The sequence below is a fragment of the Oncorhynchus gorbuscha genome, linkage group LG24, assembly GCF_021184085.1.
Source record: "Oncorhynchus gorbuscha isolate QuinsamMale2020 ecotype Even-year linkage group LG24, OgorEven_v1.0, whole genome shotgun sequence".
In the NCBI taxonomy this organism is placed as follows: domain Eukaryota; kingdom Metazoa; phylum Chordata; class Actinopteri; order Salmoniformes; family Salmonidae; genus Oncorhynchus; species Oncorhynchus gorbuscha.
Genome location: NC_060196.1, coordinates 29,117,559 through 29,234,459, shown reverse-complemented (window position 1 = coordinate 29,234,459; position 116,901 = coordinate 29,117,559). Strand labels below are relative to the sequence as shown.

Genomic DNA, 116,901 nt, shown 5'->3' with positions numbered 1-116,901 from the left:
CATACCTTATTTACATAAGTATCCAGACATTTTGCTATGAGACTCGAAATTGAGCTCAGGTGCATCCTCTTTCCATTGATCATCCTTGAGATGTTTCTACAACGTAATTGGAGTCCACCTGTAGTAAATTCAATTGATTGGACATGATTTGGAAAGGCACACACCTGTCTATATAAGGCCCCACAGTTGACAGTGCATGTCAGACCAAAAACCGAGCCATGATGTCAAAGGAATTTTCTGTAGAGCTCCGAGACATATTGTATCAAGGCACAGATCTGGGGAAGGGTACCAAAACACTTCTGTATCATTGAAGGTCCCCAAGAACACAGTGGCCTCAATCATTCTTCAATGAAAGAAGTTTGGAACCACCAAAACTCTTCCTAGAGCTGGTCGCACGGCCAAACTGAGCAATCGAGGGAGAAGGCCTTGGTCAGGGAGGTGACGAAGAAACCGATAGTCACTCTGACAGAGCTCCAGAGTTCCTTTGTTGATATTGTAGAACCTTCCAGAAGAGTCATAACCATCTCTGCAGCTCTCCACCAATCAAGACTTTATGGTGGAGTGGCCAGACGGAAGCCATTCCTCAGTAAAAGGCACATGACAGCCCGCTTGGAGTTTGCCAAAGGGCACCTAAAGGACTGGGGCGAAGATTCACCTTCCAACAGGACAACGACCCTAAGCACACAGCCAAGACAATGCAGGAGTGGCTTAGGTATGAGTCTCTGAATGTCCTTGAGTTGCCCAGCCTGAGCCCGGACTGGAACCTGATCGAACATCTCGGGACAAACCTGAAAATAGTTGTGCAGCGACGTTCCCCATCCAACCAGACAGAGCATGAGAGGATCTGCAGAGAAGAAAGGCAGAAACTCCCCAAATACAGGTGTGCCAAGCTTGTAGCGTCATACCCAAGAAGACTCAAAGCTGTAATCACTGCCAAAGGTGCTTCAACAAAGTACTGAGTAAAGGGTCTGAATTCTTATGTAAATGTAATATTTCAGTTGTTGTTTTCAAAAATAAAATTTTAAAAAGTTCCTGCTTTGTCATTATGGGGTATTGTGTGTAGATTGACGAGGAAAAAATGTTGAATCCATTTTAGAATAAGGCTGTAATGTAAAAAAATGTGGAAAAAGTCAAGGGGGCTGAATACTTTCCGAATGCACTGTAAATGTCACCTTGATACATAGCTTACATAAAATCTACTACTCTATAGGGGGAGCATGAATGGCAACACCGAGACAAAGTGCCCTTCGCTCCGGCTTGACAAGCACTATGGTCCGGCAACTGCGTGGGAAGTAGCTACCTAGTAGCCAATATCAGGGTGACAGTACACCCATCATAAATACTGTTAATATAAAATAAACAATCGTCAGTATTATATGTACAATTATTTGTGTAAAACTAAGAGACTCATCTTTTGGCTTAAAAACGGAAGTCCAAACTCTGGCGGTACATTAGCTTGTGTGGTAAGAAACGGACGAAGAAAAGCACTCCTCAATCAAAACAGAGCGTTTTTGACACACCACCTCCTCTCTATACGCCCACTCCTTTCCACATGCAAACCACTTTCCTTTTGATACACCCGCCACCCCCTTCTCATCCAAAGTGAAAACACCACACAAAAAGTGGGACAGCATAAGGTCGCCACGACCTGCGGATTTGAATCAATGTTGAAAAAACATTCATGATTTATCAATTTAGTTTTTGTATTCAATGTGTATGTAAGCCTATACAACTCCCTTTCCACATTTGTCGGTCAACTAATAGTCGATTAATTGTACACACCTTTAATAAATAGACAGTAGTTCACCTACAGGAAAAAATTTGACCTCAGACTCAGTCATGAAAATAAAACTGTTTACAGGTACAATGTTGCACTCTAGTGGTTGATCACAGGAAAATGACTGCAGAAAAAAAATGCACCCTTTTATTTATTTTTTACAATAGCCAACATGGAACCATTTTAAATCATTTTCAAGAAGAGTGGTGCACTCTGCTAATCATAATATGTAGTATATTGCTTGCACTGTATATATACTGAACAAAAATATAAATGCAACATGCAAAATTTTCACTGAGTTACAGTTCATATAAGGAAATCAGTAAATTGAAATAAATTCATTCGGCCCTAATCTATGAATTTCACATGACTGGGAATACAGATATGCATCTGTTGGTTACAGATACCTTTAAAAAAAATGAGCCTCACAATGGGTATCAGGATCTCGTCACAGTATTTCTGTGAATTCAAATTGCCATCGATAAAATGCAATTGTGTTCATTGTCTGTAGCTTATGCCTGCCCATACCATACTGCCACCATGGGGCACTCTGTTCACAACGTTGACATCAGAAAACCGCTCACCCACATGATGCCATACACGTGGTGTGCGGTTGTGAGGCCGGTTTGACGTACTGCCAAATTATCTAAAATGATATCGGAGGCGGCTTATGGTAGAGAAATTAGCATTCAATTCTCTGGCAACAGCTCTGGTGGATATTCCTGCAGTCAGCATGTTAATTGCACGCTCCCTCAAAACTTGAGACATCTGTGGCATGTATGTTGTGTGACAAAACTGCACATTTAAGAGTGGCCTTTTATTGACCCCCAGCACAAGGTCCACCTTTGTAATGTTCTTTAAACAGTTTCTTGATATGCCACACCTATCAGGTGGATGGATTATCTAGGCAAATGAGATATGCTCATTAACAGGGATGTAAACCAATTTGTGCACAACATTTTAGAGAAATACAAGTTCTGCGACCAACATTTTTACATGTTGCATTTATATTTTTGTTCAGTGTAAATTAGTCCTATTAAATGTCCCACAATACAGACATAAAAAAAACACAAAACGATACATAGGCTACTAATCGTATATTCTACTTCAATAGTTAATTAATGGTGTATTAATTAGTACAGTTATTATTTCTTTTTTTTTTGCACATTTGTCAAAAAAAAGATATTCAGAATTGTCATAAAAAAATGCATATGTATGGCAATGCACTTATGCCTTTATTATTTAATAATATCACTGATCAACAAATTGCTCTAGGCACATGAAACTGCGCAATGTTGAACGATCAGAAACGTCATTCTTCTTGTTGTCCAATGTCCATGCTATATTCCAAAATATGCTCCCCACCTCTGGCTAAATTCTCTGTTTATTTTCACCTCGCATTCACATAATTTGTGACGGGGTGGTATCACAATAGTCTAGTTCTAGCTGCTGAATCAGTTTCTTATTGACGAGGATCACCGTGCGAGAGGCGAGATGGTTGATATGGGATCAACAGCATGCGAAGGGATGTATTCTAAACTTATCGACAAAGATAGTCAATATTTGGACGATTCAGAGCTGCGCGGTCCTGAAGTGCACACGGGTAAGAACATCAAAAAGTGTTTCCTGTACAAAGGAATTGATTTAGGGAAATTATACAAATTTTCTAAAATGTTACAGTAACGAAAGCAGCAGGTATTGGAAATATCCTTCATGGTTTTGAAATGTATGGCTTGTGGGACAAGAACACAATTAAAATGACTACAATATGACAAAAACAATATGCATCATTTCCAGCAAAGAGAGCCTGATATGAAGGATTTACATTGTAAAGTTTCGGGAGTTACTTTGGTTATGCAGTGTTCACTCAGGCATGATGTGTATTGCATTCAAAATAAAGTTATCTCAGGGTTGCCATGTCGTGTCTTTCATCATTACCTTCTTGTCCAATCAACTCAATAGAATAGCCACCGCTTCTAATTTATATTCAATATGCTTCCTTCCACGTATCTGACACCATAGCTAAAAGTAAAATAATTATGTAATCGTATATTATAGAACTATCAGAAGTTCTGAAAATCAATAGTTCTTTATCAAGAGATGTTAGTTCAATTAAATCTAGCATCTAATGTGAAAAAATATATTTGCGTGCTGTGTCCTTAATATTGCGAAGTAAAAATCATTTCAATTTCCAAATGTGTCAATCTGATCATCTGGCACCCCCCAGCAGTTGCCTTCCAGCACTAGCATACCTGATTCAACTAGTCAATTTATCTCCAAGCCATTGCTGCAATATGACAAAATGTGCGACAGCTGGGTTCTCCGAGAAAAAGATGTGAAAACACTGAGTGCATACAGTGCACCACAGGAAATATTATTTACAGGAATCCCATATAAAATGGGGAATTTTCTCCAAACGGTTAACAAGCTACACCCTCTTCCCATTCAGCCCACGTAGTGTTCCCGGAATCCTCCTCCCTGGTAGTGCGGTAGCAACGACTCGTCCAAACAAGCTCGTGACATTTAACAGCAAGATACATGTTCTTCGTGTACTGATTGCACATTTGCGTGGACATGTGTAATTTCACAACCTGAAATATCAACAACCATAATCCTGCATTACAAATATGATGGGAGATGTGATTCAACAACAGGCATTGTGTGAATCATCGGGGAGCAAGAGGTAGCCAACTAGCAACACAGAAGAGCAGAATAGTCAGGAGTTTTCTTCTTTGCATAACTTCTGTTCCTCTTTTAACAGTTGGCTCAAACAAACATCAAATCAACATTTCTTCAACAATTCTACAAGTACGGAATTAAATTGATAGGGTATATACAGTACCTAATGATTAGTAGCCAGTAGCCTGTTTCCTTCTCAAGCACCCACAATAACTATTGTGTATTCCAATCATTAGGGCTATATTTCAAGGATTACAAAATTCTCGTTTTATTTTAACCCTTTTTCTTTTTGTGTAAACCACATAAAAAATGCAGTCGCCCCCACAATACTCTATGCATTGGTTTGCAGTTCAATGTTACATGAAAATCGCTCCAGCATCATATGTCATGTTGGCTTAGATCAATGTCGATTAAAATGTGCAAATCAACTTCATTGGAGGTACACAAGACATTCCCCGCCTTTCGTCCCAGCCGTCCGGCCGTTACCGAGAACAACATAGCGGATTTTCGTGTTAGAAGAAAATATAATTATTGCCCTGACCTAGCTCAACATAGACGTTGGATAAGAACAAGACGAGTGTCCATAAAGTGACAATTAGACTTACCACCTTTCGGACTGAATACGTTTGTAGGGGCAACAGTTATGATAACATGTATAATGTATCCTCTCACGTGAAAATCCCTGTCCATTAAGAACCAACGATGTGCTGCTTCATTTTTGTAACATTTCTGACTATGCTAACATCTTTTCAGCTGAATCTCAGTTCTAAAACCAGACCAAAGCACTTGGGTTGCACAGCAACAGCACTAGTAGCTAGCTAACACCAGTCGGATGAGAGGCAAGTACAAGAAAAGGAAGGTATCTATATTTTGCTAAGGAAGGTTTTTCACATGGCTGAAGTCGATCTGTTTAAACTGTTGGCCTTAACAATTGCATGTAAACAGAGTTTTAAAAAATAAGCACAAATAATGCCTTGATCACACCGACAGTGTCATTGCATTTTGGTACACCAGAAGTACATTCATTTCCCAATGGAACGCTGCGTTTGCCTCGCAGCATTGCGTTGCAGAGGCAGTTGCGGTGTGTTCTGTGTGGTGCATGTGTTGAATTGGTTGCAGAAGGTGAATGTTGAACTGTTGTTGCACACATATCCAGATGATGCGGTGTCCCATTTTGCACAATTGCTACAGTGACGCTCATAGTGGGGTGTTGCAGTCAAGTGCTAACCGTCAGTATCTAAATAATATGTTCGAACAGTCAGTATCTAAATAATATCTGTGAAATGTTTGATAGTGTATGTGTTGTAAACAGAGAGGTCTACTTTCTCGGGAACTTGAATATTGACTGGTTTTCATCAAGCTGTCCTCTCAAGAGGAAGCTTCTTACCGTAACCAGGTCCTGTAATCTGGTTCAGGTTATTAATCAACCTACCAGGGTGTTTACAAACACTACAGGAACAAGATCATCCACGTGTATTGATCACATTTTCACTAATACTGTAGAACTCTGTTCTAAAGATGTATCTGTACCCATTTGATGCAGTGATCACAATATAGTAGCTATATCCAGGAAAGCCAAAGTTCCAATAGCTGGGACTAAAATAATGCATAAGAGATCATATAAAAAACAATTGCTGTGACTCTTATGTGGGTGAGGTTAAAAATATTTGTTGGTCTGATGTGATTAATGAGGAGCATCCAGACGTTGCACTTGATCAATTTATGAAATGGTTTCTTCTAATTATTGATAAACATGCACCTGTTGAGAAACTGACTGTTAGAATTGTTACGGCTCCATGGATTGATGAGGAATTGACAAACTGTATGGTTGAAAGAGATGGGGGGAAAGGAGTGGCTAATAAGTCTGGCTGTACATCTGACTGGTTTACAAATTGAGAAATGTGACTAAACTCAACAAAAAGAAGAAACGTTATTATGAAGCCAAGCTCAATGATATAAAGAATGATGGAGGAAAACGTGATTACTTCAAGTTAAACGTATGGGCAGAAAGACAAATTCAACTCCATCTTTCATCGAATCATATGGCTTATTCATCACAAAACCATTTGATGTTGCCAATTATTTTAATGAGTATTTCATTGGCAAAGTGTGCAAACTTATGCAGGAGATGCCCACGACAAACAGTGAGCAATTATATTCATGCATAAAAAAAACAAATAATGAAATAAAAGCAGTGCAAGTTTGAGTTTTGTAAAGTTAGTGTGGGAGAGGTGGAAAAATTATTGTTAATGATCAACTTAGATGGAAAGCTACTGAGGATGGTAGCTGACTCTATAGCCACTCCTATCTGTCATATTTTTAATCTGAGCCTAGAGGAAAGTCATTGTCCTCAGGCCTGGAGGGAAGCCAAAGTCATTCCGCTACCCAAGAGTGGTAAAGCGGCCTTTACTCGTTCTAACAGCAGACCTATCAGCTTGCTGCCAGCTCTTAGCAAACTGTTGGAAAAAAATATGTTTAACCAAATACAATGCTATTTCTCTGTAAACAAATTAACAACAGATGATTTTCAGCATGCTTATAGAGGGGCACTCAACTATCATGCCACAAGGTGAGACCCAGATGCAGACACAGGAGACAGATGGTTGGAGTCTTACAATGTTTATTAATCCAAAGGGGTAGGCAAGAGAATGGTCGTGGACAGGCAAAAGGTCAAAACCAGATCAGAGTCCAGGAGGTACAGATTGGCAGACAGGCTTGTTGTCAAGGCAGGCAGAATGGTCAGGCAGGTGGGTACAAGGTCCAGAAACAGGCAAGGGTCAAAACTGGGAGGACTAGAAAAAGGAGAATGTAAAAAGCAGGAGAATGGGAAAACCGCTGGTTGACTTGGAAACATACAAGACGAACTGGCACAGAGAGACAGGAAACACTGGGACAAATACACTGGGAAAACAAGCGACACCAGGAGGGGGGTGGAGACAATAACGAGGACAGGTGAAACTGATCAGGGTGTGACATCAACATGTACTGCACTGACACAAATGACTGATGATTGGTTGAAAGAAATTGGTAATAAGAAGATTGTGGGAGCTGTACTGTTAGATTTCAGAGCAGCCTTTGATATTATTGACCATAACCTGTTGTCGAAAGCACCTAAGTTTTATGGCTTTTCAACCTCTGCCAGATCGTGGATTCTGAGGTATCTATCCAATAGAACTCAAAGGGTTTTCTTTAATGGAAGCGTCTCTAATGTAAAAAATGTAACGTGTGGTGTACCGTAGGGCAGCTTTCTAGGCCCTCTACTCTTTTCTATTTTTACCAATGACCTGCCACTGGCTTTAAACAAAGCATGTGTGTCCATGTATGCTGATGATTCAACCATATACGCATCAGCAACCACAGCTAATGAAGTCACTGAAACCCTTAACAAAGAGTTGCAGTCTGTTTTGGAATAGGTGGCCAGTAATTAGCTGGTCCTGAACATCTCTAAAACTAAGAGCATTGTATTTGGTACAAGTCATTCCTTAAGTGCTAGACCTCAGTTGAATCCAGTAATGAATGGTGTGGCTGTTGAACAAGTTGAGGAGACTAAATTACTTGGCGTTACCTTAGATTGTAAATTGTCATTGTCAAAACATCTAGATTCAATGGTTGCAAAGATAGGGAGAAGTCTAGCCGTAATAAAGAAATGCTCAGCTTTTTTGACACCACACTCCAAAAAGCAAGTTCTGCAGGCTCTAGTTTTGTCTAATCTTGATTATTGTCCAGTCGTGTGGTCCAGTGCTGCAAGGAAAGACCTAGTTAAGCTGCAGCTGGCCCAGAACAGAGCGGCACGTTTTGCTTTTAATTGTAGTCAGAGGGCTGATATAAATACTATGCAGCCAGTCTCTCTTGGCTAAGAGATGAGGAGAAACTGACTGCATCACTTCTTCTTTTTATAAGAAACATTCATGTGTTGAAAATAGAGGTCGACCGATTATGATTTTTCCACGCCGATACCGATTATTCGAGGACCAAAAAAGCCGAAACCGATTAATCGGCCGATGAAAAAAAATATATATATATATAAATTAATAATATATATATATATATTTTTGAATGTGATTTATTTGTAATAATGACAATTACAACAATACTGAATGCACACTTATTTTAACTTAATATTATACATCAATAAAAATATATTTAGCCTCAAATAAATAATGAAACATGTTCAATTTGGTTTCAAATAATGCCAGAACAAAGTGTTGGAGAAGTAAAAGTGCAATATGTGCCATGTAAAAAAGCTTGAGTTTGAGTTCCTTGCCCAGAACATGAGAACATATGAAAGTTGGTGGTTCCTTTTAACATGAGACTTCAATATTCCAAGGTAAGAGGTTTTAGGTTGTAGTTAATATAGTATTTATAGGACTATTTCTCTCTATACCATTTGTATTTCATATTCCTTTGACTATTGGATGTTCTTATAGGCACTATAGTATTGCCAGTGTAACAGTATAGCTTCCGTCCCTCTCCTCGCCCCTACCTGGTCTTGAACCAGGAACACATCGACAACAGCCACACTCGAAGCAGCGTTACCCATCACTCCACAAAAGCCGCAGCCTTTGCAGAGCAAGGGGAATAACTACTCCAAGTCTCAGAGCGAGTGACGTTTGAAACGCTATTAGCGCGCACCCCGCTAACTAGCTAGCTGTTTCACATCGTTACACCAGCCATTATGCTGATAGGCTTGAAGTCATAAACAGAGCTGTGCTTGCGACGAGCTGCTGGCAAAATCGCACTAAATTGCTGTTTGAATGAATGCTTACGAGCCTGCTGCTGCCTACCATCGCTCAGTCAGACTGCTCTATCAAATCCTAGACTTAATTCTAACATAATACCACACAGAAATACGAGCCTTTGGTCATTAATATAGTCGAATTCGGAAACTATCATTTTGAAAACAAAACGTTTATTATTTCAGTGAAATATGGAACCGTTCTGTATTTTATATAACGGGTGGCATCCCTAAGTCTAAATATTCTTGTTACATTGCACAGCCTTCAATGTTATGTCATAATTACGTACCATTCTGGCAAATTAGTTTGCAATTGGCCAGGCTGCCCAAGCTGTTGCATATACCCTGACTCTGCGTGCAATGAACGCAAGAGAAATGACACAATTTCACCAGGTTAATATCGCCTGCTAGCCTGGATTTCTTTTAGCTAAATATGTAGGTTTAAAAATATACACTTCTGTGTATTGATTTTAAGAAAGGCATTGGTGTTTATGGTTAGGTACAGTCGTCCAACGATTGTGCTTTTTTCACAAATGCGCTTTTGTTAAATCAGCCCCCAGCGTCGCATTGATTCTATGCATCGCAGGACACACTAGATAAACAAGTAATAACATCAACCTTGTGTAGTTATAACTAGTGATTATGATTGATTGATTGTTTTTTATAAGATAAGTTTAATGCTATATAGCAACTTACCTTGGCTTCTACTGCATTCGCGTAACAGGCAGGCTCCTCGTGGAGTGCAATGAGAGGCAGGTGGTTAGAGCGTTGGACTAGTTAACTGTAAGGTTGCAAGATTGGATCCCCCGAGCTGACATCGGCAAAATCAGCCATGCCACCAGGGGTCTTTTCATAGTCCCCAAATCAAGACAAATTTCAAGAAAACGTACAGTATTATATAGAGCCCTTATTGCATGGAACTTCCATCTCATATTGCTCAAATAAACAGCAAACCTGGTTTCAAAAAACAGAAAGCAACACCTAGCGGCACAACGCCTCTCCCCTATTTGACCTAGATAGTTTGTGTATATGCATTGATATGCAGGCTACATGTGCCTTTATAAAAATGTACGTAGTTCTGTTCTTGTCTAATGTTGTTCTGTATTATGCCATTATGTTTCATATTTTGTGTGGACCCCAGGAAGAGTAGCTGCTGCTTTTGCAACAGCTAATGGGGATCCTAATAAAATACCAAATCAAATTTTATTGGTCACATATTTAGCAGATATTATTGCAGGTGTAGTGAAATGCTTGTGTTCCTAACTCCAACAGTGCAGTAGTATCTAACAATTCACAACAATACAAACAAATCTAAAAGTAAAAGTATGGAAACAAGAAATATATAAATATTAGATTGAGCAATGTCAGAGTGGCATTGACTAAAATACAGTAGAATAGAATATATAGAGCATATATACATTTGAGATAAGTAAAGCAGCATGTAAATATTATTTAAACATTATTAAAATGACTCGTGTTCCATTATTAAAGTGGCCAATGATTCCAAGTCTAGGGCATCAGCCTCTACACAGGTGCACCTTGTGCTGGTGACAATAAAAGGCCACTTTAAAATGTTTTTTTTCACACAACACAAGGCCACAAGTGTCTCAAGTGTGCAATTGGCACGCTGACTGCAGGAATGTCCACCAGAGTTGTTGCCAGATAATTTTCTTATTTCTCTACCATAAGCTGCTTCCAACGTCATTTTAGTGCACCTGGCACCTACTACCATACCCCATTCAAAGGCACTTAAATATTTTGTCTTGCCCATTCACCCTGTCAATGGCACACATACACAATCCATGTATCAATTGTCTCAAGGCTTTAAAAAATCCTTCTTTAACTTGTCTCCTCCATTTCAATCTACACTGATTGAAGTGGATTTAACAGGTGACATCAGTAAGGAATCATAGCTTTCACCTGGATTCACCTGGTCAGTTTTGTATACTCTGTGTATTTAGGCTTGCTAATGACATGTCATAGCACTTCTCTTTCAATTATACTTAATAGTTTTTGATTTCATACTTATTTTCCATAATTTGTACAATGATTCATGAAGTCTATAAAAAAACACAAATGTTTCTTTGTCTGTAGGATTAGTTGAAATTCTGAGAAGATTTCAGTGTCAGCATGTTGTCCATCCCCAACCTGCAGACAGTAGGCTGTAGTATAGTATCTGACTGTGCCATCAAGTGTTTCCGGTGCACAAAAGCCCCCCAAAACTGCATACAGGGCAATTAGCACCAACATTTTCAACTGAAACAGAGCTCAATACACTGGTGTCATGTACTTCTCTGTCTCCATAACAGTATCTGTTCCCTCACTGAGAGCAGGCTCCAGACAGAGTGGCCAAGGGCCCTACAGGTTAGCCACAGGTCTCCTAGCCACACTCTGTGCTGTCCTACTGCTGTCCGTCATCGCTGTGAGCACCCACTGTGAGTAATCAAACCACACAACGTTGCTTCAATGGTGCCTCCGTAAACCACTTCCTGATGTACCATTGTGGCCCAATGAGGGGAGGGGAGGGGAGGGTGGATTCATGGAATCTGAATGCAGTGTATTGGGCTGCCAGGGAATTACATTGTGAAACGTGTCTTCCCCAGCCAACAAAGTTTAAGTGCTACCAGTAACTTATTTGTGTTGTATCATTTATTTCCCACATCTCAACGGTCCCAAGGGTTAGTCATACGGTTAGCAGTGTGGTTAAGGATTGGTTTAAAATCAGATTATTTTGTCTCCAGTACATGTGTCATCCCAGGAAATGCAACCTGCATAAAACAACTGATATGAAACTCTACGTGCACACTGACAAACACAAGGTGTTGAGTCAGTGATTGCTGCTCCTGAACAAATCTTACCCTGAACAAATCTTACCCTGAACAAATCTTACCCTGAACCGATCTTAGGGCCGCAGTTGACGATTTCATCCTCAGCTCGTTAATGAATAGACATTTGCTTGTTTTGTTCCATGGGGATACCTTCCCATGACTTATGGCTGCCAAGTCCAACTAGCCTTATCAAAGGAGCCTCGCCACATCTGCCCTACACTCATCTTATACTTTGTCTTTGCCTTCCATTCTTTAAAGACTTGTTGTTTTTCCTGGATGCTTTGGACTGAAGTCCCCTGCTTTTTTGTCTTCCTCTCAGATAAGAACCTTTATCAGAGCTTGCGCAATGAGCATCAGGCTCCTCTGCCTCAGAATGACTCTGGTGGTCAAATCCAGATGCAGAGGCAGACCACCAATGTGACCACCCTGACTGAAGCCCTGAGAAAATTGCAGATGGAGAAAGAAGACCTTGTGAAGGAGAGAGATGAACTTCTGGCTAGGTTGGCCAAATCAGGTCAGCTGTGTGTGTGTGTGTGTGTGTGTGTGTGTGTGTGTGTGTGTGTGTGTGTGTGTGTGTGTGTGTGTGTGTGTGTGTGTGTGTGTGTGTGTGTGTGTGTGTGTGTGTGCGTGCGTGCGTGTGTGCGTGCGTGCGTGCGTGCGTGCGTGCGTGCGTGCGTGCGTTTGTGCGTGTGTGTGTGTCATGTCTTCAGGGGTGCAACTTTCATTGGGGGCATTCTGAAATTGCATTTTTGTCCCCCCCAGTTTTATCATTGGAATGTGATTCAAAACGAGGCAAAGGTGTGCTTTAGGACCATGTGGACGCCTCCGAGCAGTTGGGTAGGCTGTTCGGAGTGTTTATCCGACTGGATAAAAAAATAAAAAAAGTTATGTCTATGGGATCAATATCATGCCAAATGTATTCGCAAATGTAAATCACCAATCCACAAATATAAATCACTTTCCAAAAATGTAAATCACCAATCAACAAATGTAAATTACTATCCACAAATTTCCAACATTTCCAAAAATTACTATCCACACTTTCCAAAAATGTAAATACACCACAATAGTGTTGCAAATATAAAGTAATCTAGGGCAAGGGTTTAGATTATTTACGTTGGACATACTATGTTTACACATATGGTTAACATATTATGGTTACCATACTATACATTTCTGCAGCCCTGAAAGGCAGGCATTAACATGGCTGAACGAACGGCTGCCAGCAATTTATAGAAATCGCATTCTATGAGTACAAACCTTTTTTCTACGCCTACAAATCACTTTCTACCGCGATAACTTTTTTCTATGTGTAAGAACTTCTTGTCTACGCATGAGAACTTCTTGTCTACGCATGAGAACTTCTTGTCTACGCATGAGAACTTCTTGTCTACGCATGAGAACTTCTTGTCTTTTTCTTGTCGTCAAATCCCTGCCAAAAGTCAGGTGACCTAAGCGCTGGAGTTGCAGGTTTGCCAGATCTGTCATGTTTGCGCATATCTCTCTGATGTGAAAATCTTTATGGCAGTGATTTTACTTAAGGCCCTCGTTTTACAAATACAATTCAAAAGGTGTTTGTTTGTGGATCGTGAATTGCATTAGTGGAAAGTGATGTACATTTGTGGATTGGTGATTTACATTTGTGAATACATTTGGTATGATATTGATCCCACATATGTCCCCTCCACTTCTAAAACCAAAGTTGCACCCCTGCGTGACATGATGCTGAAGTAAATCAAATATTTGCTGTCGATCTAAATCCTACCTTCTGCTGTGTATGACAGAACCAGAGCAAACATCACCCACATTACTCCCATCTCCACTGTCACCTCCGTCAATCCCATTGCCCCCTTCAACCCCACTAACCTGTCCTCCGGACTGGCTGGTGTTCAACAGAAGCTGCTACTACATCTCCACCAGGAGTTTGACCTGGCCGGACAGCCAGACCTGGTGCAACGAGAAAATAGGACACCTGGCCATCATACACACTGCTGAGGAACAGGTGCGAGAGAGGGGAGAGCGAGGCAGGGATGGGGGAAGAGAGAGAAGGGGGTGGAGTTAAAGATGGAAAGAGAGGTAGGAAAAAGGAGAAAGGAGGGTGGGAAAGAGAGTAGAGGAGGAGGGATGTGGTGGATTAGACACTGTTGATTTTCTCTTTTCTCAAATATCTGGCAAGGCTGGAAATAACCAATCAATAGAGAAAGTCCAACGTCAACAAGAGAGTGTTGGGGTTCATGATAATAGTCTCAACCAATTTCTCCTGCTAGAATGGAGTAATTGAGGGAATGTTCTTTAATCATGTCTCCTGTTGTAGACGTCGCCATTCACATCCCAATGTAATCGTGTCTCCTGTTGTAGACGTCGCCATTCACATCCCAATGTAATCGTGTCTCCTGTTGTAGACGTCATCATTCACATCCCAATGTAATCGTGTCTCCTGTTGTAGACGTCGCCATTCACATCCCAATGTAATCGTGTCTCCTGTTGTAGACGTCGCCATTCACATCCCAATGTAATCTTGTCTCCTGTTGTAGACGTCGCCATTCACATCCCAATTTAATCGTGTCTCCTGTTGCAGACGTCGTCATTCACATCCCAATGTAATCGTGTCTCCTTTTGTAGACGCCATCATTCACATCCCAATGTAATCGTGTCTCCTGTTGCAGACGTCATAATTCACATCCCAATGTAATCGTGTCTCCTGTTGTAGACGTCATCATTCACATCCCAATGTAATCGTGTCTCCTGTTGCAGACGTCATAATTCACATCCCAATTTAATCGTGTCTCCTTTTGTAGACGCCATCATTCACATCCCAATGTAATCGTGTCTCCTGTTGCAGACGTCATAATTCACATCCCAATGTAATCGTGTCTCCTGTTGTAGACGCCATCATTCACATCCCAATGTAATCGTGTCTCCTGTTGTAGACGTCATCATTCACATCCCAATGTAATCGTGTCTCCTGTTGCAGACGTCATAATTCACATCCCAATGTAATCGTGTCTCCTGTTGCAGACGTCATAATTCACATCCCAATGTAATCGTGTCTCCTGTTGTAGACGCCATCATTCACATCCCAATGTAATCGTGTCTCCTGTTGTAGACATCATAATTCACAATCCCAATGTAATAATTTCTCCTGCTGTAGACATTGTCACATTCCAATGTAATCATGTCTGCTGCTAAAGACATTGTCACATCCCAATGTAATTATGTCTCCTGCTATAGACGTTTCTGTGGAACCAGTTACCTCGGGGCCACTGGAATGCCTACTGGTTTGGAATCAGTGACGAGACGGCTGAGGCAGACTGGCTTTGGGTCGATGGAACCAAATTGGTCGGGGGGTAAGTTTTTGGCTTTGCTGGCTACAACAAAAATGTGGGCGGGTTTCGTGGATGCCTAGATTCAATCAGATCAGGCGTTAACTGGCGATAGCAGACACCCGCACAAGGGGGATGTTTTGGCGGAGTGTCAGAGGTAGAACTGCGTTGGAGCCGTCATATCGCTGCTCTTGCTATCATTGTCACAAGTCACCCTCACCCTACTCAGATTAGAAGTTCAGAGCGAGAAAGTGCAGGCTGTATAGAAATAATGACGCTCCAATTGAAAAATCCTGAAATAAAATAATAAGGGTTTCTGTCATCGTAATGGAGGTGTAGATTACATCTCACATTCTAGTGTTCCAACTTGTAAACGGGGCTGCATGGGATTTATGTTCATGTGACTCCCTGCAGCCAATAGCAATGCCCGCTTCAGGTATAATGCCAGGACAGCTAAAGCAGTTCCACCTCCGACACCGCCAAAACAACCACTGTGCCGATGTCTGCTAAAGCGGATCTGGTTGAATAGAGCCCTAAATCTACCCCAGGATTATATTGGATACAATCAACACTAAATTATTGGCTTCATACACATGGCCTATATTATCTCTGGACTGTGGTGGTTCATTAAAAACATATTGAATCACAGACCGTAGGTCTAACTAACCATGTAAACCACGATTGGGGGATGTTCATTAATCAATCAATCAATCAAATGTATTTAAAAAGCCCTTCTTACATCAGCAGATGTCGCAAAGTGCTGGACAGAAACCCAGTCTAAAACCCCAAACAGCAAGCAATGCAGATGTAGAATCACGATGGCTAGGGAAAAACTCCCTAGAAAGGCCGGAACCTAGAAAGAAACCTAGAGCGGAACCAGGCTCTGAGGGGTGGCCAGTCCTCTTCTGGCTATGCCGGGTGGAGATTATAAGAGTACATGGCCATTAAGACCAGATTGTTCTTTAAGATGTTCAAACATTCATAGATGACCAGCAGTGATTGTAGAGGGTGCTACAGGTCAGAACCTCAGGAGTAAATGTCAGTTGGCTTTTTATAGCCGAGCATTCAGAGATCGAAACAGCAGGTGCGGGACAAGGTAGCACGTCCAGTGAACAGGATCAGGGTTCCATAGCTGCAGGCAGAACAGTCGAAACTGGAGCAGCAGCACGGCCAGGTGAACTGGGGACAGCCAGGAGTCATCAGGCCAGGTAGTCCTGAGGCATGATCCTAGGGCTCAGGTCCTCCGGGTGTGGAGGGAGAGAGGGAGAGAGAATAAAAGGGAGCATGCTCAAATTCACACAGGACACAGAATAAGACAGGAAAATTACACCAGATACAACAAACTGACCCTAGCCCCCCAGCACATAGACGATTGCAGCATAGATACTGGAGGCTGAGACAGGGGTGGGTTGGGGGACACTGTGGCCCCATCCGAGGATACCCACGGACAGGACCAACCAGGCAGGATATATATCCACCTTCGCACCCCTACGTCAGACTACACTCAATCATAGGACCTACTGACAAGATGAGTCTACAGTAAAGACTTAAAGGTCGAGACCGAGTCTGTGTCTCTCACATGGATAGGCAGACCATTCCATAAATATTGAGCACTATAAGAGAAAGCCCTGCCTCCAGCTGTTTGCTTAGAAATTCTAGGGACAATATGGAGGCCTGCATCTTGTGACCATATCTGTACCTGTAGGTATGTACGGCAGGACCAAATCGGAGAGATAGGTAGCCCATGTAATGCTTTGTAGGTTAGCAGTGGAGTAATATGATCATTTTTGGGGGTTCTATTCAAGATTCTAGCAACTGAAGTTTATTTAGTGCTTTATCCGGCTAGACGGAGAGTAGAGCATTGCAGTTGTCTAATCTAGAAGTGACAATAGCTGCATGGATTAAAAGTAAAATATTGCCACCTTCCACTTCCAGGGTAGGCAATTTTGGAGCTTCACCCTGTTTCATCGAAATGTAAAGCTGTGTGTCATGAAAGTTGGCATTCTGTTTCCAAATGACATCACCAAGAAGTAGAATATATAGTGAAAACAATAGTGGTCCTAAAACGGAACCTTGAGGAATGCCGAAACTTACAATGGATTTGTCAGAGGACAAAACATCCACAGAGACCAACTGATATCTTTCCGAGAGATAAGATCTAAACCAGGCAAGAACTTGTCCGTGTAGACCAATTCCGGTTTCTAATATCTCCAAAATAATATGGTGATTGATGGTGTCAAAAGCAGGTCTAGGAGCACGAGGTCAGATGCAGAGCCGTGGTCTGACACCATTAAAAGCTAATTTACCAAATTCTTATTTTCGATGACGGCTTAGGAACAGTGGGTTAACTGCCTGTTCAGGGGTAGTCTCAGTGCTATGATGGGGTCTAAAACCAGACTGAAGCATTTTGTATACATTATTTATCTTCAGGAAGGCAGTGAGTTGCTGCGCAACAGCTTTTTGTAAATTGTTTGAGAGGAATGGGAGATTCGATATAGGCTGATAGTTTTTACATTTCCGGGTCAAGCTTTGGCTTTTTCAAGAGAGGTTTTATTACTGCCACTTTTAGTGTGTTTGTTACACATCTGGTGGATAGGGAGCCATTTAAGCTGCTCTTTCAGTAGTTTAGTTGGAATAGGATCCAGTGTCAAGAGATACAGGATTAAACAACTTAAGTGTCTCCATTGATCTTAGGTCCTGGATGTTCTGTGCAGACTCAGGACAACTGAGCTTTGGAGAAATACGCAGATTCAAAGAAGAGTCCATCATTTGCTTTCTAATGATCATGATCTTTTCATCGAAGAAGTTCATGAATTCCTCACAGCTGAAGTGAAAGCCATCCTCTCATGTTGAACAGGTTGAACGTTTCTGTCTGCTAGATGAGCGACAACGGTTGGGGCATAGTGTTCATGTTAATGTTACTACTTAGCTTTTTCGGCTGGTGGAGGTCCTGTAGAACCATGTCCAGATAAAGCATCCGGGGTAAAAGTTGAATGAAAAAGTTGAGCAAAGAAAAAAACAAAGAAATTGGTAAATGTATTAAAAGTTCAAAATGAAAAGTTTGGCCGGTAGCCAAGTCGCAACAAACAGCCCAACAGCACGGAGATAAGTCTGTAAACCAGGATTCAGCCACACCTGTTTAATTTGAGTCTGTGGCACTAATGTAAATGAAAACCTGCTTTATCTTGTACAAATTAGCATATTAATGTAGTTTTCCACATTTTTTGTTGTTTACTCAGTCCTATGTTTTCGCAGTTGGTACCTGTGATGCAAACAGCTTATGGTTCATTTGACTGTGTTTTTCATACCCAGGCGTGTGCTATTCTGTAGGCCCCTAACCCATTTGGTTGTCCATCATTACACGTCTGCAGTTGAGCACCTGCCCATTTGCGTTGATGGACAGGATCGCAATGGATGACTCTGCCTTTTTATATGCTGTAAATGTGACCTTTTTGGGTGTTGTAGCTGTCTGATAAATTCATGTTTTGCCTTCTGCACACTCTGAGCCATCCAAAAGATTACCAGAGAGTCTGTATACTGTTATGAGACTATCAACATGCTGCCTAAGGAACTTCTGGGCCAAGAATAGCCCCCCCCTGCCCCACCCCACCCCAGCACAACTTTCATTCAAGATGAAATGTTCAATTTCAGTGGGTTTGTCAAATACTTGCAGCCCAACCCCTCCTCACCAATGTTGTCAATGTTCTATATTTGCATTCTCATTTTGGGCTAATGTAACTTGCAGCTTATTAGGCCCAGTTCCCACATGTTCAATGCAAATGCGGCATTTGAGCTTCTAGAGGTCGGAAAGACAAGATGTCACTGCAAGCATAAACCTTGTCTTGTCAGAACTGCAGGAGCAGCACATCGGGATGGACAACCTGGCGTTTGTCAGCGTCAATGTGACTTTCATTGCAATCAGCGTATTTGCCAATGTATTTTTTGCCTTCTGCCTGCTCTGTCCTCAGTGCGGCAGAGAGGGACTCAAACAGCCTATGAAGACACTACTGGAATCTTTAGTTTGCTGCACCATTGCTTTCTTGGTTTCTGTTATTGCAATGAAATATTTCCTCTTCACGGAACATCTGAAGCTCAGGCTCGCTGCTAGTATGCTAGTGGAGTACACTTTCCCCACGAGTATGACAATGTTATGCAGGTTAATGAGGACCCAAAAGCGACTTGGCGAAAACAGAGTCTTTAATCCAGAAAAGGAAATATGCAATACTCCTAGACAAATCGGAGCGGTAAATAAAGCATAACAAACAATTCCACTCGTAATGACGAGAACAGACTGGAGACTCGATCATAAACTGTAGGTTGCCTCGGGAAGGCACTTGACCATAGCAGACTCAGACACCTGCTCACCACGCAGCATCTGAGGGAAACACGACACGACAGGGCGATACAAAGACACAGCACGATGAACAATATACAAGGATCCGACAGGACAGAAACGGAAAACAAGGGGAGAAATAGGGACTCTAATCAGGGGAAAAGATAGGGAACAGGTGTGGGAAGACTAAATGATTGATTAGGGGAATAGGAACAGCTGGGAGCAGGAACGGAACGATAGAGAGAAGAGAGAGAGGGAGGGAGAGAGAAAAAAGGGAACAAACCTAAAAAGACCAGCAGGGGGAAAACGAACAGAAGGAAAAGCAAAATGACAAGACAATATAAGACAAAACATGACAGTACCCCCACTCACCGAGCGCCTCCTGGCGCACTCGAGGAGGAATCCTGGCGGCAACGGAGGAAATCATCAATCAGTGAACGGTCCAGCACGTCCCGAGACGGAACCCAACTCCTCTCCTCAGGACCGTAACCCTCCCAATCCACTAAGTATTGGTGACCCCGTCCCCGAGAACGCATGTCCATGATCCTACGTACCTTGTAAATAGGTGCGCTCTCGACAAGGACGGGAGGGGGGAGGGAAGACGAACGGGGGTGCGAAGAAAGGGCTTGACACAGGAGACATGGAAGACAGGATGGACGCGACGAAGATGTCGCGGAAGAAGCAGTCGCACAGCGACAGGATTGACGACCTGGGAGACACGGAACGGACCAATGAACCGCGGAGTCAACTTACGAGAAGCTGTCGTAAGAGGAAGGTTGCGAGTGGAAAGCCACACTCTCTGGCCGCAACAATACCTTGGACTCTTAATCCTACGTTTATTGGCGGCTCTCACAGTCTGTGCCCTGTAACGGCAAAGTGCAGACCTCACCCTCCTCCAGGTGCGCTCACAACGTTGGACAAACGCTGAGCGGAGGGAACGCTGGACTCTGCAAGCTGGGATGAGAACAGAGGAGGCTGGTAACCCAGACTACTCTGAAACGGAGATAACCCGGTAGCAGACGAAGGAAGCGAGTTGTGAGCGTATTCTGCCCAGGGGAGCTGTTCTGCCCAAGACGCAGGGTTTCTGAAAGAAAGGCTGCGTAGTATGCGACCAATCGTCTGATTGGCCCTCTCTGCTTGACCGTTAGACTGGGGATGAAACCCGGAAGAGAGACTGACGGACGCACCAATCAAACGACAGAACTCCCTCCAAAACTGTGACGTGAATTGCGGGCCTCTGTCTGAAACGGCGTCTAACGGGAGGCCATGAATTCTGAACACATTCTCGATGATGATTTGTGCCGTCTCCTTAGCGGAAGGAAGTTTAGCGAGGGAATGAAATGTGCCGCCTTAGAGAACCTATCGACAACCGTAAGAATCACAGTCTTCCCCGCAGACAAAGGCAGACCGGTAATGAAGTCTAGGGCGATGTGAGACCATGGTCGAGAAGGAATGGGAAGCGGTCTGAGACGACCGGCAGGAGGAGAGTTACCTGACTTAGTCTGCGCGCAGTCCGAACAAGCAGCCACGAAACGGCGCGTGTCACGCTCCTGAGTCGGCCACCAAAAGCGCTGGCGAATAGAAGCAAGAGTGCCTCGAACGCCGGGATGACCAGCTAACTTGGCAGAGTGAGCCCACTGAAGAACAGCCAGACGAGTAGAAACAGGAACGAAAAAGAAGGTTACTAGTACAAGCGCGCGGCGACGCAGTGTGCGTGAGTGCTTGCTTAACCTGTCTTTCAATTCCCCAGACTGTCAACCCGACAACACGCCCATAAGGAAGAATCCCTCGGGATCAGTAGAAGCCACAGAAGAACTAAAAAGACGGGATAAGGCATCAGGCTTGGTGTTCTTGCTACCCGGACGGTAAGAAATCACAAACTCGAAACGAGCGAAAAACAACGCCCAACGAGCTTGACGAGCATTAAGTCGTTTGGCAGAACGGATGTACTCAAGGTTCTTATGGTCTGTCCAAACGACAAAAGGAACGGTCGCCCCCTCCAACCACTGTCGCCATTCGCCTAGGGCTAAGCGGATGGCGAGCAGTTCGCGGTTACCCACATCATAGTTGCGTTCAGATGGCGACAGGCGATGAGAAAAATAAGCGCAAGGATGAACCTTATCGTCAGACTGGAAGCGCTGGGATAGAATGGCTCCCACGCCTACCTCTGAAGCGTCAACCTCGACAATGAATTGTCTAGTGACGTCAGGAGTAACGAGGATAGGAGCGGACGTAAAACGTTCTTTTAGGAGATCAAAAGCTCCCTGGGCGGAACCGGACCACTTAAAATACGTCTTGACAGAAGTAAGAGCTGTGAGAGGGCAGCAACTTGACCGAAATTACGAATGAAACGCCGATAGAAATTAGCGAAACCTAGAAAGCGCTGCAACTCGACACGTGACCTTGGAACGGGCCAATCACTGACAGCTTGGACCTTAGCGGAATCCATCTGAATGCCTTCAGCGGAAATAACGGAACCGAGAAAAGTAACGGAGGAGACATGAAAAGAGCACTTCTCAGCCTTCACGTAGAGACAATTCTCTAAAAGGCGCTGGAGAACACGTCGAACGTGCTGAACATGAATCTCGAGTGACGGTGAAAAAATCAGGATATCGTCAAGGTAGACAAAAACAAAGATGTTCAGCATGTCTCTCAGAACATCATTAACTAATGCCTGAAAAACAGCTGGCGCATTGGCGAGACCAAACGGCAGAACCCGGTACTCAAAATGCCCTAACGGAGTGTTAAACGCCGTTTTCCACTCGTCCCCCTCTCTGATGCGCACGAGATGGTAAGCGTTACGAAGGTCCAACTTAGTAAAGCACCTGGCTCCCTGCAGAATCTCGAAGGCTGATGACATAAGGGGAAGCGGATAACGATTCTTAACCGTTATGTCATTCAGCCTCGATAATCCACGCAGGGGCGCAGAGTACCGTCCTTTTTCTTAACAAAAAAAAACCCCGCCCCGGCCGGAGAGGAAGAAGGCACTATGGTACCGGCGTCAAGAGACACAGACAGATAATCCTCGAGAGCCTTACGTTCGGGAGCCGACAGAGAGTATAGTCTACCCCGAGGAGGAGTGGTCCCCGGAAGGAGATCAATACTACAATCATACGACCGGTGAGGAGGAAGGGAGTTGGCTCGGGACCGACTGAAGACCGTGCGCAGATCATGATATTCCTCCGGCACTCCTGTCAAATCGCCAGGTTCCTCCTGAGAAGTGGGGACAGAAGAAACGGGAGGGATGGCAGACATTAAACACTTCACATGACAAGAAACGTTCCAGGATAGGATAGAATTACTAGACCAATTAATAGAAGGATTATGACATACTAGCCAGGGATGACCCAAAACAACAGGTGTAAAAGGTGAACGAAAAATCAAAAAGAAATAGTCTCACTGTGGTTACCAGATACTGTGAGGGTTAAAGGTAGTGTCTCAAATCTGATACTGGGAAGATGACTACCATCTAAGGCGAACATGGGCGTAGGCTTGTCTAACTGTCTGAAAGGAATGTCATGTTTCCGAGCCCATGCTTCGTCCATGAAACAACCCTCAGCCCCAGAGTCTATCAAGGCACTGCATGTAGCACCCGAACCGGTCCAGCGTAGATGGACCGACATAGTAGTACAGGATCTAGATGGAGAGACCTGAGTAGTAGCGCTCACCAGTAGCCCTCCGCTTACTGATGAGCTCTGGCCTTTACTGGACATGAATTGACAAAATGTCCAGCAAGTCCGCAATAGAGGCACAGGCGGTTGGTGATCCTCCGTTCCCTCTCCTTAGTCGAGATGCGAATACCTCCCAGCTGCATGGGCTCAGTCTCTGAGCCAGAGGAGGGAGATGGTTGCGATGCGGAGCAGGGAAACACCGTTGACGCGAGCTCTCTTCCACGAGCTTGGTGACGAAGATCTACCCGTCGTTCTATGCGGATGGCGAGAGCAATCAAAGAGTCCACACTGGAAGGAACCTCCCGGGAGAGAATCTCATCTTTAACCACTGCATGGAGTCCCTCCAGAAAACGAGCGAGCAGCGCCGGCTCGTTCCAGTCACTAGAGGCAGCAAGAGTGCGAAACTCTATAGAGTAATCCGTTATGGATCGATCACCTTGGCATAGGGAAGCCAGGGCCCTAGAAGCCTCCCTACCAAAAACTGAACGGTCAAAAACCCGAATCATCTCCTCTTTAAAGTTCTGGTAATTGTTAGAACAATCAGCCCTTGCCTCCCAGATAGCTGTGCCCCACTCTCGAGCCCGGCCAGTAAGGAGTGATATGACGTAAGCAACCCGAGCTCTCTCTCTAGAGTATGTGTTGGGTTGGAGAGAGAACACAATATCACACTGGGTGAGAAAGGAGCGGCACTCCGTGGGCTGCCCGGAGTAACAAGGTGGGTTATTAACCCTAGGTTCCGGAGGCTCGGCAGACCAGGAAGTAACAGGTGGCACGAGACGAAGACTCTGGAACTGTCCAGAGGTCGGAAACCTGAGCGGCCAGGTTCTCCACGGCATGACGAGCAGCAGACAATTCCTGCTCGTGTCTGCCGAGCATGGCTCCTTGGATCTCGACGGCAGTGTTATGAGCGTCTGTAGTCGCTGGGTCCATTCTTTGGTCGGATCCTTCTGTTATGCAGGTGAATGAGGACCCAAAAGCGACTTGGCGAAAACAGAGTCTTTAATCCAGAAAAGGAAATATGCAATACTCCTAGACAAATCGAAGCGGTAAATAAAGCATAACAAACAATTCCACTCGTAATGACGAGAACAGACTGGAGACTCGATCATAAACTGTAGGTTGCCTCGGGAAGGCACTTGACCGTAGCAGACTCAGACACCTGCTCAGCACGCAGCATCTGAGGGAAACACGACACGACAGGGCGATACAAAGACACAGCACGGTGAACAATATACAAGGATCCGACAGGACAGAAACGGAAAACAAGGGGAGAAATAGGGACTCTAATCAGGGGAAAAGATAGGGAACAGGTGTGGGAAGACTAAATGATTGATTAGGGGAATAGGAACAGCTGGGAGCAGGAACAGAACGATAGAGAGAAGAGAGAGAGGGAGGGAGAGAGAAAAAAGGGAACAAACCTAAAAAGACCAGCAGGGGGAAAACGAACAGAAGGAAAAGCAAAATGACAAGACAATATAAGACAAAACATGACAGACAACCTCCGTGTGGCTGAATTTCTTTTACTACACCCAGATCGTCCCTGCTCGGCGAGCTCTCTTCACCCGGGTGAAGAGGAACATCAAAATCATCATTTACTGGGTCCTGTTTATCAACAGGTTCTTGTTTTAGTTTGACATTTCCCTTCATATTCCAGCGATAGTTTATCTACTCAACAGTGCCTCTGGAAATGCAAACGGCACTTACACATCAATGAACAGCACTGTGTCTGCCTCGCCAAGTGCCCTGTTTTACACTGAGATGACACGTCTTGTTTTGAAAATTCTATACATCTTTTTTGGACTCTGTGTGGTAGTCGGGTCGAGCTGTGCCACTGTGCGCTACCTGCAGACACATGAAGAGCATGAAGGAGAGCGGCAGCCCCTTCTCCGCGCCCCGCCTGCGCAGTCAGATGAGGGCCACCATTACTGGGATCCTGCAGGGAATTCTCTACGTCATTTGCTTTCTGTGGCTCATCTTTTATGTCTTCAAGGACTTTTTCTTTATAACTTTTGACAATAATAGAAATATCTTCTACACAGTCCTCTCTCTGTACACGTTTGGCACCACTGTAAACCTGGGTATTGGTCAGTCGGTTTTCAGACAGAGGGCTGCTGATATTTGGCTCAAGGCTCAACAGGCTGTAAGGTTGTCAAAGTTGCGTGGATGAAACAATCAGTCAGGTGTGTTACACAGAGACTTACGCATTGGTATATTTAAACGCGTAATGCTGCGCTGAGTTAAATAGTCTGCCCCAGGATTATATTGATATATAGATATAATCAATGCTAATAATAATCATTTGGATTCATAGACATGGCTTAAATGATTTAAGATTCAATAGTTTACCAACAAAATTCTTGTTTTTTTTAACCAGAATTACACCTTCAACTGTAAACCTTCACTTGGATTTATTAATGTAGTTGGCTATAATCTTTTACAAATGAGTCATTATACTGTATTTATTGACTTTTTTATTTGTACTTTTTTTCAGTTTTTCGTTCATTCTGTGGTCCTCTGTAACTCATCTGGTAGAGAATGGCACTTGCAACGCTAGTCGGTTTGAATTCCGGGACCACCGTAACATGTATGCACACATGACTGTTAGTCGCTTTGGATAAGGGCATCTGCTAAACGGTATATGTTGTTATTAGATTTATGTTTCTACATTATGTTTCCCATCTGTATCTGAGATACAAATATGTTATGGTACATTTGACTGTGTTTTCCATCAGGCGTGTGATATTCCTATTTGTTCTTCCATCCACTTAAGTGGACTATGATAATGGATTTTAAATAGTAATAGATGATATATAATCTGTTTAGTACATAATACAATACGAAGATTACCAAGATGGATAACTAATTGACCTCTATATTCTCTACTGCATGACTGTACTTAAACGAAACTTGTGAAATGTATGACTGTGCTTTGTGTGCCCCATAAAGAAATACGATAAAACAGAAAAATAACAAACATGTGTAACCCAATGGATCTACATGCAGGAGAAATGGGCTATTACAAACTACTGTTCGGACCCCAGAAATAAAATGACTTCCTGCTTTACTCCTATGGGTACACTCAAAATGGCCACCGGTCCACCCATCACAGAGCATTGACTTGAATGGTATTGACCATTCTAGTCGTTCTATTTCTATGGGTCCAAATAACTCCCTATATCTCAGGTAGAGGGAAAAAGAGAAGGCTGCGGCTCCGGAAACATATAACCGCCACGTTCCTCCCCCGCCCCCGCCCCGACCCCCCCGACCCCGCCCCCGACCCCGCCCCCCTGAATCCCCTTGAAAAATCTGCATCAGTTTCGCGCATGTCTTTCTCTACTTCTACTTTACACATACATTTTTTTTGTGGTCACCCTCCCTTCACATTTCTCACTGTCAATCGTGTATGATAATGTTTTAAACTTTACCAGTGAAACGTCCATGCAGCATCTGCACGCAAAACCATTTGATCTCAAATTATACTCTTCTTAGTTATGTACAGTGTTGTTTCGGAAATCTTGTACAGTGAGCAAATCTTTTAGCAGGTAGTGTTAAACAAACTATAGCATACCTGTGTTTTGTTTTCGATCAAAGCAGATATTTTGCCTAGTGGTGCATGCTGTTGAGTTGTGGCCGCATGAGAGAAAAATGGTTGATATGCTTCAGTTTGCTGCCATATGACTGGTTTCACATTTGTCTCCAGCGATCATACAGTTAAATAGATCGAAAACAATTATAATGTATATTTACAATCACCTTATCCTAGCGACTTACTCATTTACTCAGCTCTTATCAATAGCTCAGCCTCTTATCAATTTGTAAATTACAGTACTTGGAGAATTTTGTTATTTCTATCATAAAAAAGAAAGTCGCTCCACTTGGAAACCAACAGGTTGCTTAACGTTATTCATTGTTTAATTTGATTGTGAAGGCGGCGGAATTACGAGGGAATTAAGTAGACACACCTCCGCTACATCTTCATTTCTTTGATCTCCACCCCCAAGCGAATAGCGAGTGAATAGTTTCACGTCGTGTTAGTCATATGTAATGGGATACTCATGGTGTACATCCTCCTAGGAAATGTTTAACTAGCAGGTTCTTTCGCGACAAATGCAGCAATAACAAATAATAAAAGATAAGAATATAATCATAAAGTAAATGGCTGTAGAATAGAATACACATTTGAGCAAGAGTATAATTTATAGTCCAATATTTACACGTGTATTGGGGGATGGGGGGGGCAAGTGTTATTCTCATGCTTCAATTCAAGGTCAGAATAGACAAGAAAAAATTGCATCAAAGGGGAGTCACGGTCCATTTACGCTCGCAAGTAGAGAATCCTGCACATGCGCAGAGGTTTTTTGCACCTTTAGTCCCCGGAAAGAAAGTTCCAGAGAATATGGAAAACAGAAACAGCTACTAACTTAGCTTGTTGTCACCCGAGCTCTGGTTCCTATGGACACTGACCTCTGGGACTGTGTGCTCAGGCAGCAACAGTATTGATCTACAGTAAAATAGGACAGGACCGTCTGTGTATACACACATTTACTGGCATGTTTTGGTATGCATACTTTGAAAGAGAACCTTTCCCCTTTGGCCCAGTTTCCCTTCCTCATGGGCCCAGAACCTCACTTGTTTTCTCCATGTTCTTCTTCCCTCCTTTGAATTTGTGTCAGCCTGGTCGCCATCATATGATCTCTCTTCCTCATTCTTAATGTGTTTTCAAAGCATATTAGTGTTGCTTCAGATTCCCTTCTCCTTCCTCTTTTTCTGCTTGTCTTACCCTCCTTCCCATTCTTCAACATTTCTTCTTTATTTCTTCCTCTTTTCTTTCTTATATATATATATATATATATATTTGACATATTCCACTGCTTCGTCTTTCCTTACTACTGCTGCAATTAAGATGGCAGTGACAGAGTGAAGAATATGGTACATTATTTTACATTATCTCACCTTTATAACGGTTTGTCTCAATGAGACAAAGAGAGACCTGTAGAGGCACTGCAGATAACCTAGTTCAGTAGCGCACACCAATGGCCAACAGCTATTCTAGTGAAACATATATTATACGCACACACACATATACATATATATATACATATACACACACACATACAATTGAAGTCGGAAGTTTACATACACCTTACAAATGCTGATGCTCTAGATACTCAACTAGTCTAAAGAAGGCCAGTTTTATTGCTTCTTTTAATCAGTACAACAGTTTTCAGCTGTGCTAACATAATTGCAAAAGGGTTTTCTAATGATCAATTAGCCTTTTAAAATTATAAACTTGGATTAGATAACACAACGTGCCATTGGAACACAGGAGTGATGGCTGCTGATGGTTGCTGATAATGGGCCTCTGTATACCTATGTAGATATTCCATAAGAAAATCTGCCGTTTCCAGCTACAATAGTGATTTACAACATTAGCAATGTCTACACTGTATGTCTGATCAAATTGATGTTATTTTAATGGACAAAAAATGTGCTTTTCTTTCAAAAGCAAGGACATTTCTAAATGACCCCAAACTTTTGAACGGGAGGGTATATATGTTGTTTGTATATGATGTACGTTATACCAAGAGATGTTTTGATTGAATATGTGTTGTTTTTAAAAATAATGAAACCATTTTTCTCCCTTTATAGCTTTTGGGAGGAGGGCGAGCCCAACAACCACATTGACGAAGACTGTGGCTACATCGTGAAGACGCGCAAGCTGGAGCGCAAGGCGGTGAGCAGCTGGTATGACGCCCCGTGCACCATGCACTGGCCCTTCATCTGTGAGATCGAGATGTAGGCCTATGCACCTGCTACTTAGAGATAAGCACTTACCAGACTCGTGTTGGACCCAGAGTACCTCCCTGTCAACGTCCATAGTGATAGACCAGTGATGATCAACCCTTCACCTGCAGAGCTACTGGGTATTCCGTTTTTTGCTCCAGCCCTGCTCTAACACATCTGTTTCAGCAAACCAAGGTTCGGATGAGCAGCTGATTAGTAGAATCAGGTGTGTATTAGAGCAGGGAAAGAGCAAGACCTGTAGGTCTTCAGGAAGATGGTTGGCCACCCCTGTCGTAGACTTTTACAGCATTATCAGGTCTGAAGAACAATGCTTTACTTTAATAGTATCTACTTTCATTTGCTTTTTCAATTAAAATTTTACTCCAGGAGGATCTTATATAGTTACTGTGGTGTCATTGAAGTGGTCACCAAAGTTCAAAATCCTTCTAAAGCAATGTCTGTCAATCAACGGTCATGTTATTTCGATTCATAGAAGAAGAAAAAAAATATATAAAAAAAAAACAAATGATTTATGTACATTTTTGTCATAAAACAGATGATCAAATGATCTATTCATAACAATGCAAATGCATTTGATTTGGTTTTGTCAATAAAAATGTTGAAAATGGAAAATAGTTCAGCCTATTTACTATGACATATTATGTTGGACCACACATTTTTACTTCTAGTGGTTCCGGTTAGTTTTGGGACTGGATCATCCAGTCGAAGGTCAAAGGTAATCTGTCTAGACCAACGCGGTTATAGAGTATGTCCTTTTTCAGTGTTGTTCTCTAGGTGATGAGTGTTTGGGGCTGTCAATCGCCAAAGGAAATAACAGAATAGGTGTTATATAGGTGTACAGTTAGCGTATAAGTTACTTGTTTGCTAAATGATTGCTTTGCCTCGCCTGTTTACATGTGGGGTGTTGAGCTATTTGAATACTGTGGAGTGAAATCATTCTAGAAAAATGGTACAAGATTTAGGACAATCTAACAAGATTTTGAAGCTTATTGGGCTTTCAGAATTATTACAGGTACTTCAAAAACTGAATTACTTTGCTGTTACGATGAAAAGCATACACTACCGGTCTACATTGTAGAATATTAGTGAAGACATCACAACTATGAAATAATGCGTATGGAATCAAGTAGTAACCAAAAAAGTATTAAACAAATCGAAATATATTTTATATTTGAGATTCTTCAAATAGCCACGTTTTGCCTTGATGACAGATTTGCTTACTAGTGGCATTCTCTCAACCAGCTTCACCTGTAATGCTTTTCCAACAGTCTTGAAGGAGTTCCCACATATGCTGAGCACTTGTTGGCTGCTTTTCCTTCACTCTGCGATCCGACTCAAGCCAAACCATCTCAATTTGCTTGAGGTCGGGGGATTGTTGAGGCCAGGTCATCTGATGCAGTGCTCCATCACTCTCCTTGGTAAAATAGCCCTTACACAGCCTGAAGGTGGGTCATTGTCCTGTTGTCCTGTTGAAAAACAAATGATAGTCCCACTAAGCCAAAACCAGATGGGATGGCATTTCGCTGCAGATTGCTGTGGTAGCCATGCTGGTTAAAAGTGTGCCTTGAATTCTAAATAAATCACACACAGTGTCACCAGCAAAGCACCCCCACACCATAACACCTCTTCCTCCATGCTTTATAGTGGGAAATACACATGCAGAGATCATCCGTTCACCCACACCAGGTCTCACAAAGACATGGCGGTTGGAACCAAAAATCTCCAATTTGGACTCCACACCAAATGACAAATTTCCATTTGTCACATGCGCCGAACCCAGCAGGTGTATACCTTACAGTGAAATGCTTACTTAATGCTTAATTATATCCCTCAAATATCCAATTTATGGTGGCCAATATTGAGAGCTATTGTGAGGCCACCCTCATGTCTCTGAAATTATCTTTCCTGGTCGTGAAAAGCATGCAAATACTGTCTGTATAACTCTGATGACGTCACTGGAAATGTGTAGTTCTGACTATGTTAACGTTGGTTTTACAGTCCCTTGCAAGCGGCACGCAGTTGTCAAGGGTTTTAAAGGAGCTGGTGGGTCTCCTTGCCCCCAAGCAGGCAAATTGAACGCCTTGCAACTTTATTGTGACGTTTTATTGATAACAACCTGTAGTCAGATCAGATTGTGATGTCATGATCTGTGCCAAAAACTCCATCTCACCCCAACAGGCTGATATTCCATATATATCTTTTTTTCATTTTTTTTCTCACAAAAAGGGCATTAATCATCATTTTCAAAATGTCAGTGTTATTTCAACCACATAGTATAGAAATGTCTTCTTCTTTTTTTTTTTACTGGAATTTTTTTTTTTCTACTTGAGGTATTATTCTATTCCTTATACATTATTCATGTTAATATGACACCACATGGCGGATATTTGGATTGTTATTCAGAATGTCTTGAAGTAATGACAAGTCACAGGTGTGAAATGACCTATTATAAAGACCTAAAGGTGGGACACAGAACTGCTCCAGTCCCTGTAATACACATTTCCAAAAGTCCTCACAAAACAGATATGGTTAGTATAGCACTTTAACACACAGTATACTGAACACTATCATACCAACATAATAGCTAAGCTAATATTTTACAACAATATATTTAATACTAGTAAATGTTTGTTCCCGAAGACTCACTTTTGGACTGTTCTGCATAAAGTGCTGCCCTGAAAACATGGACCTTGACGCTATTAGACCGACCTACATGAGCCCGGTTGTGTACTTTGTCAGCTTCTGCCCAGATAAATGTGAAATCGCCTTGGTAACAGTAGGTGAAATGGCAGTATTGGCATGGGGAGAGATACTGGGATAGATTCAATCTGCAAACTAACACTTTACCTCGACCTTCCGTCCCGAGACCTACTTAACACTGTGGCTGGCATCATACTAGTAATGTAACATGGCATAAGCTCTCAATAGACATGATAGCTTCGGACAGACAGCTTCAATGGCAAGTGTTACCACACACTATATCTGAACATGCACCACAGGGGAGAGAAACGCAAAACTGAGGAATAGACACACAGACATATACATACCCCTGTCATACACAGACCACAATCCCACATATTTACCATGTGTGCATTTCTATACCAGAATAACATGGGAAAAATAAAAGCCACCTAAAGATTCCTGCATTTTCACAGACCCCGTAACCAAAATGCAGGTATGGTGTCTGTGTGAATGGTTCTCTGCTTCATTAAAGGTAAATCCATGAACACTTCCATTGTTTATCACCTCCCTAATTTGAACTGCAAACAGACCCCATGTATAAAAGGGGTGTCAATGCAATGCCATTTGAATGAGAGAGAGAGAGAGACAGAGACAGAGAGAGAGACAGAGAGAGAGACAGAGAGACAGAGAGAGACAGAGAGAGAGAGACAGAGAGAGAGAGAGACAGAGAGAGAGAGAGACAGAGAGAGAGAGAGAAAGAGAGAGAGAGACAGAGAGAGAGAGACACAGAGAGAGAGAGAGAGAGACAGAGAGAGAGAGAAAGAGAGAGAGAGAGACAGAGAGAAAGAGAGAGAGAGGGAGGGAGACAGAGAGAAAGAGAGAGAGAGAGAGGGAGGGAGCGAGGGAGGGTAATACTAGGTGTCCTACTGGGGCCTGATAAATGCACAGTCTTGCACAAACACTGAGGGAAAAGGGATGAGACGATGGCCAGGTTTAACATAGTAACTAACAACATCACAGGAAAGCATCTGAGGCTTCACCCCCTTGCACTGCTTTGAAGGGGCTTTGCAGACCTTTTCAGTGCCAACTGCAGAATAAAATCGACACAGGACAGCTTCTAAAATGGATTCTAAAAACTTGGATCGAATGCCAAATACTTCACTTTTCAAATACTTGACCTGCGTTTGATTGATTTTGAGTGGTACAACGGAACCGATAGAATAGCTGAATAAAGCACTGATACACATTTGTGTAACAGTATAATTTTGAACCGTCCCCTCGCCCATACCCGGGCGCGAACCAGGGACCTTCTGCACACATCAACAACAGTCACCCACGAAGCATCGCTCCACAAAAGCCAATAAAGATAAAGAAATGATTGTGCATTTTATGCAGAGGATATTCAAAGATATCAAATTTGGCCATCAGTGCCACTTCCCTCCCTCGCGAAAATAGTTGCAGCTCTACGTATTTATTGGGAACTCTTGGTCCACAGCCCCCTGGTGGTAGCCAGGTAGCAGTGCATCATCTGTCAAATCAATGGATTACAGATCAGGGTCTTTTGACTGGTGAAGGTGTGAATCCAATCCGAGTGTCCAACAGTCACCTCAGCCTTTAACTATTTCTGGCCCATTGGTTTATCGCACCGATTTGAAACCAGTGGAAAAAATAGGCCAGATAAGTGGTAGTGTTGTTTCTACGGTGCAACCGAATGCATGACCTCCTGACTGCATATCTAAGTCTTTTTTTGTTGTTGCATGCTTTCCATTGAAGAGGATTCAGCAAATTGTCACTATTTCTGCACATTGTGACTAGGATCTTAATTCCTGTTCATTTAGGTTTTCACTTGTACTGTTTTGCTAGGGGTTCAAGGTGCATTGTCTCGTTAATACCAGAGGGTTGCATAGCATAGAATAGATGTGTTTTCACAAGATTTCTCCTCACATGGGGTCTAATACGACCTATTAAGTAATCATTGCATGGGCGCCGTTTAGAATATCAGCATTGTGCCATATTGTGTGCATCTAGGTACAAGGTTTGTTTGTTGGCATTCCTTGCAGCGAATAATGGCATTTCAAGCAACAAATCTTGTGTTATTTCATCGAACGGTAATTGCGGGAACTTATCAAGGCACCAATGACCTCTTGAACTCTTGAGGGTGAATCTGTACATCTGAATCTATATATCTGAATCTATATACTGCAGTAATATTACACGTATTACTGCAGCAGCAACCTCCCCCCCCCCCCAAAGTTCTCGTTCCCATCCATCCCGATCTTTAACCCCGCCCCGATCTTGTGGGATCTGTGAAATCTCTCCCTCGGAGTCACAAGTCAGTTTACGTCCCATGGCCGAGAAAGGACGATCAACTCTCACTGTAACGTTCTCCCTTTATCAACCAGAATTGCAAAGGCTTGTCATTTATTCCCAAATTCATTCTGTAACTGCACTGGCATCTTCACACCCAAATCTCTATTTTAACCCTCTGGTTGGACTGCTCCAATTCCTTAACGAGATTTCAGATTCCCCCGGATTTCCAATTGGATCCTGATTAACTGGGCTCAGCTCATTAGCTCTGACAAATGAATTCAACCCCCTTCATCCTCAACCCCTGCCAATCTCTCAGAGACCAGACAAAATTCAACTGCCCCATCAATACAGTCAGACAATAATACGATGATGTCTGATCATTTCTGACTTGCTGCATCAGATGACTAGAAATGAAGGCTGCCATCGATAGACTGGATAAGAACCCAAACACCACTCGTTAGTGATGTGCACAGTAGAGCTTCCATGCAATTGGCTCAAAGTTGGTGATATAAATGGTGATATAAATCATGAGCCAGTCCAGGTCAGCAAAATCAAATACGCTCTCTTTGCAGACCTTAATATTATACTGTTGAATGATGTGAGTGATTGAATGCGGAAGACATCAAATGTGTTCCTCTACCAGCTTTATGTAGTAGCCATTGACGTGGATGTTCTGACTATCGGTGTCTCTCTACTTTCTAATATTCTCACATTTAAACCTCCGCCTGTTCCCTCTCTTCCTTCGTTCCTCCTCTCTTTACCTGCTCTTGACTTTTGACCTCATAACCTGATTTCCTCCTCCGATCGGTTTACCTGCCTCCTCTTGTCATGCTCCCTGCTCTCTCTGCTCTCTCTCTTTCCCTCTCTCTATTTCTATCTCCGGGCTTATCCCTTCATCCCTGATCTCCTTCATCCCTCCAATCCTCATCTGTTCCTCACAGGAGGAAGGGAGAGAGAGTTTTCACAGGATTTCCTGCAACTAGTCTGTGGGTGAAAGCGTGAGAGGAACGAGAGCGAGATAAGGATAGCAGGGCTGACTTGAGTATTGTGGGACATAAAAAGCTGCTCCAAAGGGCTACTGAGGCGGAAAAGCCCCAAAATAAGAAGGATCACATTTTGTGTGGAAAAGGTGAGTGATTTTTGTCCACTTTGGTTGCACATTTTTCTGGGCATTTACATGGAACTATGTGGAACTACATTGACTCCTCTGATGATTACCACCATGGATCCACATAATCCTGGAAAGTATCCCATTACCAATCTCAGTGTTCTCATCCGTGATAAGATTTCCCAGCTAAAAGAATGGAACTTCATCTGATTTGCAGTACGGGCCAATGGATTGAATATGAGCCGAAAGAAACCGCTCAAGGGTCGGCCAATGACAGCCCAAGTAATTGGAGTTCTCAGTGGTGCTCATTTCCATCGCAAAATGAACTCCAATGGCATGTCTGCAACAAGTGTGCTGTAGTCCGTGGAAAAGATACGGACTGATGTCTGTGCAAGTGGGAGAAAGAGAGAGGCGGAGAGAAGTAGGTAGTTACAGTGACATCGAGGGCTTTTCTTCTCAGAATCAGTCTCCTTTATTAGGTAACAGCAGGATGCACAAGCATTAGCACAATTACCATGAAGGTGGCAAATCCTCCCACATTGATTCCAGTATAAAAAAAAATCAGGCCTGAAAGCAGCAAACTGCAGAACTTTCTTTCTCAGTTGTTTCTCGCTTGACAAAATGATTTTTTTTTGCAGGTGGCAATGTCTTACAGATAATAGTAATAATAATTATATTGCTAATAGAATTGTGCACTTCTAGAGTTCTTTTAGAATAGAGGAATAGAGGCCTGTCTGTGCACTTCTAGAGTACTTTTAGAGTAGAGGAATAGAGGCCTGTCTGTGCACTTCTAGAGTACTTTTAGAATAGAGGAATAGAGGCCTGTCTGTGCACTTCTAGAGTACTTTTAGAATAGAGGAATAGAGGCCTGTCTGTGCACTTCTAGAGTACTTTTAGAATAGAGGAATAGAGGCCTGTCTGTGCACTTCTAGAGTACTTTTAGAATAGAGGAATGGAGGCCTGCCTGTGCACTTCTAGAGTACTTTTAGAATAGAGGAATAGAGGCCTGTCTGTGCACTTCTAGAGTACTTTTAGAATAGAGGAATAGAGGCCTGTCTGTGCATTTGTGCAGATATATATTCAAAGGAAATGACCAAACAGGAAACTGACGAAAACTCAAATGTAAACCTGATAGGCCCCTCTATCTTTGCCTATTCTTGCCCCCTCTATCCTCTCTGCCCCCCCCCCCTCACTCCCCCTTTCTGATCCAGAGGTGAGGAGCGGTCTGTAATCGGATGACAGGAGATTTGACTGGAAAAGCCTCCCTTAAGTTCTGGGGCTTTAAAGCTCTTTTCCCACTGGACACAGACATCTTTTCAACATCTAGTTTTGATTTATATTTGATTGAGTTGTGAACTAATGTGAATTCAACAAGAAATCCAAATCATTTTTACCTTATCATTGGATTTAGGTTGTAAGTTGGGTGAAAGAAAAGACACAAATTCCAGAAATTCCTTTACGTTGATGACTTTTTGCAAGTTTGCAATTTGCAGTTTGCAGTTTTGCACATTGATTCAACTTTTTTTTTTGATGACGTGGAAACAACGTTGATTTAACCAGTTTGAGCCCAGTGGGTTCTGCCCACCCCTCCTCGCACACTGTCTCCCTGGCTCTCGTCCTAGGTCGAACTACTATGCTTTGTCAACACGTGAGCAATTGTTTCTGTGAAAGTAATACGTTTTTTTGAACACCATGTTTGCAGGGATGTGTGCTGTAGTTAGTTGGACACATTTTTAAAAAAAAACATTTAGGAAGTGGTGTGCGTTGGTAATCGGCCTCCAAATACGAAAACTTCAGCATCCAATTAAGAGTATTAGGGCCATAGACAGCTAAGCACTAATTACTTCTCGATCATTAAATATTCTCTCTTAAAAGGCATTGAAAGTCAGAGGGAGAGCTGACAGAAGAAGGTTCATGGCAAATTGTCTCTTAAACTTGTTTTAATTGTAACAAAACATTTACATAATTGAAGTCATGAATAGGAAAATGAAAGTAATAAAGTAAAGGTGCCACTTTGTAAAGTTGTGGTAAAACAGTCATTCTAAAAAAATAAAATAAAAAAGACAAGTACTCTCGAAACACAGGCAACACTTCCGTAATGACCTATGAAAACCAAAATGGCTGTATGTGTCACAGAAAAGATGGTCAGTAATTTAGCCCTAATCTTCAGACAGGTGAAGGTAGAGATTGGATATATCACTATTAGACAGCGGATGTGGGATTATACCTCGTACCGTACTCAAGAAGGCCAAACTAGGCTCTGGCACCAGACTAGATGATGAAAGCACCTGAGCGATTTAGTTTAGGGGGGTCAGAGGCCATGGGGGGGGGGGGGGGTCAAACAGTTACGTTCTCCTCAACAGGTACCACTGTACCACTATGTTACATATTTGTGAACGTTAATTCTTAGTTCTATTTAAGGTCTTCCTTATATGATTGAGTTCTACATTGTATGAATTGTACAAAATAACGACAGCATTTTTGCCAAGCCCTGATTTGCATAAATATGTTTGTAATCATATAATCCTTTTCTCTTTCTCCTAGTCTGCTAGTTTCTTTCTCCAGCGGTAACAGCCCCTATCAGCCGTTGCCATGGGTGAAATGGACACGTTGAAAAAGGAGGCCGATGGCCTGAAGAGCCAGATTGAAGTGAGTCTTCCTGTCACAGCATGCATTGATGTTGGGGTCACCATGACAATAGACATACTCATCAAGCACATTTCTGTGACGATATTCAATATCACCTCCAGTCTAAAAAAGAGCTCATCATCAGATAAATAACTTGGAAGCACAGTACCAATAATGCACAATAATTGATGTACGTACAGCCTACATAGAGTTTCCTCCACATACCAAAACTGGTACTGAGCTAAAGTTAAGACATTTTGAAGCTGTGTCTGGTTCCTGAAAAATTGAAAAACACCAGAAGTATGGAGAACATTCCATGTATATATGCTTATTTTTCGACAACTATTTAACTCTTCACTAATCTTATTCCTCTCCTATGTGTATCTCCCCCTCACACCACTAGGCTGCCCGCAAGGCGGTCAATGACACCACCATGGCTGCCGTAGCATCTGGTGTGGCGGCTGCACCCCGTATCCAGCTGAAGAACAGAAAGACATTGAAGGGCCACTTGGCCAAAATCTACGGCTTGCACTGGTCTGCTGATAACAGGCGAGAAGGACTTCTTCTCCAGATAGCTGGGAATCAGGATAGCGTCAGGGACAGTCTAGCTCACCACAGGCACCCCACCACTACCACGAGCCAGTGTGATATAGGGGCTTATGAACAACATAGAGAAGGTCTACTTTGCGCAGGGTAGAGAAGGTCCATAAGAGGGGTCGTCTGATGCACCGCTGAAACCTAAGTGGACTCGGATATTGAAAAGTCCCATTGTTTAATGTGTCCACTCTAACATGCAAGTGTTATGGTCCTTCTGTAGCTCATTTGGTAGAGCATGGCGCTTGTAACGCCAGGGTAGTGGGTTCGATTCCCGGGACCACCCATATGTAGAATGTATGCACACATGACTGTAAGTTGCTTTGGATAAAAGCGTCTGCTAAATGGCATATATTATTATTATTATTATATTATTATGGGGCTCGGTGAAAAGGCTTTTCAAAGGCCTTCATTGTTTCAAATGTTGCATTAAACCAGATTCATACTGGATCTCGTGCCTGAACCCGGTTCAAACAGAATTTGATAGACTGACCGACCACTTGTTTAACTCTCTTTCTCTCTCCAACAGGCACATGGTCAGTGCCTCACAAGATGGCAAGCTTCTGATTTGGGACACCTACACCGGCAACAAGGTAAGGGCTGATCACTGACCAGTCACCATTTTCACAGTTCTAACTGTTTTCATAATAATGCATAGGACTTACATCGAGAGCTTTCCACTTGGTCTACAGTGTATGGAGTAGATCCCTCCTTCAACCACCGATGTGTAGAAGGAGTATCGACTTCTGTTTCAGATTGTCTTGACTTTGACTACACACTCTACGAATGTATTTATATGGTAAAAGTCAGCTGGCTTGGTATATTATGTATTCTAACCTTTAGACAAAGCGAACTAGAAAGTGAGTGGTTAAGTGTTCTTCTCCCTGCCCTCCAGGTATATGCCGTCCCCCTCAAGTCTTCCTGGGTGATGAGTTGCTCCATGGCCCCTTCTGGCAATCTGGTGGCCAGTGGAGGTCTGGATAACATGTGCACCATCGTCAACATCAAGGGTGCCAGCCCAAAGACCCTAAGGGAGCTGGATGCACATGAAGGTAGCTACTCTGCTTCACCCGTGTTATGGTTTACTCCGTGACCAACTGGGTTACGGTCAACTCTGTGACCAACTGGGTTACAGTCAACTTGTGACCAACTGGGTTTACGGCCAACTCTGTGACCAACTGGGTTACGGTCAACTGGTGACCAACTGGGTTACGGTCAACTGGTGACCAACTGGGTTATGGTCAACTCGTGACCAACTGGGTTATGGTCAACTCGTGACCAACTGGGTTATGGTCAACTCTGTGACCAACTGGGTTACGGTCAACTCTGTGACCAACTGGGTTACGGTCAACTCTGTGACCAACTGGGTTACGGTCAACTCTGTGACCAACTGGGTTATGGTCAACTCTGTGACCAACAGGGTTATGGTCAACTCGTGACCAACTGGGTTATGGTCACCTCGTGACCAACTGGGTTATGGTCAACTCATGACCAACTGGGTTATGGTCAACTCGTGACCAACTGGGTTATGGTCAACTGGTGACCAACTGGGTTACGGTCAACTCTGTGACCAACTGGGTTACGGTCAACTCTGTGACCAACTGGGTTATGGTCAACTCGTGACCAACTGGGTTATGGTCAACTCTTGACCAACTGGGTTATGGTCAACGCGTGACCAACTGGGTTATGGTCAACTCTGTGACCAACTGGGTTACGGTCAACTGGTGACCAACTGGGTTACGGTCAACTGGTGACCAACTGGGTTATGGTCAACTCGTGACCAACTGGGTTATGGTCAACTCTGTGACCAACTGGGTTACGGTCAACTCTGTGACCAACTGGGTTACGGTCAACTCTGTGACCAACTGGGTTACGGTCAACTCTGTGACCAACTGGGTTATGGTCAACTCGTGACCAACTGGGTTACGGTTAACTCTGTGACCAACTGGGTTATGGTCAACTCGTGACCAACTGGGTTACGGTCACCTCGTGACCAACTGGGTTATGGTCAACTCGTGACCAACTGGGTTATGGTCAACTCGTGACCAACTGGGTTATGGTCAACTGGTGACCAACTGGGTTACGGTCAACTCTGTGACCAACTGGGTTATGGTCAACTCTGTGACCAACTGGGTTATGGTCAACTCGTGACCAACTGGGTTATGGTCACCTCGTGACCAACTGGGTTATGGTCAGCTCGTGACCAACTGGGTTATGGTCAACTTGTGACCAACTGGGTTATGGTCAACTGGTGACCAACTGGGTTACGGTCAACTCTGTGACCAACCGGGTTACGGTCAACTCTGTGACCAACTGGGTTATGGTCAACTCGTGACCAACTGGGTTATGGTCAACTCTGTGACCAACTGGGTCATGGTCAACTCGTGACCAACTGGGTTATGGTCAACTCGTGACCAACTGGGTTATGGTCAACTCTGTGACCAACTGGGTTATGGTCAACTCTGTGACCAACTGGGTTATGGTCAACTCGTGACCAACTGGGTTATGGTCAACTCGTGACCAACTGGGTTATGGTCAACTCTGTGACCAACTGGGTTATGGTCAACTCTGTGACCAACTGGGTTATGGTCAACTCGTGACCAACTGGGTTATGGTCAACTCGTGACCAACTGGGTTATGGTCAACTCTGTGACCAACTACAATTCAGAGAATTCATTAAAACGGTGTTCATAAATTGGATGTCCTCAAAATATGTAGGAAATAAGTAGAACAAACAATAATATCTCTGTCCGTCTCCTTCCATCTCAGGCTACCTTTCCCATAGCCGCTTCCTGAACGACAGCGAGATCCTCACTGCATCCGGTGACACCACTTGTTGCCTGTGGGATCTGGAGACTGGCAAGCAGAAGGTGATCTACAAGAGCCACGTGGGTGACTGTATGTGCCTGGCCTTGTCACCAGACCAAAACACTTTCATCTCAGGGGCCTGTGACTCCAGCGCCAAGCTGTGGGACATAAGAGATGGTGGCTGCAAGCAGACCTTCATTGGCCACACGAGTGACATTAATGCCATTGCGGTGAGCAGATAAATCCTGGTCAGAATGACTCTTCTTTTTCAAAACATTTTAGTGACCTTAACCCAACAACTAGCGACCTCATCAAGGTGTTGGGTTGCAGTTACAAAATCCTGGGTTCAAGCTCCGGTTGAGACTACCCCCCCGACTACAATATAAGCAAGACATGAGCAGTGCGATCCAAAATCAAAACATAGTTTAGCATCACAACACCAGCTCTTTCTATGGAGTCTGTACTCTGCAAACTCAGTCAACTCAGCAGGCAACTTACCTTCAAGCTCAGTAAATGTCAAAACAAAAAACAAAACATGCTGAAATAGCCCTCTCCTCTTCTTTTTTCCCCCTACCCCAGTACTACCCTAGTGGCACTGCAGTTATCACGGGATCCGATGACTGCACCCTCAAAATGTATGACCTCCGTGCCGACCAGGAGGTCAATGGCTACCAGGACGCTGCGTTGAACGCAGGCGTCACGTCAGTCTCCCTCTCCAGCTCTGGACGCCTCATCTTCGCCGGCTACGACAACTTCAACTGCAACATCTGGGATTCCCTGAAGGCTGAGAAAGTCGGTGAGTAAAAGTGGGAGAGAAAAGAGCGGGAGAGAGGGGAGGGGACTGAGGGGATATGTGGGGGGGAAAAGAGAGTAGTTGCAGAGAGAACCGAAGGGAGAACAGTCAATGTAAACAGAGGGAGGCAGACCAAGAGATAGATGGCATAAGTGGGTGGTTGAGAGATGGATGGCATAAGTGGGTGGTTGAGAGATGGATGGCATAAGTGGGTGGTTGAGAGATGGATGGCATAAGTGGGTGGTTGAAACAGATGCAATGAAAGGGAGAAAGTGGATTGTTAAAAAAAAAGTCTGGATGAGATGTTTGTGGAGGCAGTCAATTAATGAAATCATTTGCATCAGTGTATATGACTTCTTCTCTCATCTCTCTCTCTCTCTCTCTCTCTCTCTCTCTCTCTCTCTCTCTCTCTCTCTCTCTCTCTCTCTCTCTCTCTCTCTCTCTCTCTCTCTCTCTCTCTCTCTCTCAGGTGTTCTATCTGGCCATGACAACAGAGTGAGCTGCACTGGGGTGCCAGATGATGGCTTGGGTATCTGCACAGGATCCTGGGATAGCTTCCTGAAGATCTGGAACTGAGCTGATGCTCCAGAGGCGACATTAGGAGAGGGAGAGGGGGGATGGATGGAACTTGAGGAGGAGAGGAGAAGGGGGGATGGTTGGAACTAGAGGAGGAGAGGAGAAGGGGGGAATCACAAGCCTGAGAAATAAGGATGCTCATTTTGGGATTGGGGAGATACCAGGAGGAGGATGTTTGCCGTACCATTTCACGTCATTTGTAACCGCTAGATCTTCCCTTCTCTTTCTCCCTCTTTCTCAGCTATGTGTGCAAATGTGGGAGGTGGTGAATGGGACTTCATAGGACATGCTGCATAAATGGCATCGACAACAGCACAAGATGCAGTCCCGCTACATGTACACGAGAGTTTTGAAGTTATGGTTGACACTATCAATATCTAGACAATGACAAACACCAAAAAAATAGGATATTTGAAGTCATTACTTGAAATAACAAATTAATAAAATAAAATAAATGCTCTACTTGTGTCTAAGGTGAGAAATATAATGCACATCAGTAACGATTTAGTATTACGGAGATCTTTGATTAATAAAGCCCGCAGATAGTAGCTGAAAGTTGATATGTACATTTATTTACATGTAGGTATTTAATTAGAGTGCATAGTTGATGTACAGTGTGATTTCTGTTTGGTCATACATATCCGATGTATGTGTCCCACAGGAATATGACTATCGCCATTTTGGACCTATGATGACACATGCTAACCAGCAGCACCCTCTGACTTTGCCCCAAAATGGCTGCAATCACCAGGCAAATCCATGATGTAAAAACAAAATGCAACGCCTGTATTATACTTCAGGGAAAAGCGTTGTTGAGGTGTTACATATCAGATACCAATACATTCCCTCCCAACTGCATTTTGTAGCACATTTACACATCTGCAGTATCTCTGTAAAAAAAATGGATTGCTTGTTGAAAAACCTTTCTAATAAACGTTGACTTCTGCATTAACACCATGTCTGTGTATTTGTGCTTTGACGGTCAACCATTTAGAAAGAAGTTTGTCTCAAAGTTTGTCATCTGCAAACCTCTTTCTGGAGGACTTATTGTTAAAAAAAACATGCCCGGGGCATTAATCGAGTCCCATCGTTGTCCTCCAAGAGTTGCTGAATTGTCTCTTCACTAAAGTCTGGTTTATTGCAAGGTATATATAGAGCAGGGTTTCCGTTATGTAAATGTGGCATGGGACATTTGACCGGCAGCATTTCAATTTACCGGACCCATGTGCATTTGGTGAGTAACATGATTAGTGTGTCCACCCACGGTGCTCAGAATGACAGAAATCACATTTAGATTATGATAATCACTCTTAACAGAACAGCCAAGTCGAGGATGCAACGACGAGTGTCCTTACCGTGAACTTTGAAGATATTAGAATCAGTGGAGGTGCCTCAGAGGAGGAAGGGGAGGACCATCCTAATCATTAAATTTAATTAAAATGTTAAAACATTTCAAAAGTTATTATTTTTTTAGATAAAACTATTCTATATGATGCGTTGTGTTTTGAAGTCCACAAGTGAAGGGAAAAGGTGAGAGGAGGAGAGTGCAGAGATGCGAGAAGGAATACAATGTGGCTGCTATGAAAGTGAACTGTGTTTATGCGTGATCAGGGGTGTATTCGTTCTGCCGATTCTGTTGAAAAACGTTTCTAAAATGGAAGCAAATGGAATGAAACGGGGATAAACATACCTGCATTTGTCCAATAGAAACTCTCATTTGCTACTGTTGGACTAATGATTACGCCCTAGATCAGCTAGATGCAGGCAAGAGTGTGCAAGGAGGTACTGAATGTGTCACTGTCTGTCCATGTGTCACTGTCACCTCCAATTTTTCTCTCGACCTGTGTGCACCTACGTTGTAAACTTTCATTCATTGGCTAGGTTGTAGCGACCTCATGATGGGTATAAGGAAAATTAGAGTATCATGTAGTAGCCTAAACCTATCCATGTTACATTGAACTGGGTGAATGGAATATGAATGACAGCCATCCAATATACTGTAATAGAAATAAGGCCATGCTCATGAAAAAAAGTGTCCTCCCTCATCTTAAACAGCACTGACCGCCACTGGTTAGAGTAACTTTCTACATTTAGGCCACTGTTCCTCAGCCAACAAGAGTATTAAAGAAAAAGTATTGTGTGAGTTTGAAGTTTGGGGAAGCACATTTTCACCTTAAAAATGCACCTTTATAATAGAGCATTCCATGCATTATCGCATTTGCAAACGTGTGTAAAATAGCCTAGCATTCGTAATGTAATGAGTAGATTGGATAATCAGAATTGAACAATGGTGGGTGCATGTTCATGGTGGGTGCATGGTGCAGAAGCAGATAGTGTAAAAGTAATGGAATGGGGGTGGTGGGTTTTAGTGTAGGTGGTAGCTGCAGTGACATAGGCTACCTGTTTACATGTAAGTATTTTATTGCAGAAGAGGCGATTTGTATTTTTATGAAATAGTGTTATTTAGGTGTAGGGTTAGTTGTTGGTGCAAGTTTTTCAATAGACAAGTCAAGGCAGGCAGGGGTCAGTAAACCAGAGATTTTTAGGAACAGGAATAATTCAATTATTTGACTGGCCTCACACTTTGGTACAGTAGGTGGCGGTGTATGCAGAAGAGGCGATTTGTATTTTTATGAAATAGTGTTATTTAGGTGTAGGGTTAGTTGTTGGTGCAAGTTTTTCTTTTTAGGAACAGGAATAATTCAATTATTTGACTGGCCTCACACTTTGGTACAGTAGGTGGCGGTGTATGCACCTTTAAATTGGATGCGATCCGCAAACCAATCCCAAAGAAGAAGAAAAAGACAGCTTCTGTTTGCCCGCTGTTTGTATCAAAAGTATCACCTCATAGGCCCGTGTCGTCGTTTTCGAGTATCATCTACCGCCCAGCCATCATGTCGTCCAGAACATTCTTCGTAGGAGGAAACTGGAAGATGAACGGTGACAAGAAGAGCCTGGGCGACCTCATAACGACCCTGAACACCGCAAGCCTCCACGATGAAACCGGTATACAATGTTTTTTTTGTCTCAAAGTATCTTGTCTAGAATTAACCCTAATACGTTGTTTACAGTTCATTCTGACTGATACCAATATCCAATACTTGCATGTAAAGAGTAAATGTGAAATATTTTTTTTAACACTATGCGTCAAACGACACCATAACATTGTAGTTTCGTGACATGTATCTTTTGACCGCTCCATCCATGCAGGGTTGTTGGCCTAGCGCAAGCTGTGCTCATTGGCCTGAGCATAGTTTATCATATCTGAGTGCATCGATGACACCTGGGCCTTGAATTCCCAATAAGCCTGCTTGTCTGCAATGCCTTTTGACTTGAGAGTGAATGGCTGAACATGGTCCTGAGTCAATTTTACCACAGTCCTAATCATCTGTCACTTGCAAAGAAACCTTATGCTTGGCCAGTGTTTATGGGATAGGCCAGGGTTCCCCAACTGGTGGGCCGAATTTGGCCCGCAGGTGGTTTTTCATGGGTCCCCATGTTATCAGATGTAATTTATTTTTTAAATGTCATTGTTGGACATGAAGACTAAAATCTAGAGGTTGACCGATTATGATTTTAATGCTGATACCGGTTTATTGAGGACCAAGAAAAGCCGGTACCGATTTAATCTGACTTTTTATATATATATATTTGTAATAATGACAATTACAATGATACTGAATGAACAAGGAACACTTTTAAAAAAAAACATAATATAATACATAAATCAAATCTATTTAAGTCTCAAATAAATAAGGAAACATGTTCAATTTGGTTTAAATAATGCAGAAACAGTGTTGAAGAAGAAAGTAAAAGTGCAATATGTGCCATGTAAAAAAGCTGTTGGTTAAGTTCCTTGCTCAGAATGTGAGAGCATATGAAAGCTGGTGGTTCAATATTCCCAGTTAAGAAGTTTTAGGTTGTAGTTATTATATGAATTATGACGCGTTGACTATTTCTGTCTATACCATTTGTATTTCATATACCTTGACTATTGTATGTTCTTATAGGCACTTTAGTATAGCCAGTTTAATCTCTGGAGTTAATAGGCTTGAAGTCATAAACAGAGCTGTGCTTCAAGCATTGCTAAACGCTGCTGGCAAACGCAGTAAAGTGCTGTTTGAATGAATGCTTACGAGCCTGCTGCTGCTGCCTATCACTACTCAGACTGCTATCACATATCAAATCATATACTTAATTATAATATAATAAACACAGAAATACAAGCCTTAGGTCATTAATATGGTAAAATCTGGAAAATATAATTTCGAAAACGAAACATTTATTCTTTCAGTGAAATATGGAACCGTTGCATATTTTATTTAACTGGTGGCAACCCTAAGTCTAAATATTGCTGTTACATTTCACAACTTTCAATGTAATGTCATAATTATGTACAAATCTGGCAAATTAATTACGGTCTTTGTTAGGAAGAAATGGTCGCTTATACCCTGACTCTGCTTGCACTGAATGCAAGAGAAGAGACACTATTTCCCTAGTTAATATTGCCTGCTAACATGAATTTCTTAACTAAATATCCAGGTTTTTAAAAAAAACATACTTCTGTGTATTGATTTTTAAGAAAGGCATTGATGTTTATGGTTAGGTACATTTGTGCAATGATTGTGCTTTTTTTGCAAATGCACTTTTTGTTAAATCATCACCCGTACAGAAGTGTCCGTACAGAATATACAGCCTCTGCAGAAGTCAGGGCTTTCATACTTCTTCAAAATAATAATTATAATAACTTAACTCGGCAGGTCAGTTAAGAACAAATTCTTATTTACAATGGCGGCCTACCAAAAGGCCTCTTTTTGTCCTATATTTTTGATTTAAAACGCATCATGACAAGAGATGATGCAACACTACATAAAGAGAGACATTAGACCGCAACACAGCATGGCAGAAACGCATGACAACACAGCATGGTAGCAGCACAACATGACAACATGGTAGCAGCACAAAACAGACATTGTTGGGCACAGACAAAGGGCAAGAGGTTGGAGACAACAGTACATCATGCAAAGCAGCCACAACTGTCAGTAAGGGTGTCCATGATTGGGTCTTTGAATGAAGAGATTGAGATAAAACTGTCCCGTTTGAGTGTTTGTTGCAGCTTGTTCCGGCCACGAGCTGCAGCCAACTGAATAGACAAGCAACCCCGGGATGTGGGTGCTTTGGGGACCTTTTAACAGAATGTGACTGGCAGAACAGAAGCACCCACATCCCAGGGTTGCTTGTCGATGTGGAGGATGAGGGCTACGGTAGACACGAAAAAAGCTTTGCAGAGCTGTTGTGAAAAAGTTGTCTAGGTGAGTTTGTGTTTATACAGGACCTCCCGCCCCCACCTACCGTCAACCAGTCATGTCAATGCGAAGCTATAAGGTGCCCTCCGCATAGTCAAAACATTTGGGAGGCGTACAACGATGCGGTACGAAGCTCCGTTTGGCCTCCGGAGGCTCTGCGATTGCATCACACCCTCTGTACGCAGCCTACAGATTGCATTTCTGGGGCAAGGATGAATTGGCTTTTACAGTGCCTCTCAACTGATGACTATGTGGGCGATGAAACTATGGAAAGCCCTTCATTTCCAAGCGAAGTGGGCGGAGGACTGTTTGGGCGACGCGAGCATGGGCAAGGGACGTGAACTGGGTTGGACCAAAGTTGGGGAAAGTTGAACTTTATGCAAATACTTTGTGACTTCACTAGGGTTGCACATTTGTGGAATATTCAGAGGTGGAAACTTTCTATGGGAATAAATGCAAATTAGTAACATTTTAAATGTAGATTTATTTTGCATTGGATATATTTACCATATCATAAAGAGACAAACATAAACCTTTTACCTTAAGTAGACATAATTGTAAATGTTTAAGTCCTTCCAATATAAATAACAATTTAGTTACGAATTGAACTTTAATTAAATGAGTTGACTCTTCACATGGGATGATTTCACTGAACAACAAAAGAAAGGGAATATTGAATGATCCCCAATGATCCAACGCATCTCCCAGAAACGTTTTCAACATGCATCTGTTAAATGATAGTCTAGAAACTAAAGCTTTGGTTATCTTCCTCTCAGGCTTCCATGTCTTCTCCCTGGACCTCCTCAATGTCTACCTCTTGAACATCAGACTCTAAGGCCTCATCTTCACTGTCACTTTCTTTTTCATCAATTTTTCAACCCTTGTATTGGTCAGCCTGTTGCATGCTTTGGTGTGTGTGTGTTCCCAAACAAGGACCAGTTGCACTCTTGAGGTGGCTGATATTGGTGGGATTTGGAGGATGATGGAGGCAACAGGAGAAAGAGCCTAAGATTCACAAAGTCCCTTCCACCAGGTGGCTGATGAGATATGTTGGCACGACTGCAATATTGCATCTCCATCCCAAAGACCTTGGTTGGAAGTGTACTTCACCAGACTGCCAAGAAACTAGCCCTCTTCCAGGCCAAGGTAGCGAGACATGGTAGTGATGACACCATAGGTCTTGTTTATCCATGCACCAGACAGGATGCTCTTGCCAGCATTCTTGGGGTCCAACATGTACACTGCGGCGTGTATGGACTTCAGGCAGAAGTCTTCACGCTTTTTGATGCATTTCAGAACTGCAGTTTTTGCAATAGTCTGCTTTCTCAATGATTTGCCTGATCTTCACTTGAACTCTGCATCCAGCAAATTAGTATATAAAGCATGTCTGATTGGAGGGGTGTATGCTGGGCGAAGAACATTAAGAAATCTCTTCCAATACACATTGCCTGTAAGCATCAGAGGTCAACCAGTTGAATACACAGCTTGAGAAAGATATTCATTAGTATTTATCTGACTACATTCCTCCATTGAGTCAAAAGAAACTTATGATTTCAGGAGGACCATGAGCTGTTGCTATCGATATAGGTGTCTGATTAATAATTTTCACTTCGAATAGAAGTAGAGGGACTTTTGTCAGAGGTTACTTGTTGTGAGCGCTGAAGGAACTTTATGCACTTGGCCAGATGATTCTGCATCTTTGTTGCATTCTTCACATATCATTTGGCACAGTATTTGCAAATGTACACAACTTGTTATTCTACATTGGCTGCAGTGAAATGTCTCGACACATCAGATGGTGCCCGTGGAATTTTCCTGTAAACATTAGAAAAAGAAGTTTAAACATTTACACAATTCTGTGTACAGATAAATAGTTAAGCAGTTAGATTAAACAACTCCTTTGTAAGATAAATGTTTTAAAATTAAAGGGAACACTAAAATAACACATCCTAGATCTGAATGAATGATTTTTTTTTTTATTAAATACTTTTTTCTTTACATAGTTGAATGTACTGACAACAGAATCACACAAAAATGATCAATGGGAATCAAATTTATCAACCCATGGAGGTCTGAATTTGGAGTCACACTCAAAATTAAAGTGGAAAACCACACTACAGACTGATCCAACTTTGATGTAATGTCCTTAAAACAAGTCAAAATGAGGCTCAGTAGTGTGTGTGGCCTCCACGTGCCTGTATGACCTCCCTACAACGCCTGGGCATGCTCCTGATGAGGTGGCGGATGGTCTCCTGAGGGATCTCCTCCCAGACCTGGACTAAAGCATCCTACAACTCCTGGACAGTCTGTGGTGCAACGTGGCGTTGGTGGATGGAGCGAGACATGATGTGCTCAATTGGATTCAGGTCTGGGGAATGGGCGGGCCAGTCCATATCATCAATGCCTTCCTCTTGCAGGAACTGCTGACACACTCCAGCCATATGAGGTCTAGCATTGTCTTGCATTAGGAGGAACCCAGGGCCAACCGCACCAGCACATGGTCTCACAAGGGGTCTGAGGATCTCATCTCGGTACGTAATGGCAGTCAGGCTACCTCTGGCGAGCACATGGAGGGCTGTGCGGCCCCCCAAAGAAATGCCACCCCACACTATGACTGACCCACCGCCAAACCGGTCATACTGGAGGATGTTGCAGGCAGCCGAACGTTCTCCACAGCGTCTCCAGACTGTCACGTCTGTCACATGTACTCAGTGTGAACCTGCTTTCATCTGTGAAGAGCACAGGGAGCCAGTGACGAATCTGCGAATCTTGGTGTTCTCTGGCAAATGCCAAACGTCCTGCACGGTGTTGGGCTGTAAGCACAACCCCCACCTGTGGACGTCGGGCCCTCATACCACCCTTATGTAGTCTGTTTCTGACCGTTTGAGCACATTTGACACATGCACATTTGTGGCCTGCTGGAGGGCATTTTGCAGGGCTCTGGCAGTGCTCCTCCTGCTCTTCCTTGCACAAAGGCGGAGGTAGCGGTCCTGCTGCTGGGTTGTTGCCCTCCTACGGCCTCCTCCACGTCTCCTGATGTACTGGCCTGTCTCCTGGTAGCGCCTCCATGCTCTGGACACTACGCTGACAGACACAGCAAACCTTCTTGCCACAGCTCGCATTGATGTGCCGTCCTGGATGAGTTACACTACCTGAGCCGCTTATGTGGGTTGTAGACTCAGTCTCATGCTACCACTAGAGTGAAAGCACCGCCAGCATTCAAAAGTGACCAAAACATCAGCCAGGAAGCATAGGAACTGAGAAGTGGTCTGTGGTTATCACCTGCAGAACCACTCCTTTATTGGGGGTGTCTTGCTAATTGCCTATAATTTCCACCTGTTGTCTATTCCATTTGCACAACAGCATGTGAAATTTATTGTCAATCAGTGTTGCTTCCTAAGTGGACAGTTTGACTTCACAGAAGTGTGATTGACGTGGAGTTACATTGTGTTGTTTAAGTGTTCCCTTTATTTTTTTGAGCAGTGTATATTCACCCCACCCAGTATTACATTTGTAATCAAAACTTACCAGAAAGCATGTGGTCCTTGGCTCAGACAGTGTAGTAGTGTGGGCTCAATAGCATCTCATTAGTGTGCAAGATTTTGAGAATCAGCTGTACATGTGATGGAAGAATGCACTGTGCATGCAGAGGGTTGCAATTCCATTTAATTGGGGATAGTTTAACCAAAATATACCGCAAGACCTAGAATTCCCTTAAGTGTATCCCATAAAAAAGGTTTACTTATAAGCTAACTTCTTTTATGAATTTAAGCAAAATACCCGGGCTTAACTTCCCATGGAAAAATTCCAGAAGTATACTGGAGAGTTTCCAACCCTTTGCAACCCTAGATGTGACAAATGCAATTTGATTTGATTTCTTCTGATGTTCTCATAACTCCTCCTACGGTCTCCCTCTCTTGTCTCCTCACCCCCACCGTTGTCTCCCTCTTATACACTCACACAGAGGTGGTGTGTGGCGCTCCCACCGTCTACCTCGACTTTGCCCGCTCGAACCTGGATGCCAGGATCGGTGTGGCTGCACAGAACTGCTACAAAGTTGCCAAGGGGGCTTTCACTGGCGAGATCAGGTAAGGCTCCACACTTGCGTGTGTCTTCCACTTTGAGACAAAATCTGTGACAGAACTTGTTAAAGATGGCCTCCTTATTGGGCGATTTTTATTTATTTTTCGGTTCTCAGATTGTTCCTGGGTGTTCCTGTAAAAGGAACTTCATTGGGGGAAAAAAAGTATCATAATGAAATTGGCCTATTTAGACCTAACCATGCGTCCTGTAAGATCCTATGTTCTGTGGACCGTACATGATACAGACAACATCTTGGCGTTATTATACTCCTTATAGTTTTAGACATATGGAGTATGTCTAGATTAAAAAATACATATTTTCACATTAATATTACTCATTTTCACCCAGCTACTTTTTCCACCAGAGATGTGTTTCCATCAAACAGACTTGTTGCGGATAAAAGGCTGTGTGTGAACACGTAGTGCACATAAACATTTTGCCCGTTAAATTCCCATGTACCGAATGAGAAAAATACCAGTTAAATGGGTTTCCGTGGCGTTTTCAACTCTACCGATGGTAGAAAAAGTAAAGTATGAGCACATGTGCGACTTATGCTTTCATAACAAAGTATTTCTGCCGTTTGTTTCATAAGTGGTAGCTAATCACACAAAGAACCATAGAAATAAGATTGGTTTCTTATTTCTATGCCAGGAACTACGTAGCGTCCCATATATCCCACCTGGCGTGCAGCAACAGTGCCTGGACCGCAGAAACAGTGCCTGGGGTGCTGTGCACACTGAGTGAAGTTGGTTGAATTTACCCAAAAGTCTACTAAAGTGACTGTCCTTGTTGCTTGGCTATTTACATTATTTTGTTCATACACTAGGTTGTTATTCATAATTTGAAGAGCAGACATTGTGGCTATTCATATTTTGCAGTAAAACTGTAAATAAGACAATCTCAAGAGTAGACAGGTTAAAGGTGCAATATGTAGAAATCGATCTGGCATTTCCTGGCTTCTATAATCCTAATAGTTTGCCTAATTTCAGTTTGTGACAAAAACATTCTCTCATTATGCAGAGAATCATTGTACCATCTAAACTGCTGTGAAATATATTTTCCATAACCCAATTTATTGTATTTTCAGTTTGAAGCTGATGTACAAAACCGCAAGTTAAAGACGCAAAAACTTACGAACGGGAAGCATGGAAATGGTGCACTTAGAACACATCTACCGCTTCTTAGACTTGCTTTCAATGCAAATGACAGATTTATAACTCACATTTCTATGTGAATTTGGTCTGGTTGCCAAAAAAAGTGACTTAACTGCAGCTTTAAATGTTTAATATGCTTTTACTTTGAAAATAGTCCTGATCATATAGGCCTAGACAATATCCAAAATAACTACAAATACACTGAATTCATACATTTCCTGTCATTTAAATGGTAAAGTCATGTCCTTCTACACACAATGCCACAACTGTTTCCAATCTGGATAGTAGATTTGATAATGTATTCAATTTTGCGGTGTTTCCCAGATGGAATCGAGGCATTAGAATGTACCAGAGGCCACCAAAATATAGGTAATTTGGCCCGGCAAGGCCTGGCTCACTACTTTTTATTTTGGGCTGGCTACACCTGGTGCTAGTGAAACTCGTTTCACAGTCCTCCTTTAGAATTGCACATTCAGCAAGTCACCAGCAGAGGGAGTTACCTCTTTGAATCCATTTTCCCATTCACTGTGTTGATGGTGCACATAACATTGATCATACCTTCAGACTTAGCAGAAAGCCCGCACTGGAAATGGGATGTACCTGTAGTGTATTGTTCCAAACAATACCTTTTAAAATGAACACAATCAAAACGGGTAGTTGACAATTCTCACATTGAATAAATGAATGTGAACATTTAATTTCAGAATCAAAAATGGACACTTTCATCATGATAAAAAATGCAAATGGTTTGATACAAATGTAAAAAAGCATTTCAAACATCTTTCCTCCCAATGACGTTTGAGAATTGCCAGAACAATATGAGATACCAAAAATGTATTTTGCGCTATTTTCAATGAAATCTACTATTAGTGGGTGTATTGAGTCTCCCTCTCTCGCTTCCTCAGCCCTGCGATGATAAAGGACTGTGGCGTGGAGTGGGTGATTCTGGGCCACTCGGAGAGGCGTCATGTGTTCGGGGAGAGCGACGAGCTGATTGGTCAGAAGGTGGCACACGCCCTGGAGAGTGACCTAGGGGTGATCGCCTGCATCGGAGAAAAGCTAGAGGAGAGGGAGGCTGGAACCACAGAGGAGGTGGTGTACGCCCAGACCCAGGCCATCGCAGGTAACAGCTGGGATCGAACTCTGGGTCTGATGTGCGTCACAGGACTGTGTTAGTCATGTGACTAACACCGTAATCGTTCTTGTGATACACCACACAAGATGTACAAGTACATACCCATTGTTTTCTCCACTGAATCATTCTGTGGGATTTTTTTTATTTTTAATGTCCATGGAAGCTCAATTGTATCTCTTCTACCCACTCTAGATTCAGTTATCCAGCTCCGCATAGCACTGTTGCACACCTTCCAATTTTTTTCCAAAACCTTCCAATTTCGGTTTAAGTGGAAAATGTTAGTCTCAAAGGGGAAATTTGGGGGAATTTTGTGCCTGTTATTCAGGAGGTAGTCAAAGGGGTTGGCAGTAGTTCACTAAACGGTGGTGTTGCATGAATGGAACACTTGCCTGAGACCTAAAAATTGGTATACCTACCTTGCCTTATTATCTTACCTTACCATTATCTACATACAGTGCCGTCCATTATCTTGATAATAAGCTGTTGTGTTGTAGACAACGTGAAGGACTGGAGCAAAGTGGTGCTGGCTTACGAGCCTGTGTGGGCCATCGGTACCGGCAAGACGGCCTCACCCGAGCAGGTACGACTCATCACCGTTTCTTAACAATATTGACTTATTTGCATACATTGTGCATATTTTACTATGTTATTTAATAGTTACAAGCCGCTCTGTGGGGGGATGCATATTGGTTTTGCCCTCCCCACTCAGACCACTACCAGACAGTCCTAGAAAAATTATTGCTTGAGGAATTGCTCTTTGCTATGAAGACGTTTTTATTATTTTTTAAAATTGAAAACAATCACAGTAAAGTACTTAATTGTTAACCAGGAATGATTTGATATTGAGATGGCTGCATTGGACCTTTTCAATCTTTATTTATCCAGGCTAGTCTCAGAGAATCTATTTCTCAAGAGACCTGGTCCAAGAGAGATCTGGTTCAAGTGTGCATGTACCTATTTACTATACAGTGCATTCAGACTTAATCTAAAATTGATTGAAATATTTTTCCCTCAATCTACACATAATACCCCATAATGACGAAGTGAAAACAGGTTTTTAGAAATGTTTGCACATTTATAAAAATTAAAAAAATGTACACAACTCATTACATAAGTATTCACACACTTCACTCAGTACTTTGTTGAAGGACCTTTGGCAGCGTTTACAGCCTCGAGTCTTATTGGGTATGACACTACAAGCTTGGCACACCTGTATTTGGGGAGGTTCTCTTATCTGCAGATCCTCTCAAGCTCTGTCAGGTTGGATGGGGAGTGTTGCTGCACAGCTATTTTCAGGTCTCTCCAGAGATGATCGATTGGGTTCAAGTCCGGGCTATGGCTGGGCCACTCAAGGACATTGAGACTCGTCCCAAAGCCACTCATGCGTTGCCTTGGCTGCGTGCTTAGGGTCGTTGTTCTGTTGAAGGTGAACCTTAACCGCAATCTGAGTTCCTGAGTGCTCTGGAGCAAGTTCTCTCTGTACGTTGCTCCGTTCATCTTTCCCTCGATCCTGACTAGTCTCCCAGTCCCTGCCGCTGAAAAATATCCCCACCACATGATGCTGCCACCACCATGCTTCACCGTAGGGAAGGAGGTTTGGAGGTTTCCTCCAAATGTGATGCTTGGCATTCAGGACAGTTGACTCGGTATTTCATCAAACGAGAGAATCTTGTTTCTCATTGTCTGAGAGTCCTTTAGGTGCCTTTTTGCAAACTAAGTGGGCTGTTATGTGTCCTTTACCGAGGAGTGGCTTCTGTCTGGCCACTCTACCATTAAGGCATGATTGGTGGTGTGCTGCCGAGATGGTTGTCCTTCTGGAAGGTTCTCATGTCCACAGAGGACCTCTGGAGCTCTGTCAGTGACAAAGGTCGTGACCAAGGCTCTTCTCCCCCGATTGCTCAGTTTGGCCGAGCGGCCAGCTCTAGGAAGAGTCTTGGTGGTTCCAAACTTCTTCCATTTAAGAATGTTGACGGCCACTGTGTTCTTGGTGACCTTCAATGCTACAGAAATGTTTTGGTATCCTTCCCCAGATCGGTGCCTCGACACAATCCTGTCTCGGAGCTTGACAGACAATTCCTTCGACCTCATGGCTTGGTTTTTGCTCTGACATGGACTGTCAACTGTAGGACCTTTATATAGACAGGTGTGTGTCTTTCCAAATCATGTCCAATCAATTGAATTTACCCCAGGTTTCTACAACTTGATTGGAGTCCACATCTCAAGGATGATCAATAGAAACAGGACGCACCTGAGCTTAATTTCAAGTCTCATAGCAAAGGGTCTGAATACTTATGTAAACAGGTTATTTGTTTTTTATGTTTAATACATGTGCAAACATTTCTAAACCATTTTTTTTGCTTTTGCTTTGTCATTGAGGTATTGTGTGTAGATTGATGAGGAAAAACATTTCATACATTTTAGAATAAGAATGTAATGTAACAAAATGAGGAAAAAGGGGTCTGAATACTTTCCAAAAACACTAAATTTGTGTGTGTGTGCTTCTCGTCTCGCCCCAGGCCCAGGAGGTGCATGAGAAACTGAGGGAGTGGGTCAGGGCCAACGTCTCTGAGGCCGTGGCCGACTCTGTCCGCATCATCTACGGAGGTCAGTAGGGGACACCCTGAACCCAGCGCTGGGAACCTTATCTTATCAGAGGTTCTTTTCCATTCTCTACAAGGCTGCTGATAGCTAAGAGATAATCCCCAGAGACACTGTTCCTAATGGAAATGTAAAGTATGTATTAGGCTGAGTAGAGTTGGGGCCAATTAACACTGACAATCAAATGGAGTTTAGAGCATGTATAACGTATAACATTACTTTGGTAGATATGTACATTGGTATCTTGAGAATGATATTAATTAGTGTTCCTAAACCTTTGATATGCAAGAATTCCATCAAAGTTTTTACAATATATGTACAGACACATGCTTGTGAAGTTACTTTGTTTAACCAAAGTCCCTCCCTTCTCCTCCAGGCTCAGTTACAGGGGCCAACTGCAAAGAGCTGGGCTCCCAAAACGACGTGGACGGCTTCCTGGTTGGCGGAGCCTCCCTCAAGCCAGAGTTTGTTGACATCATCAACGCGCGTGCCTAGAGCGCACAAGAGCAACCTAAACTGCTGCTCGTAGTGTCCTGTGACTGTCCCTCTTCCCAGAGTCTCTGTGTGACAATGTCTTACCTGTGTTTTTGTCTGTCAACAAGGGACTATTTGACTCCCTTTGTACTACACTGTAGTTTAGGCCCGCCACAGTAAAAGTCTCCATTGGTTGATGCAGATGGTATTCTATGTGTTGAGGATGGGACTTTTTACTTTGGAACGGCCTTTTGGATGCAAGTTCCTAACAACTGCTATATCAGTATACATTCTAAAATATATTTTCCTGATATATTAATAAGCACTGCACTTGATGTTCCACACTGGATATGTGTTCACTCACAACTGTAGAGGGACCAGTACTTAGTGTATTGCTAGTGACTGTACAAGTTGCATTAGTCACTAGAAGCACAGTCATGCACACGCTTGGTTTAGTCCTGCCCTTTCTCTCCTATTGGTTGAAGCACATGTCAATAACTTTCCCCAGCAAAAGACTGCCAAGACAAACCCATAAGGCTGAAGACTACTTGAATAAATGGTTTAGTCTGTGCTGTGAACTTGCCTGTGTTCTCCCTCCTTTGAGTCTGTCCTGTGGCTTTTTATTGTCATGTTGTCGACCTTGAGGCATTGCATCATTTATTAGAGCCAACTGAAGTCTCTCCAGTTACTGCATGACTCTAGAAATGACTCCTTCCATCCACCAAAAGCACACTGGATAATACTTTCTTATAAACAAAACGATTGAAAAGGAAAAGGTGGAACAATCACTCACTATTAAGATGTATTTCTGTTGTTTAAACAATTTAAAAACTTGATGTTTCAGCCATCAATGGCCTCCATCAGAACCTTTACAATGATTGTGTTTTGTCTGCACCTCTACTCACCTGGTTGAGCACCCTCCACTTCTTTCCATTCTAAACCATCAGGATTTTAGTGTTTCCCCTATATTCATTTAGCAGCAGTGTGCTGCTTTTAAGATCAGAGTAACAAGTTAAATATCTTCCTCAGAGAAACCTCCCAAGGTAACTAGCAAGCTGTCTTGTAAATCCTGAAAGTGTATTCAACCCCATTTTTAAAGGGATACTTTGAGAATTTGTCTACTTCCCCAGAGAGGTGAACTCGTGGATACCATTTATGTCTCTGCGTTCAGATTGAAGGAAGCTGCTTACTAGGGTTAGCGCAACGACTGGAAGTCTTTGGGGAACCACTAGCTGTTCCTGTAGACTTCGTCATTGCGCTAACGCTAGTTAGCATTGGCTCATGAAACTACCTCCAATGGCTGCATTTACACAGGCAGCCCAAACTCCCTTCAAAGGGCTTCATTGCTAACATCCTGAAATATCCCTTGATATTTTAGAATTGTTAGCTAAGATACAGTAACTTTACACTAGCTAAATAGTTTACAAAATGGTATAATCAATTCACTTGCCAAACATGAAATAGTGTTACAGGAAGTGTTTGTCATCTGTTCTGTATTTACATGGGAATGTTGTGTGATAGTGGGAGCATACTGTGGCATCCAGCGCCGTAAATTGGGAACTACACGTAGAGCACACAGATGTGCATTGGTTGTAGAACCAGAAAAGGTTTTAACATCAGTCATTTACATTTGTGTGTAGGTAATGATGCAGGAAGAGATCAGCATTTGGGGGCAGTCATTTTTGTATAACAAAAGCGGGGGCGGTTGTAAGCCGATCCTAGATTTGTTAAACACTTTGATATTAATACAAAACAAAGTGGTTGAAACTGTAAATTACCATTTTATTTCACATGTCCTTTCACGACAGCAATTCTGTTGCCAGAGTAACCAAAGGATAGTAGGCAAAGAGGAAACGGGGACAAGCATGGAGGAACAGGCCAATTCCTGCAATCATAGCAACACCAGGAGAGCCTTTTGAAGTAACCAAGAAACAACAACAAAAATGAGGGATGACTGCAGAGCCAGGAAAGGAAAGTGGAGAAGAGGACGAAGGAGGGAGAGCGCAGTTGTGTCGTCATGGGTGAATGAGCGCAAACAACTGCAAAATACAACGTGTGTTTTTATTCTCAGTCAGCCTGTAGTTAGTGTGTCCTTGTCAGCCATCAGTCGGAGTGTTGCTTTTTTTTGTATACAGCGCTGTGTGTTTCAATTTCTCTTTGATGCTCATACCTGTCTTTCTTAGGTGCCCTGCAGGCTTCATATCTACACTTGTGTGTCTCTATGTGCACGTTTGTGTGTGTCGGTCGGTCTCTTTATATCTTGATCTGTCCATCTGTCTTTGTGTCTCAAAGTAACTGTGCATCTGGTTGGCGGCGATGTGTCTGTCTGTCTGGTCTCACAGGGCAGTGGGGTTTCTGAAGTTATAGCCTGCAAAGCGAGCTTGATCCCCCAACTCCTCCTCGATCCTAAAGAGACCAACAGAACGGACAAGGAGGGAAAAGAAAAAAAACAGGTAAATGCATGTGAACAGAATTTGAATCTGACATCCATTTGCTCAAGGTAAAAGCCTGGGCGATCTGATCCTAGATCTGTGGTTAGGTTAGGGGGTGAATTCTACCTGCAGCTATAAACCCAGTGATCAGGGAGTTATAGTAGCTGTTAATGCTGCTATGGGTGGGCAATCAGATCCTAGATCTGTGGTTACATACACCTCCACCTGCAACTGTTAACCCAGTGATCATCATGGGTTATGGGAGCTGTTATTAGGGGGTCATGCAATCTGATTCTAGATCTGTAACTCCTAACTGGAACCATTAACCCAGTGGTCAGGGTGTTATATAATGGCTGCTAATGGTGCTGTGATTGGGTAAGAGGCCCTCCCTCCCCTGTCCTGCTAAGAGCCCAATGGGATTACACTGAGCGGATCCCAGGTGCTCTCCGTGTTCTGACTGGCTCTCACACATGGGGTGACACCGGCGTGTCGTTAGCATGCGCGTCACAGCAATTAGCTTGGCGACGCTTGTTTAGAATGGGATATGTGGGAATATGCTCTTGGCTACGGTCTTATACACTGCTCAAAAAAAATAAAGGGAACACTTAAACAACACAATGTAACTCCAAGTCAATCACACTTATGTGAAATCAAACTGTCCACTTAGGAAGCAACACTGATTGACAATACATTTCACATGCTGTTGTGCAAATGGAATAGACAACAGGTGGAAATTATAGGCATTTAGCAAGACACCCCCAATAAAGGAGTGGTTCTGCAGGTGGGGACCACAGACCACTTCTCAGTTCCTATGCTTCCTGGCTGATGTTTTGGTCACTTTTGAAGCTGGCGGTGCTTTCACTCTAGTGGTAGCATGAGACGGAGTCTACAACCCACACAAGTGGCTCAGGTAGTGCAGCTCATCTAGGATGGCACATCAATGCGAGATGTGGCAAGAAGGTTTGCTGTGTCTGTCAGCATCGTGTCCAGAGCATGGAGGCGCTACCAGGAGACAGGCTAGTACATCAGGAGACGTGGAGGAGGCCGTAGGAGGGCAAAAACCCAGCAGCAGGACCGCTACCTCCGTCTTTGTGCAAGGAGGAGCAGGAGGAGCACTGCCAGAACCCTGCAAAATGACCTCCAGCAGGCCACAAATGTGCATGTGTCTGCTCAAACGGTCAGAAACAGACTCCATGAAGGTGGTATGAGGGCCCGACGTCCACAGGTGGTGGTTGTGCTTACAGCCCAACACCGTGCAGGACGTTTGGCATTTGCCAGAGAACACCAAGATTGGCAAATTCGCCACTGGCGCCCTTGTGCTCTTCACAGATGAAACGTTCGGCTGCCTGAAACATCCTCCAGCATGACTGGTTTGGCGGTGGGTCAGTCATGGTGTGGGGTGGCATTTCTTTGGGGGCCCTCTATGTGCTCGCCAGAGGTAGCCTGACTGCCATTAGGTACTGAGATGAGATCCTCAGACCCCTTGTGAGACCATATGCTAGTGTGGTTGGCCCTGGGTTCCTCCTAATGCAAGACAATGCTAGACCTCATGTGGCTGGAGTGTGTCAGCAGTTCCTGCAAGAGGAAGGCATTGATGCTATGGACTGGCCCGCCCGTTCCCCAGACCTGAATCCAATTGAGCACATCATGTCTCGCTCCATCCACCAACGTCACGTTGCACTACAGACTGTCCAGGAGTTGGCGGATGCTTTAGTCCAGGTCTGGGAGGAGATCCCTCAGGAGACCATCCGCCACCTCATTAGAGGAATGCCCAGGCGTTGTAGGGAGGTTATAAAGGCACGTGGAGGCCACACACACTACTGAGCCTCATTTTGACTTGTTTTAAGGACATTACATCAAAGTTGGATAAGCCTGTAGTGTGGTTCACCACTTTAATTTTGAGTGTGACTCCAAATCCAGACCTCCATGGATTGATAAATTTGATTTCCATTGATCATTTTTGTGTGATTTTGTTGTCAGCACATTCAACTATGTAAAGAAAAAAGTATTTAACAAGAATATTTCATTCATTCAGATCTAGGATGTGTTATTTTAGTGTTCCCTTTATTTTTTTGAGCAGTGTATGTAGATACAGGACTAGATTCAGTTTACTGTAACTGAGTACTAACCTTGAACCATTGAGTGTGGAAGGTGAAACTGACCTCAGATCAGTGTCTAGTGGCAACGTTGTCCTACTCCTATTCTTCCTTTTAGGGATTGTTGACCAGGAGCTTGTTGGTCTCTACATAGTACAGCTATAGTACATGTTCATGCATGCTTGTGTAGCACGTGGGGATGTGTGAAACCTACTCCTCAGTCTGAACTGTCCTGCTTGCGCCGCCTCATTTGAGGTGGAGCGATCCGCTAGGACGCTGGAGGGAGGACGGTCACGTGTGTTTGTGAGGCAGAGGTCCTGAGTTCGTGCCAGGTATGGGCCGAATCGGGAGGAAGTGGTACTCGCGAAGCAAGCAGCGTGACGTCCTTTACACTTACAGTTGAAGTCGGATGTTTACATACACTTAGGTCGAAGTCCTTAAAACTTGTTTCTCAACAACTCCACAAATTTCTTGTTAACAAACTATAGTTTTGGCAAGTCGGTTAGGACATCTACTTTGTGCATGACAAGTAATTTTTCCAACAATTGTTTACAGACAGATTATTTCACTTCACTGTATCACACTCACAATTCATGTGTGTCAGAAGTTTACATACACTAAGTTGACTGTACCTTTAAACAGCTTGGAAAATTCCAGAAAATTATGTCATGGCTTTAGAAGCTTCTGAAAGGCTAATTGACATCATTTGAGTCAATTGGAGGTGTACCTATGGATGTATTTCAAGGTCTACCTTCAAACTCAGTGCCTCTTTGCTTGACATCATAGGAAAATCAAAAGAAATCAGCCAAGATCTCAAAAAAATTGTAGACCTCCACACATCTGGTTCATCCTTGGGAGCAATTTCCAAACGCCTGGAGGAACCACATTCATCTGTACAAACAATGGTATGCAAGTATAAACACCATGGGACCAAGCAGGCCATCATACCGCTCAGGAAGGAGACGCGTTCGGTCTCCTAGAGATGAACGTACTTTGGTGCAGAAAATGAAAATCAATCCCAGAACAGCAGCAAAGGATCTTGTGAAGATGCTGGAGGAAACAGGTACAAAAGTATCTATATCCACAGTAAAACGAGTCCTATATCGAAATAACCTGAAAGTCCGCTCAGTAAGGAAGAAGCCACTGCAACAAAACCGCCATAAAAAAGACAGACTATGGTTTGCAACTGCACATGGGGACAAAGATCGAACTTTTTGGAGAAATGTCCTCTGGTCTGATGAAACAAAAATAGAATGGTTTGCCCATAATGACCATCGTTATATTTGGAGGAAAAAGGGGAGGCTTGCAAGGCGAAGAACATCATCCCAACCGTGAAGCACAGGGGTGACAGCATCATGTTGTGGGGTGCTTTGCTGCAGGAGGGACTGGGGCACTTCACAAAATAGATGGCATCATGAGACAGGAAAACTATGTGGATATATTGAAGTAACATCTCAAGATCCCATTCTATGGTTTTTACTAGTTTTTCATGTTGTTTGTCTGTCATTTTTGTAATGACTTGGTGCTACCTATCTTGGCCAGGACGCTCTTGAAAAAGAGATTAAATCTCAATTAGCCCTTCCTGGTTTAATAAAGGTTAAATAAAAATAAATAAATGTCATCAGTCAGGAAGTTAAAGCTTGGTCGCAAATAGGTCTTCCAAATGGACAATGACCCCAAGCATACTTCCAAAGTTGTGGCAAAATGGCTTAAGGACAACAAAGTCAAGGTATTGGAGTGGCCATCACAAAGTCCTGACCTCAATCCCATAGACAATTTATGGGCAGAACTTAAAAAGAATGTGCAAGCAAGGAGGCCTACAAACCTGACTCAGTTACACCAGCTCTGTCATGAGGAATGGGCCAAAATTCACCCAACTTGTGAGAAGCTTGTGGAAAGCTACCCGAAACGTTTGACCCAAGTTAAAAAATGTAAAAGCAATGCTACTAAATACTAATTGTATATGTAAATTTCTTACCCACTGGGAATGTGATGAAAGAAATAAAAGATTAATTAAATCATTCTCTCTACTGTTATTCTGACATTTCACATTCTTAAATTAAAGTGGTGGTCATAACTGCCCTAAGACAGGGAACTTTTACTAGGATTAAATGTCAGGAATTGTGAAAAAACCGAGTTCAAATGTATTTGGCTAAGGTGTATGTAAACTTCCGACTTCAACTGTACATGCAATAATACACATACAAGTATATTATCATTCCTTTCCGATGCAGTATTTATTATGGAAAGATGATGATTTATGGTTTTGAGGTGCAGTGTGCTTTCACAAGAAGCAATAGAAGCCACTGAGTACAATTTGTAGGGATAGCTAAAGAGGATCATGTTTGACCACTGACCTCATGAGCTGGTTGTACTTGGCCAGCCTTTCAGATCTACATGGGGCTCCTGTCTTAATCTGAGAGAGATACATAATTAGAACAGATTTAGTGAAAGCAATACAATGTTGTGGTCAGATTTGTATAATGGTTGGGGTCTTCTGTATGGGATGCTCCACATGTCTTTTTGAGTGAGTGAGTGTGTACCTGTCCAGTGCAGAGCCCCACCACCAGGTCAGCGATGAAAGTGTCCTCTGTCTCTCCTGAACGGTGACTGACCATCACCCCCCAGCCATTGGCCTGGGCTAGCTTACACCTGAGACAGAGACAGAGACAGAGACAGAGACAGAGACAGAGACAGAGACAGAGACAGAGACAGAGAGAGAGAGAGAGAGAGAGAGAGAGAGAGAGAGAGAGAGAGAGAGAGAGAGAGAGAGAGAGACAAAGGTGGGGGTTCGGAGACAAAAGAGAGGGAGAGTGTAAGAGTAGAATAAGCATGAAAGTACTAAAAGGAGATTAAAGTAAATGTATGAATGATGGCTATATTAATAAATTTTAATTGAACGACTTTGAATGACTGTTGGCTGTACTTGCGGCCAAGATTGATGACAACAGTTATAGATGATGGATAGCTGTAAAATGTCAATGATTGATGGCTATGAGTGTTGTAACATTTGACAAGTATATACAGTGGGGCAAAAAAGTATTTAGTCAGCCACCAATTGTGCAAGTTCTCCCACTTAAAAAGATGAGAGGCCTGTAATTTTAATCATAGGTACACTAACTATGACAGACAAAATGAGAATAAAAATCCAGAAAATCACATTGTAGGATTTTTTATTAATTTATTTGCAAATTATGGTGGAAAATAAGTATTTTGTCAATAACAAAAGTTTAACTCAATACTTTGTTATATACCCTTTGTTGGCAATGACAGAGGTCAAACATTTTCTGTAAGTCTTCACAAGGTTTTCACACACTGTTGCTTGTATTTTGGCCCATTCCTCCATGCAGATCTCCTCTAGAGCAGTGATGTTTTGGGGCTGTTGCTGGGCAACACGGACTTTCAACTCCCTCCAAAGATTTTCTATGGGGTTGAGATCTGGAGACTGGCTAGGCCACTCCAGGACCTTGAAATGCTTCTTATGAAGCCACTCCTTCGTTGCCCGGGCGGTGTGTTTGGGATCATTGTCATGCTGAAAGATCCAGCCACGTTTCATCTTCAATGCCCTTGCTGATGGTAGGCTTTGTTACTTTGGTCCCAGCACTCTGCAGGTCATTCACTAGGTCCTCCCGTGTGGTTCTGGGATTTTTGCTCACAGTTCTTGTGATCATTTTGACCCCACGGGGTGAGATCTTGCGTGGAGCCCCAGATCGAGGGAGATTATCAGTGGTCTTGTATGTCTTCCATTTCCTAATAATTGCTCCCACAGTTTATTTCTTCAAACCAAGCTGCTTACCTATTGCAGATTCAGTCTTCCCAGCCTGGTGCAGGTCTACAATTTTGTTTCTGGTGTCCTTTGACAGCTCTTTGGTCTTGGCCATAGTGGAGTTTGGAGTGTGACTGTTTGAGGTTGTGGACAGGTGTCTTTTATACTGATAACAAGTTCAAACAGGTGCCAGTAATACAGGTAACGAGTGGAAGTTACAGGTCTGTGAGAACCAGAAATCTTTCTTGTTTGTAGGTGACCAAATACTTATTTTCCACCATAATTTGCAAATAAATTCATAAAAAATCCTACAATGTGATTTTCTGGATTTTGTTTCTCATTTTGTCTGTCATAGTTGAAGTGTACCTATGATGAAAATTACAGGCCTCTCTCATCTTTTTAAGTGGGAGAACTTGCACAATTGGTGGCTGACTAAATACTTTTTTGCCCCACTGTAGATGGAAGTAAAGTGTTGGCTATATTAAATATGGCTGATTGATGATCATACGAATGTAAAAAATAAAGCTCAATATTTTCTTAATTAAATGATCTTTTACTTAAGTAGGTAACTGCCATTGAGATTGGCATCTCTTTTTCAAGGACTCCCAACCTGGCCAAGAGACAGACTTGATGACTGACGGCTACATAAATGTGCATGACTGACGTCACACTTTACTTGAACCCTACCTACGTCATAAGGGCTACATAACCTTGTTATAGATCATCGTAGTGTTTCTCCTATATAATACCAGGTAATCTCTTTTTCAAGGACAACTTAGCCTGGCCTAGTGACTGAGATTGACAGATTGACTTGATGATTGACATCTATATATCAAAGGGATTTATTGACCGGTCATGTGATGTGGGGTCATGTGATGTGGGTCACTTACGCCTGGATGGCTTCAGTGACAGAGCCGATCTGGTTGACTTTGAGCAGTAGGCAGTTGCAGGCCCGCTTCTCGGCAGCCTTCTCTATCCTCTTGGGATTGGTCACCGTCAGGTCGTCCCCGACAACCTGGATGCCCACGGAAGCCGTGAGGCGGGACCAGGCGGCCCAGTCATCCTGATCAAACGGGTCCTCGATGGACACCACTACAAAGAGGACAAGGGGAGAAGGGTTTAGTGGAGTGCACACTCAGTTAGGACATGTACTCAGTCATGGTTTGGAACGGAGGTTTTTCTATAGGGAGCAAAGTCGTAGACAGCCATAGTGTTGTAAGAGGAAATGTGTCGTGGGATCTTTCAACGTGAAGGTAGATATGACCTTGAACTTCTCTTTTGAATGTAAATGTAGGATCAGCCTGTTGCCTCTATACTTTCTATTTACATTTTTTCCCCATAAATAGTGGGTATATTGTCCATACCTGCGCACAGCCCACACTGGTAAGTGTAGGCTATACACAGGTATAAACCATACACCCACCCCCTTTTTCTCCCCAATTTCGTAATATCCAATTATTAGTAGTTACTATCTTGTCTCATCGCTACAACTCCCGTACGGGCTCGGGAGAGACAAAGGTCGAAAGTCATGCGTCCTCCGAAACACAACCCAACCAAGCCGCACTGCTTCTTAACACAGCGCGCATCCAACCTGGAAGCCGGCCGCACCAATGTGTCAGAGGAAACACTGTGCACCTGGCGACCTTGGTTAGCGTGCACTGCGCCCGGTCCGCCACAGGAGTCGCTGGTGCGCGATGAGACAAGGATATCCCTACCGGCCAAACCCTCCCTAACCCGGACGACGCTAGGCCAATTGTGCGTCGCCCCACGGACCTCCCAGTCGCGGCCGGCTGCGACAGAATTGCCTCTATAATTGAATTGAATTGAAACAAATGAATTGAATCAGTCGAGGGACCCCATTTACTTTTTTTTGTGTTATCCCGGTCTAGTTTTTAGAAAATTATGCACTGTGTGTATTTTTTAGTATCTCAAATAAAATGAATCAATAAATCAAATTCATGTCAGATTGAATTAGGAATCCAATAGGTGTCAAGTCACAGTTTGCCTACCTGGGTAGTCGTTAACGAAGCCTTGGTAGATGTCTGACAGTTCCTCTCCGCTGATGTGCCTGTCAGCGTCCGGAGGAGACTTGAAGTCCAGGTCGTACTTCCCCTCGCGGTAGAACTCGGACGCCGCCACATCCATCCCGATCACCACCTTATCCGTGAAGCCCGCTTTCTCGATGGCTGTCTTTATCAGCTCCAACGCTGAGGGGAGAGACGGAAAGAGGGAGGGGAGAGATGGGAGGAAAGAAAGATAAGTTTTGGGCGGAGGTAGAAAACGAGAGAGGAAGGCTGTAAGGGTAGACTCTACCTAGCCTGTGAACCACTGTTTCTGCTCTGGCCTACTTGTCTTGTTGCTTGTTTGGTGACATGATACTGCTATGTTGCTGAATGCAGAAATAGTCAAGTATCCAGGCTAGAGTGATGGTCGAGGGTGAGTCAGAAAGGTTGCAAGACTACACACACCATTCTGTTCTCGATGCTTGAGAGATACTACAGAGCAAAATCTATTCTAAGAGCCTACAGCTGACAGTCCTTTAGGCTTTTCACACTTCTTTTTGATCTTGCCAGGGTTTCGACTTCCTGTCACACCTAGCTACTTCTTCAATAGTGGGATTGCGGCATCACTTTTTCCCCAAGGCCCAGAGTTATCTCACTCACTCGCGCGCTCACACGCTCGCTCACTCACACGCTCGCTCACTCACACGCTCGCTCACTCACACGCTCACTCGCTCACTCACTCGCTCGCTCACTCACTCACTCGCTCACACACACACACACACACACACACACACACACACACACACACACACACACACACACACACACACACACACACACACACACACACACACACACACACACACACACTTAGTTCAAAGACCAGCGGATACACATTGCCTTGGCTGTTGGGAAATGTGAGAGAAGAAAGCCTTGAGGAGGACACGTTGTGACAAACATACAGATGGGCAGACACTGTACCAGAGGCAGGTTGGAAACTCATTAAAGCATACCACCTTGGATTTATGATTTTATCTCGAACACTATTTTAGATGTATTGCTGCTGTTGTCCCATAGACATCGCAGCAAAGACTAGATTGTGGGTGAAACGATTTGTCTATTGGTGTAAATGCCCATACAAGAATGTGGGCAACCAAAATATTAATATTGGTACAGTCCACTATTTTCAGTGCCCCCAACGGAATTTCGTCAGCCGGTGATTGACAAGGAAATAACTGTCGGTCTCGCAGTAATTGACCGTTAATTAACATAAACACATTTAGCATCTCCTGGCTTCCACAAGCCACTGATGCAGACGTTTGGAACATCTACATTTTAAAAAGTCTAATAAATCCATGTAATATAGCCTACACCTTCACAATAAATCCTTTACTCACTTTAGACAGGTCTAAAGAAACATAATATGAAGACAATTTCATCCATTTCAGAGGAACAGAATAGCATAGCAGTTGTCCTTATGTTAGGTCCTCATCTGGCTATGCCAAATGGCTGTGGGCTACATTAGTTACTTTAGCAGACAAGATTTCCATGGCATTATGTTATGCAGCGCACAATTGGCCCAGCGTAGGCCGTCATTGTCAATAAGAATTTGTTCTTATCCGAGTTGCCTAGTTAAATAAAAGGTTAAATCAAATAAAAACATTTGGCTATTTCTTCACATTATAAGCGCAGCAATGTGTACACGACAGTAGGCTATAAGCCTTAGCGGGAAAACAGCATTATCAAAATGGGATTGTGCATGTAACGCTTCTATTATAAATTGGTGCATTTTTATGGTGAAAATTATCTTCCCCAAACTTGAAGCTCACGTGCTGCATATGTGTGTGCCAGCTAGGCTTCTACACCCCTTATAAAGCAGATCAATGTGCCTCATTTTAAGAAGTTCTTTGGTCACTTTAGTTGTGATACAAACCTTGTCAAAACATATAGGCTAGGTTACAAGAGGCGTGCAACTATGATAATACGAAGATGCACAAAAAAGGGCATTGTCTCTTGCCTTACGCTGGGCATCATTCACAAGTGATAATATATCGTTATCACAGTAATTCGCAAGTCTAATATCACCCATCAGACTATTATTGATATAATCTTGTCTTTACATATACTAAATAATATATATGTAAATTTAGTTAAATAGCAAATGGAGGACTGCTTTTGCCTTGATTCATTTTCATGTCAGCCAGGTAGGCTATACTCCTGTTGTAAATATAAGCAATGGTGCTTAGTATTAGGAAAGTTGAGAAATAAACATAGTAGGCCTGGCTGATTGGATTCTCCTCTTTTTAATAGAGGCCATTACTAACGCAATTGCATCATCTATAGAAATGTTGAGCAACATGAGCTCTCATTAAGTGTTTGATTAGATAGTCGATGGCATTTGCATTGATGTCAGAGGGATTAGAGGGACAGTAGAGTGCTGAGTACCAGGCAGTTAGCAAGTTTGGTGGGCTACTAATGACCATCAACAGCATTAGAGCTTGGAGAAGCCTAATTACTGTGACTAAACGGTGCAACAGTCCTACCCCCAAGAGCATGTATCGTTTAAACCCTGGTTAAAGTGTTACCAGAGTCGTGTTCAATTGGGTACACAGCAAAATGTTTTGAAACAGAAAACAAAAACGGAGTAGTCCATACTGCTTTCTTGTGTTTGGTATGTAATGAACATGACCCAAGATAGAGGTAAAGTGCCATGGATATCCTATGGTTGGATTTGTACCGGAGATGTCTTGCTCGGGTAATCCAACGTTTTAACCATTAAATCAACTATAAAATCCCTGTAGACCGAGGGTGACAACTGCTCTTACAGGTCACAAGACTGTGTTTCTAAATGAACTCTGCTGCACTTACCCTCACTGTTCTCCAGGATATTGGGGGCGAACCCCCCCTCGTCGCCCACGTTGGTAGCGTCCTGGCCGTACTTCTCCTGGATCACCCCCCTGAGCGTGTGGTACAGCTCGGAGCCCACCCGAAGCGCGTCCCTGAAAGACTCCGCCCCGACAGGAAGTACCATGAACTCCTGCATGGCTAGCTTGTTGCCCGCGTGGGAGCCTCCGTTGATCACGTTGAACGCCTGGGAAGGAGATAAGGGGAATTAGCAGTTAGGCCAATACCCATGTTCAGCAGATACTGGTACAGTTTCTCATTTCCTATATACTTTTTATATACAGCATCTGTTCTTTTTATCATACATACCATTATGGTAAAACCATTCACACAATGACTGTTTCAGTGTTAAATCAGTGTTATTATGCTTCTGCTACACCTTCTCTGGTATAACCGTTATATAAGTAGTATCTTACTGGAACTGGCAGCACCAGCTCTGTGTTTCCTGCCAGGTCAGCGATGTGACGGTACAGGGGGACCTCTTTTTCTGCTGCACCAGCCTTGCAAATGGCCAGGGAGACTCCCAGGATAGCATTAGCACCAAACTGAGCTGTCGACGAGGAAGGAAATGTGACAAATTTCAAAAAGGTCTACCAAAATCCGGGTTCAGACAAAAGCCCATTCTCTCAGTTGATGGTGGACCTGAATTGATTGGGGGATACATCTGATCTGTTTGTTTGGTAGGAACCGGGAGACTCACACTTGTTCTCTGTGCCGTCCATTTCAATCATCGTGTTGTCCAGTTGCTCCTGCTCCACAACACTGATACCCTATGGGACACGTCATTTTTACACAACTCATTTATAAGCATATTAAAACGTTCATTAAATTGGTTAAGTCAATCGGGGACCAATTCTCTAATTCAACAAATGGATGGATGACCCGCGACATATCTGCACACAAGAAATATCTCATATTTGCAGCCACCTATGAGCCAAACCCTCAAAAGTACATATCATAGATATAACCGATTGGATTGTATAGAGTCAGAGGTACAACATCATTGAGTTGCAAGATGTTCAGCTTATTTCTATATCTACGTTCTACAGCCGCAGCCCAATGTCTCTCTCATCTGCAAATCAATATGCACTCACACGAAAACATGATGACTGTCACCCTAGCTGACAAAACACATCCAAATCACAGTCCCCAACTCACCGATGCTATGAGAGCAGGAGCCAGAGTGTCGTTGATGTGGCCCACTGCCTTGAGCACACCTAGAGCAGAGAAACAAGGCAGATGGGAGAGAAGACTGTGAAGGAGGGACAAACATCATTCTGTTTACTCCAGCATTAGATGCACGTGTGCACACACACACAAACAAACCTTTGCCCCTGTAGCGGCTCTTGTCTCCATCCCTCAGCTCTAGAGCCTCATAGATGCCTGTAGACGCTCCACTGGGCACTGCAGCCCTGAAAAGACCTGAGACAGAGAGAGAGGGAGGGAGGTGTAAGAGATGGCAACAGAGAGAGTGACGTTAGAGGGGAATGATCCGGGAAATCGTACGAGGCCTTGGACGGCGACGCTCTTAAGAATTTTATTGTAGCTTTTGGCTAATCTTAAGGCTCTTTGTACAGTGCGATACTACGCTTTGTAGACAGGCTTGAGAGGAGTCACCTTTCTCTGTGCACAGGTCCACCTCCACAGTGGGGTTTCCCCGGGAGTCTAGGATCTCCCTCGCAACGATGCTGACAATCGACATCCTGTGAAAGAGAGAGAAAGAAGGGGGGAGAAAGAGAAGGGGGAGAGAAAGAGAAGGGGGAGAGAGAGAGAAGGGGGGAAAAGGGGGGAGAGAAAGCGAGAGAGATCAAGTGCCTCTTTTTACCATTGCATTTGCACATACAGTAAGGAAGTGCATAATGGCCGTGCAAACGAAGTGTGCAGAGTGACATTACGGTTGCTATAAACCATCATGATATATGAAAGCGTTTCCCCATGTGCAGTTGGAATTGAATAGATCTTACCAGGAGGTCAGATGGAGCTATTACCACGATAAAAGGACCAGACTAAAATCTATTCTAAGTCCCACGATGCTAAAACATGGCTCACTCAGACACTATGTCGCTATCAGGTGTGGAATCTGTGGACGGTCGGTGACTCGAGCGAAACGACGACATGGTTCCTAGTCACTTGGCCCACGACTCCACGAGACACAGGGAATCCGCCACCGCCATTGGTCAAGATTGGACTGTCTGCGCCCACCATGTCAAGCATTACCCAGAAATCCACAGGCTAAAAGGCTAGGATTTATGTGTTGGTATGGATGTGGGTACGCAGACCCGCGACTCCTCATGACCAGTGCCCATCCCTGCCCTATGCTGTACCATATGATGTCATTATAATGTCCCTTATTAATAGTACTTGGTCTCTGACAGTCCTAGTTGCTAATTGCTCACTTATTGGACTTAACAAAATAACATGGATCCCTACAGAACTGCACAGCTATATAATCTCCGGTCTTAACTGAAATATTGTGCACTGAATAATAAGCCCTTGTACACTTACAGCTCCATGACAACCCCCCTCATTCTGTCAGCCATTACCGTGTAAAAATGTATCAACGTCGCTGTATGTTTTGCACTGAAATGTTTGTGGTGTTTGTGGCATTACCTACCTTTCAGCGACTATGAATGTATTTAACCTTATGTTCTTCATTTAAATGCTTGTGATCCTCGCTCATCAACTTATCCCTGACCGCTGGCTACGTCCCTTCCGTCTTCAAGAGAGCGAGAGTTGCACCCCTTCTGAAAAAACCTACACTCGATCCCTCCGATGTCAACAACTACAGACCAGTATCCCTTCTTTCTTTTCTCTCCAAAACTCTTGAACGTGCCGTCCTTGGTCAGCTCTCCCGCTATCTCTCTCAGAATGACCTTCTTGATCCAAATCAGTCAGGTTTCAAGACTAGTCATTCAACTGAGACTGCTCTTCTCTGTATCACGGAGGCGCTCCGCACCGCTAAAGCTAACTCTCTCTCCTCTGCTCTCATCCTTCTAGACCTATCGGCTGCCTTCGATACTGTGAACCATCAGATCCTCCTCTCCACCCTCTCCGAGTTGGGCATCTCCGGCGCGGCCCACGCTTGGATTGCGTCCTACCTGACAGGTCGCTCCTACCAGGTGGCGTGGCGAGAATCTGTCTCCTCACCACGCGCTCTCACCACTGGTGTCCCCCAGGGCTCTGTTCTAGGCCCTCTCCTATTCTCGCTATACACCAAGTCACTTGGCTCTGTCATAACCCCACATGGTCTCTCCTATCATTGCTATGCAGACGACACACAATTAATCTTCTCCTTTCCCCCTTCTGATGACCAGGTGGCGAATCGCATCTCTGCATGTCTGGCAGACATATCAGTGTGGATGACGGATCACCACCTCAAGCTGAACTTCGGCAAGACGGAGCTGCTCTTCCTCCCGGGGAAGGACTGCCCGTTCCATGATCTCGCCATCACGGTTGACAACTCCATTGTGTCCTCCTCCCAGAGCGCTAAGAACCTTGGCGTGATCCTGGACAACAAACTGTCGTTCTCAACTAACATCAAGGCGGTGGCCCGTTCCTGTAGGTTCATGCTCTACAACATCCGCAGAGTACGACCCTGCCTCACACAGGAAGCGGCGCAGGTCCTAATCCAGGCACTTGTCATCTCCCGTCTGGATTACTGCAACTCGCTGTTGGCTGGGCTCCCTGCCTGTGCCATTAAACCCCTACAACTCATCCAGAACGCCGCAGCCCGTCTAGTGTTCAACCTTCCCAAGTTCTCTCACGTCACCCCGCTCCTCCGCTCTCTCCACTGGCTTCCAGTTGAAGCTCGCATCCGCTACAAGACCATGGTGCTTGCCTACGGAGCTGTGAGGGGAACGGCACCTCAGTACCTCCAGGCTCTGATCAGGCCCTACACCCAAATAAGGGCACTGCGTTCATCCACCTCTGGCCTGCTCGCCTCCCTACCACTGAGGAAGTACAGTTCCCGCTCAGCTCAGTCAAAACTGTTCGCTGCTCTGGCTCCCCAATGGTGGAACAAACTCCCTCATGACGCCAGGACAGCGGAGTCAATCACCACCTTCCGGAGACACCTGAAACCCCACCTCTTTAAGGAATACCTAGGATAGGATAAAGTAATCCTTCTCACCCCCCCTTAAAATATTTAGATGCACTATTGTAAAGTGGTTGTTCCACTGGATGTCATAAGGTGAATGCACCAATTTGTAAGTCGCTCTGGATAAGAGCGTCTGCTAAATGACTTAAATGTAAATGTAAATGTAATGGTGCCACAATATGCATAAATCCCTATCCACTTTCAGCCAATCAGCCCCATCCATTATCGTGGCTCATATATATGAATGCAGCTGTAAGTTATATAACCCCTCCCTCCCAGCAGTGTGCAGCATGAGGACACCCATGTCCACACCGCACCTCCTGAAGATTGCAGCGCTCAGCACAAATACCCAGGGACAGCGTGATAAGAGGGAGGGGTGAGGCGATGGGGAGAAAAAGAGAGAAATCATTAAATCCCTCCTTTTGGCTGAAGAAGAGAGGAGATTCAGAGATGGAAGGATGGAGGAGGAGAGAGGGACGGTTGGGTAAAAAGGAGAGCAGGAAGGGAGAGAGAGAGAGGGACGGTTGGGTAAAAAGGAGAGCAGGAAGGGAGAGAGAGAGAGGGACGCAGTAGGATCATTTTCGCAGGAGTGGCACAGATTGCACACATGCCAACACAGACGCATGGAGAGCAGTTTAACGCATGGCACATACACACACACACACTTTTGCAGACGTTGACACTATCCCTCTTCCTCTCTCTCACATTCACTGTACATATATACACACACACACACATTTGTACACATACTGATACAGACATTCAAGGTTCTCTCCCTCCCCTTCACCGTCTCTCGGGCACACATACAGACGTGTAGAGATTCTCCTTTCCTCTCCCTGCCTCTCACACTCACACACACACATACTAGCTCAAACACAATCACATTTTCTCCATACACACACACAGATCATGCACTGAGGCAACTTAATAGAACCCAGACACAAATGCTCTAATACATTACATTTACATTTACAAAACTGACACACACACACACACAATCACAGTGAATCAATATAACACCTTGAACCCAGAGCCAGGCAGGGCTGGCACATTAGTTAGCATACACAACCGTAATGCCTCACATACAGAACTAAGCAAGCAGCATCATCACCCTCATCATCACCGCCACCTACTCCAACCCAGCACATCTCTGGTACTGGGAGGCAATCAATACAAGATGCAGGAATAATAAAACAGGGGATGACAGCCTGGAGAATGAAGAAAAGAGAGTGGAAGAGGGAGAGAAGAGAATGAGGATGTTCCATCGTTTACCTGCCGTTTGTGTGTTTCCGCCTAATAGGGAAAGCCAGAAAATACTGGAGAGAAGGATGAGAGAGGGAGAGAAACAGAGAGAGGGAGGGGGAGAAAGAGAGAGGGGGAGAGCAGAGGAGGAAAACAGAGGGTGGGGGTCAAATGTGTGACAGAAGAGGGAAGGGGGGGATGACGGGATGACTCACAAAAAGACGCTGAGAAAAGAGGAGCGAAAGAGGGAAGAGAGTGGGGAGGGTTGATTCATGAGACAGAAAGAGGGAAGAGAGTGGGGAGGGTTGATTCATTAGACAGAAAGAGGGAAGAGAGTGGGAGGGTTGATTCATGAGACAGAAAGAGGGAAGAGAGTGGGGAGGGTTGATTCATGAGACAGAAAGAGGGAAGAGAGTGGGGAGGGTTGATTCATTAGACAGAAAGAGGGAAGAGAGTGGGGAGGGTTGATTCATGAGACAGAAAGAGGGAAGAGAGTGGGGAGGGTTGATTCATGAGACAGAAAGAGGGGGAAGAGAGTGGGGAGGGTTGATTCATTAGACAGAAAGAGGGAAGAGAGTGGGGAGGGTTGATTCATTAGACAGAAAGAGGGAAGAGAGTGGGGAGGGTTGATTCATTAGACAGAAAGAGGGAAGAGAGTGGGGAGGGTTGATTCATGAGACAGAAAGAGGGAAGAGAGTGGGGAGGGTTGATTCATTAGACAGAAAGAGGGAAGAGAGTGGGGAGGGTTGATTCATTAGACAGAAAGAGGGAAGAGAGTGGGGAGGTTTGATTCATTAGACAGAAAGAGGGAAGAGAGTGGGGAGGTTTGATTCATTAGACAGAAAGAGGGAAGAGAGTGGGGAGGGTTGATTCATTAGACAGAAAGAGGAAAGAGAGTGGGGAGGTTTGATTCATTAGACAGAAAGAGGGAAGAGAGTGGGGAGGGTTGATTCATTAGACAGAAAGAAAGAGGGAAGAGTGGGGAGGGTTGATTCATTAGACAGAAAGAGGAAAGAGAGTGGGGAGGTTTGATTCATTAGACAGAAAGAGGGAAGAGAGTGGGGAGGGTTGATTCATTAGACAGAAAGAGGGAAGAGAGTGGGGAGGGTTGATTCATTAGACAGAAAGAGGAAAGAGAGTGGGGAGGTTTGATTCATTAGACAGAAAGAGGGAAGAGAGTGGGGAGGGTTGATTCATTAGACCGAAAGAAGGAAGAGTGGGGAGGGTTGATTCATTAGACAGAAAGAGGAAAGAGAGTGGGGAGGTTTGATTCATTAGACAGAAAGAGGGAAGAGAGTGGGGAGGGTTGATTCATTAGACAGAAAGAGGGAAGAGAGTGGGGAGGTTTGATTCATTAGACAGAAAGAGGGAAGAGATTGGGGAGAGTGGGGGGTTGATTCATTAGACAGAAAGAGGAAAGAGAGTGGGAGGGTTGATTCATTAGACAGAAAGAGGGAAGAGAGTGGGGAGGGTTGATTCATTAGACAGAAAGAGGAAAGAGAGAAAGAGAGGGGAGGTTTGATTCATTAGACAAGAAAGAGGAAAGAGAGTGGGGAGGGTTGATTCATTAGACAGAAAGAGGGAAGAGATTAGGAGGTTTGATTCATTAGACAAGAAAGGGGAAAGAGAGTGGGGAGGTTTGATTCATTAGACAGAAAGAGGGAAGAGAGTGGGGAGGGTTGATTCATTAGACAGAAAGAGGGAAGAGAGTGGGGAGGGTTGATTCATTAGACAGAAAGAGGGAAGAGAGTGGGGAGGTTTGATTCATGAGACAGAAAGAGGAAAGAGAGTGGGGAGGTTTGATTCATTAGACAGAAAGAGGGAAGAGAGTGGGGAGGGTTGATTCATTAGACAGAAAGAGGGAAGAGAGTGGGGAGGTTTGATTCATTAGACAGAAAGAGGGAAGAGTGGAGAGGGTTGATTCATTAGACAGAAAGAGGGAAGAGAGTGGGGAGGGTTGATTCATTAGACAGAAAGAGGGAAGAGAGTGGGGAGGGTTGATTCATTAGACAGAAAGAGGGAAGGAGTGGGGAGGGTTGATTCATTAGACAGAAAGAGGGAAGAAAGAGTGGGGAGGGTTGATTCATTAGACAGAAAGAGGGAAGAGAGTGGGGAGGGTTGATTCATTAGACAGAAAGAGGGAAGAGAGTGGGGAGGGTTGATTCATTAGACAGAAAGAGGGAAGAGAGTGGGGAGGGTTGATTCATTAGACAGAAAGAGGGAAGAGAGTGGGGAGATTTGATTCATTAGACAGAAAGAGGGAAGAGAGTGGGGAGGGTTGATTCATTAGACAGAAAGAGGGAAGAGAGTGGGGAGGTTTGATTCATTAGACAGAAAGAGGGAAGAGAGTGGGGAGATTTGATTCATTAGACAGAAAGAGGGAAGAGAGTGGGGAGGTTTGATTCATTAGACAGAAAGAGGGACCGAGGAGAGGTGGATTGGAGAGATAAATATGGGGTGCCGCCTTTTGAACTGCAAATCAGCTGTAAAATATAGAGGGGAAGGAAGAAGTGGTCTGTCTACCCCCTTCTCGCTCATCTCTTGTTACCTTTGTCCCTCTCACCTCTCTCATCTCTCGTTACCTCTCATCTGTCTCTTTCTTTCATGATGCTGTAAAGGCTGTGTAGTCGGTATACAAGGCACCGTTCATATACTGTACACCATTGCGTCATCTATACTAAACACTGGCTCAGCAATGATGCACCTACAGCGTATACCACTTCTTATATATGACTAACTGTATCGGCACTAAACAGTGAACGGTAATGTTGCACTGTTACAGCATCAAAGTGGATTTGGAAACATTGAATGTATTCCCCATTCTATAGTATATATCGAAATGACGACTATTATCTTGTTGTTTGTAAACTGTAAGAGAACAATTACACGTTAAGAAATATCAACGCATTTCAAATGTATTTTGCTTTAAGATGTGCCTATACTCAAAACCATCCATGAAAAGTAATGCCCTTCAAAATGGCAATTTGCTGAGTACTGGAAGAGTTGAATGTTTTAGGACTGCATGATGGTTATACAGACAGACGGGCGGTGTGGCTGAAACAGCGTGTGTGTGTTTGGGTGCACATTTATTTACTTATTTTTCCTCTTAAAAAACAAAAAATCAAACCTTTACTTAACAAGCCGAGTCAGTTATTAAGAACAAAGTCTTATTTACAATGGCAGCCTACCCTGGCCAGACTTGGCCAATTGTCCGTCGCACTATGGGACTCCGAATCGCGGCCGGATGTGATACAGCCTGGAATCGAACCAGGGACTGTAGTGATGCCTATTGCACTGAGATGCAGTGCCTTAGACCGCTGCGCCACTAGGGAGCACGTGTGTGTGTGTGTGTGCATTCCTGTGCATGCATGTACGTGGTGTGGTGTGGGTGTGTATGTGTATGCCTAGACAGAGGAGAGTGAGAGATATATAATTCTATAATTAAATGGCCAAGTAAAAATGGGATTATCTTTGCAATACAACAACAACAATGTCCTTGACACCCATCTCACTCAGAAAGAGAGAGAACTGTACAGGGAAAGTGCCTCGATCCAACTGCTATTTTAATCATGGTTGATTGACAACATTTCCTCCGCCCTCTGGTCACACCTCTGTTTCTCCAACCTCTGTTTCAGTCCACACAGCTGCTCCTGTCCCATCCTCCTTCCTCTCATTTCCTATTGCAATGCTCCTATTGCAATGCTTGTGTGGGGAGTGTGAATGTGAGGTTGTTCTGTATGTGTGTGTGTCTGTCATTTGTGAGGAGAGAGGGAGCCAGAGTAGGTGCAGATGTCAGGGGAGGCACAGGGATGTATGGGAGGCCAGTGGACAGAGAGCCAGTGTGTCAGTGAGGGGAGTCTGCATGGACTCCTCTCCTAGGACAGTGTGTGTGTGTGTGTGTGTGTGTGTGTGTGTGTGTGTGTGTGTGTGTGTGTGTGTGTGTGTGTGTGTGTGTGTGTGTGTGTGTGTGTGTGTGTGTGTGTGTGTGTGTGTGTGTGTGAATGCATTGGCGTTAACGCTCTAGCTTCTAACCATCCTCTATCGTTTCCAGATTCATGTCGAGATTCACGGACACATTACATTCTATAGGTGGATTCTGGATGACGAGAGGGGTGTGCCAACAGCTGTTCAGTGTGTAGGCCTATGCATGGGTAGATTTGTTTGCAGGTGTATCGAAAAATGTGTGGACTGCAGGATTCCTATACTACCTCATTTATCAGATACACTACACTAGCTCCACATTGTCCAGATGTCTTATGTCCTTCTCGTTTGTTTTCTGCCTTGAACTGTGCCTTCATATCAGGGGTCTAAAGCGGCTTCCTGCTCCTCCTGTCTCTGTATCCTTCGTTGTGATCTGGAAATTGGATTGATAAAAGCAATATGGTGGATGTGGTCTATGAGCCAATGGCTGTCGCTTGTCTAGTTCTTTTAAATCAGTTCAGATATACAGTGCCTTCGGGAAAGTATTCAGACCCCTTGACTTTTTCCACATTTTGTTACGTTACAGCCTTATTCTATAATTGATTGAATAGTCCCCCCCCCCACATCAATCTAAATCAAATCAAAGTTGATCTGTCACACGCGCCGAATACAACAGGTGTAAACCTTACAGTGAAATGCTTACTTACGAGAGCCTTAACCAACAGTGCAGTTAAGAAAAATATGTGTTCAGTAAAAAAATAGGTAAGTAAAAGTAACAAATAATTAAAGAGCAGCAGTAAAATAACAGTAGCGAGGCTATAAACAGGGGAGTAGCAGCAGTGTAAAAGGGGGGGGGGTTTGAATAGCTGTTCAGCAGTCTAATGGCTTGGGGGTAGAAGCTGTTAAGAAGCCTTTTGGACCTAGACTTGGCACTCTGGTACCGCTTGCTGTGCGGTTGCAGAGAGAACAGTCTATGACTAGGGTGGATGGAGTCTTTGACCATTTTTAGGGCCTACCTCTGACACCGCCTGGTATAGAGGTCCTGGATGGCAGGAAGCAAGGCCCCAGTGAAGAACTGGGACGTACGCACTACCCTCTGTAGTGCCTTGCGGTCGGAGGCCGAGCAGTTGCCATAACAGGCAGGTGGTGCAGCTGTACAACTTTTCGAGGATAGGCTTTGTTGAAATCTTCACGACTGTATTGTTGTGTTTGTCTACACACAATACCCCATAATGACAAAGCAAGCACTACAGGTTTAGAAATTTTAGCTAATTTATTAAAAATTAAAAACTGATATCAAATTTACATAAGTATTCAGACCCTTTACTCAGTACTTTGTTGAAGCACCTTTTGGCAACAATTACAGCTTTACAAGCTTAGCACACCTGTATTTGGAGAGTTTCTCCCATTCCTCTCTGCAGATCCTCTCAAGCTCTGTCAAGTTGGATGGGGTGCGTTGCTGCACAGCTACTTTCAGGTCTCTCCAGTGATGTTCGATCAGGCTCAAGTCCGGGCTCTGGCTGGGCCACTCAAAGACATTCAGAGACTTGTCCCGAAGCCACTCCTGCATTGTCTTGGCTGCGTACTTAGGGTCGTTGTCCTGTTGGAAGGTGAATCTTCGGCACAGTCTGAGGTTCTGAGCGCTCTGGTTTTCATCAAGGATCTCTCTGTACTTTGCTCCGTTCATCTTTCACTCGATCCTGACTAATCTCCAAGTCCATGCAGCTGAAAAACATCCCCACAGCATGATGCTGCCACCACCATGCTTCACCGTAGGGATGGTGCCAGGTTTCCTCCAGATGTGACGCTTGGCATTCAGGCCAAAGAGTTCAATCTTGGTTTCATTAGACCAGAGAATCTTGTTCTTTGAATGTGGTTTCTCATGGTCAGAGTCCTGTAGGTGCTTTTTGGCAATCTCCAAGCGGGCTGTCATGTGGCTTTTACTGAAGAGTGGCTTCCATCTGGCCACTCTACCATAAAGGCCTGATTGGTGGAGTGCTGTAGAGATGGTTGTCCTTCTGGAAGGTTCTCCCATCTCCCCAGAGGAACTCTGGAGCTCTGTCAGAGTGACCATCGGGTTCTTGGTCACCTCCCTGACCGAGGCCCTTCTTCCCCGATTGTTCAGTTTGGCCGGGCGGACAGCTCTAGGAAGAGTCTTGGTGGTTTCAAACATTTTCCATTTAATAACGATGGAGGTCACTGTGTCCTTGGGGACCTTCAATGCTGCAGAAAGGTTTTGGTGCCCTTCCCCAGATCTGTGCCTCGACACAATCCTGTCTCGGGGCGCTACGGACAATTCCTTCAACATAATGGCTTGGTTTTTGCTCTGACATAGACGGTCAACTGTGGGACCTTATATAGACTGGTGTGTGCCTTTCCAAATCATGTCCAATCAATTGAATTTACCACAGGTGGACTCCAATCAAGTTGTAGAAACAACTCAAGGGTGATCAATGGAAACAGGATGCACCTGAGCTCAATTTCAAGTCTCATAGCAAGTGGTCCTAATACTTTTGTAAATAAGGTATTTATATTTTTTATTTGTAATACATTTGCAAAAAAGTTCTAAAAACGTATTTTCACTTTGTCATAATGGGGTATTGTGTGTAGATTGCTAAGGATTTTTTTATTTGATCAATTTTAGAATAAAGCTGTAACGTAACAAAATGTGGAAAAGGACAAGGAGTCTGAATACTTTCCGAAGGCACTGTAGGAAAGGTGACAAGGAGAGCTTAGGACACCACTTTAGAGACTATTGACTATTGGACAGAGTGTGTAGTCTGGAGACTTGTTGTACCCACCCTTTGCTGCTACCACACAGCTTCCCATACTTCAGTGCCCTCTTGTGGTCATCTTCCCATTGCTGCCTGAGAGAGTCCAACCTAATGTAGCGTCCCTGTATGTCAGCAATCCTGTATGGGTTGGCATGTGTAGCCTCAAGCTTAGAACATCGGACCAGTACCCGAAGGCTTGCCGGTTTGAATCCTAGGGCAGACAAGAAAAAAAGTGGAGAGAGAGAGAGATGGCATTTAGACCTCAGGTGCCACCTACTGCCCATGTGCCTGCCATGTGGTCTGAATGTTATGGTAGGTACAGGACAGGTATCAGGCTTGTCTTGTAGCTGCAGGTTCATGCCCCATCCCTGCTATTCTCCTGATGACTCGCACTAAATTTGTTCGCTACATACTTTAGTCAGAGACTGCCATCGTTGAAGTTGTTGGTGGTGAGAAAGGGAACGAAGGGTGTTGTAAGAAAACAAAGTCGTCAGAGATTGGATTGTCTCTAACCAATCAGAGTATCAAAGCCTATGACAAATTTTCATACTGCCGCTTTACCCCGTTTTCACTAGATAGCACAGCCACAAAGTCCCAAAATGGGCTATATCTCGGTAATTCATGAAAACAAAAATGTACTTTATGATCTTAATTTAAGGTTGGGGTTAGGCAAAAGGTTAGCAGTATGGTTAAGTTTAGGGTAAGGTTTAAAATCACATTCTAAAGCTGCAATATGTAACTTTTTGGGTGCGACCAACCAAATACACGTAGATATGTGAGTTATAGATCTGTTATTCTCATTGAAAGCAAGTCTAAGACGTGGTAGAGATGTTCTATGTGCACTATTTCTATGCTTCCTGCACTTGAGATTCAATTTCGTCATCTTCAAACAGCTGGAAATACAATATTCTTGGTTACTGAAAATATATTTTTAGAGCGGTTTAGATGGTACAATGACTGTCTACACATAGGTTGTTTTGTCACAAACTGAAATTAGGCGAACATAGAATTTTAGCCACCAGGAAACGGCAAATGCACCTTTAAGATAAATTGTAGAAATAGGCGGGGTATAGGAAAAAAACATGTTGTTGATCAAATTCGACACGCTCATCAACTGCAATACAAAAACTCCTTGCATGGTGAGCGAGAAAAAAAAAACCCACCTGCTGGAGAAGACCAACAAAACACAGATTTTGGGTCCATTTATCCCTCTCACTTCACCTCTTCCTCTCTGGTGAAGTGTTGGGGGTTACCATAGAGAATGATAGAGGCCTCTAGTAGCCAAAAATCTATTTTAGTAACAGCAGCGCCATTGAGGGCTTCCACCATTTTAATGTAGTCAACTGAGTGGGACTTCTAGCTTCATTGGCTGATCCCTCCAGATGACCCGGTTGGAATCATGTCCAATCGGGTCATCGTGCTCAAAATAGCGCCGACAGAGAGGGCTGCCTTGCTTCTAGTCCTTCTAGTACTTTGCAGTATTTTGCTTTTTTTAATGTATTATTTACGTATGTTGCAGGGTCCACAGACAATCAGACTACAAAAGGAAAACCAGCCATGTCATTGACACCGACATCTTGCTTCCAACTAAACACCTTCTTTGCCCGCTTTGAGGATAATACAGTGCCACCAGCGTGGCCCGCTACCAAGGACTATGGGCTCTCTTTCTCCGTGGCCGACATGAGTAAGACATTTAAACGTGTTAACCCTCACAAGGCTGCCGGCCCAGATGGCATCCCTAGCCGCGTCCTCAGAGCATGCGCAGACCAGCTGGCTGGTGTGTTTACAGACATATTCAATCTCTCCCTATCCCAGTCTGTTGTCCCCACATGCTTCAAGATGGCCACCATTGTTCCTGTACCCAAGAATGCAAAGGTAACTGAACTAAATGACTATCACCCAGAAGCACTCACTTCGGTCATCATTTAGTGCTTTTAGAGACTAGTCAAGGATCATATCACCTCCACCTTACCTGTCACCCTAGACCCACTTCAATTTGCTTACCACCCCAATAGGTCCACAGACTTTGCAATCGCCACCACACTACACACTGCCCTATCCCATCTGGACAATAGGAATACCTATGTAAGAATGCTGTTCATTGCATAGCTCAGCATTCAACACCATGGTACCCTTCAAGCTCATCATTAAGCTTGAGGCCCTGGGTCTCAACCCCGCCCTGTGCAATTGGGTCCTGGACTTTCTGACGGGCTGCCCCCCAGGTGGTTAAGGTAGGAAACAACATCTCCACCTCGCTTGATCCTCGACACTGGGGCTCCACAAGGGTGCGTGCTCAGCCCACTCCTGTACTCCCTCTTCACCCATGACTACGTGGCCATGCACACCTCCAACTCAATCATCAAGTTTGCAGATGACACAACAGTAGTAGGCTTGATTACCAACAACGACGAGTCAGCCTACAGGGAGGTGGTGGAGGCTCTCGGAGTATGGTGTCAGGAAAATAACCTCTCACTTAATGTCAACAAAACAAAGGAGATGATCGTGGATTTCAGGAAACAGCAGAGGAACCACCCCCCTATCCACACCGATGGGACAGCAATGGAGAAGGTGGAAAGTTAAGTTCCTCTGCGTACACATCACAGCCAAACTGAAATGGTCCACCCACACAGACAGTGTGGTGAAGAAGGCGCAACAGCACCTCTTCATCCTCAGGAGGCTGAAAAAAAGTGGCTTGTCACCTAAAACCCTCACAAACTTTTACAGATGCACAATTGAGAGTATCCTGTCGGGCTTGTATCACCGCTAGGTATGTCAACTGCACCACCCACAACCGCAGGGCTCTCCCGAGGGTGGTGCAAAATGCATCACCAGGGGCAAACTACCTGCCCTCCAGGACACCTACTGCACCCGATGTCACAGGAAGGCCAAAAAGATCATCAAGGACAACAACCACCCGAGCCTCTGCCTATTAACCCCACTACCATCCAGAAGGCGAGGTCAGTACAGGTGCTTCACAGCCCTGACCGAGAGACTGAAAAACAGCTTCTATCTCAAGGCCATCAGACTGATAAACAGCCATCACTAAACACAGAGATGCTGCTGCCTACATACAGATTTGAAATCATTGGCCACTTTAATAAATGGAACACTAGTAACTTCAATAATGCCACTTTAATAATGTTAACTTATCTTGCATTATTCATCTCATATGTATATACTGTATTATATTACATCTTAGCCTATGCCGCTCTATCATTGCTCATCCATATATTTATGTATTATATTTATGTAGCAATATTCTTATTCCATTCCTTTACTTAGATTTGTTGTGTTATTGTTAGATATTACTTATTAGATGTTACTGCACTGTCGGAACTAGAAGCAGAAGCATTTCGCTACACTCGCAATAACATCTGCTAATAATGTGTATGTGACCAATAAGACTTGATTTGATGGTCCAATAGTTAAGAAGAAAAATAACCACTTTAAAATGGATATGTGACAGCCCATGCTGTCACAGATGATATAATGTCACAGATACAAAAATGTGTCCTCTATCTATCTCTATGAACTATCTCTATGGGAGATCCAAACTACTTGTGTGGGTGTGGCCTAGCATTTGGCCGGAACAAGGAATCTGGATTGCCAGGCAAGCGATCCTCCCCAAAATTCACTATGCTCACAAGTAACCCACTGTTTTAAAAAATGCGTTATTCACTCCTGCTAGAATAACATTCAGTCGTGCTTACTCGCCTCACCTAGCTCAAATCTCCTGTGGCATGACTCAGTTCCGGGCTTGCTCTGAACCTGAACGTTTACAGACTCTCAATGTGCACTGATCAGTAAATCAATACCGCAGATTGATTAATTATGTTTAGTGAAAAACGTTTTGCCAATGTCAATCCCTCTCCATTGAAGATCACCTACCTGCCCTAATAAAATATTTTCAAGGTTGTCTCGCCACTTGCCAAGGACAATGTATGTAGTCTCTTTGGAGGATGTCTCTCTCTTTGGCTCTCTAGATTTTTTTTATATAACTAAACGGGAGGGTAGATAAAATGTAGGAGATATACTCACTAAATGCCATATGATGAGCCACAGATGAACCTCAAGAATATTGGAGGCCGTGTTGAATGAAACGCCTCCTTCACTGTGATCATGTGTATGAATCCCGGATGTGACAACGCCTGTGTTGGATTGATACGGTAGCGAAACTTTTGTAATCTATGCCTGATTTGAGATAAATCGCGAAATGTATATTATGTAGAAAGAGTACATATTTACATTTGGAACAACTTAGTGTATGTATTTATTTTTAAACAACGGCATTAGCAGTTGACACCTAGCTAACCAGCTTGCTAAAGTTAGCTGCTAAGAACGTTAGCTATCTTTTGTTTGTTGTTTTTAACCAGTTGACGTTACGTGCTATGTGTCGACATAGCAGCTTGGGAAAATAGCATTCGTTTCTGTTTACTTTACTTCATTGTTTTAAAAAAATTACATGGCACTGAAAATGTTTGAGGCGAAACGGTTTTACAGGCCTCGTCTGGGATTTAGCTCGCTAACAAGCTAACGTTAGCCTAGCGACCTATGATGGGTAACGTTAGCCAGATATAAAACGCTCTGTTTAGTCGGTTTGGCAAGCTCTAGTTGAGATTTAATATGATTCAAAACTTTACATGTGTTTTTTCCCCTTTTTTATTGGCTAGTTCGCTTGCTACCATCACCTTACCTCGAACATTGTATGCGGAAGTGACAGCCAGTAACCTTAACGTCAGCTAGCTAACAGTAGCTAGTAAGCAACAATGTAGCAATTAGCAAGGTTTGAACGTGCTACAAAAAAGTTGGTTAGTAAGCTAGCTATAATTGTGCCCATATTATCCATGCATGTTATGGTACAGTAAATAACGTTTTTTAAAGAAAATAACTTGCTTCTTTAACGTTAGATGTTGGCTAGCCTATTCCCAAGTGTTTGCTTGCCTGCAATCCTCGTGTGATAGTTATAACGTTAAGTCTGATACATTGTCACATTTGATTTGTTTCGTATGTTTTTGTTGGAAAGCATTTAGAACTAGCATTGATGTTAATTACTTATGTCATACTCCCAACCGTCAAAATAATCACAAGACCCTCATTGATGAAATGGTGATGTAAATAAGAGATACTCTATATAATGACGAGATGGTCTTGTCTCTGCTCTAAGAGACAATTTATGCTTGTCCTGAAAGTGTGGTCGGCGGAGCCGTATTGGTGGTGTGACGCAATTCCTGGGCCTCTGGAGGCACTCTGTGCCGCATCGCCTTGGCCTCTCAAATTGTGTAACAATGCAGGGGCTCGGTATTGCTCCGCATTGACATGATTAGGTGAGGGCGGGAGGTCCTGTATCAATACAAAGTCACTTCCTTGACAACAGCTCTGCGCTGCTACATGACGCGCAAAAAAATATGTTCGCCCTGACTTCTGCGGAGGCCGCATTAAAGTAAATGCTATACGGCCATTGCAGAAAGCGTATTGACCATGTAGCGCATTTAACAATATGAGTCGTTGCTCAGCAACATACTGGTCACAGGGCCTTGTGCTGTGAACGGTGTCTGACAGCCTATTGTGTGCACTTGAGCGATCTAGATGGTTGGAATTCTTACCACTTGTTATTCACAAACACACTGTTGGGTCTGTGGCCAATGAGTCATACAATGGTTGTGTCTGCTCTCACTCTTGTGCCCACCCTCTCATGATGTATTATCTTGCCTCCCTCTCTCTCTCAATATATGTGACTGTCCCACTGGATGTCATAAGGTGAATGCACCAATTTGTAAGTCGCTCTGGATAAGAGCGTCTGCTAAATGACTTAAATGTAAATGTAATGTTATACTTAGTGAGATAAGAGGTATGTGTCATTGGTTTATCTAAATTATGACTACAGCTACCAAAAAGACATTTGCAGATTTTTTGTCTTCCCCGATTGGTCTGAAGTTTCACCAGCATCAATCAGTACATTCAACTCTGTTTCTGTCTGTCTGTCTGTCTGTCTGTCTGTCTGTCTGTCTGTCTGTCTGTCTGTCTGTCTGTCTGTCTGTCTGTCTGTCTGTCTGTCTGTCTGTCTGTCTGTCTGTCTGTCTGTCTGTCTGTCTGTCTGTCTGTCTGTCTGTCTGTCTGTCTGTCTGTCTGTCTGTCTGTCTGTCTGTCTGTCTGTCTGTCTGTCTGTCTGTCTGTCTGTCTGTCTGTCTGTCTGTCTGTCTGTCTGTCTGTCTGTCTGTCTGTCTGTCTGTCTGTCTGTCTGTCTGTCTGTCTGTCTGTCTGTCTGTCTGTCTGTCTGTCTGTCTGTCTGTCTGTCTGTCTGTCTGTCTGTCTGTCTGTCTGTCTGTCTGTCTGTCTGTCTGTCTGTCTGTCTGTCTGTCTGTCTGTCTGTCTGTCTGTCTGTCTGTCTGTCTGTCTGTCTGTCTGTCTGTCTGTCTGTCTGTCTGTCTGTCTGTCTGTCTGTCTGTCTGTCTGTCTGTCTGTGTCTGTCTGTCTGTCTGTCTGTCTGTCTGTCTGTCTGTCTGTCTGTCTGTCTGTCTGTCTGTCTGTCTGTCTGTCTGTCTGTCTGTCTGTCTGTCTGTCTGTCTGTCTGTCTGTCTGTCTGTCTGTCTGTCTGTCTGTCTGTCTGTCTGTCTGTCTGTCTGTCTGTCTGTCTGTCTGTCTGTCTGTCTGTCTGTCTGTCTGTCTGTCTGTCTGTCTGTCTGTCTGTCTGTCTGTCTGTCTCCATCCAGATGCAGACCATAAAGTGTGTGGTAGTGGGTGACGGTGCAGTGGGAAAGACCTGCCTGTTGATCTCCTACACCACCAACAAGTTCCCCTCGGAATACGTCCCCACGGTGAGTGGCACTGATTGGAGTGTTGTCAAGAAAGGTCTTTGAGCGGGGCATGGCCAAGTGTCGGGGTTTGTCAAGTGTCTAGACTAGGGGGTGTGTGCAACAGGAGCCGCTGCAGTTTGTGCCGTTTGTTCCAGACTATTTTCTAACACATTTCTGTTTCAACTAATCAAATTTAAACCGCTATTGAATGGATCCAGTGTGTGTAGTGCTGGGCGGGAGCAAAAGCCTCCACACACAGTCTGTAATTCTTGATCTGTGCAGAATCTCACATATAGAATGGGTTTTAATAAGAGAAGGTATTTGTTTTGTAGCTGAAAACTAGCTCTTTGATGAAGAGCCAGACTCTTATGGAAGTGGTTATGGACCAAAAAGCAGTCGGGCTACAAGCCTTTTCACCTTTATTTGAGCTTTATTTAACTAGGCAAGTCTGTTAAGAACAAATTAGTATTTTCAATGACTGCCTAGGAACTGCCTTGTTCAGGGGCAGAATGACAGATTTGTACCATGTCAGCTCGGGGATTCAAACTTGCAACCAGGTAGCTGGCCGCTAAACTGGCTTAGTAATCGAAAACATTTTAGTCAGTCAATTAGCATATATCAGCTATCAGTGACTGACATAAGAAGATAAACTGCTGATGCACAAACAAATTTAGAAATTGCACCTTGTGTGTTCTACTATTCTAACTCTCAACATTAAGTTGAAACTTTGACTAAGCACCCCCCCCCACACACACACAGCACTGTACTGCGGTGCTGCAGGCAGTGTGTGATGAGTAGCTATTTCTATCAAGCCCATCTCTCTCTGGCAGTAATGTACTTGGTACAGTGATGTACCAGAGCCTGGCAGAGAGAGTCTGTCGACTCAGTCCTCTATGTCCAGTCAGGTCGAACTGGGTGTGTTCATGTTGGCCTGTAAAACAGACCCAATTGTCTCCGTGACGTTTCTCCGTCCTTCTATACTCACTACAGTGCACTCTTCTCATAAGAATCACGTGGCAATTTAAGTTTTTAAAAATTATAAGCAGATGACTCGACATGCTCAAACAATGCAACTGGTTGATTTGGTAGGTATTGAAATACTCTTACATGTACAGAAATAGGCTGAGATGACCTACAATGGCCTAGTGTATTCTTATATTAGATGCATGTAGTGCATTCTTAGAACCTTTAATTTATTGGTGAATACAGTCCTTGTACTACTGCATTTGGGAGTTGAAACATCTGAATATGGCTGTAGTGTGGACAGTCACCCTTGTAGAGGCAGTTACTTTTTTTTACCCACCATTCTCTATGGTGTTAGGCCTGGCTCTGTCCAAACAACACATTATCGTCATGGTGATCAGAGATGTGTTTCTGACTTTGCTTGGTTGCTCTTCAATGTGTGCTGCCTGCCGCGCCTTTCCACTGCATGCCCCAACGCCTCACTGTTTTTATGTCTAAACTTGAACTTCCCGTTAAAAGCGCGGCCTCCCATGGTTTGTCAACCCAATACCGGATAAGCAGACCAATGGTGTGTGGCAGACTGAAGTCCATGGCTGCATCCTAATAGTCGAAAGGGGCCTCCTTGCTTTCGTCTTTCAGCACTGGTGTATAAAAACACATGAGAGGTGAAAGAAATAAGCCTATGATAGATTGCTTTCACCTCTCCAATTCTTTCATATTCAGGCAGTATTCAATAGTGTTGTCACGATACCAGAAATTTGACTTTGATTCCAGGTTCAGTATCACGATAATCAATACCATCACGATACTCGATACCAAAACGATACCACAGCAAAAAGAGGCGGCATATTAGCCAAAGTGTACAGATGGAAAAACAATTAGTTGGACTTATTTTATTGTACTGATCAACAACATTGGCATAAAAGAAGGTTTTTTGGATATGACTGTATGGTTTTTGGTGACAATCAGCTTTGAAATAAGCATACTGTGTGTTATGGTTTGCGTATTATCACAAACAAAGTTCTAGGGTAGTGAATTGATGTGAGCTTCAGCTGTAAGCTTGCATGAAAAGTTGCTCTGAATAGCTGGAAGCTACCGGTATCTTCTTGCATTGTGACGTGTTCTAGCCTAGAATTAACTTTGTTTTGCGAACAGTAATTAACAGTTGCAAGATTTCTACATGCTGTGTTGCTTTATTGAAGTGTGTTAGCTCCACACACTTGCTGCACAGATGTTAACATGATGCAGCCCAGACTCCCAGCGAGTGCAGGGATTCCTCAGGACAGGCTAGAGCTAGCAATGACTAAGTGGAGAAGACACGGTGCGCTCGCGCTAGAAGGTGACATCAGCTTTGCTGATAGACAGACTTGATCCTCTCTCAATCAGTAGAGCCTCTTTTCATGTTCTAGTATCAAAAAAGTACAAAGGTTTCAGTATTCAGTGTAGCACTAGTGTTCAATCATATTCAGTGCAGTTAAAAGAAAGGTGACAAGGAGAGGAAGACATATTAGACCATTGAGATGCACCCCAACTCTAGCAAGCATGACTTGTGGGTAGGGCTGTAAGGGTACACATATTCCTACCGACCCGTTCGGTACCGGGACCTCTGTTCAGTACGCACTGTGAACCCGAATTAATGCATTCCAAATTAAAATATATATTTTTTAACTCTAGGTTATGCCTATGCTGCATTGTATGCCATTGACTTGTGAGTAAATCTGAATGGGAAAAATGTATGGAATTCCATTAAAACAACTACAGCCTATGCGCACGTTGTAAATAAAATTTTAATTTAAACTAACCTCTAAGGTGTACCCGGGAACTATGTAGATGGTGAGTGGTGGGAACGAGTAACCAGAATTTAAATCTGCAGTTTAGGAACATTTTGGCTTTACAGTCAACTACAATGGCGATGGACAGAGAGTTGTGGATAAAAAGCTAATATTATGTTCTCCACTGATCAACGAGAATAGCCTATGCAGAGTGGGGCGTGTAGCTTGCTTTTGTCGGCCAATCACAAGTCATCAAAGCGCCAAGTCATAGAGCCTCTGTGTGTGGCAAAGCAAGTTAGGAGATGATCTAATCAATGAAAGATGGAATGAGTTTAAATGAGAAGTATATGCTATGTGTTATTTGTAACTAACTGTAGGACAGGAAGAAAGTGCATGCAGACTCAATTAGCCTAGCTAGCTCTTAGCTAGCTATTTTAGCCAACTAGCTTCTCTCGGTTTGATGCAGTCGAGAGGTACTACGTAATTATATTGGATGATAAATAACCTAGCTATGACAAGTTGGTCTACTCGCGCAAGTCGGCTCGGTTGGTTGCTGCCTGTCCCTCCTTCCTTGCTCCCGTTTCACTTCCTTGCTCCCGATCACAGGACACACACCGCATGGTCTGTCCTCCGCCTACTCTCCTTCACGCTGTATCAGCTCTGGTTAATAAAATAGCTTACAAGTGGACTTTTCTGCTGCTTCCCTCACTCTGATCCGACCACGTCTATACAGAACTGGTCAACCTCGGGTCTGTTCGGAAAAGATCTCTGTATTGAAAAATATATTTCTGCACATTTGTCTTGGTGGGAATGCCCCAGGTCCATTTCGGAACGTGTCCAACTTTTTAGACCTCTACTTGATGGCTAAAAGACAATGCCAGGAACATTGTGAATGATGCCACAGAAACTGTGCCCCAAATAGGGTGCTTTTGATTTTTGCTAACTAAAGTAACTGTTGGAATTGTATTTTTCTGCTGTCCCGAAAACTGAACCGTGACCCCAAAACAGCAACAGGTGGGTTTGGTGAACCATTACACCCCTACTTGTGGGTGCATCTCAATGGTCTGAAATAGCTTCCTCTCCTTGTCGCCTGGGGAGGCTCAAACTCAAGTGTAAGAATGGACTAGGATGAGGCCTGAGATGAAACAGGGAGTGGACAGCCAGGGAAGAAAGTAAATTGGTGGTTTCGTGACTACACAAGGCAGGAATGTCAGGAATCTCCCACCCAAATTGAGGGAATGACCCTCAAGCTCCACACTACAAAGACAAACATGTACACTAAAGTGATAGTAGTTAACACTGTTATTAATTCCCAGGTGACAGCCATAAGACTCCTTTCAAATAGAACACCTAAAAATGGCAGCAGTGATTTAGTGTTTCACGCTAGTCTACATTTTCCAAAGCAACGTCAAGAACTCCCTACAGCAATTTGTCACTTTCTGGAACCCACCTATGAAATGGTGGGAGAAACACCGGTTGGGTTAAAGAGACTATGTGTTTTGAGCACAGGGTTACAATTTTCCTTCAAAGTTTTCTGACCTACAAAAAAGCTTGAAAATGATACCGCCCGTGAACCTGCCCTTCGGTAGTCACTGTCTACGCAGTATTGTGCGACAGAGACAAAAAAACGAGAAATGGCAATGCAATTCAGCACGAAGCACAGTGGTTTCATCAGCACATTATAGATGAGCTGAGTCAAGACAATTCCTCATTTTTACTGAACAGTATGTGGCTTCTTTGTCTATACGGGGAGTCCCCTAAAGAGGAACAAGAACGCTGTGAAACATTCTGATACCCTACGTACGCAACACAAGCACGCTACGCAAAATGGCATTATTGCGTCAAGTTATGAATGACTGGGCTGCACGAGTCTACGTAGTTTCTCTACGCAATACCATTTTGTGTAGCTACTTGTAGTTCTTCCATGCGTACATGTGGTATAAATCAGGGCTTACTTAGTTGACGACATGGTTCCCTTTGACCACTTACCACTAAGTACCATACACTGTTCTGTCAAGGGAACCAAAGTGAGGGGTTTTCATGTGTATGTATGTACATATAGTTGATGTCAGAGGTTTACATACACCTTAGCCAAATGCATTTAAACTCAGTTTTTCACCATTCCTAACATTTAATCTGAGTAAAAAGTCAATGTCTTAGGTCAGTTAGGATCACCACTTTATTTGAAGAATGTGAAATGTCAGAGTAATAGTAGAGAGAATGATTTATTTCATATTTTATTTCTTTCATCACATTCCCAGTGAGTCAGAAGTTTACATACACTTAATTAGTATTTGGTGGCATTGCCTTTAAATAATATATAATAATAATAATAATTAAATAGTTTAACTTGGGTCAAAAGTTTCAGGTAGCCTTCCACAAGCTTCCCACAATAAGTTTGGTGAATTTTGGCCCTTTCCTCCTGACAGAGCTGGTGTAACTGAGTCCGGTTTGTAGGCCTCCTTGAATGCTCACACTTTTTCAGTTCTGCCCACACATTGTCTATGGGATTGAGGTCAGGGCTTTGTGATGGCCACCCCAATACCTTCACTTTGTTGTCCTTAAGCCATTTTGCCACAACTTTGGAAGTATGCTTGGGGTCATTGTCCATTTGGAAGACCCATTTGCGTCCAAGCTGACTGATGTCTTGAGATGTTGCTTCAATATATCCACATAATTGGGTGGGTGGGATATAAGTTATGAAAATAGGTTATGAAACAGCATAACCATATTCCTGTATCCACACCTGTACCATATAGATTCAGTAGTTGTAAAGATGGGGAGAGGTCTGTCCGTAATAAAGAGGTGCTCTTCTTTTTTGACACTACACTCTAAAAAGCAAGTCCAGTTATTGTTATTGTCCAGTCATATGGTCAAGTGCAACAAAGACATAGTTAAGCTGGAGCTGGCCCAGAACGTCTTGCTCTTCATTGTAATCAGAGGGTTAATATAAATACTACTCATGTCAGTCTCTCTTGGCTGAGAGTTGAGGAAAGACTGGCTGCGTGACTTCCTGGTTTTTATAAGAAACATTCATGTGTTGGAAATTCCTAATTGTTTGCATAGTCAACTTACACACATCACTAACTCACACACTTACCCCACCAGACATGCCACCAGGGGTCTTTTCAAAGTCCCCAGTCCCAGAACAATTTCAAGGAAATGTACAGTATTTTAAGTGAACTGCAAACCTGTTTTTAAAAAGAAACAAATAAAGTAACACCTCACAACGCCTCTCCCCCATGTGACCTACTTGTGTGTATGTATTTGCAACCGATGGATGCACACACACACACCGCTCATCCATATATTATATTCTTATTCATTATTTTACACACGTGTGTGTGTGTGTGTGTGTGTGTGTGTGTGTGTGTGTGTGTGTGTGTGTGTGTGTGTGTGTGTGTGTGTGTGTGTGTGTGTGTGTGTGTGTGTGTGTGTGTGTGTGTGTGTGTGTGTGTGTGTGTGTGTGTGTGTGTGTAAGGTAGTTGTTGTGAAATTGTTAGATATTACTGCTCGGTCGGAACTAGAAGCACAAGCATTTTGCTACACTCGCATGAACATCTAACTATGTGTATGTGACCAATTAAAATTTGATTTGATGTAAACCAAACCAACACACATACATACACACTACATGTAAATGTATTTAAATTGTAAAGTCTTTTGCAGATGTTATTGCGGGTGTAGCGAAATGCTTGTGTATATCTCCAACAGTGCAGTAATATCTAACAATTTCACAAAAGCACACGCAAATCTAAAGTACAGGGATGGTAATGTATTTTTCGTTATGTGTCGGACCCCATTGAGACTAGCTGTCAGCTAATGGAGATCCTAATCAATGAATTGATGTAGGCCTACTGTGAGTCCAACCATCTCACAGGTGTGGCATATCAAGAAGCTGATTTAAAATGGCATGATCATTACACAGGTGCACCTTGTCCTGGGGACAATAGAAAGCCACTATAAAAATTTGCAGTTTTGTCACACCATACAATTGGCAATTGGCATGCTGACTACAGGAATGTCCACCAGAGCTGTTGCCAGATAATTGAATGTTCATTTCTCTACCATAAGCCACCTTCAATTTAGAGAATTTGGAAGTACGTCCGACCGGCCCTCACAATCGCAGACCATGTCTAACCATGCCAGCCTAGGACCTCCACATCCGGCTTCTTCACCTGCGGGATCGTCTGAGACCAGCCACCCGGACAGCTGATGAAACTATGGGTTTGCACAACCGATGCATTTTGGCACAAACTATCAGAAACCGTCTTAGGGAAGCTCATCTGCGTGCTCATTGTCTTGACCTGACTGCAGTTCGACGTCGTAACCAACTTCAGTGGGCAAATGCTCACCTTCGATGGCCACTGGTACGCTGAAGAGTTGTGCTCTTTAATTGAAGTCTCTATGGGGGTGCCACAGGGTTCAATCCTCGGGCCGACTCTTCTCTGTATACATCAATGATGTCACTCTTGCTGCAGGTGATTCTCTGATCCACCTCTACACAGATGACACGAGTCTGTACACTTCTGGACCTTTTTTGGACACTGTGTTAACTAACCTCCAGACGAGCTTCAATGCCATACAACTCTCTTTCCGTGACCTCCAACTGCTCTTAAATGCAAGTTAAACTAAATGCATGCTCTTCAACCGATCGCTGCCCACACCTGCCTGCCCGTCCAGCATCACAACTCTGGACTGTTCTGACTTAGAATATGTGGACAACTACAAATACCTAGCTGTCTGGTTAGACTGTAAACTCTCCTTCCAGGCTGACATTAAGCATCTCCAATACAAAATTAAATCTAGAATCGGCTTCCTATTTCGCTGACTATCCTACCGATCCACTCTACCCAACAAATTGGATGCAGTCTATCACAGTCCCATCCGTTTTGTCACCAAAGCCCCATATCCTACCCACCACTGCGACCTGTATGCTCTCGTTGGCTGGCCCTCGCTTCATATCCATTACCAAATCCACTGGCTCCAGGTCATGAATAAGTTGTTTCTAGGTAAAGCCCTGCCTTATCTCAGCTCACTGGTCACCATAGCAGCACCCACTCGTAGCATGCGCTCCAGCAGGTATATCTCACTGGTCACCCCCAAAGCCAATTCCTCCTTTGGCCACCTTCCTTCCAATACTCTGCTGCCAATGACCGGAACGACCTGCAAAAATCACTGAAACTGGAGACTCATGTCTCTCTCACTAGCTGTAAGCACCAGCTGTCAGAGCCGCTCACAGATCACTGCACCTGTACATAGCTCATCTGTAAATAGCCCATCCAACTACCTCATCCCCATACTGTTATTATTTTGCTCCTTTGCACCCCAGTATCTTTACTTGCATACGTCTATCACTCCAGTGTTTAATTGCTATAATTAGTTTGCCACTATGGCCTATTTATTGCCTTACCTCCCTTATCCTACCTCATTTGCACACACTGTATATAGACTTTTTCTATTGTATTATTGACTGTATGTTTGTTTATTCCATGCGTAACTCTGTGTTGTTTGTGTCGCACTGCTTTGCTTTATCTTGGCACGGTCGCAGTTGTAAAGGAGAACTTGTTCTCAATAAAGGTGAAATAAAGGGTCTGAATACTTATGTAAATGTGATATTTTTTTACTTGTATTAAATTTGCTCAAATTTATCAACTGTTTTTGCTTAGTCATTATGGTGTATTGTGTGTCGATTGAGGGGGTAAACAATTTCATACATTTTAGAATAAGGTTGAACGTGACAAAATGTGGAAAAGGTGAAGGGGTCTGAATACTTTCCGAATGCACTGTAGGCCTAGACAGAGCTCTCCGCCTAGGCTACCTAATGGTTGTCATGGCAACCAAAGAACTATCTGATGAATATGGAGGCAGTGCTTTAAAGCCAAAGGCCTGTATTTTGTTCAGGTGTCTCCAGAGATGTTCGATGGGATTCAACTCCGGGCTCTGGCTTGGCCACTCAAGGACATTCATTGACATATATTTTGCTCCGTTCATCTTTCGCTCAAACCTGACTAGTGTCCCGAGTCACTGCCACTGAAAATCATCCCCACAGCATGACCCTGCCACCACCATGCTTCACCGTAGGGATGGTGCCATGTTTCCTCCAGACATGACGCTTAACATTCAGGCCAAAGAGCTCAATCTTGGTTTTATCAGACCAGAGAATCTTGTTACTCATGGTCTGAGCGTCTTTAGGTGCCTTTTGGCAAACTCCAAGCGGGCTGTTGTGCCTTTTACTGAAGAGAGGCTTCCATCTGGCAACTACCATAAAGGCTTGATTGGTAGAGTGTTGCAGAGATGGTTGTCTTTCTGGAAGGTTCTTCCATCTCCACAGAGGAACTCTGGAGCTCTGTCAGGTACTATCGGGTTTTTGGTCACCTCTCTGACCAAGGCCCTTCTCCCCCATTGCTCAGTTTAGCCTGGCAGCCAGCTCTAGGAAGAGTCTTGGTGGTTCCAAACTTCATCCATTTAAGAATGATGGAGGCCACTGTGTTTTTTTTGGGACCTTCAATGCTACAGAAATGTTTTGGTACCCTTCCCCAGATCTGTGCCTCGACACAATCCTGTCTCGGAGATCTAAGCACAATTCCTTCGACCTCATAGCTTGGTTTTTGCTCTGACATGCACTGTCAACTCAAGTGTGCACCTTTCCAAATAATGTCCAATGCATTTTTTGAACAAGGCTGTAACGTAACAAAATGTGGAAAAGTCCAGGGGTCTGAATTACTTTCCGAATGCACCGTATGTAGCTGGCTATTTGGTTTGAAATAATGCATCACATTTTTTTAAATCTGCTTGGAATTGACGACAACAACTGCATGCAATGTCCAGGGATGGCAGAGAAGGCTAAAGGACTAGTTCCTAACTACTATCCGTGTGGAGTCTTCTTTGAGCGCTTTTTCAGCAGCCGTGGCATTACCCAGTTGCCACATTTTCGGCAATGGAGGACCAGTACCTGCAGAGAAGCGGCTCCTGCGGATGAACTGAAGGTCAGAGAAACCCGTGTTGGTGCCCTGACAAACACTCCGGGCCTCTATTTGTTTCTCCCTGGATGTACCGACGATGCCCTCCACTCAAGCTATACTGCCTTTCCAGCCCACTGCCTCAACTCCCTTGCCATTATCCAGAACAGACTACTAGAGAGACTTTTCAATCGCCTTTAAAAAATATACATACATATACAATTTTTTGTAAGAATTTGTATCCTATTTTTTTTTTCTCCCCAAACTTCTCTTCCAACATGTCAGGTAGACATACTGTATAAGCTACTTGTACTATATATACTTGTACTATATATCTATTTTTTTTTTTTTTATTTTTTTTTAGGGACGACAATGGAAATAAGTCTGACTTTTTTTGTGATATCCCTGTCACTTACATTTTTTTATGCTGTGTATGATTTAAAAAAAAAATTTTTTTACTGGAAAATAAATACTAAAATAAATTTTAAATCAAAACTCTACATGTTATGAAATCCGTAATGATTGATCCTCTATCTATCTCTTCCTCAGGTGTTTGATAACTATGCAGTGACAGTGATGATCGGAGGGGAGCCCTACACTCTGGGGCTGTTCGATACAGCAGGTAAAACAAAATGGCCTCTCTGTCTCTCTCTGTCTCTGTCTCTCTCTCTCTGTCTCTCTCTCTCTCTGTCTCTCTCTCTCTCTGTCTCTCTCTGTCTCTCTCTCTCTCTCTCTCTCTCTCTCTCTCTCTCTCTGTCTCTCTCTGTCTCTCTCTCTCTCTCTGTCTCTCTCTCTCTCTCTCTCTGTCTCTCTCTCTCTCTCTCTCTCTCTCTCTCTCTCTCTCTCTCTCTCTCTCTCTCTCTGTGTGAGTGCTTCCTAACTACAGTGTCTTGAGCCTCGACTTGTAATACTTTCTTCTCACTCACCATGGTCTGCCTGTTTTACTTTCACACGGTGCTTACAGATTGTGTTTCTCTCCAGGCATCTAAGCATTTAACATTGCAAGGGTAAATAGCCTATGTAGTTATAGCATTTACCATCGTGTCTTAACAAGTGTTTCTGGGTTAGTCTGCTTGTGTTAGTCCACCAAGCTCAAATATAAACTAGATCATGTAGAGTCCATTGTGCAGTTGTCTTATTTAGACTTTTCCTTGCATATGAAAGGTATCCTTGACGTAAAAAAAAACATTTTTGTTTTGTTGTCTCTCTCTGTCGCCCTCCCCAGGTCAGGAGGACTATGACAGACTGCGACCACTCAGCTACCCTCAGACAGATGTCTTCCTGGTGTGCTTCTCTGTCGTATCACCGTCCTCTTTTGAGAATGTCCGTGAGAAGGTGTGTGTGGAATACAACTTTATTGTCCATTTGCTAGAACATAAATTAGTTTTCTGCCCTTCCCAACATCCCCAAAACACAACACTCACACGTGTGACTTGTGTTTTCAAGCCCATGTCTTTCCACCTAGGTTTCTCTGTAAACATAGCATTGTGTGTGTTTTGTTAGTTGGGGTTAATGTTATTTTTCTCCCCTTTGCCTTGATGACAGCTTTGTGCACTCTTGGCATTCTCTCAACCAGCTTCATGAGGTAGTCACCTGGAATGCTTTTCTAACAGTCTTGAAGGAGTTCCCATTTATGCTGAGCACTTTGTTGGCTGCTTTTCCTTCACTCTGCAGTCCAACTCATCCCTAACCATCTCAATTGGGTTGATGTCGGGTGATTGTGGAGGCCAGGTCATCTGATGCAGCACTCCATCAGTCTCCTTCTTGGTCAAATAGCCCTTACACAGCCTGGAGGTGTGTTGTGTCATTGTCCTGTTGAAAAATAAATGATAGTCCCACTAAGCGCAAACCAGATGGGATGGCGTATCGCTGCAGAATGCTGTGGTAGCCGTACTGGTTAAGTGTGCATTGAATTCTAAATAAATCATTGACAGTGTCACCAGCAAAGCACCATCACGTCACCTCCATGCTTCAAGGTGGGAACCACACATGTGGAGATCATCCGTTCACCAACTCCGCGTCTCACAAAGACACAGCGGGTCTTTGCAGCAATTCGAAGGCCTGATTCATGCAGTCTCCTCGGAACAGTTGATGTTGATGTGTCTTTTACTTGAACTCTGTGAAGCATTTATTTATTTGGGCTGCAAACTGAGGTGTAGTTAATTGCCGATTTCTAAGACTGGTATCTCTAATGAACTTATCCTCTGCAGCAGATGTAACTCTGGGTCTTCATTTCCTGTGACTGTCCTCATGAGAGCCAGTTTCATGTGGTTCATGTGGTTTCATGTGGTCCTTCTGTAGCTCAGTTGGTAGAGCATGGCGTTTGTAACGCCAGGATAGTGGGTTCGATCCCCGGGACCACCCATACGTAGAATGTATGCACACATGACTGTAAGTCGCTTTGGATAAAAGCGTCTGCTAAATGGCATATATTATTATTATTATTATATATTATTATTATCATCAGTGCTTAATGGTTTTTGCGACTGCACTTGAAGAAACTTTCAAAGTTCTTGACATTTTCTAGATTGACTGACCTTCATGTGACCTTCATGTGTCATGCTGTCATTTTTCTTGGTTCTGTATATAACAAGAAACCCTCCCATACTCAATCGACATAATATATCCCAAGATCAAAACCTGGGTGTGACTCAAATATGCCCTCCCCCCTCTCCCACAGTGGGTCCCAGAGATCTCCCACCACTGTCCGCGTACACCCTTCCTGCTGGTGGGCACCCAGATGGACCTGAGGGACGACAGCAACACAGTGGAAAAGCTGGCTAAGAACAAGCAGCGGCCCCTGGCCCCTGAGAGCGGAGACAAGCTGTGCCGGGACCTCCGGGCCGTCAAATACGTCGAGTGCTCCGCCCTCACCCAGGTGTGTGTGTGTGTGTGTGTATGTAAACATTTGGGCAAGAGACACAATCTCTACTAAGTCTCTGGCCCTCATTCAGGTAAAACAGAAAATGGTGAGTGTAAGTGACTTGAATGGTTTCTGAAAAGTAACTTCCTCTCACTCTGTCGACCTCTGTCCTTCGTTGTCTTGATGTCATACTTTCTCACTAGGAACTACTAGCGGATGATGGCGACTGTCGACAGCATTTCATAGTGCAAATGTGGACATTGTGAAACTAGAATAGTGGATCAATGAGTAAATTGACTTCTCTCTCTGTCTCTCTCTCTCTGTCTGTCTGTCTCTCTGTCTGTCTCTCTGTCTCTCTCTCTCAGCGAGGTCTGAAGAACGTGTTTGATGAGGCCATCTTGGCCGCGCTGGAGCCGCCAGAGACCAAGCCCAAGAAACGCTGCGCACTCTTATAAGATATTTTAAATTGGGCCAAAGAGCCAGGGGAAAGACCAGATGGGGGGGGGGGACAGGGGGACAGGCAGACACGGAGAACAGGCAGACACGGAGAACAGACAAAGCTGGGAGGGAGAAAGAGAGGACGAGTGAGACATTTGTTTAATAGTGCCTTCAGCGATACAGGTGGGGAGGGGCGACGTTGCGTGGATAGGTAACAGAGACCTAGAAATACATCCTAATATGTAATAGAATGTATATCTATGTTTCTTGTAACAAGCTGATCAATTCTCTTCCAGACCAGAAAAGTCCTTCTTAAAAGGAGACCGACAGAGCAATATAGGGAAGAGACAAGGTTTTGAAACCTCTATTGCCTTAAAGTTACAGTACAAACAAAATAAGTTAGACAAAAGGAGGAAGAGACCGTGTGGAGTTTATTTTGTGTTTGATGATACTTAAAAACTGACTGGAAAAATGTGCTTAATCTGTGCAATCTAGACTCACACAGGCACCAGTGCTTTACTCCCTTCAACCCACAACTGAACTCTTCTTCTTCACACACTATCTGCCATCACTTGCTCCCATGGAAACTACAAGCGCTTTTTATTCCTCTTGGGATTTCACTGCCCCCTAACATGAACTGAATTTCCACTTGCTTCCTTTTTTTGACATTTATTGTTTTAGAGATGATGGTATATTAATGACGATAATAGGAGTATTATTTTTTTGCCCCTTTATTTCCGGGGACACCCCTAGTGGTTAGCGGTTTGGACAATTATTTTTTTTTTTTAATGGTTGTGTGCCAATGTGTTGAGTGTCACTGGTTTCATTTGACATAACAATCATAATATGCCTCTAATGACTACGTAGCTGGTTGTGATGTCAGTAGTAATAACAGCAAATAGCAATAATGGTTATGAGTAACAGTAATAGCTGTATTGACGCATCATCCAGTTGTTTGAAATAAATACAAAATAACTTGAATGGTCTCTTAACTTTGAACTCTTCTCAATTTCCCAATAAAGCATACTATAATTAAACAATAAGGCACGGGGGTGTGGTATATGGCCAATATACCATGGCTAAGGGCTGTTCTTATGCACAACGCTACACAGAGTGCTAGGACACAGCCCTTAGCTGTGGTATATTGGCCATATATCACAATACCCAGAGGTGCCTTATTGCTATTATAAGCTGGTTACCAATGTAATTAGAGCAGTAAAAATAAATGTTTTGTCAAACCCATGGTATACAGTCTGATATACCACGGCTTCCAGCCAATCAGCTTTCAGGGCTCGACCACACCCAGTTTATAATATAATATTTGTACAGTGCCTTCTGAATGTATTCAGACCCCTTGACTTATCCACATTTTGTTACGTTACAGCCTTATTGTAAAATTGATGAAATATTTCAAATATCTGCAATCTACACACAATACCCCATAATGACAAAGCAAAAACAGGTTTTTAGACATTCTTGCAAATGTATTAGAAATAGTAAACAGATACCTTATTTACATAAGTATTCAGACCCTTTGCTATGAGACTCGAAATTGAGCTCAGGTGCATCCTGTTTCCATGGATCATCCTTGATGTTTCTACAACTTGATTGGAGTCCACCTGTTGTAAATGCAATTGATTGGACATGATTTCGAAAGGCACACCTGTCTATATAAGGTCCCAGAGTTGACAGTGCATGTCAGAGCAAAAACCAAGCCATGAGGTCGAAGGAATTGTCCGTAGAGCTCCGAGACAGGATTGTTTCGAGGCACAGATCTGGTGAAGGGTACCAAAACATTCCTGCAGCATTGAAGGTCCCAAAGAACACAGTGGCCTCCATCATTCTTAAATGGAAGAAGTTTGGAATCAGCAAGACTCTTCTTAGAGCTGGCTGCCTGGCCAAACTGAGAAATGGGGGAGAAGGGCCTTAGTCAGGGAGGTGACCAAGAACCCATTGGTCACTCTGACAAATCTCCAGTTCCTCTGTAGAGATGGAAGAAGGTTCCAGAAGGACAACAGTCTCTGCAGCACTCCACCAATCTGGCCTTTATTGTAGAGTGGCCAGACAGAAGCCACTACTCAGTAAAAGGCACATGACATCCCGCTTGGAGTTTTCCAAAAGGCACCTAAAGGACTTTCAGACAATGAGAAACAACATTCTCTGGTCTGATGAAACCAAGATTGAACTCTTTGGCCTGAATGCCAAGCGTCACATCTGGAGGAAACCTGGCACCATACCTATGGTGAAGCATGGGGGTAGCAGCCTCAAGCTGTGGGGATGTTTTTCAGCGGCAGGGACTGGGAGACTAGTCAGGATCGAGGGAAAGATGAACGGAGCAAATTACAGAGAGATCCTTGACGAAAACCGGCTCTATAACGCTCAGGACCTCAGACTGGGGTGAAGTTCACCTTCCAACAGGACAATGAAAAGTTCTCTGGATGTCCTTGAGTGGCCCAGCCAGAGCCCGGACTTGACCCCGATCGAACATGTCTGGAGAGACCTGAAAATAGCTGTGCAGTGACGCTCCCCTCCAACCTGACAGTGCTTGAGAGGATCTTCAGAGAAGAATGGGAGAAACTCCCCAAATACAGGTGTACCAAGCTTTTACCGTCATACCCAAGAAGACTCGAGGCTGTAATTGTTGCCAAAGGTGCTTCAACAAAGTTCTGAGTAAAGGGTCTGAATACTTATGTAAATGTGATATTTCAGTTTCTTTTTTTTTATACATTTGCAAAAAATATCTAAAAAGATGTGCTTTGTCATTATGGGGTATTGTGTGTAGATTGAAAACCATTTAATCAATTTTAGAATAAGGTTGTAACATAACAAAATGTGGAAAAAGTCAAGGGGTCTAGATACTTTCCGAATGCACTGTATATACACTACTTTTATCCTTCTAGACAGAGTTCTTCTGTCCGGTGTCTGTGTTTTTTCCCATCTTAATATTTACTTTTTATTGGCAAGTCTGAGATATGGCTTTTTTTTGTAACTCTGCCTAGAAGGCCAGGATCCCGTAGTCGCCTCTTCACTGCTGACATTGAGACTGGTGTTTTGCGGGTACTATTCAATGAAGCTGCCAGTTGAGGACTTGTGAGGCGTCTGTTTCTCAAACTAGACACTCTAATGTACTTATCCTCTTGCTCAGCTGTGCATTGGGGCCTCCCACTCCTCTTTCTATTCTGGTTAGAGCCAGTTTGTGCTGTTCTGTGAAGGGAGTAGTACACAGAGTTGTACTAGATCTTCAGTTTCTTGGCAATTTCTCGCATGGAATAGCCTTCATTTCTCAGAACAAGAATAGACTGACTTGTTTCAGAAAAAAGCTCTTGTTTCTGGCCATTTTGAGCCTGTAATCAAATCAAAGTTTATTTGTCAAGTGCGCCGAATACTTACAGTGAAATGCTTACTTACAGGCTCTAACCAATAGTGCGGGAAAAAGGTGTGTGTGTGTAGGTAAGTAAATAAATAAAACAATAGTAAAAAGACATTTGAAAATAAGAGTAGAAGGGCTATATACAGACACTGGTTCGTCAGGCTTATTGAGGTAGTCTGTACATGTAGGTATGGTTAAAGTGACTATGCATATATGATGAACAAAGAGCAGCAGTAGCGTATAAAGAGGGGTTGGCGGGTGGTGGGACACAATGCAGATAGCCCACAAATGTGCGGCAGGAGGTAGGATATATAGTTAAAGGTGAACCCACAAATGTTGATGCTCCAGATACTCAACTAGTCTCAAGATGGACAGTTGCATTGCTTATTTTATCAGCATAATAGTTTTCAGCTGTGCTAACATAATTGCAAAAGGGTTTTCTAATGATCAATTAGCTTTTTAAAATGATAAACTTGGATTAGCTAACACAAAGTGCCATTGGAACACAGGAGTGATGGTTGCTGATAATGGGCCTCTGTACGCCTATGTAGATATTCCATGTAAAATCTGCCGATTCCAGCTACAATTAGTAATTTACAACATTAGCAATGTCTACACTGTATTTCTGATCAATTTGATGTTATTTTAATGGGCAAAAAATGTGCTTTTCTTTCAAAAACAATGACATTTCTTAGTGACCCCAAACTTTTGAACAGTAGTGTATGCATGTGTGTGTATATACAGTTGAAGTCGGAACTATCTACTTTGTGCATGACAAGTATTTTTCCAACAACTGTTTACAGACAGATTATTTCACTTATAATTCATTGTATCACAATTCCAGTGGGTCAGAGGTTTACATACACTAAGTTGATTGTGCCTTTTAAACAGCTTGGAAAATTCCAGAAGATGATGTCATGGCTTTAGAAGGTTCTGATAGGCTAATTGACATCATTTGAGTCAATTGGAGTTGTACCTGTGGATGTATTTCAAGGTCTACCTTCAAACTCAGTGCCTCTTTGCTTGACATCATGGGAAAATCAAAAGAAATCAGCCCAGACCTCATAAAAGAATTGCAGACCTCCACAAGTCTGGTTCATCCTTGGGAGCAATTTCCAAACGCCTGGAGGAACCACATTCATCTGTACAAACAATGGTATGCAAGTATAAACACCATGGGACCACGCAGCCGTCATACTGCCTAGGAAGGAGATGCGTTCTGTCTCCTAGAGATGAACGTACTTTGGTGCGAAAAGTGCAAATCAATCCCAGAACAACAGCAAAGGACCTTGTGAAGATGCTGGAGGAAACGGGTACAAAGGTATCTATTTTCACAGTAAAACGAGTCCTATATCGACATAACCTGAAAGGACGCTCGGCAAGGAAGAAGCCACTGCTCCAAAACCTCCATTAAAAAAAAGCCAGACTACGGTTTGCAACTGCACATGGGGACAAAGATAGTACTTTTTGGAGAAATGTCCTCTGGTCTGATGAAACAAAAATAGAACGGTTTGGCTATAATGACCATCGTTAAACCTGCCTCAAGTTACACCAGCTCTGTCAGGAGGAATGGGCCAAAATTCACCCAACTTATTGTGGGAAGCTTGTGGAAGGCTACCTCAAACTTCTGACCCAAGTTAAACAATTTAAAGGCAATGCTACCAAATACTAATTGAGTGTATGTCAACTTTTGACTCACTGGGAATGTGATGAAAGAAATAAAAGCTGAAATAAATCATTCTCTCCACTATTATTCTGACATTTCACAATCGTAAAATAAAGTGGTAATCCTAACTGTCCTAAAACAGGGAATTTTTACTAGGATTAAATGTCAGGAATTGTGAAAAACTGAGTTTAAATGTATTTGGCGAAGGTGTATGTTAACTTCTGACTTCAACTGTAACTATCTATGTATGTATACTGGAGGGAAGGCGGGGGACTATTTCTGTCTTTAATAAAGCCCTTTTGTGGGGAAAAACTCATTCTTATTTTCTGGGCCTGGCTCCCCAGTGGGTGTGCCTGGCTCACAAGTGGGTAGGCCTATGTCCTCCCAGGGCCACCCCTGCCGAGTCATGTGAAATTGATCAATTAGGGCCTAATGAATTCATTTAAATTGACTGATTTCCTTATATGAACTGTAACTCAATAAAATCTTTGAAATTGGTGCATGTTGTGTTTATATGTTTGCTCAGTGTGTATGTACAGTGTGTATGTACAGTGTATGTACAGTGCATTCGTTAAGTGTTCAGACCTCTTGACTTTTTCCACATTTTATTCTAAAATGGCTTAAATTGTATTTTTCCCACAGCAATCTACACACAATACCCCATAATGACAAAAGCAATAACAGGTTCTTAGAAATTTTGGCATGAAAAAAAAATATGTACATAACTATTCAGACCCTTTACTCAGTACTTTGTTGAAGCACCTTTGGCAGCGGTTACAGTCTTGAGTCTTCTTGGGTATGACGCTATTAGCTTGGCAACCCTGTATTCGGGGACTTTCTCAAACTCTTCTCTGCAGGTCCCCTCAAGCTGTCAGGTTGGATGGTGACCTTTGCTGCACAGCTATTTTCAGGTCTCTCCAGAGATGATCGACCGGGCTCAGGCTGGGCCACTCAAGTACATTCAGAGACTTGTCCCAAAGCCACTCATGCGTTGTCTTTGCTGTGTGCGTTGTCCATTATAACTATCCTTGTTGTGCAGACTTTAACCACACGCATTAAATAACTATTTGACTTCATCTATTTGTCACTCAGTTAGTGCCTCTGTATTAAACCATGAGCTCCATGAGGATGAGTTTCTAAACTGAGGCAGTAACTGTATAATCTGCTTGTTATATGTTTCAGGCATAGTCCCTTCTGTTGAAATAGTTGGGGAAAGTGTCCAGAGAGGAAAATCAAAACTAGACGCAATACCAAAGTTGGAAACATGCTGTCAGAAGGAACAAAGTGGCTGCTTCGAAACTACAGTCCGCTTTTGAGTAAATAGTGTTTAAATCCACGCTATCTCTTGGCATGGTGAAAATGCTAAATATAACTACTTGGTTAGTGATGGGTGAAGTTCCTAGTTTTCTTAATGTCCCGTACTATTTATTTAACCTTCAATGAATCCAGAGCAAGCAATTGCAAAACACTTCTGAGAAACAGAAGATGTATCGAAAAACAAACATGCAATGTCCTTCAATACGTTTATCTGCCCTGGGCTGTTTAATCATTTCCCATATGGCGCAAAGGAGAACCCTGCTCATCATGGGGGATTAATGAGGGTCTGTAGCAAAGTCAGCAGGCTTTAACGTATGTATTTTATGCATGATTTCTCATTCATATTAAATGGAAACAACCGTCCTAACCAGTATCGTTTTCCCAGAGATTAATAGCGCTGAGACAAGTTGATGAAACCAGTGGAACCCGTATTTGAAGTGGTTGGACTAAGTGAATGAATACTAATGTACACGAGACTCCGTTGGAAGGTTGAGGGTTACTTTGTTCCATCTTATTGCCAGTAGAGGGAGGTATGCCATCTGTTTTGAGCGGAGCTCATCACTCAAGTCCCATTTTGATTGGTGATCTAAAATGGATCTCGTTTCAATGAAACGAAGTGATGAAATGAAGAACCACTGGCTTTAGAGTCTCCATGTGGGAAACAGTAGTGGAGAGATTTGAGCAGAGCAAAATGGGAGTGTGTTGGTTTGTGTGAAAAGAATAGTTCTTCGAGTGAGTTTCCCTGAAACAAAGATCATCTTTAGCATTAAAGATCACTGTTCATCCATTGCATAGTGCATACCAATGGAATGATCTTACTAGTAAATATGATCTTTAGGTTTTTGGGGAAACTCAACCCTGGATGGCAAATACATTGGGGAACCTAACTCCGCGAGTAATTGAGTAAGCAAAGAGCCACAAATGGCCTCCACTGACAAACGAAGGTCCCAGTTCACCTCCATATCTTCAACAGAATGATGTGTAGTGCTATCTTATGTCACAGTCAATGTGTATCAGTCTGACATACTGGTCTCTAGTCTCTTTCACCGTACCTCCCTCCCAGATGGGTTTCCCTCCATTACTAAGCTAAACTAGAGCCCCTGTACTTTATTTGACATGTTCTTCTCTTTTGTGAATTGAACGTCTTCTAAGGTCACAATAGGGCCATTGAAGGTCTCTTGTGTTTTTAAAAATGTTTTATTTATTTAACTAGGCAAGTCATTTAAGAACAAATTCTTATTTTACAATGAGGAGCCTACCTCTGGCCAAACCCTCCCCTAACCCGGACGACGCTGGGCCAATTGTGCGCCGCCCTATAGGACTCCCGAGCACCGCCTGATGTGAGATACAGCCGGTCCTCACAAGTGAGGCTGCACTCAAGATCTTTGTCCGAACGTAAGCCTCTTAACAGCCTGCACCCACTCCTACTGTGGGCCTACGTGTAAATCGTTGGGAATGCAAAAGTGCTCAATATTATCACATCCTGTCATCAGTGAGTGTAGAACCTATACTCTTACCAAACCTGTATCTTCAGTTGGTGCATTTCTAAAGCATCACTCGTGATTTACTGTGTCTCTGTTATCCAGAGACAACAGTCCGGAGAGTCACTCGCCACACAGCCCAAGTGTCTTGATGTGGTTGTGTCTGGTCCACTTAGTGAATGCTCCCATGGGCTACTTCACCTACAAAAACATGTATTGATAGTGGCCTTTCTGTGACTTGTGTAGGACAGCCAACTACCTGTCAAATACACTCCAGAGAAGTACAGATGTCAGCTCCCTTTTATAACTAAGTCGATGAGCCTGATGTCAAGGATCCAAGAAGGGTCCGGTGAAATAAGGGTTCCTGAGCTATCCACAGAGAAATTAGACGTGTCAGCCTTCTTGTGTGGTCATGTGGGTGGAGTTAGCCGGTGTCACATTGTCTGCTGTGTGTCCCACACTGCCCGAGTCAGATTGGTTAGTGCATATTATGGGATGGCAATTTGACCTCATTATGAGAATGTTGTCAGGGGCAACAGTGGGTGGGGGGGGGGGGGCAGGAGAGAGGAATTATGTGATAGAAACCTGACCTCTCGGTTTGCCTAAACAAAAAGGTACGTCCCAAAAATATTGGGAAATTGAAATGCATCCGAAACACAGTATCTGTTTACATCGGTGATATATACAATATACACGTTCATAAAAACATACATGGAGACATTTACACATACACGGTTAACAATAGCATATACATTTCACCTATGGTAAATACTCATTGTTTGCAGTCTGTATGTGAACTGCCTAAAGGCTCATGCGTTGGTTTGTATGTCGAAAGTACAGTCAAGCGTCACAGTCCCTCTATCTCTGACATAACCGGTTACCATGCATACTGTGACGGCGAGGCGGCCCAACGGTGATATTATGGGATGTTCTTTGTTTTGTCACTACGATGGTGGGGGAAGGGAGGGGGGGGGGTAGAGATAATGGTGATGTGTGTAAGGCCTCTTGAGTGGAACTGGGAGCAAAGAGAAAGCAACCTTTCTCTGGATGTAAGGACTCAGATCTCCATGGCATTCTTATGATAGGGCCCATTACACCATTTACCCATTCAGCCCCTATGACCGTTGCCCATCTCCCTTAGGTGACTCTCAGGTTGACACAGACCCCAAATAGCACAAACAACCTGAGGAAATCACACAGATTGCGACGTGCGCATGGTACACCTATGCCAACGCTTTGAAAATGGGGCCCGATGTAGCCTATAGCCGTGGCGTGTGCATACATTCAACCATACTGTGGTTGTATAAAGGCTGCCAAGAGAAAGATACAATAATAAGAGAGAAGAACCCTTGAGCATGATGAAGTTCGTTGCAGACGTCACGGGCAGCACGCAGTGTATTTTGAGCTCTGGGGCTCCTGTGTGCCCCCAGCTTCAGTAACCAAAAAAAAATGGAAGACTCTGTAAGGAGTGCGTATGACACAGTAGTGAGACAGAGCTGGGGAAGGCGAATTAACACTCCGATTATTATGGAGTGGCAGCGGATATGGGGGAGGGGGAAGGGAGGGAGGGATGGTGGGCAGCAGCTCTGCATATTATGGTGTGCCGGGCGTTGTTAGGCGGGGGAGGGGTGGGGGCGGGAACTAAGGCAGGGGGTGAGGCGGGGTGGTGTGAAAGGGAAGAGGGAAGGGGGGATTAGGGAGGGAGGGGGTGGTTGGTTGAATATTATGGTCTGGCCTAGGCCTGTTTTTGAGTGTTGTGCTGTAGGCCTCCCTCCTCCCTGCCTGAGAATGAGTCGGTGTTACCAAGGGAGCCCTGAGTACACATCGAGATCAAGGCTCCACTACATGTTGCGTATTATGGGATGTTTATCCTCAGGTGTGGGTTGAATAAAAAAGGAGACAGACCTGCGAGACAGAGAGGGACTAAGACGAGAGACATTTGTCTGTCTGGGAAACTCAGTCTGGGCTTGTGGGAAAGAAATCTGCCAAAGTACTTCTTCCGCTCATACTGTCTCACTATTCTTCACATAGACCTTGAGCAAAGGTTGGAGATCTTTTCTCTATGAAACCAGGATGTATGTATTCATACATTCGCCCCATTGATAAGAACAAAGGAAAATAAGTTATATTGACCAGAAAGAGACATCATCATTGCACTGGTTTTCAGAGTTCTTGTACCACAGGTGAAATTGAACTTGACATCCACGGTATTCTATTCCTTGGCTATCTGTCTCTGCTATTGTCCTATCTCCATAGATTCATTCAGATGAATTACATCCGTCCTATTTTTGAAGAAACATACAGCTCAGGATGTTGGAAATGAATAATTATAATGGCTATGCAAATAGGTAGGCTATACCTATTTTTGTCCGTCAAACAGGGCATATTGTTCTGTTTTCACAATGCAGTATGTGCATTGACTCATTAGCAAGCCAATACCTCCTGTGTGCACGCCATCACGTGTGTCTACCTGTCCGACTGTCCGTCAAGCGGTTGCTTTCTTATCTGTCTGCCGGTGTGCTTTCTGCTTATATCAGTGGGTGTGTATGATCATATCCATATGAACTCCTTTGCCTAGTGACAGTGTAACATTAAAGGATCTCTGGAATGGAGAGGGTGTGGAGGGAGGGGGGACTGGTGGGGGGTGAAGGAGTATTATGGTCTGTATTTTGGCTTACGTGGTAATCTGACCCCGCCTGTAAACCCCACCCCCTCGCGGGTGCTTATCTCCATAGCGACAACTGGGACAGGAAGGAATATTATGGTCTGTACTTTCTTTTTACTCTGAAATTATATTATGGGATGTTTAGTGGTGCGTCCCTCGGTGTGGGGGAGGGGCAGGCTGCGTGCGGGTATCCTTGACAACCACCCCATATCCTTATGATTGGTGATTATGGGATGTTACCCCCACCGCCCCCTCCCTGCACACACAAACACTGTGTCCACAGTGAAGGCGAGGAAGGGGGAGGGGAGGAAAGAGAGAGAGCAAGTAAGATAGAAGAGATAGAGAATGTGCTTGTGCTTCATTTCCGCTGTTCTTTGTGCCGGCACTCTGCCTCACCATGAGAGAGAGAGCAAGAAACCAGGAAGAAGTGGGAGAGAGAGAGAGAGAGAGAGAGAGAGAGAGAGAGAGAGAGAGAGAGAGAGAGAGAGAGAGAGAGAGAGAGCAAGAAACCAGGAAGAGGTGGGAGAGAGAGCAAGAAAGAGAAGAGAGAGAGAGAGAGAGAGAGAGAGAGAGAGAGAGAGAGAGAGAGAGAGAGAGAGAGAGAGAGAGAGAGAGAGAGAGAGAGAGAGCAAGAAACCAGGAAGAAGTGGGAGAAACCAGGAAGAGAGAGAGAGAGAGAGAGAGAGAGAGAGAGAGAGAGAGAGAGAGAGAGAGAGAGAGAGAGAGAGAGAGAGCAAGAAACCAGGAAGAGGTGGGAGAGAGAGAGAGAGAGAGAGAGAGAGAGAGAGAGAGAGAGAGAGAGAGAGAGAGAGAGAGCAAGAAACCAGGAAGAAGAGCAAGAAAGAGAAGAGAGAGAGAGAGAGAGAGAGAGAGAGAGAGAGAGAGAGAGAGAGAGAGAGAGAGAGAGAGAGAGAGCAAGAAACCAGGAAGAGGTGGAGAGAGGAGAGAGAGAGAGAGAGAGAGAGAGAGAGAGAGAGAGAGAGAGAGAGAGAGAGAGAGAGAGAGAGACCAGGAAGAGGTGGGAGAGAGAGAGAGAGCAAGAAACCAGGAAGAGGTGGGGAGAGAGAGAGAGAGGGAGAGAGCAAGAAACCAGAGAGAGAGAGAGAGAGAGAGAGAGAGAGAGAGAGAGAGAGAGAGAGAGAGAGAGAGAGAGAGAGAGAGAGAGAGAGAGAGAGAGAGAGAGAAAATGAAGGTGTGCTGAGTGAGAGTGGAACTGTAGGCTAAAAGAGAGAGAGTGAAAGGGGCCAAGAAAGAACTGCAGTGAATCCATCAATCACATGCTTACTTACGGGCTCTTTCCCCCAATACAGAGAGAAAATAAATAAATAATAACTACATGAGGAATAAAGACACAATAAGTAATGACAACTTGGCTATATACATGGGGTACCAGTAGGGTCAATGCAGATAGTCCGGGTAGCTATTGGTTAACTATTTAACTAACTACTTAGCAGGAGTCTGACCATTTTTAGGGCCTTTCTCTGACAGCGCCTGGTATAGAGGTCCTGAATGGCAGGGAGCTCAGCTCCAGTGATGTACTAGTCCATACGTACTACTCTGTTGCGCCTTGCGGTCACTTTCAATGGTGCAGCTGTAGAACTTTGAGGAACTGAGGGACCATGCCAAATCTTTTCAGCCTAAGGGGGAAGAGGTGTTGTTGTGCCCTCTTCACGACTGTGTTGGTGTATGATGATTCCTTAGTTATGTGGACACCGAGGACCTTGAAGTTCTCGACCTGCTCCACTACATCCCCATCGATGTGGATGAGGGCGTCCTTGACCCTCCGTTTTCTGTAGTCCACGATCAGCTCCTTTGTCTTGCTGACGTCGAGGGAGAGGTTGATGCCCTGGCACCACACTGCCAGGTCTCTGACTTCCTCCCTGTAGGCTGTTTCATCGTCGTCAGTGATCAGGAATACCACCGTTGTGTTGTCGGCTAACCTTAATGATGATGTTGGAGTTGTGCGCAGCCATGCAGTCGTGGGTGAACAGGGAGAACAGGAGTGGACTAAGCACACACCCCTGAGGGGCCCCTATGCTGAGGGTCAGCATGGCAGGGTGTGTTGTGTCCTACCATCACCACCTGTGGGCAGCCAGTCAGGAAGTCCAGGATCCAGTTACAGAGGGAGGTGTTTAATCCCAGGGTCCTTAGCTTAGTTTTTATTTATTTTTATTTCACCTTTATTTAACCAGGTAGGCCAGTTGAGAACAAGTTCTCATTTACAACTGCGACCTGGCCAAGATAAAGCAAAGCAGTGAGACAAAAACAACAACACGGAGTTACACATAAACAAACGTACAGTCAATAACACAAAATAAAATAAAAATAGAAAATTCTATGTACAGTGTGTGCAAATGTAGAAGGGTAGGGAGGTAGGCAATAAATAGGCCATAGAGGCGAAAATAATTACAATTTAGCATTAATAATGGAGTGATAGATGTGCAGATGATGATGTGCAAGTAGAGATACTGGGGTGCAAAAGAGCAAGAGGGTAAGTAATAATATGGATGAGGTAGTTGGGTGTGCTATTTACAGATTGGCTGTGTACAGGTACAGTGATCGGTAAGCTGCTCTGACAGTTGATGCTTAAAGTTAGACTCCAGCTTCAGAGATTTTTGCAATTCGTTCTAGTGATGAGCTAAGGGCGAGAGAGAGGGTTGAAGGATAGACTGAAAGACTGTGGAAGGTACCATTGGAAATGGATTGTGTCAAAAACTAAATGTAGGCCTAGAGTTTATACAATTCTAACATAAGTTATTGATATACTTGAATAGCTGTCCACTTACACAACCCAGAATCTGATCCGGAAAAGTACATGGCTGAAGGTTCATACACAAATCATATCCACACGGGTGGGGTGAAATCATTTAAATTCAAGGCCATTCAAGAAAACTCATTCAAATTCAATTCATGACTTGAAGAATAATAGGATATGTCAGAATGGGAAATGTTCCATTTCAGTTCACTTCCTGAATAGGCTGGAGTGTAATTAGAATGGTTTGAACCCTGACTATATCAGTAATTAAGAAAACCGTAACCCCTTTAATTTATGTACATTTCGGGATGGATTTCTGTGAAGGTTTACGCTTTGGCTGTGCTAAATGCAGTGTTTCACACAAACTACATTTGCCACAATGCAACACACATGGTGGTAGATGCAGTCTGTCTTTTTGCCAGTACTGAAAAAGGCCCATTGCATCACTTATGAGCTAATTGCATACGCCTGCATTTCATATCCACATTGTACATTATCAATGCTTTGGCTTAGCTTTATATGCAGTACTTTGCACTCTAATAACCATGCAGTGAGAAGCACTACAGAATCATGTTAGGATTCAAACAATTTTCCCACCATTGAGTGCAATACAATATAGGCCTTCACAAGACCTACTTCGCAGACCCTGGGTCTCAGCCTTTGGTTATGCTTTCTAGGCTAGATCTAGGAAGATACAGAGGTTTGATTGAGATATAGCTTTGAAATAAGGCTTCATTAGTCTGTGTCTATGATGCATGGTGACCTATCAATATACCTAAGGCCATCATTACAGCAGGGTTTCCCTGAGTTAATGGCACTTCTGTTTTGCCTTTGTGTCTGCTTAGACTGGAAACAACATGTTTTTATTTGACTCATGATGGTTTGGTTTGTGTGTAGATTAAATAATGGGGGTAGAGCAAATCATTGGAATCATTCAATGTTTTTCAAGTGGGTCTCCCCAAGTTCACAGTAGAGCGTTTACCTGAGTGTGCCCTGTGGTGACCCTCCACAAGGAATGTAATGGTGTATAAGTGTTTATATGGCTCCTATATATCATATGCGTCTGCATGCTTTGTGTCAGTAGATGCTGAAATATGCTCCTACAGTAGTGTCTCTACATACATGTAGATTGTGACACAGAAGTTTATACATGCAGTCATGTGGAGGAGTTGCCATGTGATGTCTTTTTTCATCCCTCTCTCTTTTTGGAGTTATGCTTAT

The 116,901-nt window shown here is 43.5% G+C and overlaps 5 protein-coding genes across 10 annotated transcripts; 4 read left to right on the top strand and 1 right to left on the bottom strand.

Moving 5' to 3' along the window:
* The first annotated feature begins 3,126 nt into the window (after nt 1–3,126).
* Nucleotides 3,127–29,763, top strand: zgc:174904 (uncharacterized protein LOC564690 homolog). Its single transcript, XM_046326538.1, has 6 exons — nt 3,127–3,380; nt 11,501–11,626; nt 12,339–12,533; nt 13,804–14,021; nt 15,251–15,366; nt 28,996–29,763. The coding sequence occupies exons 1-6, from the start codon at nt 3,272–3,274 to the stop codon at nt 29,144–29,146; spliced, it is 915 nt and encodes a 304-aa protein (XP_046182494.1). The 5' UTR covers nt 3,127–3,271; the 3' UTR covers nt 29,147–29,763.
* Nucleotides 29,764–35,074: 5,311 nt separating this feature from the next.
* LOC124012055 (guanine nucleotide-binding protein G(I)/G(S)/G(T) subunit beta-3-like) lies at nt 35,075–43,602 on the top strand. 2 transcript variants are annotated; one of them, XR_006834646.1, is made up of 9 exons: nt 35,075–35,272; nt 37,796–37,900; nt 38,283–38,428; nt 39,003–39,066; nt 39,369–39,525; nt 41,243–41,511; nt 41,861–42,077; nt 42,544–42,986; nt 43,312–43,602. XR_006834646.1 is itself a non-coding variant. In XM_046325427.1 (8 exons), the coding sequence occupies exons 2-8, from the start codon at nt 37,844–37,846 to the stop codon at nt 42,648–42,650; spliced, it is 1,017 nt and encodes a 338-aa protein (XP_046181383.1). In that variant the 5' UTR covers nt 35,075–35,272; nt 37,796–37,843; the 3' UTR covers nt 42,651–43,602. The 2 variants fall into 2 exon arrangements, 1 of the variants encoding a protein (XP_046181383.1); XM_046325427.1 differs by having other exon boundaries at nt 42,544–43,602.
* Nucleotides 43,603–45,419: 1,817 nt separating this feature from the next.
* Nucleotides 45,420–57,978, top strand: LOC124013303 (triosephosphate isomerase A). Its single transcript, XM_046327569.1, has 6 exons — nt 45,420–45,656; nt 51,921–52,044; nt 54,099–54,316; nt 54,823–54,908; nt 56,845–56,932; nt 57,303–57,978. The coding sequence occupies exons 1-6, from the start codon at nt 45,545–45,547 to the stop codon at nt 57,419–57,421; spliced, it is 747 nt and encodes a 248-aa protein (XP_046183525.1). The 5' UTR covers nt 45,420–45,544; the 3' UTR covers nt 57,422–57,978.
* A 1,183-nt stretch (nt 57,979–59,161) lies between these two features.
* On the bottom strand, nt 59,162–87,170 carry LOC124012087 (gamma-enolase-like). 4 transcript variants are annotated; one of them, XM_046325481.1, is made up of 14 exons: nt 86,523–86,661; nt 82,662–82,845; nt 80,148–80,293; nt 72,219–72,304; nt 71,928–72,023; nt 71,760–71,818; nt 71,302–71,371; nt 71,018–71,151; nt 70,566–70,788; nt 67,704–67,901; nt 66,585–66,786; nt 64,472–64,580; nt 64,286–64,344; nt 59,162–59,806 (listed from the first exon to the last, which is right to left on the bottom strand). In XM_046325481.1, exons 3-14 carry the CDS (start codon nt 80,150–80,152, stop codon nt 59,737–59,739), a joined length of 1,311 nt encoding a protein of 436 aa, XP_046181437.1. In that variant the 5' UTR covers nt 80,153–80,293; nt 82,662–82,845; nt 86,523–86,661; the 3' UTR covers nt 59,162–59,736. The 4 variants fall into 4 exon arrangements, with proteins under 4 accessions (XP_046181437.1, XP_046181435.1, XP_046181439.1 ...); XM_046325479.1 differs by lacking the exons at nt 80,148–80,293; nt 86,523–86,661 and adding an exon at nt 86,673–87,170; XM_046325483.1 differs by lacking the exons at nt 80,148–80,293; nt 82,662–82,845; nt 86,523–86,661 and adding an exon at nt 86,673–86,914.
* LOC124012088 (cell division control protein 42 homolog) lies at nt 86,661–103,407 on the top strand. Of its 2 annotated transcripts, none has more exons than XM_046325484.1 (6): nt 86,661–86,800; nt 89,345–89,449; nt 99,675–99,747; nt 100,351–100,460; nt 101,806–102,003; nt 102,354–103,407. In XM_046325484.1, the coding sequence occupies exons 2-6, from the start codon at nt 89,345–89,347 to the stop codon at nt 102,441–102,443; spliced, it is 576 nt and encodes a 191-aa protein (XP_046181440.1). In that variant the 5' UTR covers nt 86,661–86,800; the 3' UTR covers nt 102,444–103,407. The 2 variants fall into 2 exon arrangements, with proteins under 2 accessions (XP_046181440.1, XP_046181441.1); XM_046325485.1 differs by having other exon boundaries at nt 86,770–86,896.
* Nucleotides 103,408–116,901: the final 13,494 nt, after the last annotated feature.

Bases quoted from the DNA above. Each gene is read 5' to 3' on its own strand.
- zgc:174904 (XM_046326538.1), top strand. From the start codon at position 3,272: ATGGTTGATATGGGATCAACAGCATGCGAAGGGATGTATTCTAAACTT. The intron at 11,627-12,338 runs GTGAGTAATCAA...TCTTCCTCTCAG, and splicing joins CATCGCTGTGAGCACCCACT to ATAAGAACCTTTATCAGAGC. The intron at 15,367-28,995 runs GTAAGTTTTTGG...CTCCCTTTATAG, and splicing joins GGAACCAAATTGGTCGGGGG to CTTTTGGGAGGAGGGCGAGC.
- LOC124012055 (XM_046325427.1), top strand. From the start codon at position 37,844: ATGGGTGAAATGGACACGTTGAAAAAGGAGGCCGATGGCCTGAAGAGC. The intron at 38,429-39,002 runs GCGAGAAGGACT...TCTCTCCAACAG, and splicing joins CACTGGTCTGCTGATAACAG to GCACATGGTCAGTGCCTCAC. The intron at 39,067-39,368 runs GTAAGGGCTGAT...CCTGCCCTCCAG, and splicing joins ACACCTACACCGGCAACAAG to GTATATGCCGTCCCCCTCAA.
- LOC124013303 (XM_046327569.1), top strand. From the start codon at position 45,545: ATGTCGTCCAGAACATTCTTCGTAGGAGGAAACTGGAAGATGAACGGT. The intron at 45,657-51,920 runs GTATACAATGTT...ACACTCACACAG, and splicing joins AAGCCTCCACGATGAAACCG to AGGTGGTGTGTGGCGCTCCC. The intron at 56,933-57,302 runs GTCAGTAGGGGA...CTTCTCCTCCAG, and splicing joins TGTCCGCATCATCTACGGAG to GCTCAGTTACAGGGGCCAAC.
- LOC124012087 (XM_046325479.1), bottom strand. The intron at 71,152-71,301 runs GTGAGTCTCCCG...CCTCGTCGACAG, and splicing joins GGACGGCACAGAGAACAAGT to CTCAGTTTGGTGCTAATGCT. The intron at 67,902-70,565 runs GTAAGTGCAGCA...CTCTCCCCTCAG, and splicing joins TATCCTGGAGAACAGTGAGG to CGTTGGAGCTGATAAAGACA.
- LOC124012088 (XM_046325484.1), top strand. From the start codon at position 89,345: ATGCAGACCATAAAGTGTGTGGTAGTGGGTGACGGTGCAGTGGGAAAG. The intron at 89,450-99,674 runs GTGAGTGGCACT...TCTCTTCCTCAG, and splicing joins CCTCGGAATACGTCCCCACG to GTGTTTGATAACTATGCAGT. The intron at 99,748-100,350 runs GTAAAACAAAAT...CGCCCTCCCCAG, and splicing joins GGGGCTGTTCGATACAGCAG to GTCAGGAGGACTATGACAGA.